The sequence below is a fragment of the Pristiophorus japonicus genome, unplaced genomic scaffold (assembly GCF_044704955.1).
Source record: "Pristiophorus japonicus isolate sPriJap1 unplaced genomic scaffold, sPriJap1.hap1 HAP1_SCAFFOLD_940, whole genome shotgun sequence".
Lineage (NCBI taxonomy): Eukaryota > Metazoa > Chordata > Chondrichthyes > Pristiophoridae > Pristiophorus > Pristiophorus japonicus.
In genome coordinates this window covers 1-109,979 of record NW_027254869.1, presented here as the reverse complement: position 1 = coordinate 109,979, position 109,979 = coordinate 1, and the positions used below count along the sequence as shown (strand labels likewise).

The window sequence follows — 109,979 nt, the reverse complement described above, 5'->3', positions numbered from 1 at the left end:
GAGCGAGAGCGAAGGAATGAAAGGGAGGATGGAGGGGAGTGGAGACTGTGGAGGGGAGGGAGAAGGAGAGGGAGGAGAGAGAGAGGAGGGGAGAAAATGAAAAGGGAGAGGGGAAGGAGTGAGCGAGAGGGGAAGGGGAGAGAGAGAGGGGGAAGGGGAGAGCAAGAGGGGGAGGGGAAAGAGTGGGAAGGGGAAAGAGACGGGGAAGGGGAGAGCAAGAGAGGGGAGGGGAAAGAGTAGGAAGGGGAGAGAGAGGGGGGGGAAGGTGAAAGAGATGTTAAGAGGAGTGATGGGGAAGGAGTGAGAGAGAGAGGGGAAGGAGTGAGAGAGCGAGGAAGGGGATAGAGAAAGGGGAAGGGGAGAGAGGGAGAAGGGGAGAATCTGAAAGGAAAGGGAAAGGAGAGAGAGAGAGGAGGGAGGGGAGGAAAGGGAGCGGAGAAGGAGGAGGGAGAGGGAGAGTGGAAAGGCAGAGTCGGAAGGGGAGAGAGTGGGACGGGAAGAGGGTGAGGCGAGGTAGGGGAAAGGGGGAGAGGGGAATGAGTGAGAGACGGGGAAAGCGAGATAGCGGGAAAGTGAGAGAGGAATAAAAAGATGTGGAACGGGTCGTGATTGTTGTGTACACATGTAAACGTCACCAATATGTAAGACTTGCCACTAGGGGGCACACCTGTGGGAGACCCAATGGTCACCTGTACACCCTGGGACAAGCAGGTATATAAGGTGACTCACCATACTGCTTCCCCACCCTGGAGTCTGAATAAAGAGCACAAGGTCACCACAGTTTGAGCTTGCAATACAGTCCTGTGGATTTATTCTGAACATCACTCACTGGCGACGAGTAACGGATCACCAACCTTCACACGGTAATGGCTGCCGTTGGTCTTGTTGAGGGATTTGTTGAGGGTGATGATTTGGGAAGCCTTCGTTGAGCGTCCCGACCGGTACTACGTCGCCAATGAACAGGACGAGGCTGAGAGAGGGCGATCAAGACCAGGGCGATTCTCCTCACCGTATGTGGGTCTCCGATATACGGCCTGCTCAAAAACCTGCTGGCACCGGTCAAACCAGAGGAGAAGACTTACACAGAGCTGTGTGTGCTGGTGTGGGAACGCCTCAAGCCGAAGGAGAGCACCTTAAAGGCCAGGTATCACTTTTACACCCACCGGCGCTCCCAGGGCCAGAAGATTCCTTGCGGGGCAGTACGGTTTTTGCGGGATCTTTGCGGGAAATGTTGCCGAACGGTTTCGTGCTCGGAATCGGTCACGAGGTCATCCTTCGCAAGCTGCTGTCTGCCGGATCCCGGGATAAACGGGTCCTTTTCGGAATGGGAGGCAGTGACTAGTGGAGTGCCGCAGGGCTCAGTGTTGGGACCCCAGCTATTTACAATATACATCAATGATTTAGATGCAGGAATTGAGTGTAATATCTCCAAGTTTGCAGATGACACTAAACTGGGTGGCGGTGTGAGCTGTGAGGAGGATGCTAAGAGGCTGCAGGGTGACTTGGACAGGTTAGGTGAGTGGGCAAATGCATGGCAGATGCAGAATAATGTGGATAAATGTGAGGTTATCCACTTTGGGGGCAAAAACAGGAAGGCAGAATATTATCTGAATGGTGACAGATTAGGAAAAGGGGAGGTGCAACGAGACCTGGGTGTCATGGTACATCAGTCATTGAAAGTTGGCATGCAGGTACAGCAGGCGGTGAAGAAGTCAAATGGTATGTTGGTCGACATAGCGAGAGGATTTGAGTATAGGAGCAGGGAGGTCTTACTGCAGTTGTACAGGGCCTTGGTGAGGCCACACCTGGAATATTGTGTTCAGTTTTGGTCTCCTAATCTGAGGAAGGACATTCTTGCTATTGAGGGAGTGCAGCGAAGGTTCACCAGACTGATTCCCGGGATGGCTGGACTGATATATGAGGAGAGACTGGATCAACTGGGCCTTTATACACTGGAGTTTAGAAGGATGAGAGGGGATCTCACAGAAACATATAAGATTCTGGCGGGACGGGACAGGTTAGATGCGGGAAGAATGTTCCCGATGTTGGGGAAGTCCAGAACCAGGGGACACAATCTAAGGATAAGGGTTAGGCCATTTAGGACTGAGATGAGGAGAAATTTCTTCACTCAGAGAGTTGATAACCTGTGGAATTCCCTGCCGCAGAGAGTTGTTGAGGTCAGTTCATTGGATATATTGAAGAGGGAGTTAGATGTGGCCCTTACGGTTAAAGGGATCAAGGGGTATGGAGAGAAAGCAGGAAAGGGGTACTGAGGTGAATGATCAGCCATGATCTTATTGAATGGTGGTGCAGGCTCGAAGGGCCGAATGGCCTACTCCTGCACCTATTTTCTCTGTTTCTATGTTTCTATCTGAGCAAGGCCATCACGACAGCCCAGGCCTTCATATCCACGAGCGATAACACGAAACAGATTCGAAGCTCACCGGCAAGTACTGTGCATAAAATAATGTATTCAGCAGGCAGAACGGCACAGGACAGGGCCCACATGACCGCAGAGGCCAGACCTAGGCCTCGAGTGACTCAGAGTCCGCCGTGGGCCGTGAATGCGTATCCATTAGCACCATGTTGGCCCTGCTGGGGTCAGCCATCGAGCCCATCAATGTCGATTCAAGCCCTGTGTGTGCAAGGGCCGTGGAACAATGGGGCACCTCCAGCGAATGTGCAAACGGTCTGTGACTCACCACGTGGCAGAGTCAGGAGAGGACCATCGATCCAGCGAGGGTCACGCTGAACGAGCAGGAGAGGCAACTCAACCTGAGGCTGAAGGGGAAGTACATGGGGTACACACCTTCACCACCAAAAGCCCTCCGATAATGTGAAAAGTTGGACCTAATGGCACTCCAGTCTCCATGGAACTAGACACGGGGGCGAGTCAATCAATAATGAGCCAGAAGGCATTCGAGAGGCTGTGGGGGGGGCGACAGAGCACAACGACCCAAGCTGATCCCGATTCAGGCAAAGCTGGGCACCTACACCAAGGAACTGAGACCAGTTATTGGTAGTGCGGGCATAAGGGTATCCCATGAGGGAGCGGTGCGCGATTTACCTCTGTGGATTGTTTCAGGTGATGGGCCAATGCTGCTTGGTAGAAGGTGGATGGGGAAGATTCGATGGAACTGGGAAGACCTCTGTGTACCTTCTCTGGCGAACAACCTCTCCCCTTGCTCAAAGGCTGAGCAAGCCCCCCACCTTCAGCTGAACCAGGCGTCGAAGTGCAGATCCACTTGCAGACCCCCGAGGCACAGGCCGCTCATCGCGACCACCAGGAGGCGAAGACCAACCGAGCAGCGGTTACAGACGGGGGTACCCAGCACCCGAAGCCGACGACCTCTTGGCGGCGACGGAAGAGGCTCCAGGTCGACCAAGCGGAGTGGGGCTCCGGCCGAAACCATCCGAATTTGTCTTCCCGACGCCAGAGGCGGGAATCCCTGGGGAGGAAGATGGCGGCAGTCGAGAGAAGCGTCCAGACCACGGGTCGAGAGAAACGTCCAGACCACGGGATGTGGCCGCTACGGAACAGAGGCATGTATTGGCCAGCGAGGAAGGCCACTGGGTTTGGGGCAAAGGTAAAGGGGGGGGGCCGCTGAGAAGGCCAGGAACCCACTATGTTCCAATAAGTTGTTTGCACTGTGGAACCCATGTGAGCGTTCTTTCGGGGCCAATGGTGTACTATCATATGGGGTCGGGGGTACGTTAAAACAAGCCAAAGTAGCGGGCAAACAACAACCGGTCGTATATGTATCTGACAAAGTACTTGTAGCAAGTGATGTGTTATCACATTACCGCCTGCTCACGGCGAACCGCCAGACGGGAGTGTTGCAGCTTATCCGTCGCAAAGACGTAATGCTCATCCCATCAGATTGCTCCCCCCCCCTGTGGGGCAAACCCTGCAACGTGTTACAAAGAAAGGCAGGGAGGCTACACACAGTCGGTGGTGCGGGAACCTCCGTACTACGGCCCAGGATCCACGGGGGACCACACGGCCTCCCGCTACCACTGAAAGTCTCAGGGCCGTATCGGCCCATCCTGGGCTCTCCAGGCCTTAGGGTCAGCGACAATAGTCCGCAGCGGGCAGCCCAGATCACCAAGCCGAGCACCACACGTGTCGCGGTAGACTCCCTACAGGCCCCGGCTGTCCCGGGTTGCTACGCAGTCACCGGACAGAGTCGCTCAGGACCGAGCCTTCCGTCTGCTATCAGCAGAGAATGCACCATGATCGTACGGCCCCCCTCCACACCACATCAGAATAAGTGACGTGGACAATATTCAGGGCCCCCAGATGGGGCCGAGAGCACTGTGTGAGACAAAGAGGGGAATGGAGTGTGTGTGTGTGTGTGATGAAAATGGAGTGTTTGGTTGTGAAACCATGTACTGAGCAAACGCAGAAAGCGTTTGGACCAGACCAGACTGCAAACTATCGATAAGCAGGCCACCATTGTGAAAGGACCTGGCCACGTCTGTCCCATCACACCAGGCACTCGGCCGGGCAGCAACGTTCCGACCAACTCACCCAGGCCAGGAATTCAAATCAGGTGATCGACCCGGGGACACAGGGCGTCATATCGCCTCAACTTGCAAATAACTGGTACATAAGCCTTTGGAGGGTGGGCGGGGGGGGGAGTGATGTTATGTATGCACCGAAACCTCACCAATATGTCAGACTTGCCACTAGGGGGCACACCTGTGGGAGGTCTAAGGGTCACTTGTGCACCCTGGGACAAGCAGGTACATAAGGTGATCCACCATGCTGCTTCCCCACTCTGGGGTCTCAATAAAGAGACCAAGGTCACAATAGTTTCAGCTTACGATACGGTCCCGTGGATTTATTCTGAACATAACAGTGATGGGGAGGGCAGAGAGAGATTTGGAAGGGGAGAGAGAGTGTGAGGGAGACAAGGAGAGGAGAGGGGAGCCTGTTGTTCCAGGGTCGGTCTCAGAGCTGGTTAATATTTATAATTAAAGCCCTTGTTAATTGACGGTGAATTTAATAAATAAGCTGATCTTGAGTCGGCCCCATTGAGATTTGAACTCACGCCCCCTGGTTTACTAGATCAGTGCTCTAACCCCTGAGCTATGGAGCCACCTGCTCTGGGAAAGACAGGGGAAGGAGCAGGAAAGAGAGGGGAAGGGAAAAGAGAGAGTGGAAGGAGTGAGAGAGAGGGGGAAGGGGAGACAGAGAAGGAAGGAGTGAGAGAGAGGGGGACGGAGGGGGAAGAGGAAGAGAGGGAGGGAAAGGAGTGAGAGGGGGAAAGGGGAGAGAGAGTGTGGAAGGGAGGGAGAGAGTGTGGAAGGGAGGGAGAGAGTAGAAGGAGTGAGAGGGGGAGGGGAGGGGAAGAGAGGGGAGGAGTGAGAGAGAGAGAGGGGAAGTGGAGAGAGAGTGGAAGGAGTGAGAGAGGGGGAAGGGGAGAGAAATGGGGAGAGGAGAGATGGGAACGAGAAAGAGAGGGAGAAGGGGAGAATCTGAAAAGAAAGGGAAAAGGGAGAGACAGAAGCGGTCGGGGAGGAGAGAGAGGGGAGGGGAGAGGGAAAGGGAGAGTGAAAAGGCAGAACGAGAGGGTGGAGAGAGTGGGTAGGGGTATGAGGGGGAGGGGAGAGAGAGGGAAGATAGAGGAGGAAGGAGAGAGAGGGAAGGAGTGCGCGGTGAATGAAAGTGAGAGAGAAGGGGAGAGAGGGGAAGTGGAGAGCGAGAAAAGGGAAGGGTTAGAGAGAGGCGGGAAGGGGAAGGTGATCATGGAGGAGTTGGAAAGAGAAGTGAAGGGGAAAGGGAGAGAGAAAGAGGGGCGAGGGGAAAGAGAGGGGACGGAGAGAGAGAGAGTGAAAGGGTGGGGGAGAGAGGGGAAGGGGAGTCTGTGAGGGACGGGGAAAGTTCAATAGCGGGTAAAAGATGCAGAACGGGAAGGGAGAGCGATATTACTGGAGACAAAAGGAGATTGTTGCTCCAGGGTCAGTCTCAAAGCTGCTTAATAGCCTTGTTAATTGAGGGTGAACTTAAATATTGAGTTAACTTTGAGGAGGCCCCAATGAGATTTGAACATATGACCGCTGGTTTACAAGACCAGTGCTCTAACCCCTGAGCTATGGAGCCTCCTGTTTGAGAAGTTACACGGGAAGGAACAGGAAAGAGAGGGGAAGGTAAAAGAGAGCGTGGAAGGAGTGAGAGAGATGGGGACGGGGAAAGAGAGGAAGGGGAGAGAGAGGGAGACGGAGTGAGAGAGAGAGGAATGGGAGAGAAGGAGAGGTGGAGGGGAGAGACGGGAAGGGGAGAGAGATGGGAAGACGAGAGAGGGAGGAGGCAGGGGAGAGAGAAAGGAAGTGGAGACAGAGAGGGCGAAGGGGAGAATCGGAAAAGAATGGTAAAGAGAGAGAGTGGAGGGAGGGAAGGGAAGAGAGTGGAAGGGGAGAGGGAGAGTGAAAGGGAGAGTGAAAAAGCAGAGGGGGAAGGGGAAAGAGGGGGGAGAGATGGGGAGGGGAGAGAGAGGCAAGATAGAGGAGGGAGGAGAGAGAGGGGAAGGAGTGGGGGGAGAATGACAGTCGAGAGGAAAGGGGAGAGAGAGAGAGAGAGGGGAAGGGGAGTGAACGAGGGGAATGGTAATGTGGGAGGGGAAGGGGAAAGAGAGAGGGGGAGGGGGAAAGAGCGGGGATGAAGAGATAGAGTTAAGGGGGGGAGAGAGAGCGGAAGGACTGAGAGAGGGAAGGGGAGAGAGAAGAATAGATGGTTCTGTTGTGTATCTGTAAAGCATGCACTCCCATCTTCCGCCACCAGGAAGCACATCCCCTGAAGTCCCAAGGGATCCCAGCATCCCTTGGGAGCATGGTATTTCAGCCGGGCCCTAAGGCCTGTTCCTCACTCTGGAGTGTCTTAATAAAGACTGAGGTCACTGTTACTTTAACCTCCCTGTGTGCAGTCTCATCTGTGTTAGGAACACAACAGGTTCATTCTCTGGTTACCAACCAGTAACTAGTGGTGTGCCACAGGGATCAGTGCTGGGACCCCAACTATTTACAATCTATATTAACGACTTGGAAGAAGGGACTGAGTGTAACGTAGACAAGTTTGCTGACGATACAAAGATGGGAGGAAAAGCAATGTGTGAGGAGGACACAAAAAATCTGCAAAAGGACATAGACAGGCTAAGTGAGTGGGCAAAAATTTGTCAGATGGAGTATAATGTTGGAAAGTGTGAGGTCATGCACTTGGGCAGAAAAAAATCAAAGGGCAAGTTATTATTTAAATGGAGAACGATCGCAAAGTGCCGCAGTACAGCGGGACCTGGGGTTACTTGTGCATGAAACACAAAAGGTTAGTATGCAGGTACAGCAAGTGATCAGGAAGGCCAATGGTATCTTGGCCTTTATTGCAAAGAGGATGGAGTATAAAAGCAGGGAAGTCTTGCTATAGTTATACAGGGTATTGGTGAGGCCACACCTGGAGTACTGCGTGCAGTTTTGGTCTCCATATTTACGAAAGGATATACTTGCTTTGGAGGCAGTTCAGAGAAGGTTCACTCGGTTGACTCCGGGGATGAGGGGGTTGACTTATGAGGAAAGCTTGAGGAGGTTGGGCCTCTACTCATTGGAATTAAGAAGAAGGAGAGGTGATCTTATCGAAACGTATAAGATTATGAGGGGGCTTGACAAGGTGGATGCAGAGAGGATGTTTCCACTGATGGGGGAGACTAGAACTAGGGGGCATGGGCTTAGAATAAGGGGCCGCCCATTTAAAACTGAGATGAGGAGAAATTTCTTCTTTCAGAGGGTTGTAAATCTGTGGAATTCGCTGCCTCAGAGAGCTGTGGAGGCTGGGACATTGAATATATTTAAGACAGAGATAGGCAGTTTCTTAACCGATAAGGGGATAAGGGGCGGGCAGGGAAGTGGAGCTGAGTCCATGATCGGATCAGCCATGATCGTATTAAATGGCGGAGCAGGCTCGAGGGGCCGTATGCCCTTCTCCTGCTCCTATTTCTTATGTTCTTATGTTTTTATCGGTGAATCTGAAAAGAAAGGGAGAAGAGACACAGAGAGTGGGTAGGGGACAGAGGGTGAGGGGAGAGGCTGAGAGAGGGGAATGAGTGAGAGACTGGGAAAAATATGTTGAATGGGTCGGGAGGAGAGAGTGTCAGAGTACACAGGGAGCCTGTTGTTCCAGGGTTGGTCTCTGAGCTGTTTAATATTTATAATTAAAGCCCTTGTTAATTGACAGTGAATTTAAAAACTAAACTAATTTTGAGTAGGCCCCCAGTGAGATTTGGACCCACAACCCTTGGTTTATTAGACCAGGGCTCTAACCCCTGAGCTATTGAACCACCTGCCCTGGGCTGTGGGTCATTCCCCAGTTAGTGCTGTGTGTTTGAAGAATGCGGAGGGGTCAGTGAAACGCTCAGATTGTGTCTCATCCCCCAGACTCCTGCCTCCGTCTCTTCAATATTCGCCTCTCAACATCGATATATCGGGTCTTTCACGTAGTAAAACATCCCAAGGCAACTCAGTCACACTCTGGCTCTGTCTCTCTGTCTCTCAGTCTCCCTGTCTCTCTCTTTCTGTCATGTATGTATGCTTGTGGTTACTAGCCACCAGGTGGGGCCACTGTCGGAGGTCATTGGGTTTGTACACACGTGTGTACAGCCCAGGTATAAAATGCCAACCATCTTGTAATGTAATCACTTTGGGTACTAATAAAGTAGAGCCAGGTGTGTACCTGTTCGGAGTTTACAGTAATCTGTCTGTTGAGTTATTGCACACACAACACTTTCTCACTCTTTCTCTGTCTCTCTCACACACTCTCACTTTCTCTCTGTGTGTCTCTCGAGGGGGAAAGGGAGAGAGGGGAAGGGGAGAGAGGGGGAAGGAGTGGGGAGAGAATGAAAGTAGAGAGGGGAAGAGGAGAGAGGGGAAGGGGAGAGAGGAGGGGAAGGAGTGGGGAGAGAATGAAAGTAGAGAAGGAAGGGGAAAGAGGAGAGAGAGGGAAAGAGGGAGAGTGAGAGGGGAAGGGGAGAGCGAGGAAAGGGAAAGAGAGAGAGGGGAAGGGGAGAGCGAGGAAAGGGAAAGGGGAAAGAGAGGGGGTGAGAACGGGGAGGGGAAGGAGAGAGAGAGGGGAAGGAGAGAGGATAAGAAAGGGGAATGAGTGAGAGACGGGGAAAGTGGGAAAAAGATGTAGAATGGGGAAGGGAAAGAGAGATTTTTAATGTGGGAGAGAGAGTAAACCAGGATGAGAAGAGGAGAGGGGAGCTGTAATTCCAGGGTCGGTTTCAGAGCTGTTTAATATTTATGACTAAATCCCTAGTTAATTGACAGTGAGTTTAAATATTGAGCAGGCCCCAGTGAGATTTGAACCCACGACCCCTGGTTTACAAGACCAGTGCTCCAACCCCTGAGCTATGGAGCCACCTGCGCTGGAAAAGACAGGGGAAGGAGCAGGAAAGAGAGGGGAAGGGAAAAGAGAGAGTGGAAGGTGTGAGAGAGAGGGGGAAGGGGAGAGAGTAGGTGAAGGAATGAGAAGGAGGGGGAAGGAATGAGAGGGAGAGGGAGGGCTGAGAGGGGAAGGGGAGAGAGAGCGGAGGAAATGGGTAGAGGAGAGAGAGGGAACGGATGAGAGTGAGAGGAAGAGGGAAGGGGAGAGAGTGGGGAAGGGGAGAGAGTGGGGAAGGGGAGAGAGTGGTGAAGGGGAGAGAGTGGGGAAGGGGAGAGAGTGAGAAAGGGGAGAGAGAGAGGAAGGGGAGAGAGAGAGGAAGGGGAGAGAGAGAGGAAGGGGAGAGAGAGAGGAAGGGGAGAGAGTGGGGAAGGGGAGAGAGTGGGGAAGGGGAGAGAGGGGAAGGGGGGAAAGAGAGGGGAAGGGGGAGAGAGTTGGGAAGGGGAGAGAGTGGGGAAGGGGAGAGGGTGGGGAAGGGGAGAGAGAGAGGAAGGGGAGAGAGAGAGGAAGGGGAGAGAGAGGGGAAGGGGAGAGGGTATGGAAGGGGAGAGAGTGGGGAAGGGGAGAGAGTGGGGAAGGGGAGAGAGAGAGGAAGGGGAGAGAGAGGGGAAGGGGAGAGGGTGTGGAAGGGGAGAGAGTGGGGAAGGGGAGAGGGTGTGGAAAGGGGAGAGGGTGGGGAAGGGGAGAGAGAGGGGAAGGGGGGAGAGAGGGGAAGGGGGGAAAGAGAGGGGAAGGGGGAAAGAGAGGGGAAGGGGGAAAGAGAGGGGAAGGGGAGAGAGAGAGAGGGGAAGGGGAGAGAGAGGGGGAAGTGGGGAGAGAATGGGGAAGGGGAGAGAATGGGGAAGGGGAGAGAATGGCGAAAGGGAGAGAATGGGGAAGGAGTGAGAGAGAGGGAAGGGGAGAGTGAGGGGAAGGAGTGAGAGAGTGGGAAGGGGAAAGTGACGGGAAGGAGTGAGAGAGAGGGAAGGGGAGAGTGAGGGGAAGGAGTGAGAGAGAGGGAAGGGGAGAGTGAGGGGAAGGAGTGAGAGAGAGGGAATGGGAGAGTGAGGGGAAGGAGTGACGGGGAAGAGGAGAGACAGAGGGAACAACAACAATAATGTATATTTATATAGCGCCTTTAACGTAGTGAAACGTCCCAAGGTGCTCCACAGGAGGATTATGGGATAAAAATTTGACACAGAGCCACAAAAGGAGATATTAGGGCAGGTGACCAAAAGCTGGGTCAAAGAGGTCGGTTTAAGTAGTGTCTTGAAGGAGGAGAGAGAGGTCGAGAGGCGGGGAGGTTTAGGAAGGGAGTTCCAGAGCTTGGGGCCCAGGCAACAGAAGGCCCGGCCACTGATGGTGGAGCAATTATATCAGGGAGGCTTTGAGGGTGTCCCTTGTAACGTTCCCTCTGCCCACCTTTGGCTCGTTTGCCGTGAATGAGTTCCGAGTAGAGCGCTTGCTTTGGGGAGTCTCGTGTCTGGGACATGCGGACGATGTGGCCCTGCCCAGCAGATAGCTCTTGGTCGGCTGGTGCGGACACGATGGGCCGAAATGGTCTCCTTCCCTGCTGTAAGTTTCTATGAGTCGGAGATATATCGGTGTCTCTGAGACTGGATGTGGAAAAGGTGGGATACAGACTGGGGGTGGGAAGTGAAAGTGCTGTGGGCAGATTGTAAAGTGCGGAGTGAGCGGTTCCTGTTGATGGTGTCGGCCTGTCGCCGATTGACGGTCAATTCAGTAACAGAAGCCAAAATTGAGTAGGCCTCAGTGAGATTTGAACCCACGACCCCTGGTTTACAAGACCAGTGCTCTAACCCCTGAGCTATGGAGCCACCTGTAACACCAGCTCCTGTTTGCATCTTACTATTGTTAACAAGGAGATGGGGCCCGAATAATCATTCTCGGTGATTCATCCCTGAACATTGACAGAATCTCACAGCACACAAGGAGGGCCATTCGGCCCATCGTGTCTGTGCCGGCTCTGTGAGAGAGATTTGTGCTTGGATGTTGTAAAAGGAGGGAGAGAGGGGAATGAGTGGGAGAGGGAATGGGAGAGAGAGCGGGAAGGAGTCAGACAGAGGGGAATGGGAGAGATCGGATTGGGGGAGAGCGAGTGGGGGAGGGGAGAGAGATTGGAAGTCGAGAGAGGGAGGAGGCACGGGAGAGAGAAAGGAAGGGAAGAGAGAGGGAGCAGGGGAGAATCTGAAAAGAAAGGCAAAAGAGGGAAAGAGAGGAGGGAGGGGAGGGAGCGGAAGGGGCGAGAGAGGGAAAGGGGAGAGAGATGGAGAAAGTGAGATTGCAGGACAGGTCATGATCTGGAAAGCAGAGAGAGATTGGGAAAGTGAGAGAGAGTGTCAGCAAGACAGAGGCCTGTTGTTTGAGGGTCAGTCTCAGAGTTGTTAATATTTATAATTAAAGCCCTTGTTAATTGACAGTGAATTTAAATACTGAGCTAATTTTGAGTAGGTCCCAGTGAGATTTGAACCCACGACCCCTGGTTTACTAGACCAGTGCTCTAACCCCTGAGCTATGGAACCACCTGCCCTGGGATGTGGGTCATTCCCCAGTTAGTGCTGTGTGTTTGAAGAATGAGGAGGGGTCAGTGAAACGCTCAGATTGTGTCTCATCCCCCAGACTCCTGCCTCCGTCTCTTCAATATTCACCTCTCAACATCGATATATCGGGTCTTTCACGTAGTAAAACATCGCAAGGCAACTCAGTCACACTCTGTCCAAATCTCTCTGTCTCTCTGTCTCTCTGTCTCTCTCTTTCTGTCATGTATGTGTGCTTGGGGTTACTAGCCACCAGGTGGGGCCACTGTCGGAGGTCATTGGGCTGTACACACACGTGTGTACAGCCCAGGTATAAAAGGCCAGCCATCTTGTAATGTAATCACTTTGGGCCCGAATAAAGTAGAGCCAGGTGTGTACCTGTTCGGAGTTTACAGTCATCTGTCTGTTGAGTTATTGCACACACAACACTTTCTCACTCTCTCTGTCTCTCTCACACACTCTCACTTTCTCTCTGTGTGTCTCTCGAGGGGGAAAGGGAGAGAGGGGAAGGGGAGAGAAGGGGAAGGAGTGGGGAGAGAATGAAAGTAGAGAGGGAAGGGGAGAGAGGGGAAGGGGAGAGAGGAGGGGAAGGAGTGGGGAGAGAATGAAAGTCGAGAGGGAAGAGGAGAGAGGAGAGAGAGGGGAAAGAGGGAGAGTGAGAGGGGAAGGGGAGAGCGAGGAAAGGGAAAGCGAGAGAGGGGAAGGGGAAACAAGGGAGGGGAAGGAGAGAGAGGGGTGCTGAGAACAGGGAGGGGAAGGAGGGAGAGATGGGAAGGAGAGAGGATAAGAAAGAAGAATGAGTGAAAAAAAGATGCAGAATGGGTCATGATGGGGAAGGGAGAGAGAGATTTTTAATGTGGGAGAGAGAGTAAACCAGGATGAGAAGAGGAGAGGGGAGCTGTAATTCCAGGGTCGGTCTCAGAGCTGATTATATTTATAATTACCGGAACCAATGTCCGAGGGGGAGTGTTTGCTAGTGCTGTTGGGGAGGAGTTAAACTAATATGGCAGGGGGATGGGAACCAATGCAGGGAGACAGAGGGAATCAAAAAGGAGGCAAAAGCAAAAGACAGAAAGGAGATGAGGAAAAGTGGAGGGCAGAGAAACCCAAGGCAAAGAACAAAAAGGGCCACTGTACAGCAAAATTCTAAAAGGACAAAGGGTGTTAAAAAAACAAGCCTGAAGGCTTTGTGTCTTAATGCAAGGAGTATCCGCAATAAGGTGGATGAATTAACTGTGCAAATAGATGTTAACAAATATGATGTGATTGGGATTACGGAGACGTGGCTCCAGGATGATCAGGGCTGGGAACTCAACATCCAGGGGTATTCAACATTCAGGAAAGATAGAATAAAAGGAAAAGGAGGTGGGGTAGCATTGCTGGTTAAGGAGCAAATTAAGGCAATAGTTCAGAAGGACATTAGCTTGGATGATGTGGAATCTATATGGGTAGAGCTGCAGAACATCAAAGGGCAAAAAACGTTAGTGGGAGTTGTGTACAGACCTCCAAACAGTAGTAGTGATGTTGGAGAGGGCATCAAACATGAAATTAGGGGTGCATGCAATAAAGGTGCAGCAGTTATAATGGGTGACTTTAATATGCACATCGATTGGGTTAACCAAACTGGAAGCAATACGGTGGAGGAGGATTTCCTGGAGTGCATAAGGGATGGATTTTTAGACCAATATGTCGAGGAACCAACTAGGGGGGAGGCCATCTTAGACTGGGTGTTGTGTAATGAGAGAGGATTAATTAGCAATCTCGTTGTGCGAGGCCCGTTGGGGAAGAGTGACCATAATATGGTAGAATTCTGCATTAGGATGGAGAATGAAACAGTTAATTCAGAGACCATGGTCCAGAACTTAAAGAAGGGTAACTTTGAAGGTATGAGGCGTGAATTGGCTAGGATAGATTGGCGAATGATACTTAGGGGGTTGACTGTGGATGGGCAATGGCAGACATTTAGAGACCGCATGGATGAACTACAACAATTGTACATTCCTGTCTGGCGTAATAATAAAAAAGGGAAGGTGGCTCAACCGTGGCTATCAAGGGAAATCAGGGATAGTATTAAAGCCAAGGAAGTGGCATACAAATTGGCCAGAAATAGCAGCGAACCCGGGGACTGGGAGAAATTTAGAACTCAGCAGAGGAGGACAAAGGGTTTGATTAGGGCAGGGAAAATGGAATACGAGAAGAAGCTTGCAGGGAACATTAAGACGGATTGCAAAAGTTTCTATAGATATGTAAAGAGAAAAAGGTTAGTAAAGACAAACGTAGGTCCCCTGCAGTCAGAATCAGGGGAAGTCATAACGGGGAACAAAGAAATGGCGGACCAATTGAACAAGTACTTTGGTTCGGTATTCACTGAGGAGGACACAAACAATCTTCCGGATATAAAAGGGGTCGGAGGGTCTAGTAAGGAGGAGGAACTGAGGGCAATCCTCATTAGTCGGGAAATTGTGTTGGGGAAACTGATGGGATTGAAGGCCGATAAATCCCCAGGGCCTGATGGACTGCATCCCAGAGTACTTAAGGAGGTGGCTTTGGAAATAGTGGATGCATTGACAGTCATTTTCCAACATTCCATTGACTCTGGATCAGTTCCTATGGAGTGGAGGGTAGCCAATGTAACCCCACTTTTTAAAAAAGGAGGGAGAGAGAAAACAGGGAATTATAGACCGGTCAGCCTGACATCGGTAGTGGGTAAAATGATGGAATCAATTATGAAGGATGTCATAGCAGTGCATTTGGAAAGAGGTGATATGATAGGTCCAAGTCAGCATGGATTTGTGAAAGGGAAATCATGCTTGACAAATCTTCTGGAATTTTTTGAGGATGTTTCCAGTAGAGTGGACAAGGGAGAACCAGTTGATGTGGTATATTTGGACTTTCAGAAGGCTTTCGACAAGGTCCCACACAAGAGATTCATGTGCAAAGTTAAAGCACATGGGATTGGGGGTAGTGTGCTGACGTGGATTGAGAACTGGTTGTCAGACAGGAAGCAAAGAGTAGGAGTAAATGGGTACTTTTCAGAATGGCAGGCAGTGACTAGTGGGGTACCGCAAAGTTCTGTGCTGGGGTCCCAGCTGTTTACATTGTACATTAATGATTTAGACGAGGGGATTAAATGTAGTATCTCCAAATTTGCAGATGACACTAAGTTGGGTGGCAGTGTGAGCTGCGAGGAGGATGCTATGAGGCTGCAGAGCGACTTGGATAGGTTAGGTGAGTAGGCAAATGCATGGCAGATGAAGTATAATGTGGATAAATGTGAGGTTATCCACTTTGGTGGTAAAAACAGAGAAACAAACTATTATCTGAATGGTGACAGATTAGGAAAAGGGGAGGTGCAAAGAGACCTGGGTGTCATGGTACATCAGTCATTGAAAGTTGGCATGCAGGTACAGCAGGTGGTTAAGAAAGCAATTGCATGTTGGCCTTCATAGCGAGGGGATTTGAGTACAGGGGCAGGGAGGTGTTGCTACAGTTGTACAGGGTCTTGGTGAGGCCACACCTGGAGTATTGTGTACAGGTTTGGTCTCCTAACCTGAGGAAGGACATTCTTGCTATTGAGGGAGTGCAGCGAAGGTTCACCAGACTGATTCCCGGGATGGCGGTACTGACCTATCAAGAAAGACTGGATCAACTGGGCTTGTATTCACTAGAGTTCAGAAGAATGAGAGGGGATCTCATAGAAACGTTTAAAATTCTGACGGGGTTAGACAGGTTAGATGCAGAAAGAATGGTCCCGATGTTGGGGAAGTCCAGAACCAGGGGTCACAGTCTAAGGATAAGGGGTAAAGCCATTTAGGACCGAGATGAGGAGAAACTTCTTCACCCAGAGAGTGGTGAACCTGTGGAATTCTCGACCACAGAAAGTTGTTGAGGCAAGTTCACTGAATATATTCAAAAAGGAGTTAGATGAAGTCCTTATTACTCAGGGCATCAAGGGGTATGGTGAGAAAGCAGGAATGGGGTACTGAAGTTGCATGTTCAGCCATGACCTCATTGAATGGTGGTGCAGTTTCAAAGGGCATGCTCCTGTACCTATTTTTTATTTTTCTCTAATTACAGCCCTTGTTAATTGACAGTGAATTTAAAGACTGAGCTAATTTTGATTTCGTTGTAGTGTGATTTGAACTCACGACCGCTGGTTTACAAGACCAGCTCTCTAACCCCCTGAGCTATGGAGCCACCTGCTCTGGGAAAAACACGGGAAGGAACAGGAAAGAGAGGGGAAGGGAAAAGAGAGAGTGGAAGGAGTGAGAGAGAGGGGGAAGGGGAGAGAGAGGGAGGGGAAGGGGAGAGAGAGAGTGGGGAAGGAGTGAGAGAGAGGGGGAAGGGGAGAGAGAGGGAGGGGAGAGAGTGGAGAAGGGGAGAGAGGGGAAGGGGAGAGAGTGGGGAAGGGGAGAGAGGGGAAGGGGAGAAAATGGAGAAGGGGAGAGAGAGGGGAATGGGAGAGAGTGGGGAAGGGGAGAGAGAGGGGAAGGGGAGAGAGAGGGGAAGGGGAGAGAGTGGGGAATGGGAGAGAGTGGGGAAGGGGAGAGAGAGGGGAAGGGGAGAGAGAGGGGAATGGGAGAGAGTGGGGAAGGGAAGAGAGTGGGGAAGGGGAGAGAGTGGGGAAGGGGAGAGAGGGGAAGGGGAGAAAGTGGAGAAGGGGAGAGAGAGGGGAATGGGAGAGAGTGGGGAAGGGGAGAGAGAGGGGAAGGGGAGAGAGTGGGGAATGGGAGAGAGTGGGGAAGGGGAGAGAGGGGAAGGGGAGAAAGTGGAGAAGGGGAGAGAGAGGGGAATGGGAGAGAGTGGGGAAGGGGAGAGAGAGGGGAAGGGGAGAGAGTGGGGAATGGGAGAGAGTGGGGAAGGGAAGAGAGTGGGGAAGGAGAGAGCGGGGAAGGGGAGAGAGAGGGCAAGGGGAGAGAGTGGGGAAGGGGAGAGAGAGGGGAAGGGGAGAGAGTGGCGAAGCGGAGAGAGAGGGGAACGGGGGAGAGTGGGGAAGGGGAGCGAGAGGGGGGAAGGGGATTGACAGGGAGGAAGGGGAGTGACAGGGGGGAAGGGGAGTGAGAGGGGGAAGGGGAGAGAGGAAGTGGAAGTGGAGAGAGGGGGAAGAAATGAGAGAGAGGCGGAAGGAGTGAGAGAGAGGAGAAGGGGAGAGAGGGGAAAGAGAGGTCGAGAGGCGGAGAGATTTAGGGAGGGAGTTCCAGAGCTTGGGGCGCAAGAAACAGAAGGCACGGCCCCCGATGGTGGAGCGATTATAATCAGGGATGCTCAGGAGGGCAGAATTAGAGGAGTGCAGACACCTCGGGGGGTTGTGGGCCTCAGGGAGATTACAGAGATAGGGAGGGGTGTAGGGGCTTGAGAAGGTTACAGAGATAGGGAGGGGTGTAGGGGCTGGAGGAGGTTACAGAGATAGGGAGGGGTGTAGGGGCTGGGCGAGGTTACAGAGATAGGGAGGGGTGTCGGGGCAGGAGGAGGGTACAGAGATAGGGAGGGGTGTAGTGCTGGAGAAAGTTACAGAGATAAGGAGGGGTGTAGGGGCTGGAGGAAGTTACAGAGATAGTGAGGGGCGAGGGCCTAGGAGGGATTTGTAAACAAGGATGAGAATTTTGAAATCGAGGCGTTGCTTAACCGGGAGCCAATGTTGGTCGGCGAGCACAGGGGGTGATGGGTGAGCGGGACGCAGTGCGAGTTAGGACATGGGGGCAGCGAACACAGGGGGTGATGGGTGAGCGGGACTGGATGCGAGTTAGGACATGGGGCAGCGAGCACAGGGGGTGATGGGTGAGTGGGACTGGGTGCGAGTTAGGACACGGGGTCAGAGAGCACAGGGGGTGATGGGTGAGCGGGACTCGGTGTGAGTTAGCACACGGGGGCAGCGAGCACAGGGGGTGATGGGTGAGCGGGACTGGGTGCGAGTTACGACACGGGTCAGTGAGCACAAGGGGTGATGGGTGAGCGGGACTCGGTGCGAGTTAGGACACGGAGTCAGAGAGCACAGGGGGTTATGTGTGAGCGGGACTTGGCGTGAGTTAGGACACGGAGTCAGAGAGCACAGGGGGTTATGTGTGAGCGGGACTTGGTGTGAGTTAGGACACGGAGTCAGAGAGCACAGGGGGTGATGGGTGAGCGGGACTGGGTGCGAGTTACGACACGGGTCAGTGAGCACAGGGGGTGATGGGTGAGCGGGACTCGGTGTGAGTTAGCACACGGGGGCAGCGAGCACAGGGGGTGATGGGTGAGCGGGACTGGGTGCGAGTTAGGACACGGGGCAGTGAGCACAGGGGGTGATGGGTGAGCGAGACTCGGTGCGAGTTAGGACACGGGGGCAGTGAGCACAGGGGGTGATGGGTGAGCGGGACTCGGTGCAAGTTAGAACACAGGGCAGCGAGCACAGGGGGTGATGGGTGAGCGGAATCCGGTGTGAGTTAGGACACGGGGGCAGTGAGCACAGGGGGTGATGGGTGAGTGGGACTGGGTGTGAGTTAGGACACGGGAGCAGGGAGCACAGGGGGTGATAGGTGAGCGGGACTCGGTGTGAGTTAGGACACGGGGTCAGTGAGCACAGCGGGTGATGGGTGAGCGGGGTTCGGTGTGAGTAGGACACGGGGGCAGCGAGCACAGCGGGTGATGGGTGAGCGGGACTGGGTGCGAGTTAGTCCACAGGGGCAGCGAGCACAGTGGGTGATGGGTGAGTGGGACTCGGTGCGAGTTAGGACACGGGGCAGCGAGCACAGAGGGTGATGGGTGAGTGGGACTGGGTGCGAGTTAGGACACGGGGCAGCGAGCACAGGGGGTGATGGGTGAGCGGGACTGGGTGCGAGTTAGGACACGGGGCAGCGAGCACAGCGGGTGATGGGTGAGCGGGACTCAGTGCGAGTTAGGACATGGGGCAGCGAGCACAGGGGGTGATGGGTGAGTGGAACTCGTTGCGAGTTAGGACACGGGTGCAGCGAGCACAGAGGGTGATGGGTGAACGGGACTGGGTGTGAGTTAGGACACGGGGCAGTGAGCACAGCGGGTGATGGGTGAGTGGGACTAGGTGTGATTTAGGACACGGGGCAGTGAGCACAGGGGGTGATGGGTGAGCGGGACTGGGTGTGAGTTAGTACACAGGGGCAGCGAGCACAGTGGGTGATGGGTGAGTGGGACTCGGTGCGAGTTAGGACACGGGGCAGCGAGCACAGAGGGTGATGGGTGAGTGGGACTGGGTGCGAGTTAGGACACGGGGCAGCGAGCACAGGGGGTGATGGGTGAGCGGGACTGGGTGCGAGTTAGGACACGGGGCAGCGAGCACAGCGGGTGATGGGTGAGCGGGACTCAGTGCGAGTTAGGACATGGGGCAGCGAGCACAGGGGGTGATGGGTGAGTGGAACTCGTTGCGAGTTAGGACACGGGGGCAGCGAGCACAGAGGGTGATGGGTGAACGGGACTGGGTGTGAGTTAGGACACGGGGCAGTGAGCACAGCGGGTGATGGGTGAGTGGGACTAGGTGTGAGTTAGGACACGGGGCAGTGAGCACAGGGGGTGATGGGTGAGCGGGACTGGGTGTGAGTTAGGACACGGGGCAGTGAGCACAGAGGGTGATGGTTGAGCGGGACTCGGTGCGAGTTAGGACACGGGGCAGCGAGCACAGGGGGTGATGGGTGAGCGGGACTCGGTGCGAGTTAGGACACGGGGCAGCGAGCACAAGGGGTGATGGGTGAGTGGGACTCGGTGCGAGTTAGGACACGGGGCAGCGAGCACAGGGGGTGATGGGTGAGTGGGACTCAGTGCGAGTTAGGACACGGGGGCAGCGAGCACAAGGGGTGATGTTTGAGCGGGACTCGGTGCGAGTTAGGACACGGGGTCAGTGAGCACAGGGGGTGATGGGTGAGCGGGACTCGGTGCGAGTTAGGACAGGGGGCAGCGAGCACAGGGGGTGATGGGTGAGTGGGACTCGGTGCGAGTTAGGACACGGGGCAGTGAGCACAGGGGGTGATGGGTGAGTGGGACTCGGTGCGAGTTAGGACACGGGGCAGTGAGCACAGGGGGTGATGGGTGAGTGGGACTCGGTGCGAGTTAGGACACAGGGCAGTGAGCACAGGGGGTGATGGGTGAGTGGGACTCGGTGCGAGTTAGAACACAGGGCAGCGAGCACAGGGGGTGATGGGTGAGTGGGACTGGGTGCGAGTTAGGACACGGGGCAGTGAGCACGGGGTGATAGGTGAGTGGGACTCGGTGCGAGTTAGGACACGGGGCAGCGAACACAGGGGGTGATGGGTGAGTGGGACTCGGTGCGAGTTAGGACACGGGGTCAGTGAGCACAGGGGGTGATGGGTGAGTGGGACTCAGTGCGAGTTAGGACACGGGGCAGTGAGCACAGGGGGTGATGGGTGAGCGGGACTCGGTGCGAGTTAGGATATGGGGGCAGCCGAGTTTTAGATCACCTCTAGTTTATGTCGGGTATAATGTAGGAAGAAGTGAGAGACAGGGGAAAGTGAATGGAGGGGCGGGGAGGGGATGAAGAGATTGAGGGGAAGGAGTGAGAGAGGGAAGGGGAGAGACAGAGAGACGGGAAAGGATAGAGAGTGAGGGGAGAGAGGGTGTGGCGAGGGGGGAATGAGTGAGAGACAGGGAGAGCGAAATAGCGGGAAAGGGAGAGCGGGGTAAAAAGATGTCGAATGGGGAAGGCAGAGAGAGATTTGGATGGATAGAAAGTGTAACAGAGACAAAAGCCTGTTGTTGGATGGTCGGTCCTGGAGCTGTTTAATATTTATCATTAAAACTCTTGTTAATATTTATGATTGAAACTTTTCCTAATAGACAGTGAATTTTGAGGAGGCCCCTGGGAGTTTTAAACTCATGACCCCTGGTTTATTGGACCAGTGCTCTAACCCCTGAGCTATGGAGCCACCTGCTTTGGGAAAGACACGGGAAGGAGCAGGAAAGAGAGGGGAAGGGAAAAGAGTGAGTGAGAGGGGGGAGGGGAGAGAAAGAGAGAAGGAAGGGGAGAGAGAGAGAGATGAGAACCTGCAGTTCCAGGGTCAGTCTCAGAGCTGTTTAATATTTATAATTAAAGCACTTGTTAATTGATGTTGAATTTAAATACTGAGACGAATTTTGAGTTAGCCCGAGTGAGATTTGAACTCACATTCCCTGATTTACGAGACCAGTGCTCTAACCCCTGAGCTATGGAGCCACCTGTTTGGGGAAACACAGGGAAAGGAACAGGAAAGAGAGGGGAAGGGAAAAGAGAGAGTGGAAGGAGTGAGAGAGAGGCGGAAGGCGAGAGAGAGGGGAAGGGGAGAGAGTGGGGAAGAGAGGGAGGTGGGGCAAAAGAGGGATGGGATGGAGAGAGGGAGAGTGTGGAAGGGGGGAGAGAGAGGGGAAGGAGTGGGAGAGAGAGAGGGAGAGGAGAGTGGGAGGGGAAGGGGATGGGGAGACAGGGAGGAAGAGAGAGGGGCAGGGGAGAGAGAGGGAGGAAGGGGAGAGAGATGTTACGGGGAGAGAGCAGGAAGGAGTGAGAGAGAGAGGGGGAGGACAGCGAGGGGGAGAACCTGAAAGAAAAGGGAAAAGAGAGAGACGGGAGTGTAACGGTGTGGTGGTGGTCCCGGGGGTCAGGTTCACCTCTGACCTACTTGAGCGGTTCGAATCGCTCCCACGCCCTTGGGTTCTAAACTCTGGATTTATTTGGGGGGGTGTGACAAAGTGCAAAGGTCAATGGTTGGGTGCAAAAGAACTTTGATTGTATTAAAGACAAGAAAATACAATGTCAAAACTTGTAATCACTTGAATAAAGAACAATACATTACACATTCAAAGGGGGTGTACAGTAAAAAGACACCTCCCACCTCCCCATACCTAATCCTAGCTAGGTTAGACTCCAGGGCAGGCAGGGACTATGCTTACCAATCCTTTCTGGTCAGTTAGCGGTAGTTCGCGGTTTCGGGGTTCCTTGAATTGTGTAGGTTCTGCTTGCCGTACCCCGAACGTCGGAGAAGACTTCTAGCTGCGTAATCTTCAGTTGGGTTGAGTCCACTGATGCGGTAAAGCACGTTTTGGATCTATGGGGTAAGTACCCGGTTTTCTTCGTTAGAAATAGGTTCAAAGTCTCTTTCGGTAATGTTTTCACCTGTTGGTAGTCAGGACTTAGATTGTAGACTGGAAACTTTCGATTCTTCGGTTTCTTCCAGTTGGAGTTTATTTGTAGTTTGGTCGATCGCGGTGGTTTTTCATTGATACCACGTTGGCTGTGGTCAGTTGTTGCCACGATGGTGATGTTCTTCCTTCAGGACTTCAGGACTTCGAGGCTGGAGAAGTTAGTTTACAACGGTCGCGTTGGTTTCTCTCCCTTCTTGATGACACAAGCGTGGTCTCGGTTGTTTGGCAAAGTATGTCACACCCTCTGTTAAAACAGGGGCCAGTTATACGGTTTGAGTGGTTCTAATCTTCACACCAAATCAGTCCAGGATTCTTTGATTGAATTTGGCGGGCTTGACTCTTCTTTGTAATATTTTGGCGGGCTCGTTAAAAGTTAATATGTTTTGTGTGGGTTGATGTTCGATAAACTGCTTCCTGGTGCAAATATTAGTTTGGTAATCGCAATGTCCTTTTGTGCTTAGTTTTTCGCATACAGGCTGGATTGGGCCTCTTGGTGATGTATATGCTGAAATGGTTTTCCCGATTCAGGTTGATGGTTGGCTATCTCTGGGTTATTTGTTGTAATGTTAATGTCTCTTGTGGAGAAGGATTCTTGAATACCCATTTCTCCAGACAAGTTATGTTAGTCCCAACACCCAGACAGCCTCAATAATCAAGTTGTCTCCTGTTCGTTCTTTGGGCCCGCTCACAGCCTTGAATGTGTCTTTAAAAAGTCCAAAATTCTACTAAAGTTCGCAGTTTCTTCCATAAGCACTTTAGGGTTGCAAACTTTCCGATCGATAGTCCAAAATTAAATATCCTTTTGAATGAGCCCAAACACTGTGAGGAGATTCTTGTGAATTTTGCATCCTTTCAAGGGGGAAGAGAGTGGGAGGAATGAGAAACAGGTATCTAAATACTAAAATTAGACCCCAGTGAGATTTGAACTCACGACCCCTGGTTTACAAGACCAGTGCACTAACCCCTGAGCTATGGAGCCACCTGCTCTCTGAAAGACAGGGGAAGGAGCAGGAAAGAGAGGGGAAGGGAAAAGAGAGAGTGGAAGGAGGGAGAGAGTGGGGAAGGGGAGAGAGTGGGGAAGGAGTGAGAGAGATGGAAGAGGAGACTGGTCTTTGGCCAGGGACTCCCAGGTGTCGGTGGGAATGTTGCACTTTATCAGGGAGGCTTTGAGGGTGTTCCTTGTAACGTTTCCTCTGCCCACCTTTGGCTCGCTTGCCGTGAAGGAGTTCCGAGTAGAGCGCTTGCTTTGGGAGTCTCGTGTCTGGGACATGCGGACTTTTTGGCCCGGCCCAGCAGATACCTCTTGGTCGGCTGGTGCAGACACGATGGGCCGAAATGGTCTCCTTCCCTGCTGTCAGTTTCTATGAGTCGATGATATATCGGTGTCTCTGAGACTGGATGTGGAAAAGGTGGGATGCAGACTGGGAGTGGGAAGTGAAAGTACTGTGGGCAGATTGGAAAGTGCGGAGTGAGCGGTTCCTGTTGATGGTGTCGGCCTGTCGTCGATTGACGGTCAATTCAGTAACAGAAGCCAAAATTGAGTAGGCCCCAGTGAGATTTGAACCCACGACCCCTGGTTTACAAGACCAGTGCTCTAACCCCTGAGCTATGGAGCCACCTGTAACACCAGCTCCTGTTTGCATCTTACTATTGTTAACAAGGAGGTGGGGCCCGAATAATCATTCTTGGTGATTGGAAACATGGAAACACAGAAAATAGGTGCAGGAGTAGGCCATTCGGCCCTTCTAGCCTGCACTGCCATTCAATGAGTTCATGGCTGAACATTCAACTTCAGTACCCCATTCCTGCTTTCTCGCCATACCCCTTGATCCCCCTAGTAGTAAGGACCTCATCTAACTCCTTTTTGAATATATTTAGTGAATTGGCCTCAACAACTTTCTGTGGTAGAGAATTCCACAGGTTCACCACTCTCTGGGTGAAGAAGTTCCTCCGCATCTCGGTCCTAAATGGCTTACCCCTTATCCTTAGACTGTGACCTCTGGTTCTGGACTTCCCCAACATTGGGAACATTCTTCCTGCATCTAACCTGTCTAACCCCGTCAGAATATTATATGTTTCTATGAGGTCCCCTCTCATTCTTCTGAACTCCAGTGAATACAAGCCCAGTTGATCCAGTCTTTCTTGATAGGTCAGTCCTGCCATCCCGGGAATCAGTTTGGTGAACCTTCGCTGCACTCCCTCAATAGCAAGAATGTCCTTCCTCAGGTTAGGAGACCAAAACTGTACAGAATACTCCAGGTGTGGCCTCACTAATGCCCTGTACAACTGTAGCAACACCTCACTGCCCTTGTACTCAAATCCCCTCGCTATGAAGGCCAACATGCCATTTGCTTTCTTAACCGCCTGCTGTACCTGCATGCCAACCTTCAATGACTGATGTACCATGACACCCAGGTCTCTTTGCACCTCCCCTTTTCCTAATCTGTCACCATTCAGATAATAGTCTGTCTCTCTGTTTTTACCACCAAAGTGGATAACCTCACATTTATCCACATTATACTTCATCTGCCATGCATTTGCCCACTCACCTAACCTATCCAAGTCGCTCTGCAGCCTCACAGCATCCTCCTCGCAGCTCACACTGCCACCCAACTTAGTGTCATCCGCAAATTTGGAGATACTACATTTAATCCCCTCATCTAAATCATTAATGTACAGTGTAAACAGCTGGGGCCCCAGCACAGAACCTTGCGGTACCCCACTAGTCACTGCCTGCCATTCTGAAAAGTACCCATTTACTCCTACTCTTTGCTTCCTGTCTGACAACCAGTTCTCAATCCATATCAGCACACTACCCCCAATCCCATGTGCTCTAACTTTGTACATCAATCTCTTGTGTGGGACCTTGTCGAACGCCTTCTGAAAGTCCAAATATACCACATCAACTGGTTCTCCCTTATCCACTCTACTGGAAACATCCCTGAACATTCACAGAATCTTGCAGCACACAAGGAGGGCCATTCGGCCCATCGTGTCTGTGTCGGCTGTGTGAGAGAGATTAGTGCTTGGAAGTTGTAAAAGGAGGGAGAGAGGGGAATGAGTGGGAGAGGGAATGGGAGAGAGAGGGGGAAGGAGTCAGCCAGAGGGGAATGGGAGAGAGCGTAATGGGAGAGAGCGAGAGGGGGAGGGGAGAGAGATGGGAAGACGAGAGAGGGAGGAGGCAGGGCAGAGAGAAAGGAAGGGGAGAGGGAGGGAGCAGGGGAGAATCTGAAAAGAAAGGCAAAAGAGTGAGAGAGAGGAGGGAGGAGAGGGGAAGGGGAGAGAGAGGGAAGGGGAGAGAGAGAGGGAAAGGGGAGAGAGAGGGAAAGGGGAGAGAGATGGGAAGTCGAGAGAGGGAGGAGGCAGGGGACAGAGAAAGGAAGGGGAGAGAGAGGGAGCAGGGGAGAATCTGAAAAGAAAGGCAAAAGAGGGAGAGAGAGGAGTGAGGGGAGGGAGCGGAAGGAGAGAGAGGGGAAGGGGAGAGAGAGAGGGAAAGGGGAGAGAGAGATGGAGAAAGTGAGATTGCGGGAAAGTGAGAGAGGAGTTAAAAAAAAATGTAGAACAGGTTGTGATCTGGAAAGCAGAGAGACAGGGAAAGGTGTGAGGGGAGCCTGCAGTTCCAGGGTCAATCTCAGAGCTGTTTCATATTTATAATCAATGGTTTTGTTAATTGACGGTTAATTTAAATACTGAGCTAATTTTGAGTAGGTTGCAGGGAGATTTGACCCCACGACCCCTGGTTTACTAACCCAGTGCTCTAACCCCTGAGCTATGGAACCACTCGCCCTGGGCTGTGGGTCATTCCCCAGTTAGTGCTGTGTGTTTGAAGAATGAGGAGGGGTCAGTGAAACGCTCAGATTGTGTCTCATCCCCCAGACTCCTGCCTCCGTCTCTTCAATATTCGCCTCTCAACATCGATATATCGGGTCTTTCACGTAGTAAAACATCCCAAGGCAACTCAGTCACACTCTGTCCCAATCTCTCTGTCTCTCTGTCTCTCTGTCTCTGTCTCTTTCTTTCTGTCTCTCACCTTCTCACTCTGTCCCTCGAGGGGAGAGGGTAGAGCGGGGGAAGGGGAGAGAGAGGGAGAAGGGGAGAGAGAGGGGGGATGGGAGAGATGGGGAGGGGGAGAGTCTGATGGGAAAGGGGAGAGCGAGAGCGAGGGAATGAAAGGGAGGATGGAGGGGAGTGGAGACTGTGGAGGGGAGAGAGAAGGTGAGGGAGAGGAGAGAGAGAGGAGGGGAGAAAATGAAAAGGGAGAGGGGAATGAGTGAGCGAGAAGGGAATGGGAGAGAAAGAGAGGGAAGGAGTGAGCGAGAGAGGGGAGGGGAAAGAGAGGGAAGGGGAGAGAGAGTGGGGGGAAGGTGAAAGAGATGTTGAGAGGAGTGATGGGGAAGGAGTGAGAGAGAGAGAGGGGAAGGGGAGAGAAAGAGTGGGGAAGGAGAGGGAAAGAGAGGGGAAGGGAAAAGAGAAAGTTGGGAATGTGAAAGAGCGGGAAGGGAAGGGGAGAGAGTGGGAGAAGGGGGAAATCTGAAAAGAAATGGAAAAGAGGGAGAGAGAGAGGAGGGAGGGGACGAAAGAGAGGGAGGAAGCAGAGGAAAGCGGAGAGTGAAAAGCTGAGAGAGGGGGAAGGAGAGACAGTGAGGGGAGAGGGTTAGAGAGGGGAATGAGTGAGTGTAATGTCTGTAAGCTTGTAATGTCTGTAGCTCCACACTGTGGATGTGGACACATTGTGTACTGCAACTGCAGAGTTAATAATTAAACTGAACCAGGCAGAGATCCGGAGGCTTCCGAGAGAGCTGCCTGCCTTGTTAGGAGCTGTGTGTGCTGTGCTCTGTGAATATATCACAGTGAGAGACGGGGAAAGCGAGATAGTGGGAAAGGGAGAGAGGTAGGAAGGAGTGAGAGAGAGTTGGAAATGGGAGACAGGGAGGAAGAGAGAGCGGAAGGGGAGAGAGAGAGGGGGAGGGGAAAGAGAGGGAGGGGACAGAGAGAGGGGGAAGGAGAGAGATAGAGAGAGGAAAGGATAAGAGAGGGGAATAGGAGAGAGCGGAAGGGGAGGGAAAGAGATGGAAGGCGAGAGAGGAAGGGGAGAGAGAGAAGGGAAGAGGAGAGAGGGAGGGGAGAGAGAGAAAGAGAGGGAGGGGACAGAGAGAGGGGGAATGGGAGAATCTGAAAAAAAAGGGAAAAGAGAGAGAGAGGAGGGAGGGGAGGGAAGAGAGGGAAGGGGAGAGTGGGGGATGGAAGAGGGTGAGAGATGGGAATGTGAGAGACGGGAATGTGAGAGACGGGAAAAGCGAGAAAGCGGAAAAAAGATGTAAAATATGTCAAGCAGAGAGTGAGAGAATGTTGGGAGGGGAGCCTGTTGTTCGAGGGTCAGTCTCAGAGATGTTGAATATTTATAATTAAAGCCCTTGTTAGTTGACACTGTATTTAAATACTAAATTAATTTTGAGTAAACCCCAGTGAGATTTGAACCCACGACCCCTGGTTTACTAGACCAGTGTTCTAACCCCTGAGCTATGGAGCCACCTGTTTTGGGGTGTGGGTCATTCCCCAGTTAGTGCTGTGTGTTTGAAGAATGAGGAGGGGTCAGTGAAACGCTCAGATTGTGTCTCATCCCCCAGACTCCTGCCTCCGTCTCTTCAATATTCGCCTCTCAACATCGATATATCGGGTCTTTCACGTAGTAAAACATCCCGAGGCAACTCAGTCACACTCTGGCTCTGTCTCTCTTTCTCCCTGTGTCTCTGTCTCTCTCTCTTTCTTTCTGTCTCTGACCTTCTCACTCGGTCCCTCGAGGAGGCAGTGGAGAGCGGGGGAAGGGGAGAGAGCGGGGGGATGGGAGAGATGGGGCGGGGGAAAGGCTGATGGGAAAGGGGAGAGCGCGAGCGAAGGAATGAAAGGGAGGATGGAGGGGAGTGGAGACTGGGGAGGGGAGGAAGAAGGTGATGGAGGGGAGAGAGAGAGGAGGGGAGAAAATGAAAAGGGAGAAGGGAAGGAGTGAGTGAAAGGGGAATGGGAGAGAGAGAGAGGGAAGGCAAGAGCGAGAGAGGGGAGGGGAAAGAGAGGGAAGGAGAGAGAGAGCGGGGGGAAGGTGAAAGAGATGTTAAGAAGAGTGATGGGGAAGGAGTGAGAGAGAGAGGGGAAGGAGTGAGAGAGTGAGGCAGGGGAGGGAGAAAGGGGAAGGGGAGAGAGGGAGAAGGGGAGAATCTGAAAGGAAAGGGAAATGAGAGAGAGAGAGGAGGGAAGGGAGGAAAGGGAGCGGAGAAGGAGGAGGGAGTGGGAGAGTGGAAAGGCAGAGTCGGAAGGGGAAAGAGTGGGACGGGAAGAGGGTGAGGTGAGGGAGGGGAAAGGGGGAGAGGGGAATGAGTGAGAGACGGGGAAAGCGAGATAGCGGGAAAGTGAGAGAGGAATAAAAAGATGTGGAACGGGTCGTGATTGTTGTGTACACATGTAAACGTCACCAATATGTAAGACTTGCCACTAGGGGGCACACCTGTGGGAGACCCAATGGTCACCTGTACACCCTGGGACAAGCAGGTATATAAGGTGACTCACCATACTGCTTCCCCACCCTGGAGTCTGAATAAAGAGCACAAGGTCACCACAGTTTGAGCTTGCAATACAGTCCTGTGGATTTATTCTGAACATCACTCACTGGCGACGAGTAACGGATCACCAACCTTCACCCGGTAATGGCTGCCGTTGGTCTTGTTGAGGGATTTGTTGAGGGTGATGATTTGGGAAGCCTTCGTTGAGCGTCCCGACCGGTACTACGTCGCCAATGAACAGGACGAGGCTGAGAGAGGGCGATCAAGACCAGGGCGATTCTCCTCACCGTATGTGGGTCTCCGATATACGGCCTGCTCAAAAACCTGCTGGCACCGGTCAAACCAGAGGAGAAGACTTACACAGAGCTGTGTGTGCTGGTGTAGGAACGCCTCAAGCCGAAGGAGAGCACCTTAAAGGCCAGGTATCACTTTTACACCCACCGGCGCTCCCAGGGCCAGAAGATTCCTTGCGGGGCAGTACGGTTTTTGCGGGATCTTTGCGGGAAATGTTGCCGAACGGTTTCGTGCTCGGAATCGGTCACGAGGTCATCCTTCGCAAGCTGCTGTCTGCCGGATCCCGGGATAAACGGGTCCTTTTCGGAATGGGAGGCAGTGACTAGTGGAGTGCCGCAGGGCTCAGTGCTGGGACCCCAGCTATTTACAATATACATCAATGATTTAGATGAAGGAATTGAGTGTAATATCTCCAAGTTTGCAGATGACACTAAGCTGGGTGGCGGTGTGAGCTGTGAGGAGGATGCTAAGAGGCTGCAGGGTGACTTGGACAGGTTAGGTGAGTGGGCAAATGCATGGCAGATGCAGAATAATGTGGATAAATGTGAGGTTATCCACTTTGGTGGCAAAAACAGGAAGGCAGAATATTATCTGAATGGTGACAGATTAGGAAAAGGGGAGGTGCAACGAGACCTGGGTGTCATGGTTCATCAGTCATTGAAAGTTGGCATGCAGGTACAGCAGGCGGTGAAGAAGTCAAATGGTATGTTGGCCTTCATAGCGAGGGGATTTGAGTATAGGAGCAGGGAGGTCTTACTGCAGTTGTCCAGGGCCTTGGTGAGGCCTCACCTGGAATATTGTGTTCAGTTTTGGTCTCCTAATCTGAGGAAGGACATTCTTGCTATTGAGGGAGTGCAGCGAAGGTTCACCAGACTGATTCCTGGGATGGCAGGACTGACATATGAGGAGAGACTGGATTGACTGGGCCTGTATTCACTGGAGTTTAGAAGGATGAGAGGGGATCTCATAGAAACGTATAAGATTCTGACGGGACAGGACAGGTTAGATGCTGGCCGAATGTTCCCGATGTTGGGGAAGTCCAGAACCAGGGGACACAGTCTAAGGATAAGGGGTAAGCCATTTAGGACCGAGATGAGGAGAAACTTCTTCACTCAGAGAGTTGTTCACCTGTGGAATTCCCTGCCGCAGAGAGTTGTTGAGGTCAGATCATTGGATATATTGAAGAGGGAGTTAGATATGGCCCTTACGGCTAAAGGAATCAAGGGGTATGGAGAGAAAGCAGGAATGGGGTACTGAGGTGAATGATCTGTCATGATCATATTGAATGGTGGTGCAGGCTCGAAGGGCTGAATGGCCTACTCCTGCACCTATTTTCTACGTTTCTATGTTTCCCAGATTTTTTTCTCCCTAAAATGTCAGGATATCGCAGGAAGGATGTGATTGCACTGGAGAGGGTGCAGAGGAGATTTACCAGGATGTTGGCGGGACTGGAGAATTTTAGCGACGAGGGAAGATTGGATCGGCTGGGGTTGTTTTCTTTGGAACAGAGGAGGCTGAGGGGAGACCTCCATTCCTTCACCCAGAGGGTGGTGGGGGTCTGGAACTCACGGCCTGAAAGGGTGGTAGAGGCAGAAACCCTCACCACATTTAAAAGGTACTTGGATGTGCACTTGAAGTGCCGTAAGCTACAGGGCTACGCACCGAGAGCTGGAAAGTGGGATCAGACTGGGATCATATCATCATCATAGGCAGTCCCTCGGAATCGAGGAAGACTTGCTCCCACTCTAAACATGAGTCCTGAGGTGACTGAACAGTCTAATACGGGAACCACAGTCCCTGTCACAGGTGGGACAGATCGACGTTGAGGGAAGGGGAGGGTGGGACTGGTTTGCCGCACGCTCCTTCCGCTGCCTGCGCTTGGTCTCTGCACGCTCTCGGCGACGAGACTCGAGGTGCTCAGCGCCCTCCCGGATGCACTTCCTCCATTCCGATTCGGGACTCCCAGGTGTCGGTGGGGATGTTGCACTTTATCAGGGAGGCTTTGAGGGTGTCCCTGTAATGTTTGGCTCTGCCCACCTTTGGCTCGCTTGCCGTGAAGGAGTTCCGAGTAGAGCGCTTGCTTTGGGAGTCTCGTGTCTGGGGCATGCAGACTATGTGGCCCTGCCCAGCAGATAGCTCTTGATCGGCTGGTGCGGACACGATGGGCCGAAATGGTCACCTTCCCTGCTGTAAGTTTCTATGAGTCGATGATATATCAGTGTCTCTGAGACTGGATGTGGAAAAGGTGGGATACAGACTGGGAGTGGGAAGTGAAAGTGCTGTGGGCAGATTGTAAAGTGCGGAGTGAGTGGTTCCTGTTGATGGTGTCGGCCTGTCGTCGATTGACGGTCAATTCAGGAACAGAAGCCAAAATTGAGTAGGCCCCAGTGAGATTTGAACCCACGACCCCTGGTTTACAAGACCAGTGCTCTAACCCCTGAGCTATGGAGCCACCTGTAACGCCAGCTCCTGTTTGCATCTTACTATTGTTAACAAGGAGGTGGGGCCCGAATAATCATTCTCAGTGATTCATCCCTGAACATTGACAGAATCTTACAGCACACAAGGAGGGCCATTCGGCCCATCGTGTCTGTGTCGGCTCTGTGAGAGAGATTCGTGCTTGGAAGTTGTAAAAGGAGGGAGAAAGGGGAATGAGTGGGAGAGGGAGGGGGAGAGAGAGGGGGAAGGAGTCAGCCAGAGGGGAATGGGAGAGAGCGAGAGGGGAATGGGAGAGAGCGAGAGTGGGAGGGGAGAGAGATGGGAAGTCGAGAGAGGGAGGAAGCAGGGGAGAGAGAAAGGAAGGGGAGAATCTGAAAAGAAAGGCAAAAGAGTGAGATAGATCGCAGGAAAGTGAGAGAGGAGTAAACTGGGTCATGATCGGGAAATCAGAGAGACAGGAGCCTGTAATGCCAGGGTCAATCTAAGAGCTGTTTAGTATTTATAATTAAACCCCTTGTTAATTGACAGTGAATTTAAATACTGAACTAATTTTGAATAGGCCCCAGTGAGATTTGAACCCACGACCCTTGGTTTACTAGACCAGTGCTCTAACCCCTGAGCTATGGAGCCACCTGCCCTGGGCTGTGGGTCATTCCCCAGTTAGTGCTGTGTGTTTGAAGAATTAGGAGGGGTCAGTGAAACGCTCAGATTGTGTCTCATCCCCCAGACTCCTGCCTCCGTCTCTTCAATATTCACTTCTCAACATCGATATATCGGGTCTTTCACGAAGTAAAACATCCCAAGGCAACTCAGTCACACTCTGCCTCAATCTCTCTGTCTCTCTGTCTCTCTGTGTCTCTGTCTCTTTCTTTCTGTCTCTCACCTTCTCACTCTGTCTCTCGAGGCGGGAGGGTAGAGCGGGGGAAGGGGAGAGAGAGGGAGAAGGGGAGACGGGGGGGTGGGAGAGATGGGGAAGGGGAGAGTCTGATGGGGAAGGGGAGAGCGAGAGCGAGGGAATAAAAGGGAGGATGGAGGGGAGTGGAGACTGAGGAGGGGAGGGAGAAGGAGAGGGAGGAGAGAGAGAGGAGGGGAGAAAATGAAAAGGGAGATGGGAAGGAGCGAGCGAGAGGGGAAGAGGAGAGAGAGAGTGGGAAGGCGAGAGCCAGAGAGGAGGGAGGGGAAGGAGAGGGAAGGGAAGGTGAGAGAGGGAGAAGGGAAGAGAGAGAGGGAAGGCGAGAGCGAAAGAGGGGAGGGGAAAGAGAGGGAAGGGGAGAGAGAGGGTGGGAAGGTGAAAGAGTTGTTAAGGGGAGTGATGGGGAAGGAGTGCGAGAGAGAGGGGAAGGAGCAGGAAAGAGAGGGGAAGGGAAAAGAGAGAGTGGAAGGAGTGAGAGAGAGGGGCAAGGGGAGGCAGAGAGGGTAAGGGGAGAGAGAGAGAAGGGGAGAGAGAGAGAGAAGGAGTGAGAGAGAGAAGGAGTGAGAGAGAGGGGGAAGAGGAGACAGAGAGGGGAAGGGGAGAGAGAGAGAAGGGGAGAGAGAGGGAAGGAGTGAGAGAGGGGGGGAAGGAGTGAGAGAGAGAGGGGGAAGGAGTGAGAGAGATTGGAAGGGGAAAAAGAGAGTGGGAGGTGTGAGAGAGTGTGAAAGGGGAATGACTGAGAGACGGGGAAAAGATGTAGAACATGTAATCATGGGAAAAGCAGCAAGAGAGCAGTTTCAGGGTCAGACTCAAAGCTGTTTAATTTTCATAATTAAATCTCTTGTTAATTGACAGTGTATTTAAATAATGAGCTAATTTTGAGTAGGCCCCCAGTGAGATTTGAACCCACGACCGCTGGTTTATTGGACCAGTGCTCTAACCCCTGAGCTATGGAGCCACGTGTTTGGGAAAAGACAGGGGAAGGAGCAGGAAAGAGAGGGGAAGGGAAAAGAGAGAGTGGAAGGAGTGAGAGAGAGGGAATAGAGACAGCGAGAAAGAGAGGAAAAGAGAGGGAGGGGATGGAGAGAGAGAGAGTGGAAGGAGGGAAAGAGAGGGCTAGGTGTGGGAGAGAGAAAGGGGTGAATGGGAGAGAGAGGAAGGAAGAGGAAAGAGATGTTAAGGGGAGAGAGGGGGAAGGAATGAGAGAGATTGGAGGAAATGGGTAGAGGAGACAGAGGGAAACGGGAGAGTGCGGAAGGGGAGAGAGAGGGGAATGAGTGATAAAGAGAAATGGGGAGAGCGGCAGAATGTGTAGTGATGGGGAAGATAGGGAGAGAGGGAGAATGAGAAAGGGGGCGAAAGGAGAATAGGAGAGCTTTGTGTTTCAGGGTCAGTCTCAGAGCTGGTCAATATTTATCAGTAAATCCCTTGTTAATTGACAGTGAATTTAAATACTGAGTTAACTTTGAATAGGCCCCAGTGAGATTTAAACCCACAACCACTAGTTCACTGAACCAGTGCTTTAACCCCTGAACTATGGAGCCACCTGTTCCAGCGAAAACAGGGGAAGGATCAGGAAAGAGAGGGGAAGGGAAAAGGAGTGAGGAGGGAGGGGAAGGAGAGAGAGTGGGGAAGGAGTGAGAGAGTGGGAAGGGGAGACAGCGAGGAAGAGAGGGAGTTGGGGAAAGAGAGGGAGGAGATGGAGAGCGAGAGTGTGGAATGGAGGCAGAGAGGGGAAGGAGTGGGAGAGAGAGGGTGGAAGGGGAGAGAGATGTTAAGGGGAGAGACAGGGAAGGAGTGAGAGAGAGAGGGGGGAGGGCAGAGAGGGGGAGAACCTGAAAGGAAAGGGAAAAGAGAGAGACGGGAGTGTAAGTGTGTGGTGATGGTCCCGGGGGTCAGGTTCACCTCTGACCTACTTGAGCGGTTCGAATCGCCCCCACTCCCTTGGGTTCGAGACTCTGGATTTATTTGGGGGGTGTGACAAAGTGCAAAGGTCACTGGTTTGGTGCAAAAGAACTTTGATTTTATGAAAGACAAGAAAATACAATGTCAAACCTTATAATCGCTCGAATAAAGAACAATACATTACACATTCAAAGGGGGTGTACAGTAAAATGACACCTCCCACCTCCCCATACCTAATCCTAGCTAGGTTAGACTCCAGGGCAGGCAGGGACTATGCTTACCAATCCTTTCTGGTCAGTTAGCGGTAGTTCGCGGTTTTGGGGTTCCTTGAATTGTGTAGGTTCTGCTTGCCGTACCCCGAACGTCGGAGAAGACTTCTAGCTGCACAATCTTCAGTTGGGTTGAGTCCACTGATGCGGTAAAGCACGTTTTGGATCTATGGGGTAAGTACCCGGTTTTCTTCGTTAGAAATAGGTTCAAAGTCTCTTTAGGTAATGTTTTCACCTGTTGGTAGTCAGGCCTTAGATTGTAGACTGGAAACTTTCGATTCTTCGGTTTCTTCCAGTTGGAGTTTATTTGTAGTTTGGTCGATCGCGGTGGTTTTTCATTGATACCACGTTGGCTGTGGTCAGTTGTTGCTGCGATGGTGATGTTCTTCCTTCAGGACTTCAGGACTTCGAGGCTGGAGAAGTTAGTTTACAACGGTCGCGTTGGTTTCTCTCCCTTCTTGATGACACAAGCGTGGTCTTGGTTGTATGGCAAAATATGTCATACCCTCTGTTAAAACAGGGGCCAGTTATACGGTTTGAATGGTTCTAATCTTCGCGCCAAATCAGTCCAGGATTCTTTGTTTGAATTTGGCGGGCTTGACTCTTCTTTGTAATATTTCGCACATAGGCTGGATTGGGCCTCTTTGTGATGTATATGCTGAAATGGTTTTCCAGATTCAGGTTGATGGTTGGCTATCTCTGGGTTATTTGTTGTAATGCTAATATCTCTTGTGGAGAAGGATTCTCGAATACCCATTTCTCCAGACAAGTTATGTTAGTCCCAACACCCAGACAGCCTCAATAATCAAGTTGTCTCCTGTTCGTTCTTTGGGCCCGCACACAGCCTTGAATGTGTCTTTAAAAAGTCCAAAATTCTACTAAAGTTCGCAGTTTCTTCCATAAGCACTTCTGGGTTGCAAACTTTCCGATCGATAGTCCCAAATTAAATATCCTTTTGAATGAGCCCAAACACTGTGAGGAGATTCTTGTGAATTTTGCATCCTTTCAAGGGGGAAGAGAGTGGGAGGAATGAGAAACAGGGATCTAAATACTAAAATTAGACCCCAGTGAGATTTAAACTCACGACCCCTGGCTTACAAGACCAGTGCACTAACCCCTGAGCTATGGAGCCACCTGCTCTCTGAAAGACAGGGGAAGGAGCAGGAAAGAGAGGGGATGGGAAAAGAGAGAGTGGAAGGAGGGAGAGAGAGGGGAAGGGGAGAGAGTGGGGAAGGAGTGAGAGAGATGGAAGGGGAGACTGGTCTTTGGCCAGGGACTCCCAGGTGTCGGTGGGAATGTTGCACTTTATCAGGGAGGCTTTGAGGGTGTTCCTTGTAACGTTTCCTCTGCCCACCTTTGGCTCGTTTGCCGTGAAGGAGTTCCGAGTGGAGCGCTTGCTTTGGGAGTCTCGTGTCTGGGACATGCGGACAATGTGGCCCTGCCCAGCAGATTCCTCTTGGTCGGCTGGTGCAGACACGATGGGCCGAAATGGTCACCTTCCGTGCTGTAAGTTTCTATGAGTCGATGATATATCGGTGTCTCTGAGACTGGATGTGGAAAAGGTGGGAGACAGACTGGGAGTGGGAAGTGAAAGTACTGTGGGCAGATTATAAAGTGCGGAGTGAGTGGTTCCTGTTGATGGTGTCGGCCTGTCGCCGATTGACGGTCAATTCAGTAACAGAAGCCAAAATTGAGTAGGCCCCAGTGAGATTTGAACACACGACCCCTGGTTTACAAGACCAGTGCTCTAACCCCTGAGCTATGGAGCCACCTGTAACACCAGCTCCTGTTTGCATCTTACTATTGTTAACAAGGAGGTGGGGCCCGAATAATCATTCTTGGTGATTCATCCCTGAACATTGACAGAATCTTACAGCACACAAGGAGGGCCATTCGGCCCATCGTGTCTGTGTCGGCTCTGTGAGAGAGATTAGTGCTTGGAAGTTGTAAAAGGAGGGAGAGAGGGGAATGAGTGGGAGAGGGAATGGGAGAGAGAGGGGGAAGGAGTCAGCCAGAGGGGAATGGGAGAGAGCCGAATGGAAGAGAGCGAGAGGGGGGAGGGGAGAGAGATGGGAAGCCGAGAGAGGGAGGAGGCAGGGGAGAGAGAAAGGAAGGGGAGAGGGAGAGAGCAGGGGAGAGAGATGGGAAGCCGAGACAGAGAGAGGGAGGAGGCAGGGGAGAGAGAAAGGAAGGGGAGAGGGAGAGAGCAGGGGAGAATCTGAAAAGAAAGGCAAAAGAGTGAGAGAGAGGAGGGAGGAGAGGGGAAGGGGAGAGAGAGGGAAAGGGGAGAGAGATGGGAAGTCGAGAGAGGGAGGAGGCAGGGGAGAGAGAAAGGAAGGGGAGAGAGAGGGAGCAGGGGAGAATCTGAAAAGAAAGGCAAAAGAGGGAGAGAGAGGAGTGAGGGGAGGGAGCGGAAGGAGAGAGAGGGGAAGGGGAGAGAGAGAGGGAAAGGGGAGAGAGAGATGGAGAAAGTGAGATTGCGGGAAAGTGAGAGAGGAGTTAAAAAAAAAATGTAGAACAGGTTGTGATCTGGAAAGCAGAGAGACAGGGAAAGGTGTGAGGGGAGCCTGTAGTTCCAGGGTCAATCTCAGAGCTGTTTAATATTTATAATCAATGCCCTTGTTAATTGACAGTTAATTTAAATACTGAGCTAATTTTGAGTAGGTCCCCAGTGAGATTTGAACCCATGACCCCTGGTTTACTAGACCAGTGCTCTAACCCCTGAGCTATGGAACCACCTGCCCTGGGCTGTGGGTCATTCCCCAGTTAGTGCTGTGTGTTTGAAGAATGAGGAGGGGTCAGTGAAACGCTCAGATTGTGTCTCATCCCCCAGACTCCTGCCTCCGTCTCTTCAATATTCGCCTCTCAACATCGATATATCGGGTCTTTCACGTAGTAAAACATCCCAAGGCAACTCAGTCACACTCTGTCCCAATCTCTCTGTCTCTCTGTCTCACTGTCTCTGTCTCTTTCTTTCTGTCTCTCACCTTTCACTCTGTCCCTCGAGGGGAGAGGGTAGAGTGGGGGAAGGGAAGAGAGAGGGAGAAGGGGAGAGAGAGGGGGGGATGGGAGAGATGGGGAGGGGGAGAGTCTGATGGGAAAGGGGAGAGCGAGAGCGAGGGAATGAAAGGGAGGATGGAGGGGAGTGGAGACTGGGGAGTGGAGAGAGAAGGTGAGGGAGAGGAGAGAGAGAGGAGGGGAGAAAATGAAAAGGGAGAGGGGAAGGAGTGAGCGAGAAGGGAATGGGAGAGAAAGAGAGGGAAGGAGTGAGCGAGAGAGGGGAGGGGAAAGAGAGGGAAGGGGAGAGAGAGTGGGGGGAAGGTGAAAGAGATGTTGAGAGGAGTGATGGGGAAGGAGTGAGAGAGAGAGAGGGGAAGGGGAGAGAAAGAGTGGGGAAGGAGAGGGAAAGAGAGGGGAAGGGAAAAGAGAAAGTTGGGAATGTGAAAGAGCGGGAGGGGAAGGGGAGAGAGTGGGAGAAGGGGGAAACCTGAAAAGAAATGGAAAAGAGAGAGAGAGAGAGGAGAGAGGGGAGGGAGGGGACGAAAGAGAGGGAGGAAGGAGAGGGAAGCGGAGAGTGAAAAGCGGAGAGAGGGGGAAGGAGAGACAGTGAGGGGAGAGGGTTAGAGAGGAGAATGAGTGAGTGTAATGTCTGTAAGCTTGTAATGTTTGTCGCTCCACACTGTGGATGTGGACATATTGTGTACTGCAACTGCAGAGTTAATAATTAAACTGAACCAGGCAGATTTCCGGAGGCTTCCGAGAGAGGAGCTGTGTGTGCTGTGCTCTGTGAATATATCACAGTGAGAGACGGGGAAAGCGAGATAGTGGGAAAGGGAGAGAGGTAGGAAGGAGTGAGAGAGAGTTGGAAATGGGAGACAGGGAGGAAGAGAGAGCGGAAGGGGAGAGAGAGAGGGGGAGGGGAAAGAGAGGGAGGGGACAGAGAGAGGGGGAAGGAGAGAGATAGAGAGAGAGGAAAGGATGAGAGCGGGGAATGGGAGAGAGCGGAAGGGGAGAGAAAGAGATGGAAGGCGAGAGAGGAAGGGGAGAGAGAGAAGGGAAGAGGAGAGAGGGAGGGGAGAGAGAGAAAGAGAGGGAGGGGACAGAGAGAGGGGGAATGGGAGAATCTGACAAAAAAGGGAAAAGAGAGAGAGAGGAGGGAGGGGAGGGAAGAGAGGGCAGGGGAGAGTGGGGGATGGAAGAGGGTGAGAGATGGGAATGTGAGAGACGGGAAAAGCGAGAAAGCGGAAAAAAGATGTAAAACATGTCAAGCAGAGAGAGAGAGAATGTTGTGAGGGGAGCCTGTTATTCCAGGGTCAGTCTCAGAGATGTTTAATATTTATAATTAAAGCCCTTGTTAATTGACACTGTATTTAAATACTGAATTAATTGTGAGTAGACCCCAGTGAGATTTGAACCCACAGTCCATGGTTTACTAGACCAGTGCTCTAACCCCTGGGTTGTGGGTCATTCCCCAGTTAGTGCTGTGTGTTTGAAGAATGAGGAGGGGTCAGTGAAACGCTCAGATTGTGTCTCATCCCCCAGACTCCTGCCTCCGTCTCTTCAATATTCGCCTCTCAACATCGATATATCGGGTCTTTCACGTAGTAAAACATCCCAAGGCAACTCAGTCACACTCTGTCCCAATCTCTCTGTCTCTCTGTCTCTCTGTCTCTCTGTGTATCTTTCTCAGTCTCTCTCTCTCTCTCTGTCTTCCTTTCTCACTCTCTCTCTGCCTCAATCTCTCTTTGTCTCTATGTATTTTTCTCAGTATCTCTCTCTCTGTCTTTCTTTCTCACTCTCTCTCTGTCTCTCTATCACTTTGTCTCTCTGTCTCTCTCTCTCTCACTCACTCACTCTCGCTCTGTTTCTCTCTCTTTCTCAGTCTCTCTCTCTGTCTCTCTATCACTTTCTCTCTGTCGCTCACTGTCTCTCGAGCCGGAAGAGGTTAGAGGGGGGAAGGGGAAAGTCAGAAGGGAAAGGAGAGAGAGAGAGGGAGGGGAGAGATTGAGGAGTGAGTGGAGAGAGAGGAGCGGAGAGTGGGAAGGGGAGAAAGCGGGGGAAAGGAACAGGGAGAGGGAAGGAGAGAGTGAGGGGGAAGGCGAGAGAGGGAGAGTGTGAGATGGAGAGAGAGAGGAGCGTGTCAGCAGTTGTTATTACATCGGTAGTCCACTAGGTGGGGCGCTATTAGAGGAAGAGAGAGGGAAGGGGAGAGTGAAGGGAAGGAGTGAGAGAGAGGGAAGAGGAGAGCGAGGGGAAGGAGTGAGAGAGAGATGGAGAAGAGGAGAGTGAGGTGAAGGAGTGAGAGAGAGGGAAGGGGAGACTGAGGGGAAGCAGTGAGAGAGAGGGAAGGGGAGAGTGAGGTGAAGGATTGAGAGAGAGGGAAGGGGTGAGTGAGGGGAAGGATTGAGAGAGAGGGAAGGGGAGAGTGAGGGGAAGGAGTGAGAGAGAGGGAAGGGGAGAGTGAGGTGAAGGATTGAGAGAGAGGGAAGGGGAGAGTGAGGGGAAGGAGTGAGAGAGAGGGAAGGGGAGAGTGAGGGGAAGGAGTGAGAGAGAGACGGGGAAGAGGAGAGACAGAGGGAACACCAACAATAATGTACATTTATAAAGCGCCTTTAACGTAGTGAGCACAGGGGTGTGATGTGTGAGCGGGACTCCGTGTGAGTTAGGACACAGGGCAGCGAGCACAGGGGGTGATGGGTGAGCGAGACTCGGTGCGAGTTGGGACACGGGGCAGTGAGCACAGGGGGTGATGGGTGAGCGGGACTCGGTGCGAGTTAGGACACGGAGCAGCGAGCACAGCGGGTGATGGGTGAGCGGGACTCGGTGCGAGTTAGGACACGGGGCAGTGAGCACAGGGGGTGATGGGTGAGTGGGACTCAGTGTGAGTTAGGACACGGGGCAGTGAGCACAGGGGGTGATGGATGAGTGGGACTGGGTGTGAGTTAGGACACGGGTCAGTGAGCACAGGGGGTGATGGGTGAGCGGGACTGGGTGCGAGTTAGGACACGGGTCAGTGAGCACAGGGGGTGATGGGTGAACGGGACTGGGTGCGAGTTAGGACACGGGGCAGTGAGCACAGGGGGTGATGGGTGAGTGGGACTGGGTGTGAGTTAGGACACGGGGGCAGTGAGCACAGGGGGTGATGGGTGAGTGGGACTGGGTGCGAGTTAGGACACGGGGCAGTGAGCACAGGGGGAGATGGGTGAGCGGGACTCGGTGCGAGTTAGGACACGGGGCAGTGAGCACAGGGGGTGATGGGTGAGTGGGACTGGGTGTGAGTTAGGACACGGGGGCAGTGAGCACAGGGGGTGATGGGTGAGTGGGACTCAGTGCGAGTTAGGACACGGGGCAGTGAGCACAGTGGGTGATGGGTGAGAAGGACTCGGTGCGAGTTAGGACACGGGGGCAGTGAGCACAGCGGGTGATGGGTGAGTGGGACTGGGTGCGAGTTAGGACACGGGGGCAGCGAGCACAGCGGGTGATGGGTGAGCGGGACTCAGTGCGAGTTAGGACACGGGGGCAGCGAGCACAGGGGGTGATGGGTGAGTGGGACTGAGTGCGAGTTAGGACACGGGGGCAGCGAGCACAGGGGGTGATGGGTGAGCGGGACTGGGTGCGAGTTAGGACACGGGGCAGTGAGCACAGGGGGTGATGGGTGAGCGGGACTCGGTGCGAGTTAGGACACGGGGCAGCGAGCACAGGGGGTGATGGGTGAGTGGGACTGGGTGTGAGTTAGGACACGGGGCAGTGAGCACAGAGGGTGATGGGTGAGCGGGACTCGGTGCGAGTTAGGACACGGAGGCAGCGAGCACAGGGGGTGATGGGTGAGCGGGACTGGGTGCGAGTTAGGACACGGGGGCAGTGAGCACAGGGGGTGATGGGTGAGCGGGACTCGGTGCGAGTTAGGACATGGGGCAGTGAGCACAGGGGGTGATGGGTGAGCGGGTTTGGGTGCGAGTTAGGACACGGGGCAGTGAGCACAGGGGGTGATGGGTGAGCGGGACTGGGTGTGAGTTAGGACACGGGGCAGTGAGCACAGGGGTTGATGGGTGAATGGGACTCAGTGCGAGTTAGGACACGGGGTCAGTGAGCACAGGGGGTGATGGGTGATCAGGACTGGGTGCGACTTAGGACACAAGGTCAGTGAGCACAGGGGGTGATGGGTGAGTGGGACTCGGTGCGAGTTAGGACACGGGGCAGCGAGCACAGCGGGTGATGGGTGAGCGGGACTCGGTGTGAGTTAGGACACGGGGCACAGGGGGTGATGGGTGAGCGGAACTCCGTGTGAGTTAGGACACGGGGCAGCGAGCACAGAGGGTGATGGGTGAGCGGGACTCGGTGTGAGTTAGGACACGGGGCAGTGAGCACAGTGGGTGATGGGTGAGTGGGACTGGGTGTGAGTTAGGACACGGGGCAGCGAGCACAGGGGTTGATGGGTGAGTGGGACTCGGTGTGAGTTAGGACACGGTGCAGTGAGCACAGTGGGTGATGGGTGAGTGGGACTGGGTGCGAGTTAGGACACGGGGCAGTGAGCACAGGGGGTGATGGGTGAGCGGGACTCAGTGCGAGTTCGGACACGGGGTCAGTCGAGTTTCGGATCACCTCTAGTTTATATTGGGTAGAATGTGAGAAGAATTGAGAGACAGGGGGAAGGGGAGTGAGAGGTGGAGAGCGGAAGGGGGAGAGAGAGAGAGACAGGAAAGGATAGAGAGTGGGTGTGGCAAGGGAGGGGGGAGACGGGCAAAGCGAGATCGCGGGAAAGGGGGTAAAAGATGCAGAATGGGGGTCGGCAGAGAGAGATTTGGATGGAGAGAAAGTGTAATAGAGACGACAACCTGTTGTTCCAGGGTCGGTATCAGTGCAGTTTAATATTTATAATTAAAGCCCTTGTTAATTGACGGTGAATTTAAATATTGAGCTAATTTTGAGTATGGCCCAGTGAGATTTGAACCCACGACCCTGATTTACTAGACCAGTGCTCTAACCCCTGAGCTATGGAACCACCTGTTTTGGGAAACGCAGGGTAAGGAGCAGGAAAGAGAGGGGAAGGGAAAAGAGAGAGTGGAAGGAGTGAGAGAGAGGGGGAAGGGGAAATAGAGGGAGAGGGAAGGGTGGCGATGGAGTGAGTGAGAGAGGATAATGGATGAGAGCGGAAGGGGAGAGTAAGTGATGGAAGGGGAGAGGGGGGAAGGGGAGAGAGATGGGAAGGCAAGAGAGGGAGGAGGCAAGGGAGAGAGAAAGGAAAGGGAGAGAGAGGGAGAACGGGAGACTCTGAAAAGAAAGGGAAAAGAGAGCGAGAGAGGAAGGAGGGGAGGGAGGGAAGTGGAGAGTGAAAAGGCGAGGGGAAGGGGAGAGAGGGTGGAGAGACTGGGTTGGAGAAAGAGACAGAGTGAGCGGAGAGAGGGGGTGAGAGAGTGGATAGCGGAGAGAGAGGGTGAGGCGAGGGAGGGGGAAAGGGGGAGAAGGGAATGAGTGAGAGACGGGAAAGCGATAAAAAGGTGTAGAACGGGTCGTGATGGGGAAGGGAGAGAGAGATCCAAAGGGAGAGAGAGTGTCAGAGACACAAGAAGGAGGAGAGAGGAGGGGAGCCTGTTGTTCCAGGGACAGTCTCAGAGCTGTTTAATATTTATAATTAAAGCCCTTGTTAATTGACGGTGAATTTAAACACTGAGCTAATTTTGAGTAGGCCCCAGTGAGATTTGAACTCATGACCGCTGGTTTACTGGTGCTCTAACCCCTGAGCTATGGAGCCACCTGCTCTGGGAACTCCGGGGAAGGAGCAGGAAAGTGAGGGGAAGGGAAAAGAGAGAGTGGAAGGAGTGAGAGAGAGGGGGAAGGGGAGAGAGATCGGAAAGAGAGAGAGGGAGGAGGCAGGGGAGACGCCTGCCTCCCTCTCTTCAATATTCGCCTCTCAACATCGATATATCGGGTCTTTCACGTAGTAAAACATCCCAAGGCAACTCAGTCACACTCTGCCTCAATCTCTCTGTCTCTCAATCTCTTTCTCTCTCTCCCTCTGTCTCTCTCTCTCTCTGTCTCTCTATCACTTTCTCTCTGTCGCTCACTGTCTCTCGAGCCGGAAGGGGTTAGAGAGGGGGAAGGGGAAAGTCAGAAGGGAAGGGAGAGAGAGAGAGAGAGAGAGGAGGAGAGAGATTGAGGATTGAGTGGAGAGAGAGGAGCGGAGAGTGGGAAGGGGAGAAAGCGGGGGAAAGGGACAGCGTGAGGGAAGGAGTGAGTGAGAGGGGGAAGGGGAGAGAGGGAGAGAGAGAGATGGAGAGAGAGAGGAGCGTGTCAGTAGTTGTTATTACATCGATAGTCCACTAGGTGGGGCTCTATTAGAGGAAGAGAGAGGGAAGGGGAGAGTGAGGGGAAGGAGTGAGAGAGAGGGAACGGGAGAGTGAGGGGAAGGAGTGAGAGAGAGGGAAGGGGAGAGTGAGGGGAAGGAGTGAGAGAGAGGGAAGGGGAGAGTGAGGGAAAGGAGTGATAGAGAGGGAAGGGGAGAGTGAGGGGAAGGAGTGAGAGAGAGGGAAGGGGAGAGAGAGGGGAAGGAGTGAGAGAGAGACGGGGAAGAGGAGAGTGAGGTGAAGGAGTGAGGGAGGGGAAGGGGAGAGTGAGGGGAAGGAGTGAGAGAGAGGGAAGGGGAGAGTGTGGGGAAGGAGTGAGAGAGAGACGGGGAAGAGGAGAGACAGAGGGAACACCAACAATAATGTATATTTATATAGCGCCTTTAACGTAGTGAAACGTCCCAAGCTGCTCCACAGGAGGATTATGGGATAAAAATTTGACACCGAGCCACAAAAGTAGAAATTAGCGCAGGTGAAGAGGTCGGTTTTAAGGAGCGTCTTGAAGGAGGAAAGAGAGGTAGAGAGGCGGAGAGGTTTAGGGAGGGAGTTCCAGAGCTTGGGGCTCAGGCAACAGAAGGCCCGGCCACCGATGGTGGAGCGATTATAATCAGGGATAGTCAGAGGGCAGAATTAGAGGAGTGCAGACATCTCGGGGGGTTGTGGGGCCGGAGGGAATTACAGAGATAGGGAGGGATGTAGGGGCTGGAGGAGGTTAAAGAGATAGGGAGTAGTGAGGGGCCATGGAGGGATTTGTAAACAAGGATGAGAATTTTGAAATCGAGGCATTGCTTAACCGGGAGCCAATGTAGGGCAGAGAGCACAGGGGGTGATGGGTGAGCGGGACTCGGTGCGAGTTAGGACACGGGGGCAGTGAGCACAGTGGGTGATGGGTGAGCGGGACTCGGTGTGAGTTAGGACACGGGGCAGTGAGCACAGTGGGTGATGGGTGAGCGGGACTCGGTGTGAGTTAGGACACGGGGCAGTGAGCACAGTGGGTGATGGGTGAGCAGGACTCGGTGCGAGTTAGGACACGGGGCAGCGAGCACAGGGGGTGATGGGTGAGCGGGACTCGATGCGAGTTAGGACACGGGGCAGTGAGCACAGGGGGTGATGGGTGAGCGGGACTCGGTGCGAGTTAGGACACGGGGTCAGCGAGCACAGGGGTTGATGGGTGAGCGGGACTCGGTGCGAGTTAGGACACGGGGTCAGTGAGCACAGGGAGTGATGGGTGAGAGGGACTGGGTGCGAGTTAGGACACGGGGCAGTGAGCACAGTGGGTGATAGGTGAGTGGGACTGGGTGCGAGTTAGGACACGGGGCAATGAGCATAGGGGGTGATGGGTGAGTGGGACTCGTTGCGAGTTAGGACACGGGGCAGTGAGCACAGTGGGTGATGGGTGAGTGGGACTGGGTGTGAGTTAGGACACGGGGCAGTGAGCACAGGGGGTGATGGGTGAGTGGGACTGGGTGTGAGTTAGGACACGGGGTCAGCGAGCACAGCGGGTGATGGGTGAGTGGGACTGGGTGTGAGTTAGGACACGGGGCAGCGAGCACAGCGGGTGATGGGTGATTGGGACTCGGTTCGAGTTAGGACACGGGGTCAGCCGAGTTTTGGATCACCTCTAGTTTATATTGGGGTAGAATGTAGGAAGAATTGAGAGACAGGGGGAAGGGGAGTGAGAGGTGAGGAGCGGAAGGGGGGGAGAGAGAGACAGGAAAGGATAGAGAGTGGGTGTGGCAAGGGAGGGGGGAGACGGGCAAAGCGAGATAGCGGGAAAGGGGGTAAAGATGCAGAATGGGGGTCGGCAGAGAGAGATTTGGATGGAGAGAAAGTGTAATAGAGACGAGAGCCTGTTGTTCCAGGGTCGGTATCAGAGCAGTTTAATATTTATAATTAAAGCCCTTGTTAATTGAAGGTGAATTTAAATACTGACCTAATTTTGAGTAGGCCCCAGTGAGATTTGAACCCACGACCCTGATTTACTAGACCAGTGCTCTAATCCCTGAGCTATGGAACCACCTGCTTTGGGAAATGCAGGGTAAGGAGCAGGAAAGAGAGGGGAAGGGAAAAGAGAGAGTGGAAGGAGTGAGAGAGAGGGGGAAGGGGAAATAGAGGGAGAGGGAAGGGTGGCGATGGAGTGAGTGAGAGAGGATAATGGATGAGAGCGGAAGGCAGAGTAAGTGATGGAAGGGGAGAGAGGGGAAGGGGAGAGGGGAGAGAGATGGGAAGGCAAGAGAGGGAGGAGGCAAGCGAGAGAGAAAGGAAGGGGAGAGAGAGGGAGAACGGGAGACTCTGAAAAGAAAGGGAAAAGAGAGCGAGAGAGGAAGGAGGGGAGGGAGGGAAGTGGAGAGTGAAAAGGTGAAGGGGAGAGAGGGTGGAGAGACTGGGTTGGCGAAAGAGACAGAGTGAGCGGAGAGAGAGGGTGAGAGAGTGGATAGCGGAGAGAGAGGGTGAGGCGAGGGAGGGGGAAAGGGGGAGAAGGGAATGAGTGAGAGACGGGAAAGCGATAAAAAGGTGTAGAACGGGTCGTGATGGGGAAGGGAAAGAGAGATTTGGAAAGGGAGAGAGAGTGTCAGAGACACAAGAAGGAAGAGAGAGGAGGGGACCCTGTTGTTGCAGGGACAGTCTCAGAGCTGTTTAATATTTATAATTAAAGCCCTTGTTAATTGACAGTGAATTTAAATACTGAGCTAATTTTGAGTAGGCCCCAGTGAGATTTGATCTCACGACTCCTGGTTTACGAGACCAGTGCTCTAACCCCTGAGCTATGGAGCCACCTGCAATGGGAAACACAGGGGAAGGAGCAGGAAAGTGAGGGGAAGGGAAAAGAGAGAGTGGAAGGAGTGAGAGAGAGGGGGAAGGGGAGAGAGATCGGAAAGAGAGAGAGGGAGGAGGCAGGGGAGACGCCTGCCTCCGTCTTTTCAATATTCACCTCTCAACATCGATATATCGGGTCTTTCACGTAGTAAAACATCCCAAGGCAACTCAGTCACACTCTGCCCCAATCTCTCTGTCTCTCAATCTCTTTCTCTCTCTCCCTCTGTCTCTCTCTCTCTCTGTCTCTCTATCACTTTCTCTCTGTCGCTCACTGTCTCTCGAGCCGGAAGGGGTTAGAGAGGGGGAAGGGGAAAGTCAGAAGGGAAGGGAGAGAGAGAGAGAGAGAGAGGAGGAGAGAGATTGAGGATTGAGTGGAGAGAGAGGAGCGGAGAGTGGGAAGGGGAGAAAGCGGGGGAAAGGGACAGCGTGAGGGAAGGAGTGAGTTTGAGGGGGACGGGGAGAGAGGGAGAGAGAGAGATGGAGAGAGAGAGGAGCGTGTCAGTAGTTGTTATTACATCGATCGTCCACTAGGTGGGGCTCTATTAGAGGAAGAGAGAGGGAAGGGGAGAGTGAGGGGAAGGAGTGAGAGTGAGGGAAGGGGAGAGTGAGGGGAAGGAGTGAGAGAGAGATGGAGAAGAGGAGAGTGAGGGGAAGGAGTGAGAGAGAGGGAAGGAGAGAGTGAGGGGAAGGAGTGAGAGAGAGGGAAGGGGAGAGTGAGGGGAAGGATTGAGAGAGAGGGAAGGGGTGAGTGAGGGGAAGGATTGAGAGAGAGGGAAGGGGAGAGTGAGGGGAAGGAGTGAGAGAGAGGGAAGAGGAGAGTGAGGTGAAGGAGTGAGGGAGAGGGAATGGGAGAGTGAGGGGAAGGAGTGAGAGAGAGACGGGGAAGAGGAGAGACAGAGGGAACACCAACAATAATGTGTATTTATATAGCGCCTTTAACGTAGTGAAACGTCCCAAGGTGCTCCACAGGAGGATTATGGGATAAAAATTTGACACCGAGCCACAAAAATAAATATTAGCGCAGGTGAAGAGGTCGGTTTTAAGGAGAGTCTTGAAGGAGGAAAGAGAGATAGAGAGGCGGAGAGTTTTAGGGAGGGAGTTCCAGAGCTTGGGGCCAAGGCAACAGAAGGCCCGGCCACCGATGGTGGAGCGATTATAATCAGGGATGGTCAGGAGGGCAGAATTAGAGGAGTGCAGACATCTCGGGGGGTTGTGGGGCTGGAGGGGGTTACAGAGATAGGGAGGGGTGTAGGGGCTGGAGGAGGTTACAGAGATAGGGAGGGGTGCAGGGGCTGGAGGAGGTTACAGAGATAGGGAGGTGTGTGGGAAGTTACAGAGATAGGGAGGGTTGTGGGGCTGGAGGAGGTTACAGAGATAGGGAGGGGTGTAGGGGCTGGAGGAGGTGACAGAGATAGGGAGGGGTGTAGGGGCTGGAGGAGGTTACAGAGATAGGGAGGGGTGTAGGTGCTGGAGGAGGTTACAGAGATAGGGAGGGGTGTAGGGGCTGGAGGAGGTTACAGAGATAGGGAGGGGTGTAGGTGCTGGAGGAGGTTACAGAGATAGGGAGGGGTGTAGTGGCTGGAGGAGGTTACAGAGATAGGGAGGGGTGTAGGTGTTGGAGGAGGTTATAGAGATAGGGAGGGGTGTAGACGCTGGAGGAGGTAACAGAGATAGGGAGGGGTGTAGGGGCTGGAGGAGGTTACAGAGATAGGGAGGGGTGTAGGTGCTGGAGGAGGTTACAGAGATAGGGAGGGGTGTAGGGGCTGGAGGAGGTTACAGAGATAGGGAGGGGTGTAGGTGCTGGAGGAGGTTACAGAGATAGGGAGGGGTGTAGTGGCTGGAGGAAGTTACAGAGATAGGGAGGGGTGTAGGTGTTGGAGGAGGTTATAGAGATATGGAGGGGTGTAGACTCTGGAGGAGGTAACAGAGATCGGGAGGGGTGTAGTGCTGGAGGATGTTACAGAGATAGGGAGGCGCGAGCGTCATGGAGGGATTTGTAAACAAGGATGATAATTTTGAAATCGAGGCGTTGCTTAACCGGGAGCCAATGTCGGGCAGAGAGCACAGGGGGTGATGGGTGAGCGGGACTCGGTGCGAGTTAGGACACGGGGCAGTGAGCACAGGGGGTGATGGGTGAGCGGGACTCGGTGCGAGTTAGGACACGGGGCAGTGAGCACAGGGGATGATGGGTGAGCGGGACTGGGTGCGAGTTAGGACACGGGGCAGTGAGCACAGGGGGTGATGGGTGAGCGGGACTCGGTGCGAGTTAGGACACGGGGCAGTGAGCACAGGGGGTGATGGGTGAGCGGGACTTGGTGCGAGTTAGGACACGGGGCAGTGAGCACAGGGGGTGATGGGTGAGCGGGACTCGGTGTGAGTTAGGACACGGGGGCAGCGAGCACAGGGGGTGATGGGTGAGCGGGACTTGGTGTGAGTTAGGACACGGGGCAGTGAGCACAGCGGGTGATGGGTGAGCGGGACTGGGTGTGAGTTAGGACACGGGGCAGCGAGCACAGAGGGTGATGGGTGAGCGGGACTGGGTGTGAGTTAGGACACGGGGCAGCGAGCACAGAGGGTGATGGGTGAGCGGGACTCGGTGCGAGTTATGACACGGGGCAGCGAGCACAGTGGGTGATGGGTGAGCGGGACTGGGTGCGAGTTAGGACACGGGGGCAGTGAGCACAGTGGGTGATGGGTGAGTGGGACTGGGTGCGAGTTAGGACACGAGGGCAGTGAGCACAGTGGGTGATGGGTGAGTGGGACTGGGTGCGAGTTAGGACACGAGGGCAGTGAGCACAGTGGGTGATGGGTGAGTGGGACTGGGTGCGAGTTAGGACACGAGGGCAGTGAGCACAGGGGGTGATGGGTGAGCGGGACTGGGTGCGAGTTAGGACACGGGGCAGTGAGCACAGGGGGTGATGGGTGAGCGGGACTGGGTGCGAGTTAGGACACGGGGCAGCGAGCACAGGGGGTGATGGGTGAGTGGGACTCGGTGCGAGTTAGGACACGGGGTCAGTCGAGTTTTGGATCACCTCTAGTTTATATTGGGGTAGAATGTGGGAAGAATTGAGAGACAGGGGGAAGGGGAGTGAGAGGTGGAGAGCGGAAGGGGGAGAGAGAGAGACAGGAAAGGATAGAGAGTGGGTGTGGCAAGGGAGGGGGGAGACGGGCAAAGCGAGATAGCGGGAAAGGGGGTAAAAGATGCAGAATGGGGGTCGGCAGAGAGAGATTTGGATGGAGAGAAAGTGTAATAGAGACGACAACCTGTTGTTCCAGGGTCGGTATCAGAGCAGTTTAATATTTATAATTAAAGCCCTTGTTAATTGACGGTGAATTTAAATATTGAGCTAATTTTGAGTTTGCCCCAGTGAGATTTGAACCCACGACCCTGATTTACTAGACCAGTGCTCTAACCCCTGAGCTATGAAACCACCTGCTTTGGGAAACGCAGGGTAAGGAGCAGGAAAGAGAGGGGAAGGGAAAAGAGAGAGTGGAAGGAGTGAGAGAGAGGGGGAAGGGGAAATAGAGTGAGAGGGAAGGGTGGCGATGGAGTGAGTGAGAGAGGATAATGGATGAGAGCGGAAGGGGAGAGTAAGTGATGGAAGGGGAGAGAGGGGAAGGGGAGAGGGGGGAAGGGGAGAGAGATGGGAAGGCAAGAGAGGGAGGAGGCAAGCGAGAGAGAAAGGAAGGGGAGAGAGAGGGAGAACGGGAGACTCTGAAAAGAAAGGGAAAAGAGAGCGAGAGAGGAAGGAGGGGAGGGAGGGAAGTGGAGAGTGAAAAGGTGAGGGGAAGGGGAGAGAGGGTGGAGAGACTGGGTTGGCGAAAGAGACAGAGTGAGCGGAGAGAGGGGGTGAGAGAGTGGATAGCGGAGAGAGAGGGTGAGGCGAGGGAGGGGGAAAGGGGGAGAAGGGAATGAGTGAGAGACGGGAAAGCGATAAAAAGGTGTGGAACGGGTCGTGATGAGGAAGGGAGAGAGAGAGTGTCAGAGACACAAGAAGGAGGAGAGAGGAGGGGACCCTGTTGTTCCAGGGACAGTCTCAGAGCTGTTTAATATTTATAATTAAAGCCCTTGTTAATTGACGGTGAATTTAAACACTGAGCTAATTTTGAGTAGGCCGCTGTGAGATTTGAACTCACGACTCCTGGTTTACGAGACCAGTGCTCTAACCCCTGAGCTATGGAACCACCTGCACTGGGAGATACAGGGGAAGGAGCAGGAAAGTGAGGGGAAGGGAAAAGAGAGAGTGGAAGGAGTGAGAGAGAGGGGGAAAGGGAGAGAGATCGGAAAGAGAGAGAGGGAGGAGGCAGGGGAGACGCCTGCCTCCGTCTTTTCAATATTCGCCTCTCAACATCGATATATCGGGTCTTTCACGTAGTAAAACATCCCAAGGCAACTCAGTCACACTCTGCCCCAATCTCTCTGTCTCTCAATCTCTTTCTCTCTGTCGCTCACTGTCTCTCGAGCCGGAAGGGGTTAGCGAGGGGGAAAGGGAAAGTCAGAAGGGAAGGGAGAGAGAGAGAGAGAGAGGGAGGAGAGAGATTGAGGATTGAGTGGAGAGAGAGGAGCGGAGAGTGGGAAGGAGAGAAAGCGGGGGAAAGGGACAGCGTGAGGGAAGGAGTGAGTGAGAGGGGGAAGGGGAGAGAGGGAGAGAGAGAGATGGAGAGAGAGAGGAGCGTGTCAGTAGTTGTTATTACATCGATAGTCCACTAGGTGGGGCTCTATTAGAGGAAGAGAGAGGGAGGGGGAGAGTGAGGGGAAGGAGTGAGAGAGAGGGAAGGGAAGAGTGAGGGGAAGGAGTGAGAGAGAGACGGAGAAGAGGAGAGTGAGGGGAAGGAGTGAGAGAGAGGGAAGGGGAGAGTGAGGGGAAGGAGTAAGAGAGAGGGAAGGGGAGAGTCAAGGGAAGGAGTGAGAGAGAGGGAAGGGGAGAGTGAGGGGAAGGGAAGGGGAGAGTGAGGGGAAGGGAAGGAGTGAGAGAGAGACGGAGAGGAGGAGAGTGAGGGGAAGGAGTGAGAGAGAGGGAAGGGGAGAGTGAGGGGAACGAGTGAGAGAGAGGGAAGGGGAGAGTGAGGTGAAGGAGTGAGAGAGAGGGAAAGGGAGAGTGAGGGGAAGGAGTGAGAGAGAGGGAAGGGGAGAGTGAGGGGAAGGAGTGAGAGAGAGACGGGGAAGAGGAGAGACAGAGGGAACACCAACAATAATGTATATTTATATAGCGCCTTTAACGTAGTGAAACGTCCCAAGGTGCTCCACAGGAGGATTATGGGATAAAAATTTGACACCGAGCCACAAAAATAGAAATTAGCGCAGGTGAAGAGGTCGGTTTTAAGGAGAGTCTTGAAGGAGGAAAGAGAGGTAGAGAGGTGGAGTGGTTTAGGGAGGGAGTTCCAGAGCTTGGGGCCAAGGCAACAGAAGGCCCGGCCACCGATGGTGGAGCGATTATAATCAGGGATGGTCAGGAGGGCAGAATTAGAGGAGTGCAGACATAAGGACATAAGAACATAAGAATTAGGAACAGGAGTAGGCCATCTAGCCCCTTGAGCCTGCTCCGCCATTCAATAAGATCATGGCTGATTGTGGGGTTACAGAGATAGGGAGGGATGTCGGAGCTGGAGGAGATTACAGAGATAGGGAGGTGTGTAGGGCTGAAGGAGATTACAGAGATAGGGAGGGGTGTAGGAGCTGGAGGAGATTACAGAGATAGGGAGGGGTGTGCAAAGTTACAGAGATAGGGAGGGGTGTAGGGGCTGGAGGAGATTACAGAGATAGGGAGGGTTGTGGGGCTGGAGGAGATTACAGAGATAGGGAGGGGTGTAGGGGCTGAAGGAGATTACAGAGATAGGGAGGGGTGTAGGGGCTGGAGGAGATTACAGAGATAGGGAGGGGTGTAGGGGCTGGAGGAGGTTACAGAGATAGGGAGGGATGTAGGGGCTGGAGGAGATTACAGAGATAGGGAGGGGTGTAGGGGCTGGAGGGGGTTACAGAGATAGGGAGGGGTGTGGGGCTGGAGGAGATTACAGAGATAGGGAGGGGTGTAGGGCTGGAGGAGGTTACAGAGATAGGGAGGGGTGTAGGGCTGGAGGAGATTACAGAGATAGGGAGGGGTGTAGGGGCAATGCAGGGATTTGTAAACAAGGATGAGAATTTTGAAATCGAGGCATTGCTTAACCGGGAGCCAATGTCGGGCAGCGAGCACAGGGGGAGATGGGTGAGTGGGACTCGGTGCGAGTTAGGACACGGGGGCAGTGAGTGAGTGGGACTGGGTGCGAGTTCGGACACGGGGGCAGTGAGCACAGGGGGTGATGGGTGAGCGGGACTCGGTGCGAGTTCGGACACGGGGTCAGCGAGCACAGGGGGTGATGGGTGAGCGGGACTTGGTGCGAGTTAAGACACGGGGGCAGTGAGCACAGTGGGTGATGGGTGAGTGGGACTGGGTGCGAGTTAGGACACGGGGCAGCCGAGTTTTGGATCACTTCAAGTTTCTGTTGGGTGGAATGTTGAAAGAAATTTGAGAGAGGGGGAAGGGGAGAGGATGGGAAGAGGGAAATGAGTGAGAGATGGGGAAAGCAAGAATAAGATGTAGAATGGGTCAGGGAGAGAGAGTGTGAAGGACACAAGGAGGAGAAGAGGGGAGCCTGTTTTTTCAGGAACAGTCTTGGAGCTGTTTAATATTTATAATTAGGCCCCAGGGAGATTTGAACCCACGACCTCTGGTTTACAAGACCCATTCTCTAACCCCTGAGCTATGGAGCCACCTGCTTTGGGAAAGACAGGGGAAGGAGCAGGAAAGAGAGGGGAAGGGAAAAGAGAGAGTGGAAGGAGTGAGAGAGAGGGAATAGAGACAGCGAGAAAGAGAGGAAAAGAGAGGGAGGGGATGGAGAGAGAGAGAGTGGAAGGAGGGAAAGAGAGGGCTAGGGGTGGGAGAGAGAAAGGGGCGAAGGGGAGAGAGAGGAAGGAAGAGGAAAGAGATGTTAAGGGGAGAGAGGGCGAAGGAATGAGAGAGATTGGAGGAAATGGGTAGAGGAGAGAGAGGGAAACGGGAGAGTGCGGAAGGGGAGAGAGAGGGGAATGAGTGATAAAGAGAAATGGGGAGAGCGGCAGAATGTGTAGTGATGGGGAAGATAGGGAGAGAGGGAGAATGAGAAAGGGGGCGAAAGGAGAATAGGAGAGCTTTGTGTTTCAGGGTCAGTCTCAGAGCTGGTCAATATTTATTATTAAATCCCTTGTTAATTGACAGTGAATTTAAATACTGAGTTAACTTTGAATAGGTCCCAGTGAGACTTAAACCCACAACCACTAGTTTACTAAACCAGTGCTTTAACGCCTGAACTATGGAGCCACCTGTTCCAGCGAAAACAGGGGAAGGATCAGGAAAGAGAGGGGAAGGGAAAAGGAGTGCGGAGGGAGGGGAAGGAGAGAGAGTGGGGAAGGAGTGAGAGAGTGGGAAGGGGAGACAGCGAGGAAGAGAGGGAGTTGGGGAAAGAGAGGGCGGGGATGGAGAGAGAGAGTGTGGAATGGGGGGAGAGAGAGGGGAAGGAGTGGGAGAGAGGGGGGGAGGGGAGAGAGATGTTTAGGGGAGAAAGGGTAAAGGAGTGAGAGAGAGGGGGAAGGGCAGCGAGGGGGAGAACCTGAAAGGAAAGGGAAAAGAGAGGGACGGGAGTGTAACGGTGTGGTGGTGGTCCCGGGGGTCAGGTTCACCTCTGACCTACTTGAGCGGTTCGAATCGCCCCCCACTCCCTTGGGTTCTAGATTCTGGATTTATTTGGGGGGGTGTGACAAAGTGCAAAGGTCAATGGTTTGGTGCAAAAGAACTTTGATTTTATTAAAGACAAGAAAATACAATGTCAAGACTTATAATCACTCTGATAAAGAACAATACATTACACATTCAAAGGGGGTGTACAGTAAAATGACACCTCCCACCTCCCCATACCTAATCCTAGCTAGGTTAGACTCCAGGGCAGGCAGGGACTATGCTTACCAATCCTTTCTGGTCAGTTAGCGGTAGTTCACGGTTTCGGGGTTCCTTGAATTGTGTAGGTTCTGCTTGCCGTACCCCGAACGTCGGAGCAGACTTCTAGCTGCACAATCTTCAGTTGGGTTGAGTCCACTGATGCGGTAAAGCATGTTTTGGATCTATGGGGTAAGTACCCGGTTTTTTTCATTAGAAATAGGTTCAAAGTCTCTTTAGGTAATGTTTTCACCTGTTGGTAGTCAGGCCTTAGATTGTAGACTGGAAACTTTCGATTCTTCAGTATCTTCCAGTTGGAGTTTATTTGGAGTTTGGTCGATCGCGGTGGTTTTTCATTGATACCACGTTGGCTGTGGTCAGTTGTTGCCGCGATGGTGATGTTCTTCCTTCAGGACTTCAGGACTTCGAGGCTGGAGAAGTTAGTTTACAACGGTCGCGTTGGTTTCTCTCCCTTCTTGATGACACAATCGTGGTCTCGGTTGTTTGGCAAAGTATGTCACACCCTCTGTTAAAACAGGGGCCAGTTATACGGTTTGAGTGGTTCTAATCTTCACACCAAATCAGTCCAGGATTCTTTGATTGAATTTGGCGGGCTTGACTCTTCTTTGTAATATTTTGGCGGGCTCGTTCAAAGTTAATATGTTTTGTGTGGGTTGATGTTCGATAAACTGTTTCCTGATGGAAATATTAGTTTGGTAATCGCAATGTCCTTTTGTGCTCAGTTTTTCGCATACAGGCTGGATTGGGCCTCTTGGTGATGTATATGCTGAAATGGTTTTCCAGATTCAGGTTGATGGTTGGCTATCTCTGGGTTATTTGTTGTAATGTTAATGTCTCTTGTGGAGAAGGATTCTCGAATGCCCATTTCTCCAGACAAGTTATGTTAGTCCCAACACCCAGACAGCCTCAATAATCAAGTTGTCTCCTGTCAGTTCTTTAGGCCCGCACACAGCCTTGAATTTGTCTTCAAAAATTCCAAAATTCTATTCAAGTTCGTAGTTTCTTCCATAAGCACTTTAGGGTTCCAAACTTTCCAATCGATAGTCCCAAATTAAATATCCTTTTGAATGAGCCCAAACACTGTGAGGGGGTTCATCTGAATGTTGCATCCTTTCAAGGGGGAAGAGAGTGGGAGGAATGAGAGACAGGTGTCTAAATACTAAAAGTAGGCTGCACTGCAATTTGAACTCACGACCCCTGGTTGATAAGACCAGTGCTCTAACCCCTGAGCTATGGAGCCACCTGCTCTGAGAAAGACACGGGAAGGAGCAGAAAAGAGAGCGGAAGGGAAAAGAGAGAGTGGAAGGAGGGAGAGAGAGGGGAAGGGGAGAGAGTGGGGAAGGAGTGAGAGAGTGGGGAAGGAGAAAGAGAGGGAGGGGAATGGGAGAGAGTGGGGAAGGAGTGAGAGAGATGGAAGGGGAGACTGGTCTTTGGCCAGGGACTCCCAGGTGTCGGTGGGGATGTTGCACTTTATCAGGGAGGCTTTGAGGGTGTCCCTTGTAACGTTTCCTCTGCCCACCTTTGACTCGCTTGCCATGAAGGAGTTCCGAGAAGAGCGCTTGCTTTGGGAGTCTCATGTCTGGGACATGCGGACCGCCCAGCAGATAGCTCTTGGTCGGCCGGTGCGGACACGATGGGCCGAAATGGTCTCCTTCCCTGCTGTAAGTTTCGATGAGTCGATGATATATCGGTGTCTCTGAGACTGGATGTGGGAAAGGTGGGATACAGACTGGGAGTGGGAAGTGAAAGTGCTGTGGGCAGATTATAAAGTGCGGAGTGAGTGGTTCCTGTTGATGGTGTCGGCCTGTCGTCGATTGACGGTCAATTCAGTAACAGAAGCCAAAATTGAGTAGGCCCCAGTGAGATTTGAATCCACGACCCCTGGTTTACAAGACCAGTGCTCTAACCCCTGAGCTATGGAGCCACCTGTAACACCAGCTCCTGTTTGCATCTTACTATTGTTAGCAAGGAGGTGGGGCCCGAATAATCATTCTCGGTGATTCATCCCTGAACATTGACAGAATCTTACAGCACACAAGGAGGGCCATTCGGCCCATCGTGTCTGTGTCGGCTCTGTGAGAGAGATTTGCGGGGGGTGTGACAAAGTGCAAAGGTCACTGGTTTGGTGCAAAAGAACTTTGATTTTATTAAAGACAAGAAAATACAATGTCAAAACTTATAATCACTCTGATAAAGAACAATACATTACACATTCAAAGGGGGTGTACAGTAAAATGACACCTCCCACCTCCCCATACCTAATCCTAGCTAGGTTAGACTCCAGGGCAGGCAGGGACTATGCTTACCAATCCTTTCTGGTCACTTAGCGGTAGTTCGCGGTTTCGGGGTTCCTTGAATTGTGTAGGTTCTGCTTGCCGTACCCCGAACGTCGGAGAAGACTTCTAGCTGCACAATCTTCAGTTGGGTTGAGTCCACTGATGCGGTAAGGCACGTTTTGGATCTATGGGGTAAGTACCCGGTTTTCTTCGTTAGAAATAGGTTCAAAGTCTCTTTAGGTAATGTTTTCACCTGTTGGTAGTCAGGCCTTAGATTGTAGACTGGAAACTTTCGATTCTTCGGTTTCTTCCAGTTGGAGTTTATTTGTAGTTTGGTCGATCGCGGTGGTTTTTCATTGATACCACGTTGGCTGTGGTCAGTTGTTGCCGCGATGGTGATGTTCTTCCTTCAGGACTTCAGGACTTCGAGGCTGGAGAAGTAAGTTTACAACGGTCGCGTTGGTTTCTCTCCCTTCTTGATGACACAAGCGTGGTCTCGGTTGTTTGGCAAAGTATGTCACACCCTCTGTTAAAACAGGGGCCAGTTATACGGTTTGAGTGGTTCTAATCTTCACACCAAATCAGTCCAGGATTCTTTGATTGAATTTGGCGGGCTTGACTCTTCTTTGTAATATTTTGGCGGGCTCGTTCAAAGTTAATATGTTTTGGGTGGGTTGATGTTCGATAAACTGTTTCCTGATGGAAATATTAGTTTGGTAATCGCAATGTCCTTTTGTGCTCAGTTGTTCGCATACAGGCTGGATTGGGCCTCTTGGTGATGTGTATGCTGAAATGGTTTTCCAGATTCAGGTTGATGGTTGGCTATCTCTGGGTTATTTGTTGCAATGTTAATGTCTCTTGTGGAGAAGGATTCTCGAAAGCCCATTTCTCCAGACAAGTTATGTTAGTCCCAACACCCAGACAGTCTCAATAATCAAGTTGTCTCCTGTCAGTTCTTTAGGCCCGCACACAGCCTTGAATGTGTCTTTAAAAATTCCAAAATTCTATTCAAGTTTGTAGTTTCTTCCATAAGCACTTTAGGGTTCCAAACTTTCCAATCGATAGTCCCAAATTAAATATCCTTTTGAATGAGCCCAAACACTGTGAGGGGGTTCATCTGAATGTTGCATCCTTTCAAGGGGGAAGAGAGTGGGAGGAATGAGAGACAGGTGTCTAAATACTAAAATTAGGCTGCAGTGAGATTTGAACTCACGACCCCTGGTTGATAAGACCAGTGCTCTAACCCCTGAGCTATGGAGCCACCTGCACTGAGAAAGACACGGGAAGGAGCAGGAAAGAGAGGGGAAGGGAAAAGAGAGAGTGGAAGGAGGGAGAGAGAGGGGAAGGGGAGAGAGTGGGGAAGGAGTGAGAGAGTGGGGGAGGAGAAAGAGAGGGAGGGGAATGGGAGACAGTGGGGAAGGAGTGAGAGAGATGGAAGGGGAGACTGGTCTTTGGCCAGGGACTCCCAGGTGTCGGTGGGGATGTTGCACTTTATCAGGGAGGCTTTGAGGGTGTCCCTTGTAACGTTTCCTCTGCCCACCTTTGGCTCGCTTGCCGTGAAGGAGTTCCGAGTAGAGCGCTTGCTTTGGGAGTCTCGTGGCGGGGCATGCGGACCACCCAGCAGATAGCTCTTGGTCGGCCGGTGCGGACACGATGGGCCGAAATGGTCTCCTTCCGTGCTGTAAGTTTCTATGAGTCGATGATATATCGGTGTCTCTGAGACTGGATGTGGAAAAGGTGGGATACAGACTGGGGGTGGGAAGTGAAAGCGCTGTGGGCAGATTGTAAAGTGCAGAGTGAGCGGTTCCTGTTGATGGTGTCGGCCTGTCGTCGATTGACGGTCAATTCAGTAACAGAAGCCAAAATTGAGTGGGCCCCAGTGAGATTTGAACCCACGACCCCTGGTTTACAAGACCTGTGCTCTAACCCCTGAGCTATGGAGCCACCTGTAACACCAGCTCCTGTTTGCATCTTACTATTGTTAACAAGGAGGTGGGGCCTGAATAATCATTCTCAGTGATTCACACCTGAACATTGACAGAATCTTACAGCACACAAGGAGGGCCATTCGGCCCATCATGTCTGTGCCGGCTGTGTGAGAGAGATTAGTGCTTGGAAGTTGTAAAAGGAGGGAGAGAGGGGAATGAGTGGGAGAGGGAATGGGAGAGAGAGGGGGAAGGAGTCAGCCAGAGGGGAATGGGAGAGAGCGGAATGGGAGAGAGCGAGAGTGGGAGGGGAGCGAGATGGGAAGTCGAGAGAGGGAGGAGGCAGGGGAGAGAGAAAGGAAGGGGAGAGGGAGAGAGCAGGGGAGAATCTTAAAAGAAAGGCAAAAGAGTGAGAGAGAGGAGGGAGGGGAGAGAGAGGGAAAGGGGAGAGAGATGGGAAGTCGAGAGAGGGAGGAGGCAGGAGAGAGAGAAAGGAAGTGGAGAGAGAGGGAGCAGGGGAGAATCTGAAAAGAAAGGCAAAAGCGGGAGAGAGAGGAGTGAGGAGAGGGAGCGGAAGGAGAGAGAGGGGAAGGGGAGAGAGAGAGGGAAAGGGGAGAGAGAGATGGAGAAAGTGAGATTGCGGGAAAGTGAGAGAGGAGTTAAAAAAAAATGTCCAACGGGTCGTGATCTGGAAAGCAGAGAGACAGGGAAAGGTGTGAGGGGAGCCTGTAGTTCCAGGGTCAATCTCAGAGCTGTTTAATATTTATAATCAATGCCTTTGTGAATTGACGGTGAATTTAAATACTGAGGTAATTTTGAGTAGGTCGCAGTGAGATTTGAACCCACGATACCTGGTTCACTAAATACTGTTTGAAGAATGAGGAGGGGTCAGTGAAACGCTCAGATTGTGTCTCATCCCCCAGACTCCTGCCTCCGTCTCTTCAATATTCACTTCTCAACATCGATATATCGGGTCTTTCACGGAGTAAAACATCCCAAGGCAACTCAGTCACACTCTGGCTCTGTCTCTCTTTCTCTCTGTCTCTCTGTCTCTCTCTCTTTCTTTCTGTCTCTCACCTTCTCACTTTGTCCCTCGAGCGGGGAGGCTAGAGCGGGGGAAGGGGAGAGAGAGGGAGAAGGGGAGAGAGGGGGGGGATGGGAGAGATGGGGAGGGGGAGAGTCTGATGGGAAAGGGGAGAGCGAGAGCGAGGCAATGAAAGGGAGGATGGAGGGGATGGAGACTGGGGAGGGGAGGGAGAAGGAGAGGGAGGAGAGAGAGAGGAGGGGAGAAAATGAAAAGGGAGAGGGGAAGGAGTGAGTGAGAGGGGAAGGGGAGAGAGAGAGGAGGGAAGGCGAGAGCGAGAGAGGGGAGGGGAGCGAGAGGGAAGGGGAGAGAGATGGGGGGAAGGTTAAAGAGATGTTAAGAGGAGTGATGGGGAAGGAGTGAGAAAGAAAGGGGAAGGAGTGAGAGAGTGAGGAAGGGGAGAGAGAAAGGGGAAGGGGAGAGAGGGAGAAGGGGAGAATCTGAAAGGAAAGGGAAAAGAGAGAGAGAGAGGAGGGAGGGGAGGAAAGGGAGCGGAGAAGGAGGAGGGAGAGGGAGAGTGGAAAGGCAGAGTCGGAAGGGGAGAGAGTGGGACGGGAAGAGGGTGAGGCGAGGGAGGGGAAAGGGGGAGAGGGGAATGAGTGAGAGACGGGGAAAGCGAGATAGCGGGAAAGTGAGAGAGGAATAAAAAGATGTGGAACGGGTCGTGATTGTTGTGTACACATGTAAACGTCACCAATATGTAAGACTTGCCACTAGGGGGCACACCTGTGGGAGACCCAATGGTCACCTGTACACCCTGGGACAAGCAGGTATATAAGGTGACTCACCATACTGCTTCCCCACCCTGGAGTCTGAATAAAGAGCACAAGGTCACCACAGTTTGAGCTTGCAATACAGTCCTGTGGATTTATTCTGAACATCACTCACTGGCGACGAGTAACGGATCACCAACCTTCACACGGTAATGGCTGCCGTTGGTCTTGTTGAGGGATTTGTTGAGGGTGATGATTTGGGAAGCCTTCGTTGAGCGTCCCGACCGGTACTACGTCGCCAATGAACAGGACGAGGCTGAGAGAGGGCGATCAAGACCAGGGCGATTCTCCTCACCGTATGTGGGTCTCCGATATACGGCCTGCTCAAAAACCTGCTGGCACCGGTCAAACCAGAGGAGAAGACTTACACAGAGCTGTGTGTGCTGGTGTGGGAACGCCTCAAGCCGAAGGAGAGCACCTTAAAGGCCAGGTATCACTTTTACACCCACCGGCGCTCCCAGGGCCAGAAGATTCCTTGCGGGGCAGTACGGTTTTTGCGGGATCTTTGCGGGAAATGTTGCCGAACGGTTTCGTGCTCGGAATCGGTCACGAGGTCATCCTTCGCAAGCTGCTGTCTGCCGGATCCCGGGATAAACGGGCCCTTTTCGGAATGGGAGGCAGTGACTAGTGGAGTGCCGCAGGGCTCAGTGCTGGGACCCCAGCTATTTACAATATACATCAATGATTTAGATGCAGGAATTGAATGTAATATCTCCAAGTTTGCAGATGACACTAAGCTGGGTGGCGGTGTGAGCTGTGAGGAGGATGCTAAGAGGCTGCAGGGTGACTTGGACAGGTTCGGTGAGTGGGCAAATGCATGGCAGATGCAGTATAATGTGGATAAATGTGAGGTTATCCACTTTGGGGGCAAAAACAGGAAGGCAGAATATTATCTGAATGGTGACAGATTAGGAAAAGGGGAGGTGCAACGAGACCTGGGTGTCATGGTACATCAGTCATTGAAAGTTGGCATGCAGGTACAGCAGGCGGTGAAGAAGACAAATGTTATGTTGGCCGACATAGCGAGGGGATTTGAGTTTCGGAGCAGGGAGGTCTTACTGCAGTTGTACAGGGCCTTGGTGAGGCCTCACCTGGAATATTGTGTTCAGTTTTGGTCTCCTAATCTGAGGAAGGACATTCTTGCTATTGAGGGAGTGCAGCGAAGGTTCACCAGACTGATTCCCGGGATGGCTGGACTGATATATGAGGAGAGACTGGATCAACTGGGCCTTTATACACTGGAGTTTAGAAGGATGAGAGGGGATCTCATAGAAACGTATAAGATTCTGACGGGACGGGACAGGTTAGATGCGGGAAGAATGTTCCCGATGTTGGGGAAGTCCAGAACCAGGGGACACAATCTAAGGATAAGGGGTAGGCCATTTAGGACTGAGATGAGGAGAAATTTCTTCACTCAGAGAGTTGTTAACCTGTGGAATTCCCTGCCGCAGAGAGTTGTTGAGGCCAATTCATTGGATATATTCAAGAGGGAGTTAGTTATGGCCCTTAAGGCTAAAGGGATCAAGGGGTATGGAGAGAAAGCAGGAAAGGGGTACTGAGGTGAATGATCAGCCATGATCTTATTGAATGGTGGTGCAGGCTCGAAGGGCCGAATGGCCTACTCCTGCAACTATTTTCTGTGTTTCTATGTTTCTATCTGAGCAAGGCCATCACGACAGCCCAGGCCTTCATATCCACGAGCGATAACACGAAACAGATTCGAAGCTCACCGGCAAGTACTGTGCATAAAATAATGTATTCAGCAGGCAGAACGGCACAGGACAGGGCCCACATGACCGCAGAGGCCAGACCTAGGCCTCGAGTGACTCAGAGTCCGCCGTGGGCCGTGAATGCGTATCCATTAGCACCATGTTGGCCCTGCTGGGGTCAGCCATCGAGCCCATCAATGTCGATTCAAGCCCTGTGTGTGCAAGGGCCGTGGAACAATGGGGCACCTCCAGCGAATGTGCAAACGGTCTGTGACTCACCACGTGGCAGAGTCAGGAGAGGACCATCGATCCAGCGAGGGTCACGCTGAACGAGCAGGAGAGGCAACTCAACCTGAGGCTGAAGGGGAAGTACATGGGGTACACACCTTCACCACCAAAAGCCCTCCGATAATGTGAAAAGTTGGACCTAACGGCACTCCAGTCTCCATGGAACTAGACACGGGGGCGGGTCAATCAATAATGAGCCAGAAGGCATTCGAGAGGCTGTGGGGGGGGGCGACAGAGCACAAGGACCCAAGCTGATCCCGATTCAGGCAAAGCTGGGCACCTGCACCAAGGAACTGAGACCAGTTATTGGTAGTGCGGACATAAGGGTATCCCATGAGGGAGCGGTGCGCGATTTACCTCTGTGGATTGTTTCAGGTGATGGGCCAATGCTGCTTGGTAGAAGGTGGATGGGGAAGATTCGATGGACCTCTGCGTACCTTCTCCGGCGAACAACCTCTCCCCTTGCTCAAAGGCTGAGCAAGCCCCCCACCTTCAGCTGAACCAGGCGTCGAAGTGCAGATCCATTTGCAGACCCCCGAGGCACAGGCCGCTCATCGCGACCACCAGGAGGCGAAGACCAACCGAGCAGCGGTTACAGACGGAGGGTACCCAGCACCCGAAGCCGACGACCTCTTGGCGGCGACGGAAGAGGCTCCAGGTCGACCAAGCGGAGCGGGGCTCCGGCCGAAACCATCCGAATGTGTCTTCCCGACGCCAGAGGCGGGAATCCCTGGGGAGGAAGATGGCGGCAGTCGAGAGAAGCGTCCAGATCACGGGTCGAGAGAAACGTCCAGACCACGGGATGTGGCCGCAACGGAACAGAGGCATGTGTTGGCCAGCGAGGAAGGCCACTGGGTTTGGGGCAAAGGTAAAGGGGGGGGCCGCTGAGAAGGCCAGGAACCCACTACGTTCCAATAAGTTGTTTGCACTGTGGAACCCATGTGAGCGTTCTTTCGCGGCCAATGGTGTACTATCATATGGGGTCGGGGGTACGTTAAAACAAGCCAAAGTAGCGGGCAAACACCAATCGGTCGTATATGTATCTGACAAAGTACTTGTAGGAAGTGATGTGTTATCACATTACCGCCTGCTCACGGCGAACCGCCAGACGGGAGTGTTGCAGCTTATCCGTCGCAAAGACGTAATGCTCATCCCATCAGATTGCCCCCCCCCCCTGTGGGGCAAACCCTGCAACGTGTTACAAAGAAAGGCAGGGAGGCTACACACAGTCGGTGGTGCGGGAACCTCCGTACTACGTCCCAGGATCCACGGGGGACCACACGGCCTCCCGCTACCACTGAAAGTCTCAGGGCCGTATCGGCCCATCCTGGGCTCTCCAGGCCTTAGGGTCAGCGACAATAGTCCGCAGCGGGCAGCCCAGATCACCAAGCCGAGCACCACACGTGTCGCGGTAGACTCCCTACAGACCCCGGCTGTCCCGGGTTGCTACGCAGTCACCGGACAGAGTCGCTCAGGACCGAGCCTTCCGCCTGCTATCAGCAGAGAATGCACCACGATCGTACGGCCCCCCTCCACACCACATCAGAATAAGTGACGTGGACAATATTCAGGGCCCCCAGATGGGGCCGAGAGCACTGTGTGAGACAAAGAGGGGAATGGAGTGTGTGTGTGTGTGTGATGAAAATGGAGTGTTTGGTTGTGAAACCATGTACTGAGCAAACGCAGAAAGCGTTTGGACCAGACCAGACTGCAAACTATCGATAAGCAGGCCACCATTGTGAAAGGACCTGGCCACGTCTGTCCCATCACACCAGGCACTCGGCCGGGCAGCAACGTTCCGACCAACTCACCCAGGCCAGGAATTCAAATCAGGTGATCGACCCGGGGACACAGGGCGTCATATCGCCTCAACTTGCAAATAACTGGTACATAAGCCTTTGGAGGGGGCGGGGGGGGGGAGTGATGTTATGTATGCACCTAAACCTCACCAATATGTCAGACTTGCCACTAGGGGGCACACCTGTGGGAGGCCTAAGGGTCACTTGTGCACCCTGGGACAAGCAGGTACATAAGGTGATCCACCATGCTGTTTCCCCACTCTGGGGTCTCAATAAAGAGACCAAGGTCACAATAGTTTCAGCTTACGATACGGTCAGGTGGATTTATTCTGAACATAACAGTGATGGGGAGGGCAGAGAAAGATTTGGAAGGGAAGAGAGAGTGTGAGGGAGACAAGGGGAGGAGAGGGGAGCCTGTTGTTCCAGGGTCGGTCTCAGAGCTGGTTAATATTTATAATCAAAGCCATTGTTAATTGACGGTGAATTTAATAAATAAGCTGATCTTGAGGAGGCCCCAGTGAGATTTGAACTCACGACCCCTGGTTTACGAGAGCAGTGCTCTAACCCCCTGAGCTATGGAGCCACCTGCTTTAGGAAAGATAGGAGAAGGAGCAGGAAAGAGAGGGGAAGGGAAAAGAGAGAGTGGAAGGAGTGAGAGAGAGGGGGAAGGGGAGACAGAGAAGGAAGGAGTGAGAGAGAGGGGGAAGGAGTGAGAGAGAGTGGGAAGAGGAAGAGAGGGAGGGAAAGGAGTGAGAGGGGGAAAGGGGAGAGAGCTTGTGGAAGGGAGGGAGAGAGTGTGGAAGGGAGGGAGAGAGTAGAAGGAGTGAGAGGGGGAGGGGAAGAGAGGGGAGGAGTGAGAGAGAGAGGGGAAGTGGAGAGAGAGTGGAAGGAGTGAGAGAGGGGGAAGGGGAGACATGGAGGAAGAGAGAGGAGGGAAGGGGAGAGAGAGAGGGGGAGAGGAGAGAGATGGGGAGAGGAGAGATGGGAACGAGAAAGAGAGGGAGAAGGGGAGAATCTGAAAAGAAAGGGAAAAGGAAGAGACAGAGGAGGTAGGGGAGGAGAGAGAGGGGAGGGGAGAGGGAAAGGGAGAGTGAAAAGGCAGAACGGGAGGGGGAGAGAGGGTGGAGAGAGTGGGTAGTGGAATGAGGGGGAGGGGAGAGAGAGGGAAGATAGAGGAGGAAGGAGAGAGAGGGAAGGAGTGCGCGGTGAATGAAAGTGAGAGAGAAGGGGAGAGAGGGGAAGTGGAGCGCGAGAAAAGGGAAGGGTTAGAGAGAGGCGGGAAGGGGAAGGTGATCGTGGAGGAGTTGGAAAGAGAAGTGAAGGGGAAAGGGAGAGAGAAAGAGGGGCGAAGGGAAAGAGAGGGGACGGAGAGAGAGAGAGTGGAAGGATGGGGGAGAGAGGGGGAGGGGAGTCTGTGAGGGACGGGGAAAGCTCAATTGCGGGAAAAAGATGCAGAACGGGAAGGGAGAGCGATATTACTGGAGACAAAAGGAGATTGTTGCTCCAGGGTCAGTCTCAAAGCTGTTTAATAGCCTTGTTAATTGAGGGTGAATTTAAATATTGAGTTAACTTTGAGGAGGCCCCATTGAGATTTGAACTCATGACAGCTGGTTTACAAGACCAGTGCTCTAACCCCTGAACTATGGAGCCTCCTGTTTGAGAAGTTACAGGGGAAGGAACAGGAAAGAGAGGGGAAGGGAAAAGAGAGCGTGGAAGGAGTGAGAGAGATGGGGAAGGGGAAAGTGAGGAAGGGGAGAGAGGGGGAGACAGAGTGAGAGAGAGAGGAATGGGAGAGAAGGAGAGGGGGAGGGGAGAGACGGGAAGGGGAGAGAGATGGGAAGATGAGAGAGGGAGGAGGCAGGGGAGAGAGAAAGGAAGGGGAGAGAGAGAGGGCGAAGGGGAGAATCGGAAAAGAATGGTAAAGAGAGAGAGTGGAGGGAGGGGAGGGACGAGAGTGGAAGGGGAGAGGGAGAGTGAAAGGGAGAGTGAAAAAGCAGAGGGGGAAGGGGAGAGAGGGGGAGAGAGGGGGAGGGGAGAGAAAGGCAAGATAGAGGAGGAAGGAGAGAGGGGGGAAGGAATGGGGGGAGAATGACAGTAGAGAGGAAAGGGGAGAGAGAGAGAGAGAGGGGAAGGGGAGTGAGCGAGGGGAATGGTAATGTGGGAGGGGAAGGGGAAAGAGAGAGGGGGAGGGGGAAAGAGCAGGGATGAAGAGATAGAGTTAAGGGGGGGAGAGAGAGCGGAAGGACTGAGAGAGGGAAGGGGAGAGAGAAGAATAGATGGTTCTGTTGTGTATCTGTAAAGCATGCACTCCCATCTTCCACCACCAGGGAGCGCATCCCCTGAAGTCCCAAGGGATCCCAGCATCCCTTGGGAGCACTGTATATAAGCCGGCCCCTAAGGCCTGTTCCTCACTCTGGAGTGTCTTAATAAAGACTGAGGTCACTGTTACTTTAACCTCCCTGTGTGCAGTCTCATCTGTGTTAGGAACACAACAGGTTCATTCGCTGGTTACCAACCAGTAACTAGTGGTGTGCCGCAGGGATCAGTGCTGGGACCCCAACTATTTACAATCTATATTAACGACTTGGAAGAAGGGACTGAGTGTAACGTAGGCAAGTTTGCTGACGATACAAAGATGGGAGGAAAAGCAATGTGTGAGGAGGACACAAAAAATCTGCAAAAGGACCTAGACAGGCTAAGTGAGTGGGCAAAAATTTGTCAGATGGAGTATAATGTTGGAAAGTGTGAGGTCATGCACTTTGACAGAAAAAAATTAAAGAGCAAGTTATTATTTAAATGGAGAACGATTGCAAAGGGCCGCAGTACAGTGGGACCTGGGGGTACTTGTGCATGAAACACAAAAGGTTAGTATGCAGGTACAGCAAGTGATCAGGAAGGCCAATGGTATCTTGGCCTTTATTGCAAAGGGGATTGAGTATAAAAGCAGGGAAGTCTTGCTACAGTTATACAGGGTATTGGTGAGGCCACACCTGGAGTACTGCGTGCAGTTTTGGTTTCCATATTTACGAAAGGGTATACTTGCTTTGGAGGCAGTTCAGTGAAGGTTCACTCGGTTGATTCCGGGGATGAGAGGGTTGACTTATGAGAAAAGGTTGAGGAGGTTGGGCCTCTACTCATTGGAATTCAGAAGAATGAGAGGTGATCTTATCGAAACGTATAAGATTATGAGGGGGCTCGACAAGGTGGATGCAGAGAGGATGTTTCCACTGATGGGGGAGACTAGAACTAGGGGGCATGGTCTTAGAATAAGGGGCCACCCATTTAAAACTGAGATGAGGAGGAATTTCTTCTCTCAGAGGGTTGTAAATCTGTGGAATTCTCTGCCTCAGAGAGCTGTGGAAGCCGGGTCATTGAATAAATTTAAGACAGAGATAGGCAGTTTCTTAACCGATAAGGAGATAAGGGGGCGGGCAGGGAAGTGGAGCTGAGTCCATGATCGGATCAGCCATGATCGTATTGAATGGCGGAGCAGGCTCGAGGGGCCGTATGGCCTTCTCCTGCTCCTATTTCTGATGTTCTAATGTTTTTATCGGTGAATCTTAAAAGAAAGGGAGAAGAGACACAGAGATTGGGTAGGGGACAGAGGGTGAGGGGAGAGGGGGAAAAATATGTTGAATGGGTAGGGAGAAGAGAGTGTCAAAGTGCACAGGGAGCCTGTTGTTCCAAGGTCGGTCTCTGAGCTGTTTAATATTTATAATTAAAGCCCTTGTTAATTGAAAGTGAATTTAAATACTGAACTAATTTTGAGTAGGCCCCAGTGAGATTTGAGCCTACGACCCCTGGTTTACTAAACCAGTGCTCTAACCCCTGAGCTATGGAGCCACCGGCCCTGGGCTGTGGGTCATTCCCCAGTTAGTGCTGTGTGTTTGAAGAATGAGGAGGGGTCAGTGAAACACTCAGATTGTGTCTCATCCCCCAGACTCCTGCCTCCGTCTCTTCAATATTCGCCTCTCAACATCGATATAATCGGGTCTTTCACGTTGTAAAACATCCCAAGGCAACTCAGTCACACTCTGTCCCAATCTCTCTGTCTCTCTATCTCACTGTCTCTGTCTCTTTCTTTCTGTCTCTCACCTTCTCACTCTGTCCCTCGAGGGGAGAGGGTAGTGCGGGGGAAGGGGAGAGAGAGGCAGAAGGGGAGAGAGAGGGGGGATGGGAGAGATGGGGAGGGGGAGAGTCTGATGGGAAAGGGGAGAGCGAGAGCGAGGGAATGAAAGGGAGGATGGATGGGAGTGGAGACTGGGGAGGAGAGGGAGAAGGTGAGGGAGAGGAGAGAGAGAGGAGGGGAGAAAATGAAAAGGGAGAGGGGAAGGAGTGAGCGAGAGGGGAATGGGAGAGAGAGAGAGGGAAGGCGAGAGCGAGAGAGGGGAGGGGAAAGAGAGGGAAGAGGAGAGAGAGTGGGGGGAAGGTGAAAGAGATGTTGAGAGGAGTGATGGGGAAGGAGTGAGAGAGAGAGGGGAAGGGGAGAGAAAGAGTGGGGAAGGAGAGGGAAAGAGAGGGGAAGGGAAAAGAGAAAGTTGGGAATGTGAAAGAGCGGGAGGGGAAGGGGAGAGAGTGGGAGAAGGGGGAAACCTGAAAAGAAATGGAAAAGAGGGAGAGAGAGAGGAGGGAGGGGAGGGAGGGGACGAAAGAGAGGGAGGAAGGAGAGGGAAGCGGAGAGTGAAAAGCGGCGAGAGGGGGAAGGAGAGACAGTGAGGGGAGAGGGTTAGAGAGGGGAATGAGTGAGTGTAATGTCTGTAAGCTTGTAATGTTTGTCGCTCCACACTGTGGATGTGGACATATTATGTACTGCAACTGCAGAGTTAATAATTAAACTGAACCAGGTAGATTTCCGGAGGCTTCCGAGAGAGGAGCTGTGTGTGCTGTGCTCTGTGAATATATCACAGTGAGAGACGGGGAAAGCGAGATAGTGGGAAAGGGAGAGAGGTAGGAAGGAGTGAGAGAGAGTTGGAAATGGGAGACAGGGAGGAAGAGAGAACGGAAGGGGGAGAGAGAGAGGGGGAGGGGAAAGAGAGGGACGGGGAAGAGAGAGGGGGAAGGAGAGAGATAGAGAGAGAGGAAAGGATGAGAGAGGGGAATAGGAGAGAGCGGAAGGGGAGAGAAAGAGATGGAAGGCGAGAGAGGAAGGGGAGAGAGAGAAGGGAAGAGGAGAGAGGGAGGGGGGAGAGAGAAAGAGAGGGAGGGGACAGAGAGAGGGGGAATGGGAGAATCTGAAAAAAAAGGGAAAAGAGAGAGAGAGGAGGGAGGGGAGGGAAGAGAGGGCAGGGGAGAGTGGGGGATGGAAGAGGGTGAGAGATGGGAATGTGAGAGACGGGAAAAGCGAGAAAGCGGGAAAAAGATGTAAAGCAGAGAGAGAGAGAATGTTGTGAGGGGAGCCTGTTGTTCCAGGGTCAGTCTCAGAGATGTTTAATATTTATAATTAAAGCCCTTGTTAATTGACACTGTATTTAAATACTGAATTAATTTTGAGTAGGTCCCAGTGAGATTTGAACCCACGACCCCTGGTTTACTAGACCAGTGCTCTAACCCCTGAGCTATTGAACCACCTGCCCTGGGTTATGGGTCATTCCCCAGTTAGTGCTGTGTGTTTGAAGAATGAGGAGGGGGTCAGTGAAACGCTCAGATTGTGTCTCATCCCCCAGACTCCTGCCTCCGTCTCTTCAATATTCGCCTCTCAACATCGATATATCGGGTCTTTCACGTAGTAAAACATCCCAAGGCAACTCAGTCACACTCTGTCCCAATCTCTCTGTCTCTCTGTGTCTCTGTGTATCTTTCTCAGTCTCTCTCTCTCTCTCTGTCTTCCTTTCTCACTCTCTCTCTGCCTCAATCTCTCTGTCTCTCTGTGTATTTTTCTCAGTCTCTCTCTCTCTGTCTTTCTTTCTCACTCTCTCTCTGTCTCTCTATCACTTTGTCTCTCTGTCTCTCTCTCTCTCACTCACTCACTCTCGCTCTGTTTCTCTCTCTTTCTCAGTCTCTCTCTCTGTCTCTCTATCACTTTCTCTCTGTCGCTCACTGTCTCTCGAGCCGGAAGGGGTTAGAGGGGGAAGGGGAAAGTCAGAAGGGAAAGGAGAGAGAGAGAGAGAGAGGGAGGGGAGAGATTGAGGAGTGAGTAGAGAGAGAGGAGCGGAGAGTGGGAAGGGGAGAAAGCGGGGTAAAGGAACAGGGAGAGGGAAGGAGTGAGTGAGGGGGGAAGGCGAGAGAGAGAGAGAGAGAGATGGAGAGAGAGAGGAGCGTGTCAGCAGTTGTTATTACATCGATAGTCCACTAGGTGGGGCGCTATTAGAGGAAGAGAGAGAGAAGGGGAGAGAGAGGGGAAGGAGTGAGAGAGAGGGAAGGAGTGAGAGAGAGGGAAGGGGAGAGTGAGGGGAAGGAGTGAGAGGGAGGGAAGGGGAGAGTGAGGGGAAGGAGTGAGAGAGCGGGAAGGGGAGAGTGAAGGGAAGAAGTGAGAGAGAAGGAAGTGGTGAGTGAGGGGAAGGAGTGAGAGAGAGGGAAGGGGAGAGTGAGAGGAAGGAGTGAGAGAGAGGGAAGGGGAGAGTGAGGGGAAGGAGTGAGAGAGAGGGAAGGGGAGAGTGAGGGGAAGGAGTGAGAGAGAGGGAAGGGGAGAGTGAGGGGAAGGAGCGAGAGAGAGGGAAGGGGAGAGTGAGGGGAAGGAATGAGAGAGAGGGAAGGGGAGAGTGAGGGGAAGGAGTGAGAGAGAGGGAAGGGGAGAGTGAGGGATAGGAGGGAGAGATAGGGAAGGGGAGAGTGAGGGGAAAGAGTGAGTGAGAGTAAAGGGGAGAGTGAGGGGTAGGAGCAAAAGAGAGGGAAGGGGAGAATGAGGGGAAGGAGTGAAAGAGAGGGAAGGGGAGAGTGAGGGGAAGGAGTGAGAGAGAGGGAAGGGGAGAGTGAGGGGAAGGAGTGAGAAAGAGGGAAGGGGAGAGTGAGGGGTAGGAGTGAGAGAGAGACGGGGAAGAGGGGAGACAGAGGGAACACCAACAATAATGTGTATTTATATAGCGCCCTTAACGTAGTGAAATGTCCCAGGGTGCTCCACAGGAGGATTATGGGATAAAAATTTGACACCGAGCCACAAAAGTAGAAATTAGCGCAGGGGACAAGAGGTCGGTTATTAGGAGCGTCTTGAAGGAGGAAAGAGAGGTAGAGAGGTGGAGAGGTTTAGGGAGGGAGTTCCAGAGCTTGGGGCCCAGGCAACAGAAGGCCCGGCCACCGATGGTGGAGCGATTATAATCAGGGATGGTCAGGAGGGCAGAATTAGAGGAGTGCAGACATCTCGGGGGGTTGTGGGGCTGGAGGAGATTACAGAGATAGGGAGGGGTGTAGGGGCTGGAGGAGGTTACAGAGATAGGGAGGGGTGTAGGGGCTGGAGGAGGTTACAGAGATAGAGAGGGGTGTAGGGGCTGCAGGAGGTTACAGAGATAGAGAGGGGTGTAGGGGCTGGAGGAGGTTCCAGAGATCGGGAGGGGTGTAGGTGCTGGAGGAAGTTACAGAGATAGGGAGGGGCGAGCGTCATGGAGGGATTTGTAAACAAGGATGAGAATTTTGAAATCGAGGCGTTGCTTAATCGGGAGCCAATGTAGGGCAGCGAGCACAGGGGGTGATGGGTGAGCGGGACTCGGTGAGAGTTAGGACACGGGGCAGTGAGCACAGGGGGTGATGGGTGAGCGGGACTCGGTGAGAGTTAGGACACGGGGCAGTGAGCACAGGGGGTGATGGGTGAGCGGGACTCGGTGCGAGTTAGGACACGGGGCAGTGAGCACAGGGGGTGATAGGTGAACGGGACTCGGTGCGAGTTAGGACACGTGGGCAGTGAGCACAGGGGGTGATGGGTGAGCGGGACTGGGTGCGAGTTAGGACACGGGGTCAGTCGAGTTTTGGATCACCTCTAGTTTATATTGGGTAGAATGTGGGAAGAATTGAGAGACAGGGGGAAGGGGAGTGAGAGGTGGGGAGCGGAAGGGGGAGAGAGAGAGACAGGAAAGGATAGAGAGTGGGTGTGGCAAGGGAGGGGGGAGACGGGCAAAGCGAGATCGCGGGAAAGGGGGTAAAAGATGCAGAATGGGGGTCGGCAGAGAGAGATTTGGATGGAGAGAAAGTGTAATGGGGACGACAGCCTGTTGTTCCAGGGTCGGTATCAGAGCAGTTTAATATTTATAATTAAAGCCCTGGTTAATTGACGGTGAATTTAAATATTGAGCTAATTTTGAGTCTGCCCCAGTGAGATTTGAACCCACGACCCTGATTTACTAGACCAGTGCTCTAACCCCTGAGCTATGGAACCACCTGTTTTGGGAAACGCAGGGTAAGGAGCAGGAAAGAGAGGGGAAGGGAAAAGAGAGAGTGGAAGGAGTGAGAGAGAGGGGGAAGGGGAAATAGAGGGAGAGGGAAGGGTGGCGATGGAGTGAGTGAGAGAGGATAATGGATGAGAGCGGAAGGGGAGAGCAAGTGATGGAAGGGGAGAAAGGGGAAGGGGAGAGATATGGGAAGGCAAGAGAGGGAGGAGGCAAGGGAGAGAGAAAGGAAGGGGAGAGAGAGGGAGCACGGGAGACTCTGAAAAGAAAGGGAAAAGAGAGGAAGGAGGGGAGTGAGGGAAGTGGAGAGTGAAAAGGCGAGGGGAAGGGGAGAGAGGGTGGAGAGCCTGGGTTGGCGAAAGAGACAGAGTGAGCGGAGAGAGGGGGTGAGAGAGTGGATAGCGGAGAGAGAGGGTGAGGCGAGGGAGGGGGAAAGGGGGAGAAGGGAATGAGTGAGAGACGGGAAAGCGATAAAAAGGTGTAGAACGGGTCTTGATGAGGAAGGGAGAGAGAGTGTCAGAGAGAGGAAGGGAGCCTGTTGTTCCAGGGACAGTCTCAGAGCTGTTTAATATTTATAATTAAAGCCCTTGTTAATTGACAGTGAATTTAAATACTGAGCTAATTTTGAGTAGGCCCCAGTGAGATTTGAACTCACGACCCCTGGTTTACGAGACCAGTGCTCTAACCCCTGAGCTATGGAGCCACCTGCTATGGGAAGTCAGGGGAAGGAGCAGGAAAGTGAGGGGAAGGGAAAAGAGAGAGTGGAAGGATTGAGAGAGAGGGGGAAGGGGAGAGAGATCGGAAAGAGAGAGAGGGAGGAGGCAGGGGAGACTCCTGCCTCCGTCTCTTCAATATTCGCCTCTCAACATCGATATATCGGGTCTTTCACGTAGTAAAACATCCCAAGGCAACTCAGTCACACTCTGTCCCAATCTCTCTGTCTCTCAATCTCTTTCTCTCTCTCCCTCTGTCGCTCTCTCTCTGTCTCTCTATCACTTTCTCTCTGTCGCTAACTGTCTCTCAAGCCGGAAGGAGGTAGAGAGGGGGAAGGGGAGAGTGAGAGGAAGGAGTGAGAGAGAGGGAAGGGGAGAGTGAGGGGAAGGAGTGAGAGAGAGGGAAGGGGAGGGTGAGGGGAAGGAGTGAGAGAGAGGGAAGGGGAGAGTGAGGAGAAGGAGTGAGAGAGAGGGAAGGGGAGAGTGAGGGGAAGGAGTGAGAGAGAGGGAAGGGGAGAGTGAGGGGAAGGAGTGAGAGAGAGGGAAGGGGAGAGTGCGGGTAAGGATTGAGAGAGAGGGAAGGGGTGAGTGAGGGGAAGGATTGAGAGAGAGGGAAGGGGAGAGTGAGGGGAAGGAGTGAGAGAGAGGGAACGGGAGAGTGAGGGGAAGGATTGAGAGAGAGGGAAGGGGAGAGTGAGGGGAAGGAGTGAGAGAGAGGGAAGGGGAGAGTGAGGGGATGGAGTGAGAGAGAGAGAAGGGGAGAATGAGGGGAAGGAGTGAGAGAGAGACGGGGAAGAGGAGAGACAGAGGGAACACCAACAATAATGTATATTTATAAAGCGCCTTTAACGTAGTGAGCACAGTGGGTGATGGGTGAGTGGGACTGGGTGCGAGTTAGGACATGGGGCAGTGAGCACAGGGGGTGATGGGTGAGCGGGACTGGGTGCGAGTTAGGACACGGGGGCATTGAGCACAGGGGGTGATGGGTGAGCGGGACTCGGTGCGAGTTAGGACACGGGGGCAGTGAGCACAGGGGGTGATGGGTGAGCGGGACTAGGTGCATGTTAGGACACGGGGTCAGCGAGCACAGGGGGTGATGGGTGAGCGGGACTCGGTGCGAGTTAGGACACGGGGTCAGTGAGCACAGGGGGTGATGGGTGAGCGGGACTGGGTGTGAGTTAGGACACGGGGGCAGTGAGCACAGGGGGTGATGGGTGAGTGGGACTCGGTGCGAGTTAGGACACGGGGCAGTGAGCACAGGGGGTGATGGGTGAGCGGGACTCGGTGCGAGTTAGGACACGGGGCAGCGAGCACAGGGGGTGATGGGTGAGTGGGACTCGGTGCGAGTTAGGACACGGGGCAGTGAGCACAGGGGGTGATGGGTGAGTGGGACTCGGTGCGAGTTAGGACACGGGGCAGCGAGCACAGAGGGTGATGGGTGAGCGGGACTTGGTGCGATTCGGACACGGGGCAGTGAGCACAGGGGGTGATGTGTGAGTGGGACTCGGTGCGAGTTAGGACACGGGGTCAGCCGAGTTTTGGATCACCTCTAGTTTATATTGGGTAGAATGTGGGAAGAATTGAGAGACAGGGGGAAGGGGAGTGAGAGGTGGAGAACGGAAGGGGGAGAGAGAAAGACAGGAAAGGATAGAGAGTGGGTGTGGCAAGGGAGTGGGGAGACGGGCAAAGCGAGATCGCGGGAAAGGGGGTAAAAGATGCAGAATGGGGGTTGGCAGAGAGAGATTTGGATGGAGAGAAAGTGTAATAGAGACGACAGCCTGTTGTTCCAGGGTCGGTATCAGAGCAGTTTAATATTTATAATTAAAGCCCTTGTTAATTGACGGTGAATTTAAATATTGAGCTAATTTTGAGTATGCCCCAGTGAGATTTGAACCCACGACCCTGATTTACTAGACCAGTGCTCTAACCCCTGAGCTATGGAACCCCCTGCGTTGGGAAACGCAGGGTAAGGAGCAGGAAAGAGAGGGGAAGGGAAAAGAGAGAGTGGAAGGAGTGAGAGAGAGGGGGAAGGGGAAATAGAGGGAGAGGGAAGGGTGGCGATGGAGTGAGTGAGAGAGGATAATGGATGAGAGCGGAAGGGGAGAGTAAGTGATGGAAGGGGAGAAAGGGGAAGGGGAGAGATATGGGAAGGCAAGAGAGGGAGGAGGCAAGGGAGAGAGAAAGGAAGGGGAGAGAGAGGGAGAACGGGAGACTCTGAAAAGAAAGGGAAAAGAGAGGAAGGAGGGGAGGGAGGGAAGTGGAGAGTGAAAAGGTGAGGGGAAGGGGAGAGAGGGTGGAGAGTCTGGGATGGCGAAAGAGACAGAGTGAGCGGAGAGAGGGGGTGAGAGAGTGGATAGCGGAGAGAGAGGGTGAGGCGAGGGAGGGGGAAAGGGGGAGAAGGGAATGAGTGAGAGACGGGAAAGCGATAAAAAGGTGTAGAACGGGTCGTGATGGGGAAGGGAGAGAGAGATTTAAAATGGGAGAGAGAGTGTCAGAGACACAAGAAGGAGGAGAGAGGAGGGGACCCTGTTGTTCCAGGGACAGTCTTGGAGCTGTTTAATATTTATAATTAAAGCCCTTGTTAATTGACTGTGAATTTAAATACTGAGCTACTTTTGAGTAGGCCCCAGTGAGATTTGATCTCACGACTCCTGGTTTATAAGACCAGTGCTCTAACCCCTGAGCTATGGAACCACCTGCTCTGGGAAATACAGGGGAAGGAGCAGGAAAGTGAGGGGAAGGGAAAAGAGAGAGTGGAAGGAGTGAGAGAGAGGGGGAAAGGGAGAGAGATCGGAAAGAGAGAGAGGGAGGAGGCAGGGGAGACTCCTGCCTCCGTCTCTTCAATATTCGCCTCTCAACATCGATATATCGGGTCTTTCACATAGTAAAACATCCCAAGGCAACTCAGTCACAGTCTGTCCCAATCTCTCTGTCTCTCAATCTCTTTCTCACTCCCTCTGTCTCTCTATCACTTTCTCTCTGTCGCTCACTGTCTCTCGAGCCGGAAGGGGTTAGCGAGGGGGAAGGGGAAAGTCAGAAGGGAAGGGAGAGAGAGAGAGAGAGGGAGGACAGAGATTGAGGATTGAGTGGAGAGAGAGGAGCGGAGAGTGGGAAGGGGAGAAAGCGGGGGAAAGGGACAGCGTGAGGGAAGGAGTGAGTGAGAGGGGGAAGGGGAGAGAGGGAGAGAGAGAGATGGAGAGAGAGCGGAGCGTGTCAGTAGTTGTTATTACATCGATAGTCCACTACGTGGGGCTCTATTAGAGGAAGAGAGAGGGAAGGGGAGAGTGAGGGGAAGGAGTGAGAGAGAGGGAAGGGGAGAGTGAGGGGAAGGAGTGAGAGAGAGACAGAGAAGAGGAGAGTGAGGGGAAGGAGTGAGAGAGAGGGAAGGGGAGAGTGAGGGGAACGAGTGAGAGAGAGGGAAGGGGAGAGTGAGGTGAAGGAGTGAGAGAGAGGGAAAGGGAGAGTGAGGGGAAGGAGTGAGAGAGAGGGAAGGGGAGAGTGAGGGGAAGGAGTGAGAGAGAGACGGGGAAGAGGAGAGACAGAGGGAACACCAACAATAATGTATATTTATATAGCGCCTTTAACGTAGTGAAACGTCCCAAGGTGCTCCACAGGAGGATTATGGGATAAAAATTTGACACCGAGCCACAAAAATAGAAATTAGCACAGGTGAAGAGGTCGGTTTTAAGGAGCGTCTTGAAGGAGGAAAGAGGGGGAGAGAGGTGGAGAGGTTTAGGGAGGGAGTTCCAGAGCTTGGGGCCCAGGCAACAGAAGGCCCGGCCACTGATGGTGGAGCGATTATAATCAGGGATGGTCAGGAGGGCAGAATTAGAGGAGTGCAGACATAAGGACATAAGAATTAGGAACAGGAGTAGGCCATCTAGCCCCTTGAGCCTGCTCCGCCATTCAATAAGATCATGGCTGATTGTGGGGTTACAGAGATAGGGAGGGATGTAGGAGCTGGAGGAGATTACAGAGATAGGGAGGGGTGTGCAAAGTTACAGAGATAGGGAGGGTTGTGTGGCTGGAGGAGGTTACAGAGATAGGGAGGGTTGTGGGGCTGGAGGAGGTTACAGAGATAGGGAGTAGTGAGGGGCCATGCAGGGATTTGTAAACAAGGATGAGAATTTTGAAATCGAGGCATTGCTTAACCGGGAGCCAATGTAGGGCAGCGAGCACAGGGGGAGATGGGTGAGTGGGACTGGGTGTGAGTTAGGACACGGGGGCAGTGAGCACAGGGGGTGATGGGTGAGCGGGACTCGGTGCGAGTTAGGACACGGGGCAGTGAGCACAGTGGGTGATGGGTGAGCGGGACTGGGTGCGAGTTAGGACACGGGGGCAGTGAGCACAGGGGGTGATGGGTGAGTGGGACTCGGTGCGAGTTAGGACACGGGGCAGTGAGCACAGGGTAGTGATGGGTGAGTGGGACTCGGTGCGAGTTAGGACACGGGGGCAGTGAGCACAGGGGGTGATGGGTGAGCGGGACTCGGTGCGAGTTCGGACACGGGGCAGCGAGCACAGCGGGTGATGGGTGAGTGGGACTGGGTGCGAGTTCGGACACGGGGCAGTGAGCACAGGGGGTGATGGGTGAGCGGGACTCGGTGCGAGTTAGGACACGGGGCAGTGAGCACAGGGGGTGATGGGTGAGCGGGACTGGGTGCGAGTTAGGACACGGGGCAGTGAGCACAGGGGGTGATGGGTGAGTGGGACTCGGAGCGAGTTAGGACACGGGGGCAGTGAGCACAGGGGGTGATGGGTGAGTGGGACTGGGTGCGAGTTAGGACACGGGGCAGCCGAGTTTTGGATCACTTCAAGTTTCTATTGGGTGGAATGTAGAAAGAAATTTGAGAGAGGGGGAAGGGGAGAGGATGGGGAGAGTGAGGGGAGAGGGAAATGAGTGAGAGATGGGGAAAGCAAGAATAAGATGTAGAATGGGTCAGGGAGAGAGAGTGTAAAGGACACAAGGAGGAGAGGGGAGCCTGTTGTTTCAGGAACAGTCTTGGAGCTGTTTAATATTTATTATTAGGCCCCAGGGAGATTTGAACCCACGACCTCTGGTTTACAAGACCAATTCTCTAACCCCTGAGCTATGGAGCCACCTGCTCTGGGAAAGACAGGGGAAGGAGCAGGAAAGAGAGGGGAAGGGAAAAGAGAGAGTGGAAGGAGTGAGAGAGAGGGAATAGAGACAGCGAGAAAGAGAGGAAAAGAGAGGGAGGGGATGGAGAGAGAGAGAGTGGAAGGAGGGAAAGAGAGGGCTAGGGGTGGGAGAGAGAAAGGGGTGAAGGGGAGAGAGAGGAAGGAAGAGGAAAGAGATGTTAAGGGGAGAGAGGGGGAAGGAATGAGAGAGATTGGAGGAAATGGGTAGAGGAGAGAGAGGGAAACGGGAGAGTGCGGAAGGGGAGAGAGAGGGGAATGAGTGATAAAGAGAAATGGGGAGAGCGGCAGAATGTGTAGTGATGGGGAATGTCGGGAGAGAGGGAGAATGAGAAAGGGGGCGAAAGGAGAATAGGAGAGCTTTGTGTTTCAGGGTCAGTCTCAGAGCTGGTCAATATTTATTATTAAATCCCTTGTTAATTGACAGTGAATTTAAATACTGAGTTAACTTTGAATAGGCCCCAGTGAGATTTAAACCCACAACCACTAGTTTACTGAACCAGTGCTTTAACCCCTGAACTATGGAGCCACTTGTTCCAGCGAAAACAGGGGAAGGATCAGGAAAGAGAGGGGAAGGGAAAAGGAGTGCGGAGGGAAGGGAAGGAGAGAGAGTGGGGAAGGAGTGAGAGAGTGGGAAGGGGAGACAGCGAGGAAGAGAGGGAGTTGGAGAAAGAGAGGGAGGGGATGGAGAGTGAGAGTGTGGAATGGGGGGAGAGAGAGGGGAAGGAGTGGGAGAGAGGGGGGGAGGGGAGAGAGATGTTTAGGGGAGAAAGGGGAAAGGAGTGAGAGAGAGGGGGAGGGCAGCGAGGGGGAGAACCTGAAAGGAAAGGGAAAAGAGAGAGACGTGAGTGTAACGGTGTGGTGGTGGTCCCGGGGGTCAGGTTCACCTCTGACCTACTTGAGCGGTTCGAATCGCCCCCACTCCCTTGGGTTCTAGACTCTGGATTTATTTGGGGGGGTGTGACAAAGTGCAAAGGTCAATGGTTTGGTGCAAAAGAACTTTGATTTTATTAAAGACAAGAAAATACAATGTCAAAACTTATAATCACTCTGATAAAGAACAATACATTACACATTCAAAGGAGGTGTACAGTAAAATGACACCTCCCACCTCCCCATACCTAATCCTAGCTAGGTTAGACTCCAGGGCAGGCAGGGACTATGCTTACCAATCCTTTCTGGTCAGTTAGCGGTAGTTCACGGTTTCGGGGTTCCTTGAATTGTGTAGGTTCTGCTTGCCGTACCCCGAACGTCGGAGAAGGCTTCTACCTACGCAATCTTCAGTTGGGTTGAGTCCACTGATGCGGTAAAGCACGTTTTGGATCTATGGGGTAAGTACCCGGTTTTCTTCGTTAGAAATAGGTTCAAAGTCTCTTTGGGTAATGTTTTCACCTGTTGGTAGTCAGGACTTAGATTGTAGACTGGAAACTTTCGATTCTTCGGTTTCTTCCAGTTGGAGTTTATTTGCAGTTTGGTCGATCGCGGTGGTTTTTTATTGATACCACGTTGGCTGTGGTCATTTGTTGCCGCGATGGTGATGTTCTTCCTTCAGGACTTCAGGACTTCGAGGCTGGAGAAGTTAGTTTACAACGGTCGCGTTGGTTTCTCTCCCTTCTTGATGACACAAGCGTGGTCTCGGTTGTTTGGCAAAGTATGTCACACCCTCTGTTAAAACAGGGGCCAGTTATACGGTTTGAGTGGTTCTAATCTTCACACCAAATCAGTCCAGGATTCTTTGATTGAATTTGGCGGGCTTGACTCTTCTTTGTAATATTTTGGCGGGCTCGTTCAAAGTTAATATGTTTTGTGTGGGTTGATGTTCGATAAACTGTTTCCTGATGGAAATATTAGTTTGGTAATCGCAATGTCCTTTTGTGCTTAGTTGTTCGCATACAGGCTGGATTGGGCCTCTTGGTGATGTATATGCTGAAATGGTTTTCCAGATTCAGGTTGATGGTTGGCTATCTCTGGGTTATTTGTTGTAATGTTAATGTCTCTTGTGGAGAAGGATTCTCGAATACCCATTTCTCCAGACAAGTTATGTTAGTCCCAACACCCAGACAGCCTCAATAATCAAGTTGTCTCCTGTCAGTTCTTTAGGCCCGCACACAGCCTTGAATATGTCTTTAAAAATTCCAAAATTCTATTCCAAGTTTGTAGTTTCTTCCATAAGCACTTTAGGGTTCCAAGCTTTCCGATCGATAGTCCCAAATTAAATATCCTTTTGAATGAGCCCAAACACTGTGAGGGGGTTCATCTGAATGTTGCATCCTTTCAAGGGGGAAGAGAGTGGGAGGAATGAGAGACAGGTGTCTCAATACTAAAATTAGGCTGCAGTGAGATTTGAACTCACGACCCCTGGTTGATAAGACCAGTGCTCTAACCCCTGAGCTATGGAGCCACCTACTCTGAGAAAGACACGGGAAGGAGCAGGAAAGAGAGGGGAAGGGAAAAGAGAGAGTGGAAGGAGGGAGAGAGAGGGGAAGGAGAGAGAGTGGGGAAGGAGAAAGAGAGGGATGGGAATGGGAGAGAGTGGGGAAGGAGTGAGAGAGATGGAAGGGGAGACTGGTCTTTGGCCAGGGACTCCCAGGTGTCGGTGGGGATGTTGCACTTTATCAGGGAGGCTTTGAGGGTGTCCCTTGTAACGTTTCCTCTGCCCACCTTTGGCTCGCTTGCCGTGAAGGAGTTCCGAGTAGAGCGCTTGCTTTGGGAGTCTCGTGTCGGGGCATGCGGACCGCCCAGCAGATAGCTCTTGGTCGGCTGGTGCGGACACGATGGGCCGAAATGGTCTCCTTCCCTGCTGTAAGTTTCTATGAGTCGATGATATATCGGTGTCTCTGAGACTGGATGTGGAAAAGGTGGGATACAGACTGGGGGTGGGAAGTGAAAGTACTGTGGGCAGATTGTAAAGTGCGGAGTGAGTGGTTCCTGTTGATGGTGTCGGCCTGTCGCTGATTGACGGTCAATTCAGTAACAGAAGCCAAAATTGAGTAGGGCCCAGTGAGATTTGAACCCACAACCCCTGGTTTACAAGACCAGTGCTCTAACCCCTGAGCTATGGAGCCACCTGCTCTGAGAAAGACACGGGAAGGAGCAGGAAAGAGAGGGGAAGGGAAAAGAGAGTGTGGAAGGAGGGAGAGAGAGGGGAAGGAGAGAGAGTGGGGAAGGAGAAAGAGAGGGATGGGAATGGGAGAGAGTGGGGAAGGAGTGAGAGAGTTGGAAGGGGAGACTGGTCTTTGGCCAGGGACTCCCAGGTGTCAGTGGGGATGTTGCACTTTATCAGGGAGGCTTTGAGGGTGTTCCTTGTAACGTTTCCTCTGCCCACCTTTGGCTCGCTTGCCGTGAAGGAGTTCCGAGTAGAGCGCTTGCTTTGGGAGTCTCGTGTCTGGGACATGCGGACTATGTGGCCCTGCCCAGCAGATAGCTCTTGGTCGGCTGGTGCAGACACGATGGGCCGAAATGGTCTCCTTCCCTGCTGTAAGTTTCGATGAGTCGATGATATATCGGTGTCTCTGAGCCTGGATGTGGAAAAGGTGGGATACAGACTGGGAGTGGGAAGTGAAAGTGCTGTGGGGAGATTGTAAAGTGCGGAGTGAGTGGTTCCTGTTGATGGTGTCGGCCTGTCATCGATTAACGGTCAATTCAGTAACAGAAGCCAAAATTGAGTAGGCCCCAGTGAGATTTGAACCCACGACCCCTGGTTTACAAGAGCAGTGCTCTAACCCCTGAGCTATGGAGCCACCTGTAACACCAGCTCCTGTTTACATCTTACTATTGTTAACAAGGAGGTGGGGCCCGAATAATCATTCTCGGTGATTCATCCCTGAACATTGACAGAATCTTACAGCACACAAGGAGGGCCATTCGGCCCATCGTGTCTGTGTCGGCTCTGTGAGAGAGATTAGTGCTTGGAAGTTGTAAAAGGAGGGAGAGAGGGGAATGAGTGGGAGAGGGAATGGGAGAGAGAGGGGGAAGGAGTCAGCCAGAGGGTAATGGGAGAGAGCGTAATGGGAGAGAGTGAGTGGGGGAGGGGAGCAAGATGGGAAGTCGAGAGAGGGAGGAGGCAGGTGAGAGAGAAAGGAAGGGGAGAGAGAGGGAGCAGGGGAGAATCTGAAAAGAAAGGCAAAAGAGGGAGAGAGAGGAGTGAGGGGAGGGAGCGGAAGGAGAGAGAGAGAGGGGAAGGGGAGAGAGAGAGGGAAAGGGGAGAGAGAGATGGAGAAAGTGAGATTGCGGGAAAGTGAGAGAGGAGTTAAAAAAAAAAATGTCCAACGGGTCGTGATCTGGAAAGCAGAGAGACAGGGAAAGGTGTGAGGGGAGCCTATAGTTCCAGGGTCAATCTCAGAGCTGTTTAATATTTATAATCAATGCCTTTGTGAATTGACGGTGAATTTAACTACTGAACTAATTTTGAGTAGGTTGCAGTGAGATTTGAACCCACGATACCTGGTTTACTAAATACTGTTTGAAGAATGAGGAGGGGGTCAGTGAAACACTCAGATTGTGTCTCATCCCCCAGACTCCTGCCTCCGTCTCTTCAATATTCACTTCTCAACATCGATATATCGGGTCTTTCACGAAGTAAAACATCCCAAGGCAACTCAGTCACACTCTGGCTCTGTCTCTCTTTCTCTCTGTCTTTCTCTCTTTCTTTCTGTCTCTCACCTTCTCACTTTGTCCCTCGAGCGGGGAGACTAGAGCGGGGGAAGGGGAGAGAGAGGGAAAAGGGGAGAGAGGGGGGTGATGGGAGAGATGGGGAGGGGAGAGTCTGAAGGGAATGGGGAGAGCGAGAGCTAGGGAATGAAAGGGAGGATGGAGGGGATGGACACTGGGGAGGGGAGGGAGAAGGAGTGGGTGGGGAGAGAGAGAGGAGGGGAGAAAATGAAAAGGGAGAGGGGAAGGAGTGAGCGAGAGGGGAATGGGAGAGAGAGGGGTAAGGCGAGAGCGAGAGACGGGAGGGGAAAGAGAGGGAAGGGGAGAGAGAGCGGGGGGAAGGTGAAAGTGATGTTAAGAGGAGTGATGGGGAAGGAGTGAGAGAGAGAGAGGAAGGAGTGAGAGAGCGAGGAAGGGGAGAGAGAAAGGGGAAGGGGAGAGAGGGAGAAGGGGAGAATCTGAAAGGAAAGGGAAAAGAGAGAGAGAGAGGAGGGAGGGGAGGAAAGGGAGCGGAGAAGGAGGAGGGAGAGGGAGAGTGGAAAGGCAGAGTCGGAGGGGGAGAGAGTGGGACGGGAAGAGGGTGAGGTGAGGGAGGGGAAAGGGGGAGAGGGGAACGAGTGAGAGACGGGGAAAGCGAGATAGCGGGAAAGTGAGAGAGGAATAAAAAGATGTGGAACGGGTCGTGATTGTTGTGTACACATGTAAACGTCACCAATATGTAAGACTTGCCACTAGGGGGCACACCTGTTGGAGACCCAATGGTCACCTGTACACCCTGGGACAAGCAGGTATATAAGGTGACTCACCATACTGCTTCCCCACCCTGGAGTCTGAATAAAGAGCACAAGGTCACCACAGTTTGAGCTTGCAATACAGTCCTGTGGATTTATTCTGAACATCACTCACTGGCGACGAGTAACGGATCACCAACCTTCACACGGTAATGGCTGCCGTTGGTCTTGTTGAGGGATTTGTTGAGGGTGATGATTTGGGAAGCCTTCGTTGAGCGTCCCGACCGGTACTACGTCGCCAATGAACAGGACGAGGCTGAGAGAGGGCGATCAAGACCAGGGCGATTCTCCTCACCGTATGTGGGTCTCCGATATACGGCCTGCTCAAAAACCTGCTGGCACCGGTCAAACCAGAGGAGAAGACTTACACAGAGCTGTGTGTGCTGGTGTGGGAACGCCTCAAGCCGAAGGAGAGCACCTTAAAGGTCAGGTATCACTTTTACACCCACCGGCGCTCCCAGGGCCAGAAGATTCCTTGCGGGGCAGTACGGTTTTTGCGGGATCTTTGCGGGAAATGTTGCCGAACGGTTTCGTGCTCGGAATCGGTCACGAGGTCATCCTTCGCAAGCTGCTGTCTGCCGGATCCCGGGATAAACTGGTCCTTTTCGGAATGGGAGGCAGTGACTAGTGGGGTACCGCAGGGCTCAGTGCTGGGACCCCAGCTATTTACAATATACGTCAATGATTTAGATGCAGGAATTGAGTGTAATATCTCCAAGTTTGCAGATGACACTAAGCTGGGTGGCCAGTGTGAGCTGTGAGGAGGATGCTAAGAGGCTGCAGGGTGACTTGGACAGGTTAGGTGAGTGGGCAAATACATGGCAGATGCAGAATAATGTGGATAAATGTGAGGTTATCCACTTTGGGGGCAAAAACAGGAAGGCAGAATATTATCTGAATGGTGACAGATTAGGAAAAGGGGAGGTGCAATGAGACCTGGGTGTCATGGTTCATCAGTCATTGAAAGTTGGCACGCAGGTACAGCAGGCGGTGAAGAAGGCAAATGGTATGTTGGCCTTCATTTAGAGGGGATTTGAGTATAGGAGCAGGGAGGTCTTACTGCAGTTGTAAGGGCCTTGGTGAGGCCTCACCTGGAATATTGTGTTCAGTTTTGGTCTCCTAATCTGAGGAAGGACATTCTTGCTATTGAGGGAGTGCAGCGAAGGTTCACCAGATTGATTCCCGGGATGGCTGGACTGATATATGAGGAGAGACTGGATAAACTGGGCCTTTATACACTGGTGTTTAGAAGGATGAGAGGGGATCTCATAGAAACGTATAAGATTCTGACGGGACGGGACAGGTTAGATGGAGGTAGTATTTTCCCGATGTTGGGGAAGTCCAGAACCAGGGGACACAATCTAAGGATAAGGGGTAAGCCATTTAGGACCGAGATGAGGAGAAACTTCTTCACTCAGAGAGTTGTTAACCTGTGGAATTCCCTGCCGCAGAGAGTTGTTGAGGCCAGTTCATTGGATATATTCAAGAGGGAGTTAGATGTGGCCCTTACGGCTAAAGGGATCAAGGGGTATGGAGAGAAAGCAGGAAAGGGGTACTGAGGGAATGATCAGCCATGATCTTATTGAATGGTGGTGCAGGCTCGAAGGGCCGAATGGCCTACTCCTGCACCTATTTTCTCTGTTTCTATGTTTCTCTCTGAGCAAGGCCATCACGACAGCCCAGGCCTTCATATCCACGAGCGATAACACGAAACAGATTCGAAGCTCACCGGCAAGTACTGTGCATAAAATAATGTATTCAGCAGGCAGAGCGGCACAGGACAGGGCCCACATGACCGCAGAGGCCAGACCTAGGCCTCGGGTGACTCAGAGTCCGCCGTGGGCCGTGAATGCGTATCCATTAGCATCATGTTGGCGCTGCTGGGGTCAGCCATCGAGCCCATCAATGTCGATTCAAGCCCTGTGTGTGCAAGGGCCGTGGAACAATGGGGCACCTCCAGCGAATGTGCAAACGGTCTGTGACTCACCACGTGGCAGAGTCAGGAGAGGACCATCGATCCAGCGAGGGTCACGCTGAACGAGCAGGAGAGGCAACTCAACCTGAGGCTGAAGGGGAAGTACATGGGGTACACACCTTCACCACCAAAAGCCCTCCGATAATGTGAAAAGTTGGACCTAACGGTACTCCAGTCTCCATGGAACTAGACACGGGGGCGGGTCAATCAATAATGAGCCAGAAGGCATTCGAGAGGCTGTGGGGGGGGGCGACAGAGCACAATGACCCAAGCTGATCCCGATTCAGGCAAAGCTGGGCACCTACACCAAGGAACTGAGACCAGTTATTGGTAGTGCGGGCATAAGGGTATCCCATGAGGGAGCGGTGCGCGATTTACCTCTGTGGATTGTTTCAGGTGATGGGCCAATGCTGCTTGGTAGAAGGTGGATGGGGAAGATTCGATGGAACTGGGAAGACCTCTGTGTACCTTCTCCGGCGAACAACCTCTCCCCTTGCTCAAAGGCTGAGCAAGCCCCCCACCTTCAGCTGAACCAGGCGTCGAAGTGCAGATCCATTTGCAGACCCCCGAGGCACAGGCCGCTCGTCGCGACCACCAGGAGGCGAAGACCAACCGAGCAGCGGTTACAGACGGGGGTACCCAGCACCCGAAGCCGACGACCTCTTGGCGGCGACGGAAGAGGCTCCAGGTCGACCAAGCGGAGCGGGGCTCCGGCCGAAACCATCCGAATGTGTCTTCCCGACGCCAGAGGCGGGAATCCCTGGGGAGGAAGATGGCGGCAGTCGAGAGAAGCGTCCAGACCACGGGTCGAGAGAAACGTCCAGACCACGGGATGTGGCCGCAACGGAACAGAGGCATGTGTTGGCCAGCGAGGAAGGCCACTGGGTTTGGGGTAAAGGTAAAGGGGGGGGCCGCTGAGAAGGCCAGGAACCCACTATGTTCCAATAAGTTGTTTGCACTGTGGAACCCATGTGAGCGTTCTTTCGTGGCCAATGGTGTACTATCATATGGGGTCGGGGGTACGTTAAAACAAGCCAAAGTAGCGGGCAAACAACAACCGGTCGTATATGTATCTGACAAAGTACATGTAGCAAGTGATGTGTTATCACATTACCGCCTGCTCACGGCGAACCGCCAGACGGGAGTGTTGCAGCTTATCCGTCGCAAAGACGTAATGCTCATCCCATCAGATTGCCCCCCCCCCCACTGTGGGGCAAACCCTGCAACGTGTTACAAAGAAAGGCAGGGAGGCTACACACAGTCGGTGGTGCGGGAACCTCCGTACTACGTCCCAGGATCCACGGGGGACCACACGGCCTCCCGCTACCACTGAAAGTCTCAGGGCCGTATCGGCCCATCCTGGGCTCTCCAGGCCTTAGGGTCAGCGACAATAGTCCGCAGCGGGCAGCCCAGATCACCAAGCCGAGCACCACACGTGTCGCGGTAGACTCCCTACAGACCCCGGCTGTCCCGGGTTGCTACGCAGTCACCGGACAGAATCGCTCAGGACCGAGCCTTCCGTCTGCTATCAGCAGAGAATGCACCACGATCGTACGGCCCCCCCTCCACGCCACATCAGAATAAGTGACGTGGACAATATTCAGGGCCCCCAGATGGGGCCGAGAGCACTGTGTGAGACAAAGAGGGGAATGGAGTGTGTGTGTGTGTGTGTGATGAAAATGGAGTGTTTGGTTGTGAAACCATGTACTGAGCAAACGCAGAAAGCGTTTGGACCAGACCAGACTGCAAACTATCGATAAGCAGGCCACCATTGTGAAAGGACCTGGCCACGTCTGTCCCATCACACCAGGCACTCGGCCGGGCAGCAACGTTCCGACCAACTCACCCAGGCCAGGAATTCAAATCAGGTGATCGACCCGGGGACACAGGGCGTCATATCGCCTCAACTTGCACATAACTGGTACATAAGCCTTTGGAGGGGGCGGGGGGGGAGTGATGTTATGTATGCACCTAAACCTCACCAATATGTCAGACTTGCCACTAGGGGCACACCTGTGGGAGGCCTAAGGGTCACTTGTGCACCCTGGGACAAGCAGGTACATAAGGTGATCCACCATGCTGCTTCCCCACTCTGGGGTCTCAATAAAGAGACCAAGGTCACAATAGTTTCAGCTTACGATACGGTCCCGTGGATTTATTCTGAACATAACAGTGATGGGGAGGGCAGAGAAAAGTGCTGTACCTGCATGCCAACTTTCAATGACTGATGTACCATGACACCCAGGTCTTGTTGCACCTCCCCTTTTCCTAATCTGCCGCCATTCAGATAATATTCGCCTTCATGTTTTTGCCACCAAAGTGGATAACCTCACATTTATCCACATTATGCTGCATCTGCCATGCATTTGCCCACTCACCTAACCTGTCCAAGTCACCCTACACACTTTTAGTGTCCTCCCCACAGCTCACACTGCCACCCAGTTGGACATATTACACTCAATTCCCTCATCCAAATCATTAATGTATATTGTAAATAGCTGGGGTCCCAGCACTGAGCCCTGCGACACTCCACTAGTCACTGCCTGCCATTCTGAAAACGACCCGTTTATCCCGATTCTTTGCTTCCTGTCTGCCAACCAGTTCTCTATCCACGTCAATGCATTACCTCCAATACCATGTGCTTTAATTTTGCACACTAATCTCTTGTGTGGAACCTTGTCAAAAGCCTTTTGAAAGTCCAAATACACCACATCCACTGGTTCTCCCTTGTCCACTCTACGAGTTACATCCTCAAAAAATTCTAGAAGATTTGTCTGGCATGATTTCCCTTTCATAAATCCATGCTGACTTGGATCGATCCTGTCACTGCTTTCCAAATGTGCTGCTTTTTGATGTTTAATAATTGATTCCATCATTTTCCCCACTACCGATGTCAGGCTAACCGCTCTATAATTACCCGCTTTCTCTCTCCCTCCTTTTTTAAACAGCGGCATAACATTAGTTACCCTCCAGTCCATAGGAACTGATCCAGAGTCGATAGACTGTTGGAAAATGATCACCAATGCATCCACTATTTTGAGAGCCACTTCCTTAAGTACTCTGGGATGCAGACTATCAGGCCCCGGGGATTTATCTGCCTTCAATCCCATCAATTTCCCGAACACAAGTTCCCACCTAATACGGATATCCTTCAGTTCCCCCTTCTCACTCGTCCCCTAGTACTTCCGGAAACTTATTTGTGTCTTCCTTCGTGAAGACAGAACCAAAGTATTTGTTTAACTGGTCCGCCATTTCTTTGTTCCCCATTATAAATTCACCTGAATCTGACTGCAAGGGATCTATGTTTGTCGTCACTAATCTTTTTAGAAGCTTTTGCAGTCAGTTTTTATGTTGCCTGCAAGCTTCCTCTCATACTCTATTTCCCCCCTCCTGGTTAAACCCTTTGTCCTCCTCTGCTGCATTACAAAATTCTCCCAGTCCTCAGGTTTGCTGCTTTTTCTGGCCAATTTATATGCCTCTTCCTTGGATTTAACACTATCCTTAATTTCCCTTGTGAGCCACATTCCCCATTTTATTTTTACTCCAGACAGGGATGTGCAATTGTTGGAGTTCATCCATGTGATCTTGAAATATTTGCCATTGTCAATCCAACATCAACCCTTTAAGGATCATTGGCCAGTCTATTCACATCTCACACCATCAAAGTTATCTTTCCTGAACTTCAAGGCCCTCCCTCATCTCTGAATTAATTCTGTCACTCTCCATCTTAATAAAGTATTTGACCCATATTTATAATTAAAGCCCTTGCTAATTTAAATACTGAACTAATTTTGAGTAGGCCCCAGTGAGATTTGAACCCACGACCCCTGGCCTACTAGACCCGTGCTCTAACCCCTGAGCTATGGAGCAACCTGCCCTGGGCTGTGGGTCATTTCCCAGTTAGTGCTGTGTGTCTGAAGAATGAGGAGGGGTCAGTGAAACGCTCAGATTGTGTCTCATCCCCCAGACTCCTGCCTCCGTCTCTTCAATATTCACTTCTCAACATCGATATATCGGGTCTTTCACGTAGTAAAACATCCCAAGGCAACTCAGTCACACTCTGTCCCAATCTCTCTGTCTCTCTGTCTCTCTCTCTCTCTGTCTCTCTATCACTTTCTCTCTGTCACTCACTGTCTCTCGAGCCGGAAGGGGTTAGAGAGGGGGAAGGGGAAAGTCAGAAGGGAAAGGAGAGAGAGAGAGGGAGGGGAGAGATTGAGGAGTGAGTGGAGAGAGAGGAGCGGAGAGTGGGAAGGGGAGAAAGTGGGGGAAAGGGACAGGGAGAGGGAAGGAGTGAGTGAGAGTGGGAAGGGGAGAGAGGGAGAGAGAGAGATGGAGTGAGCGCGGAGCGTGTCAGTAGTTGTTATTACATCGGTAGTCCACTATATGGGGCTCTATTGGAGGAAGAGAGAGGGAAGGGGAGAGTGAGGGGAAGGAGTGAGAGAGAGGGAAGGGGAGAGTAAGGGGAAGGAGTGAGAAAGAGGGAAGGGGAGAGTGAGGGGAAGGAGTGAGAGGCAGGGAAGGGGAGAGTGATGGGAAGGAGTGAGAGAGACGGGGAGAGTGAGGGGAAGGAGTGAGAGAGAGACGGGGAAGAGGAGAGACAGAGGGAACACCAACAATAATGTATATTTATATAGCGCCTTTAACGTCGTGAAACGTCCCAAGGTGCTCCACAGGAGGATTATGGGATAAAAATTTGACACCGAGCCACAAAAGTAGAAATTAGCGCAGGTGAAGAGGTCGGTTTTAAGGAGAGTCTTGAAGGAGGAAAGAGAGGTAGAGAGGCGGAGAGATTTAGGGAGGGAGTTCCAGAGCTTGGGGCCCAGGCAACAGAAGGCCCGGCCACCGATGGTGGAGCGATTATAATCAGGGATGGTCAGGAGGGCAGAATTAGAGGAGTGCAGACATCTCGGGGGGTTGTGGGGCTGGAGGAGATTACAGAGATAGGGAGGGGTGTAGGGGCTGGAGGAGATTACAGAGAAAGGGAGGGGTGTAGGGGCTGGAGGAGGTTACAGAGATAGGGAGGGGTGTAGGTGCTGGAGGAGGTTACAGAGATAGGGAGGGGTGTAGGGGCTGGTGGAGGTTACAGAGATAGGGAGGGGTGTAGGGGCTGGTGGAGGTTACAGAGATAGGGAGGGGTGTATGTGCTGGAGGCGGTTACAGAGATAGGGAGGGGTGTAGGGGCTGGAGGAGGTTACAGAGATAGGGAGGGGTGTAGGGGCTGGAGGAGGTTACAGAGATAGGGAGGGGTGTAGGGGCTGGAGGAGGTTACAGAGATAGGGAGGGGTGTAGGTGCTGGAGGAGGTTCCAGAGATAGGGAGGGGTGTAGGGGCTGGAGGAGGTTCCAGAGATAGGGAGGGGTGCAGGGGCTGGAGGAGGTTACAGAGAAAGGGAGGGGTGTAGTGGCTGGAGGAGGTTACAGAGATAGGGAGGGGTGTACGTGTTGGAGGAGGATATAGAGATAGGGAGGGGTGTAGTGCTGGAGGAAGTTACAGAGATAGGGAGGCGCGAGCGTCATGGAGGGATTTGTAAACAAGGATGAGAATTTTGAAATCGAGGCGTTGCTTAACCGGGAGCCAATGTAGGGCAGAGAGCACAGGGGGTGATGGGTGAGTGGGACTGGGTGTGAGTTAGGACACGGGGCAGCGAGCACAGGGGGTGATGTGTGAGTGGGGCTCGGTGCGAGTTAGGACACGGGGTCAGTGAGCACAGCGGGTGATGGGTGAGCGGGACTCGGTGCGAGTTAGGACACTGGGGCAGTGAGCACAGGGGGTGATGGGTGAGTGGGGCTCGGTGCGAGTTAGGACACTGGGGCAGTGAGCACAGGGGGTGATGGGTGAGTGAGATTCGGTGCGAGTTAGGACACGGGGCAGTGAGCACAGGGGATGATGGGTGAGTGGGGCTCGGTGCGAGTTAGGACACTGGGGCAGTGAGCACAGGGGGTGATGGGTGAGTGGGGCTCGGTGCGAGTTAGGACACTGGGGCAGTGAGCACAGGGGGTGATGGGTGAGCGGGACTCGGTTCGAGTTAGGACACGGGGTCAGCCGAGTTTTGGATCACCTCTAGTTTATATTGGGGTAGAATGTGGGAAGAATTGAGAGACAGGGGGAAGGGGAATGAGAGGTGGGGAGCGGAAGGGGGAGAGAGAGAGACAGGAAAGGATAGAGCGTGTGTGTGGCAAGGGAGGGGGGAGACGGGCAAAGCGAGATCGCGGGAAAGGGGGTAAAAGATGCAGAATGGGGGTCGGCAGAGAGAGATTTGGATGGAGAGAAAGTGTAACAGAGACTACAGCCTGTTGTTCCAGGGTCGGTATCAGAGCAGTTTAATATTTATAATTAAAGCCCTTGTTAATTGACGGTGAATTTAAATATTGAGCTAATTTTGAGTATGCCCCAGTGAGATTTGAACCCACGGCCCTGATTTACTAGACCAGAGCTCTAACCCCTGAGCTATGGAACCACCTGCTTTGGGAAACGCAGGGTAAGGAGCAGGAAAGAGAGGGGAAGGGAAAAGAGAGAGTGGAAGGAGTGAGAGAGAGGGGGAAGGGGAAATAGAGGGAGAGGGAAGGGTGGCGATGGAGTGAGTGAGAGAGGATAATGGATGAGAGCAGAAGGGGAGAGTAAGTGATGGAAGGGGAGAGAGGGGAAGGGCAGAGGGGGGAAGGGGAGAGAGATGGGAAGGCAAGAGAGGGAGGAGGCAAGGGAGAGAGAAAGGAAAGGGAGAGAGAGGGAGAACGGGAGACTCTGAAAAGAAAGGGAAAAGAGAGCGAGAGAGGAAGGAGGGGAGGGAGGGAAGTGGAGAGTGAAAAGGCGAGGGGAAGGGGAGAGAGGGTGGAGAGACTGGGTTGGCGAAAGAGACAGAGTGAGCGGAGAGAGGGGGTGAGAGAGTGGATAGCGGAGAGAGAGGGTGAGGCGAGGGAGGGGGAAAGGGGGAGAGGGGAATGAGTGAGAGACGGGAAAGCGATAAAAAGGTGTAGAACGGGTCGTCATGAGGAAGGGAGAGAGAGAGTGTCAGAGACACAAGAAGGAGGAGAGAGGGGGGACCCTGTTGTTGCAGGGACAGTCTTGGAGCTGTTTGATATTTATAATTAAAGCCCTTGTTAATTGACAGTGAATTTAAATGCTGAGCTAATTTTGAGCAGGCCCCAGTGAGATTTGAACCCACGACCCCTGGTTTATTAGACCAGTGCTCTAACCCCTGAGCTATGGAGCAACCCGCACTGGGAAATACAGGGGAAGGAGCAGGAAAGTGAGGGGAAGGGAAAAGAGAGAGTGGAAGGAGTGAGAGAGAGGGGGAAGGGGAGAGAGATTGGAAAGAGAGAGAGGGAGGAGGCAGGGGAGACGCCTGCCTCCGTCTTTTCAATATTCGCCTCTCAACATCGATATATCGGGTCTTTCACGTAGTAAAACATCCCAAGGCAACTCAGTCACACTCTGCCCCAATCTCTCTGTCTCTCTGTCTCTTTCTCTCTCTCCCTCTGTCTCTCTCTCTCTCTGTCTCTCTATCACTTTCTCTCTGTCGCTCACTGTCTCTCGAGCCGGAAGGGGTCAGAGAGGGGGAAGGGGAAAGTCAGAAGGGAAGGGAGAGAGAGAGAGAGAGAGAGGGAGGAGAGAGATTGAGGAGTGAGTGGAGAGAGAGGAGCGGAGAGTGGGAAGGGGAGAAAGCGGGCGAAAGGGACAGCGTAAGGGAAGGAGTGAGTGAGAGGGGGACGGGGAGAGAGGGAGAGAGATCGATGGAGAGAGAGAGGAGCGTGTCAGTAGTTGTTATTACATCGATAGTCCACTAGGTGGGGCTCTATTAGAGGAAGAGAGAGGGAAGGGGAGAGTGAGGGGAAGGAGTGAGAGAGAGGGAAGGGGAGAGTAAGGGGAAGGAGTGAGAGAGAGATGGAGAAGAGGAGAGTGAGGGGAAGGAGTGAGAGAGAGGGAAGGAGAGAGTGAGGGGAAGGAGTGAGAGAGAGGGAAGGGGAGAGTGAGGGGAAGGATTGAGAGAGAGGGAAGGGGTGAGTGAGGGGAAGGATTGAGAGAGAGGGAAGGGGAGAGTGAGGGGAAGGAGTGAGAGAGAGGGAAGGGGAGAGTGAGGGGATGGAGTGAGAGAGAGAGAAGGGGAGAGTGTGGGGAAGGAGTGAGAGAGACGGGGAAGAGGAGAGACAGAGGGAACACCAACAATAATGTATATTTATATAGCGCCTTTAACGTAGTGAAACGTCCCAAGGTGCTCCACACCGAGCCACAAAAATAAATATTAGCGCAGGTGAAGAGGTCGGTTTTAAGGAGAGTTTTGAAGGAGGAAAGAGAGATAGAGAGGCGGAGAGGTTTCGGGAGGGAGTTCCAGAGCTTGGGGCCAAGGCAACAGAAGGCCCGGCCACCGATGGTGGAGCGATTATAATCAGGGATGGTCAGGAGGGCAGAATTAGAGGAGTGCAGACATCTCGGGGGGTTGTGGGGCTGGAGGGGGTTACAGAGATAGGGAGGGGTGTAGGGGCTGGAGGAGGTTACAGAGATAGGGAGGGGTGCAGCGGCTGGAGGAGGTTACAGAGATAGGGAGGTGTGTGGGAAGTTACAGAGATAGGGAGGGTTGTGGGGCTGGAGGAGGTTACAGAGATAGGGAGGGGTGTAGGGGCTGGAGGAGGTGACAGAGATAGGGAGGGGTGTAGGGGCTGGAGGAGGTTACAGAGATAGGGAGGGGTGTAGGTGCTGGAGGAGGTTACAGAGATAGGGAGGGGTGTAGGGGCTGGAGGAGGTTACAGAGATAGGGAGGGGTGTAGGTGCTGGAGGAGGTTACAGAGATAGGGAGGGGTGTAGTGGCTGGAGGAGGTTACAGAGATAGGGAGGGGTGTAGGTGTTGGAGGAGGTTATAGAGATAGGGAGGGGTGTAGACGCTGGAGGAGGTAAGAGAGATAGGGAGGGGTGTAGTGCTGGAGGAAGTTACAGAGATAGGGAGGGGTGTAGGTGTTGGAGGAGGTTATAGAGATAGGGAGGGGTGTAGGGGCTGGAGGAGGTAACAGAGATAGGGAGGGGTGTAGTGCTGGAGGAAGTTACAGAGATAGGGAGGGGTGTAGGTGCTGGAGGAGGTTATAGAGATAGGGAGGGGTGTAGACGCTGGAAGTAGTTACAGAGATAGGGAGGGGCGAGCGTCATGGAGGGATTTGTAAACAAGGATGAGAATTTTGAAATCGAGTCGTTGCTTAACCAGGAGCCAATGTAGGGCAGAGAGCACAGGGGGTGATGGGTGAGTGGGACTGGGTGCGAGTTAGGACACGGGGCCAGTGAGCACAGGGGGTGATGGGTGAGCGGGACTCGGTGTGAGTTAGGACACCGGGGCAGAGAGCACAGGGGGTGATGGGTGAGCGGGACTCGGTGCGAGTTAGGACACGGGGGCAGTGAGCACAGGGGGTGATGGGTGAGCGGGACTCGGTGCGAGTTAGGACACGGGGTCAGCGAGCATAGGGGGTGATGGGTGAGTGGGACTGGGTGCGAGTTAGGACACGGGGGCAGTGAGCACAGGGGGTGATGGGTGAGCGGGACTGGGTGCGAGTTAGGACACGGGGCAGCGAGCACAGGGGATGATGGGTGAGCGGGACTCGGTGCGAGTTTGGACACGGGGGCAGTGAGCACAGGGGGTGATGGGTGAGTGGGACTCGGTGCGAGTTAGGACACGGGGCAGTGAGCACAGGGGGTGATGGGTGAGTGGGACTGGGTGTGAGTTAGGACACGCGGTCAGTGAGCACAGGGGGTGATGGGTGAGCGGGAGTGGGTGTGAGTTAGGACCCGGGGCAGTGAGCACAGAGGGTGATGGGTGAGTGGGACTCGGTGCGAGTTAGGACACGGGGCAGTGAGCACAGTGGGTGATGGGTGAGTGGGACTGGGTGCGAGTTAGGACACGGGGTCAGCCGAGTTTTGGATCACCTCTCGTTTATATTGGGGTAGAATGTGGGAAGAATTGAGAGACAGGGGGAAGGGGAGTGAGAGGTGGGGAGCGGAAGGGGGAGAGAGAGAGACAGGAAAGGATAGAGAGTGGGTGTGGCAAGGGAGGGGGGAGACGGGCAAAGCGAGATAGCGGGAAAGGGGGTAAAAGATGCAGAATGGGGGTCGGCAGAGAGAGATTTGGATGGAGAGAAAGTGTAATAGAGACGACAACCTGTTGTTCCAGGGTCGGTATCAGAGCAGTTTAATATTTATAATTAAAGCCCTTGTTAATTGACGGTGAATTTAAATATTGAGCTAATTTTGAGTATGCCCCAGTGAGATTTGAACCCACGACCCTGATTTACTAGACCAGTGCTCTAACCCCTGAGCTATGGAACCACCTGCTTTGGGAAACGCAGGGGAAGGAGCAGGAAAGAGAGGGGAAGGGAAAAGAGAGAGTGGAAGGAGTGAGAGAGAGGGGGAAGGGGAAATAGAGGGAGAGGGGAGGGTGGCGATGGAGTGAGTGAGAGAGGATAATGGATGAGAGCGGAAGGGGAGAGTAAGTGATGGAAGGGGAGAGAGGGGAAGTGGAGAGGGGGGAAGGGGAGAGAGATGGGAAGGCAAGAGAGGGAGGAGGCAAGCGAGAGAGAAAGGAAGGGGAGAGAGAGGGAGAACGGGAGACTCTGAAAAGAAAGGGAAAAGAGAGCGAGAGAGGAAGGAGGGGAGGGAGGGAAGTGGAGAGTGAAAAGGTGAGGGGAAGGGGAGAGAGGGTGGAGAGACTGGGTTGGTGAAAGAGACAGAGTGAGCGGAGAGAGGGGGTGAGAGAGTGGATAGCGGAGAGAGAGGGTGAGGCGAGGGAGGGGGAAAGGGGGAGAAGGGAATGAGTGAGAGACGGGAAAGCGATAAAAAGGTGTAGAACGGGTCATGATGGGGAAGGGAGAGAGAGTGTCAGAGAGGAGGGGACCCTGTTGTTCCAGGGACAGTCTCAGAGCTGTTTAATATTGATAATTAAAGCCCTTGTTAATTGACAGTGAATTTAAATACTGAGCTAATTTTGAGTAGGCCCCAGTGAGATTTGAACTCACGACCCCTGGTTTACGAGACCAGTGCTCTAACCCCTGAGCTATGGAGCCACCTGCCCTGGGAAATACAGGGGAAGGAGCAGGAAAGTGAGGGGAAGGGAAAAGAGAGAATGGAAGGAGTGAGAGAGAGGGGGAAGGGGAGAGAGATCGGAAAGAGAGAGAGGGAGGAGGCAGGGGAGACGCCTGCCTCCGTCTTTTCAATATTCGCCTCTCAACATCGATATATCGGGTCTTTCACGTAGTAAAACATCCCAAGGCAACTCAGTCACACTCTGCCCCAATCTCTCTGTCTCTCAATCTCTTTCTCTCTCTCCCTCTGTCTCTCTCTCTCTCTGTCTCTCTATCACTTTCTCTCTGTCGCTCACTGTCTCTCGAGCCGGAAGGGGTTAGAGAGGGGGAAGGGGAAAGTCAGAAGGGAAGGGAGAGAGAGAGAGAGAGAGAGAGGAGGAGAGAGATTGAGGATTGAGTGGAGAGAGAGGAGCGGAGAGTGGGAAGGGGAGAAAGCGGGGGAAAGGGACAGCGTGAGGGAAGGAGTGAGTTTGAGGGGGACGGGGAGAGAGAGAGAGAGAGAGATGGAGAGAGAGAGGAGCGTGTCAGTAGTTGTTATTACATCGATAGTCCACTAGGTGGGGCTCTATTAGAGGAAGAGAGAGGGAAGGGGAGAGTGAAGGGAAGGAGTGAGAGTGAGGGAAGGGGAGAGTGAGGGGAAGGAGTGAGAGAGAGATGGAGAAGAGGAGAGTGAGGGGAAGGAGTGAGAGAGAGGGAAGGGGAGAGTGAGGGGAAGGAGTGAGAGAGAGGGAAGGGGAGAGTGAGGGGAAGGATTGAGAGAGAGGGAAGGGGTGAGTGAGGGGAAGGAGTGAGAGAGAGGGAAGGGGAGAGTGAGGGGAAGGAGTGAGAGAGAGGGAAGGGGAGAGTGAGGGGAAGTATTGAGAGAGAGAGAAGGGGAGAGTGTGGGGAAGGAGTGAGAGAGAGGGAAGGGGAGAGTGAGGTGAAGGAGTGAGAGAGAGGGAAAGGGAGAGTGAGGGGAAGGAGTGAGAGAGAGGGAAAGGGAGAGTGAGGGGAAGGAGTGAGAGAGAGGGAAAGGGAGAGTGAGGGGAAGGAGTGAGAGAGAGACGGGGAAGAGGAGAGTGAGGTGAAGGAGTGAGAGAGAGGGAAGGGGAGAGTGAGGGGAAGGAGTGAGAGAGAGGGAAAGGGAGAGTGAGGGGAAGGAGTGAGAAAGAGACGGGGAAGAGGAGAGTGAGGTGAAGGAGTGAGAGTGAGGGAAGGGGAGAGTGAGGGGCAGGAGTGAGAGAGAGGGAAAGGGAGAGTGAGGGGAAGGAGTGAGAGAGAGACGGGGAAGAGGAGAGACAGAGGGAACACCAACAATAATGTATATTTATATAGCGCCTTTAACGTAGTGAAACGTCCCAAGGTGCTCCACAGGAGGATTATGGGATAAAAATTTGACACCGAGCCACAAAAATAGAAATTGGCGCAGGTGAAGAGGTCGGTTATTAGGAGCGTCTTGAAGGAGGAAAGAGAGGTAGAGAGGCGGAGAGGTTTAGGGAGGGAGTTCCAGAGCTTGGGGCCCAGGCAACAGAAGGCATGGCCCCCGATGGTGGAGCGATTATAATCAGGGATGGTCAGAGGGAAGAATTAGAGGAGTGCAGACATCTCGGGGGGTTGTGGGGCTGGAGGAGGTTACAGAGATAGGGAGGGGTGTAGGGGCTGGAGGAGATTACAGAGAAAGGGAGGGGTGTAGGGGCTGGAGGAGGTTACAGAGATAGGGAGGGGTGTAGGTGGTGGAGGAGGTTACAGAGATAGGGAGGGGTGTAGGGGCTGGAGGAGTTTACAGAGATAGGGAGGGGTGTAGGGGCTGGAGGAGGTTACAGAGATAGGGAGGGGTGTAGGGGCTGGAGGAGGTTACAGAGATAGGGAGGGGTGTAGTGGCTGGAGGAGGTTGCAGAGATAGGGAGGGCTGTAGGTGTTGGAGGAGGTTATTGAGATAGGGAGGTGTGTAGACGCTGGAGGAGGTAACAGAGATAGGGAGGGGTGTAGTGTTGGAGGAAGTTATAGAGATAGGGAGGGGTGTAGACGCTGGCGGAGGTAACAGAGATAGGGAGGGGTGTAGTGCTGGAGGAGGTTACAGAGATAGGGAGGGGTGTAGGTGTTGGAGGAGGTTATTGAGATAGGGAGAGGTGCAGGGGTTGGAGGAGGTTATTGAGATAGGGAGGGGTGTAGACGCTGGAGGAGGTAACAGAGATAGGGAGGGGTGTAGTGCTGGAGGAAGTTACAGAGATAGGGAGGGATGGAGGTGTTGGAGGAGGTTATAGAGATAGGGAGGGGTGTAGACGCTGGAGGAGGTAACAGAGATAGGGAGGGGTGTAGTGCTGGAGGAAGTTACAGAGATAGGGAGGGATGTAGGTGTTGGAGGAGGTTATAGAGATAGGGAGGGGTGTAGACGCTGGAGGAGGTAACAGAGATAGGGAGGGGTGTAGTGCTGGAGGAAGTTACAGAGATAGGGAGGGGCGAGCGTCATGGAGGGATTTGTAAACAAGGATGAGAATTTTGAAATCGAGGCGTTGCTTAACCGGGAGCCAATGTAGGGCAGAGAGCACAGGGGGAGATGGGTGAGTGGGACTCGGTGCGAGTTAGGACACGTGGGCAGTGAGCACAGGGGGTGATGGGTGAGTGGGACTCGGTGCGAGTTAGGACACGTGGGCAGTGAGCACAGGGGGTGATGGGTGAGTGGGACTGGGTGCGAGTTAGGACACGGGGCAGCGAGCACAGGGGGTGATGGGTGAGCGGGACTCGGTGCAAGTTAGGACACGTGGGCAGTGAGCACAGGGGGTGATGGGTGAGCGGGACTCGGTGCGAGTTAGGACACGGGGTCTGTCATATTTTGGATCACCTCTAGTTTATATTGGGTAGAATGTGGGAAGAATTGAGATACAGGGGGAAGGGGAGTGAGAGGTGGGGAGCGGAAGGGGGAGAGAGAGAGACAGGAAAGGATAGAGAGTGGGTGTGGCAAGGGAGGGGGGAGACGGGCAAAGCGAGATCGCGGGAAAGGGGGTAAAAGATGCAGAATGGGGGTTGGCAGAGAGAGATTTGGATGGAGAGAAAGTGTAATAGAGACGACAACCTGTTGTTCCAGGGTCGGTATCAGAGCAGTTTAATATTTATAATTAAAGCCCTTGTTAATTGACGGTGAATTTAAATATTGAGCTAATTTTGAGTAAGCCCCAGTGAGATTTGAACCCACGACCCTGATTTATTAGACCAGAGCTCTAACCCCTGAGCTATGGAACCACCTGTTTTGGGAAACGCAGGGTAAGGAGCAGGAAAGAGAGGGGAAGGGAAAAGAGAGAGTGGAAGGAGTGAGAGAGAGGGGGAAGGGGAAATAGAGGGAGAGGGAAGGGTGGCGATGGAGTGAGTGAGAGAGGATAATGGATGAGAGCGGAAGGCAGAGTAAGTGATGGAAGGGGAGAGGGGGGAAGGGGAGAGAGATGGGAAGGCAAGAGAGGGAGGAGGCAAGCGAGAGAGAAAGGAAGGGGAGAGAGAGGGAGAACGGGAGACTCTGAAAAGAAAGGGAAAAGAGAGCGAGAGAGGAAGGAGGGGAGGGAGGGAAGTGGAGAGTGAAAAGGTGAGGGGAAGGGGAGAGAGGGTGGAGAGACTGGGTTGGCGAAAGAGACAGAGTGAGCGGAAAGAGGGGGTGAGAGAGTGGATAGCGGAGAGAGAGGGTGAGGCGAGGGAGGGGGAAAGGGGGAGAAGGGAATGAGTGAGAGACGGGAAAGCGATAAAAAGGTGCAGAACGGGTCGTGATGGGGAAGGGAGAGAGAGTGTCAGAGACACAAGAAGGAGGAGAGAGGAGGGGACCCTGTTGTTCCAGGGACAGTCTCAGAGCTGTTTAATATTTATAATTAAAGCCCTTGTTAATTGACAGTGAATTTAAACACTGAGCTAATTTTGAGTAGGCCCCAGTGAGATTTGAACTCACGACTCCTGGTTTACGAGACCAATGCTCTAACCCCTGAGCTATGGAGCCACCTGCACTGGGAAATACAGGGGAAGGAGCAGGAAAGAGAGGGGAAGGGAAAAGAGAGAGTGGAAGGAGTGAGAGAGAGGGAATAGAGACAGCGAGAAAGAGAGGAAAAGAAAGGGAGGGGATGGAGAGAGAGAGAGTGGAAGGAGGGAAAGAGAGGGCTAGGGGTGGGAGAGAGAAAGGGGCGAAGGGGAGAGAGAGGAAGGAAGAGGAAAGAGATGTTAAGGGGAGAGAGGGCGAAGGAATGAGAGAGATTGGAGGAAATGGGTAGAGGAGAGAGAGGGAAACGGGAGAGTGCGGAAGGGGAGAGAGAGGGGAATGAGTGATAAAGAGAAATGGGGAGAGCGGCAGAATGTGTAGTGATGGGGAAGATAGGGAGAGAGGGAGAATGAGAAAGGGGGCGAAAGGAGAATAGGAGAGCTTTGTGTTTCAGGGTCAGTCTCAGAGCTGGTCAATATTTATTATTAAATCCCTTGTTAATTGACAGTGAATTTAAATACTTAGTTAACTTTGAATTGGCCCCAGTGAGATTTAAACCCACAACCACTAGTTTACTAAACCAGTGCTTTAACCCCTGAACTATGGAGCCACCTGTTCCAGCGAAAACAGGGGAAGGATCAGGAAAGAGAGGGGAAGGGAAAAGGAGTGCGGAGGGAGGGGAAGGAGAGAGAGTGGGGAAGGAGTGAGAGAGTGGGAAGGGGAGACAGCGAGGAAGAGAGGGAGTTGGGGAAAGAGAGGGCGGGGATGGAGAGAGAGAGTGTGGAATGGGGGGAGAGAGAGGGGAAGGAGTGGGAGAGAGGGGGGGAGGGGAGAGAGATGTTTAGGGGAGAAAGGGGAAAGGAGTGAGAGAGAGGGGGAGGGCAGCGAGGGGGAGAACCTGAAAGAAAAGGGAAAAGAGAGAGACGGGAGTGTAATGGTGTGGTGGTGGTCCCGGGGGTCAGGTTCACCTCTGACCTACTTGAGCGGTTCGAATCGCCCCCCACTCCCTTGGGTTCTAGACTCTGGATTTATTTGGGGGGGTGTGACAAAGTGCAAAGGTCAATGGTTTGGTGCAAAAGAACTTTGATTTTATTAAAGACAAGAAAATACAATGTCAAAACTTATAATCACTCTGATAAAGAACAATACATTACACATTCAAAGGGGGTGTACAGTAAAATGACACCTCCCACCTCCCCATACCTAATCCTAGCTAGGTTAGACTCCAGGGCAGGCAGGGACTATGCTTACCAATCCTTTCTGGTCAGTTAGCGGTAGTTCACGGTTTCGGGGTTCCTTGAATTGTGCAGGTTCTGCTTGCCGTACCCCGAACGTTGGAGAAGACTTCTAGCTGCACAATCTTCAGTTGGGTTGAGTCCACTGATGCGGTAAAGCACGTTTTGGATCTATGGGGTAAGTACCCGGTTTTCTTCGTTAGAAATAGGTTCAAAGTCTCTTTAGGTCATGTTTTCACCTGTTGGTAGTCAGGACTTAGATTGTAGATTGGAAACTTTCGATTCTTCGGTATCTTCCAGTTGGAGTTTATTTGGAGTTTGGTCGATCGCGGTGGTTTTTCATTGATACCACGTTGGCTGTGGTCAGTTGTTGCCGCGGTGGTGATGTTCTTCCTTCAGGACTTCAGGACTTCGAGGCTGGAGAAGTTAGTTTACAACAGTCGCGTTGGTTTCTCTCCCTTCTTGATGACACAAGCGTGGTCTCGGTTGTTTGGCAAAGTATGTCACACCCTCTGTTAAAACAGGGGCCAGTTATACGGTTTGAGTGGTTCTAATCTTCACACCAAATCAGTCCAGGATTCTTTGATTGAATTTGGCGGGCTTGACTCTTCTTTGTAATATTTTGGCGGGCTCGTTAAAAGTTAATATGTTTTGTGTGGGTTGATGTTCGATAAACTGCTTCCTGGTGCAAATATTAGTTTGGTAATCGCAATGTCCTTTTGTGCTTAGTTTTTCGCATACAGGCTGGATTGGGCCTCTTGGTGATGTATATGCTGAAATGGTTTTCCCGATTCAGGTTGATGGTTGGCTATCTCTGGGTTATTTGTTGTAATGTTAATGTCTCTTGTGGAGAAGGATTCTCGAATACCCATTTCTCCAGACAAGTTATGTTAGTCCCAACACCCAGACAGCCTCAATAATCAAGTTGTCTCCTGTTCGTTCTTTGGGCCCGCTCACAGCCTTGAATGTGTCTTTAAAAAGTCCAAAATTCTACTAAAGTTCGCAGTTTCTTCCATAAGCACTTTAGGGTTGCAAACTTTCCGATCGATAGTCCAAAATTAAATATCCTTTCGAATGAGCCCAAACACTGTGAGGAGATTCTTGTGAATTTTGCATCCTTTCAAGGGGGAAGAGAGTTGGAGGAATGAGAAACAGGTATCTAAATACTAAAATTAGACCCCAGTGATATTTGAACTCACGACCCCTGGTTTACAAGACCAGTGTACTAACCGCTGAGCTATGGAGCCACCTGCTCTCTGAAAGACAGGGGAAGGAGCAGGAAAGAGAGGGGAAGGGAAAAGAGAGAGTGGAAGGAGGGAGAGAGTGGGGAAGGGGAGAGAGTGGGGAAGGAGTGAGAGAGATGGAAGAGGAGACTGGTCTTTGGCCAGGGACTCCCAGGTGTCGGTGGGAATGTTGCACTTTATCAGGGAGGCTTTGAGGGTGTCCCTTGTAACGTTTCCTCTGCCCACCTTTGGCTCGCTTGCCGTGAAGGAGTTCCGAGTTGAGCGCTTGCTTTGGGAGTCTCGTGTCTGGGACATGCGGACTATGTGGCCCTGCCCAGCAGATAGCTCTTGGTCGGCTGGTGCAGACACGATGGGCCGAAATGGTCTTCTTCCCTGCTGTCAGTTTCTATGAGTCGATGATATATCGGTGTCTCTGAGACTGGATGTGGAAAAGGTGGGATACAGACTGGGAGTGGGAAGTGAAAGTGCTGTGGGCAGATTGTAAAGTGCGGAGTGAGTGGTTCCTGTTGATGACGTCGGCCTGTCGCCGATTGACGGTCAATTCAGTAACAGAAGCCAAAATTGAGTAGGCCCCAGTGAGATTTGAACCCACAACCCCCTGGTCAACAAGACCAGTGCTCTAACCCCTGAGCTATGGAGCAACCTGTAATACCAGCTCCTGTTTGCATCTTACTATTGTTAACAAGTAGGTGGGGCCCGAATAATCATTCTTGGTGATTAGAAACATAGAAACATAGAAAATAGGTGCAGGAGTAGGCCATTCGGCCCTTCTAGCCTGCACCGCCATTCAATGAGTTCATGGCTGAACATTCAACTTCAGTACCCCATTCCTGCTTTCTCGCCATACCCCTTGATCCCCCTAGTAGTAAGGACCTCATCTAACTCCTTTTTGAATATATTTAGTGAATTGGCCTCAACAACTTTCTGTGGTAGAGAATTCCACAGGTTCACCACTCTCTGGGTGAAGAAGTTCCTCCGCATCTCGGTCCTAAATGGCTTACCCCTTATCCTTAGACTGTGACCTCTGGTTCTGGACTTCCCCAACATTGGGAACATTCTTCCTGCATCTAACCTGTCTAACCCCGTCAGAATTTTAAACGTTTCTATGAGGTCCCCTCTCATTCTTCTGAACTCCAGTGAATACAAGCCCAGTTGATCCAGTCTTTCTTGATAGGTCAGTCCTGCCATCCCGGGAATCAGTTTGGTGAACCTTCGCTGCACTCCCTCAATAGCAAGAATGTCCTTCCTCAGGTTAGGAGACCAAAACTGCACACAATACTCCAGGTGTGGCCTCACTAATGCCCTGTACAACTGTAGCAACACCTCACTGCCCTTGTACTCAAATCCCCTCGCTATGAAGGCCAACATGCCATTTGCTTTCTTAACCGCCTGCTGTACCTGCATGCCAACCTTCAATGACTGATGTACCATGACACCCAGGTCTCTTTGCACCTCCCCTTTTCCTAATCTGTCACCATTCAGATAATAGTCTGTCTCTCTGTTTTTACCACCAAAGTGGATAACCTCACATTTATCCACATTATACTTCATCTGCCATGCATTTGCCCACTCACCTAACCTATCCAAGTCACTCTGCAGCCTCACAGCATCCTCCTCGCAGCTCACACTGCCACCCAACTTAGTGTCATCCGCAAATTTGGAGATACTACATTTAATCCCCTCATCTAAATCATTAATGTACAGTGTAAACAGCTGGGGCCCCAGCACAGAACCTTGCTGTACCCCACTAGTCACTGCCTGCCATTCTGAAAAGTACCCATTTACTCCTACTCTTTGCTTCCTGTCTGACAACCAGTTCTCAATCCATATCAGTACACTACCCCCAATCCCATGTGCTCTAACTTTGTACATCAATCTCTTGTGTGGGACCTTGTCGAACGCCTTCTGAAAGTCCAAATATACCACATCAACTGGTTCTCCCTTATCCACTCTACTGGAAACATCCCTGAACATTCACAGAATCTTGCAGCACACAAGGAGGGCCATTCGGCCCATCGTGTCTGTGTCGGCTGTGTGAGAGAGATTCGTGCTTGGAAGTTGTAAAAGGAGGGAGAGAGGGGAATGAGTGGGAGAGGGAATGGGAGAGAGAGGGGAAAGGAGTCAGCCAGAGGGGAATGGGAGAGAGCGGAATGGGAGAGAGCGAGAGGGGGAGGGGAGAGAGATGGGAAACCGAGAGAGGGAGGAGGCAGGGAAGAGAGAAAGGAAGGGAAGAGAGAGGGTGCAGGGGAGAATCTGAAAAGAAAGGCAAAAGAGTGAGAGAGAGGAGGGAGGGGAGAATGGGGAAGGGGAGAGAGAGGGAAAGGGGAGAGAGATGTGAAGTCGAGAGAGGGATGAGGCAGGAAAGAGAGAAAGGAAGGGGAGAGAGAGGGAGCAGGGGAGAATCTGAAAAGAAAGGCAAAAGAGGGAGAGAGAGGAGTGAGGGGAGGGAGCGGAAGGAGAGAGAGGGGAAGGGGAGAGAGAGAGGGGAAGGGGAGAGAGAGATGGAGAAAGTGAGATTGCGGGAAAGTAAGAGAGGAGTTTAAAAAAAAATGTAGAACAGGTTGTGATCTGGAAAGCAGAGAGACAGGGAAAGGTGTGAGGGGAGCCTGTAGTTCCAGGGCCAATCTCAGAGCTGTTTAATATTTATAATCAATGCCCTTGTTAATTGACAGTTAATTTAAATACTGAGCTAATTTTGAGTCGGCCCCAGTGAGATTTGACCCCACGACCCCTGGTGCTCTAACCCCTGAGGTATTGAACCACCTGCCATGGGCTGTGGGTCATTCCCCAGTTAGTGCTGTGTGTTTGAAGAATGAGGAGGGGTCAGTGAAACGCTCAGATTGTGTCTCATCCCCCAGACTCCTGCCTCCGTCTCTTCAATATTCGCCTCTCAACATCGATATATCGGGTCTTTCACGTAGTAAAACATCCCAAGGCAACTCAGTCACACTCTGCCTCAATCTCTCAGTCTCTCTGTCTCTCTGTGTCTGTCTCTTTCTTTCTGTCTCTCACCTTCTCACTCTGTCCCTCGAGGGGAGAGGGTAGAGCGGGGGAAGGGGAGAGAGAGGGAGAAGGGGAGAGAGAGGGGGGATGTGAGAGATGGGGAGGGGGAGAGTCTGATGGGAAAGGGGAGAGCGAGAGCGAGGGAATGAAAGGGAGGATGGAGGGGAGTGGAGACTGTGGAGGGGAGGGAGAAGGAGAGGGAGGGGAGAGAGAGAGGAGGGGAGAAAATGAAAAGGGAGAGGGGAAGGAGTGAGCGAGAGGGGAATGGGAGAGAGAGCGAGGGAAGGCGAGAGCGAGAGAGGGGAGGGGAAAGAGAGGGAAGAGGAGAGAGAGTGGGGGGAAGGTGAAAGAGATGTTGAGAGGAGTGATGGGGAAGGAGTGAAAGAGAGAGGGGAAGGGGAGAGAAAGAGTGGGGAAGGAGAGGGAAAGAGAGGGGAAGGGAAAAGAGAAAGTTGGGAATGTGAAAGAGCGGGAGGGGAAGGGGAGAGAGTGGGAGAAGGGGGAAATCTGAAAAGAAATGGAAAAGAGGGAGAGAGAGTGGAGGGAGGGGAGGGAGGGGACGAAAGAGAGGGAGGAAGCAGAGGGAAGCGGAGAGTGAAAAGCGGAGAGAGGGGGAAGGAGAGACAGTGAGGGGAGAGGGTTAGAGAGGGGAATGAGTGAGTGTAATGTCTGTAAGCTTGTAATGTTTGTCGCTCCACACTGTGGATGTGGACATATTGTGTACTGCAACTGCAGAGTTAATAATTAAACTGAACCAGGCAGATTTCCGGAGGCTTCCGAGAGAGCTGCCTGCCTTGTTCGGAGCTGTGTGTGCTGTGCTCTGTGAATATATCACAGTGAGAGATGGGGAAAGCGAGATAGTGGGAAAGGGAGAGAGGTAGGAAGGAGAGAGAGAGAGTTGGAAATGGGAGACAGGGAGGAAGAGAGATGGAAGGCGAGAGAGGGAGGGGAGAGAGAGAAAGAGAGGGAGGGGACAGAGAGAGGGGGAATGGGAGAATCTGAAAAAAAAGTGAAAAGAGAGAGAGGAGGGAGGGGAGGGAAGAGAGAGCAGGGGAAAGTGGGGGATGGAAGAGGGTGACAGATGGGAATGTGAGAGACGGGAAAAGCGAGAAAGCGGAAAAATCATGTCAAGCAGAGAGAGAGAGAATGTTGTGAGGGGACCCTGTTGTTCCAGGGTCGGTCTCAGAGATGTTTAATATTTATAATTAAACCCCTGGCTAATTGACACTGAGCTAATCTTGAGTAGGCCCCAGTGAGATTTGAACACACGACCCCTGGTTTACTAGACCAGTGCTCTAACCCCTGAGCTATGGAACCACCTGCCCTGGGCTATGGGTCATTCCCCAGTTAGTGCTGTGTGTTTGAAGAATGAGGAGGGGTCAGTGAAACGCTCAGATTGTGTCTCATCCCCCAGACTCCTGCCTCCGTCTCTTCAATATTCGCCTCTCAACATCGATATATCGGGTCTTTCACGTAGTAAAACATCCCAAGGCAACTCAGTCACACTCTGTCCCAATCTCTCTGTCTCTCTGTCTCTCTCTCTCTGTCTCTCTATCACTTTCTCTCTGTCGCTCACTGTCTCTCGAGCCGGAAGGGGTTAGAGAGGGGGAAGGGGAAAGTCAGAAGGGAAAGGAGAGAGAGAGAGGGAGGAGAGAGATTGAGGAGTGAGTAGAGAGAGAGGAGCGGAGAGTGGGAAGGGGAGAAAGCGGGGGAAAGGGACAGCGTGAGGAAAGGAGCGAGTGAGAGGGGGAAGGGGAGAGAGGGAGAGTGTGAGATGGAGAGAGAGAGGAGCGTGTCAGTAGTTGTTATTACATCGGTAGTCCACTAGGTGGGGCTCTATTAGAGGAAGAGAGAGGGAAGGGGAGAGTGAGGGGAAGGAGTGAGAGAGAGGGAAGGGTGAGTAAGGAGAAGGAGTGAGAGAGAGGGAAGGGGAGAGTGAGGGGAAGGAGTGAGAGAGAGGGAAGCAAAGTGTGAGGGGAAGGAGTGAGAGAGAGAGTTAGGGGAAGGAGTGAAAGAGAGACGGGGAAGAGGAGAGTGAGGTGAAGGAGTGAGAGAGAGGGTAGGGGAGAGTGAGGGGAAGGAGTGAGAGGCAGGGAAGGGGAGTGAGGGGAAGGAGTGAGAGAGACGGGGAGAGTGAGGGGAAGGAGTGAGAGAGAGACGGGGAAGAGGAGAGTGAGGTGAAGGAGTGAGAGAGAGGGAAGGGGAGAGTGAGGGGAAGGAGTGAGAGAGAGGGAAGGGGAGAGTGAGGGGAAGGAGTGAGAGAGAGACGGGGAAGAGGAGAGACAGAGGGAACAACAACAATAATGTATATTTATATAGCGCCTTTAACGTAGTGAAACGTCCCAGGGTGCTCCACAGGAGGATTATGGGATAAAAATTTGACACCGAGCCACAAAAGTAGAAATTAGGGCAGGTGAAGAGGTCGGTTTTAAGGAGAGTCTTGAAGGAGGAAAGAGAGGTAGAGAGGCGGAGAGGTTTAGGGAGGGAGTTCCAGAGCTTGGGGCCCAGGCAACAGAAGGCAAGGCCACCGATGGTGGAGCGATTGTAATCAGGGATGGTCAGGAGGGCAGAATTAGAGGAGTGCAGACATAAGGACATAAGAACATAAGAATTAGGAACAGGAGTAGGCCATCTAGCTCCTTGAGCCTGCTCCGCCATTCAATGATTGTGGGGTTACAGAGATAGGGAGGGATGTAGGAGCTGGAGGAGGTTGCAGAGATAGGGAGGGTTGTGGGAAGTTACAGAGATAGGGAGGGGTGTGGGGCTGGAGGAGGTTACAGAGATAGGGAGTAGTGAGGGGCCATGGAGTGATTTGTAAACAAGGATGAGAATTTTGAAATCGAGGCATTTCTTAACCGGGAGCCAATGTAGTGCAGCGAGTACAGAGGGTGATGGGTGAGTGGGACTGGGTGTGAGTTAGGACACGGGTCAGCGAGCACAGGGGGTGATGGGTGAGTGGGACTCGGTGCGAGTTAGGACACGGGGTCAGTGAGCACAGGGGGTGATGGGTGAGTGGGACTCGGTGCGAGGTAGGACACGGGGTCAGCGAGCACAGGTGGTGATGGGTGAGTGGGACTCGGTGCGAGTTAGGACACGGGGTCAGTGAGCACAGGGGGTGATGGGTGAGTGGGACTCGGTGTGAGTTAGGACACGGGGGCAGTGAGCACAGGGGGTGATGGGTGAGCGGGACTGGGTGCGAGTTAGGACACGGGGCAGCTGAGTTTTGGATCACTTCTAGTTTATATTGGGTAGAATGTAGAAAGAAGTGTGAGAGAGGGGGAAGGGGAGAGGATGGGGAGAGTGAGGGGAAGGGATAGTGAGTGTGGCGAGGGAGGGGCAAGGGAAATGAGTGAGAGACGGGGAAAGCAAGAAAAATATGTAGAACGGGTCGTGAGGGGGCAGGGAGAGGGAGAGGAGAGAGTTGAAGAGACACAAGAAGGAGGAGAGGGGAGCCTATT

General features: G+C 52.8%; 35 non-coding genes across 35 annotated transcripts; all 35 read right to left on the bottom strand.

Moving 5' to 3' along the window:
• Positions 1–5,029: 5,029 nt before the first annotated feature.
• trnat-agu (transfer RNA threonine (anticodon AGU)) lies at positions 5,030–5,102 on the bottom strand. Its single transcript has one exon. It is a non-coding gene; the product is annotated as a tRNA-Thr (tRNA).
• Positions 5,103–6,033: 931 nt separating this feature from the next.
• On the bottom strand, positions 6,034–6,106 carry trnat-ugu (transfer RNA threonine (anticodon UGU)). The gene has a single exon. It is a non-coding gene; the product is annotated as a tRNA-Thr (tRNA).
• Positions 6,107–9,333: 3,227 nt separating this feature from the next.
• trnat-ugu (transfer RNA threonine (anticodon UGU)) lies at positions 9,334–9,406 on the bottom strand. Its single transcript has one exon. It is a non-coding gene; the product is annotated as a tRNA-Thr (tRNA).
• Positions 9,407–11,174: 1,768 nt separating this feature from the next.
• On the bottom strand, positions 11,175–11,247 carry trnat-ugu (transfer RNA threonine (anticodon UGU)). The gene has a single exon. It is a non-coding gene; the product is annotated as a tRNA-Thr (tRNA).
• A 632-nt stretch (positions 11,248–11,879) lies between these two features.
• On the bottom strand, positions 11,880–11,952 carry trnat-agu (transfer RNA threonine (anticodon AGU)). The gene has a single exon. It is a non-coding gene; the product is annotated as a tRNA-Thr (tRNA).
• A 9,117-nt stretch (positions 11,953–21,069) lies between these two features.
• Positions 21,070–21,142, bottom strand: trnat-cgu (transfer RNA threonine (anticodon CGU)). Its single transcript has one exon. It is a non-coding gene; the product is annotated as a tRNA-Thr (tRNA).
• Positions 21,143–23,010: 1,868 nt separating this feature from the next.
• On the bottom strand, positions 23,011–23,083 carry trnat-ugu (transfer RNA threonine (anticodon UGU)). The gene has a single exon. It is a non-coding gene; the product is annotated as a tRNA-Thr (tRNA).
• A 564-nt stretch (positions 23,084–23,647) lies between these two features.
• trnat-ugu (transfer RNA threonine (anticodon UGU)) lies at positions 23,648–23,720 on the bottom strand. The gene has a single exon. It is a non-coding gene; the product is annotated as a tRNA-Thr (tRNA).
• Positions 23,721–27,561: 3,841 nt separating this feature from the next.
• Positions 27,562–27,634, bottom strand: trnat-agu (transfer RNA threonine (anticodon AGU)). The gene has a single exon. It is a non-coding gene; the product is annotated as a tRNA-Thr (tRNA).
• Positions 27,635–31,331: 3,697 nt separating this feature from the next.
• Positions 31,332–31,404, bottom strand: trnat-ugu (transfer RNA threonine (anticodon UGU)). Its single transcript has one exon. It is a non-coding gene; the product is annotated as a tRNA-Thr (tRNA).
• A 544-nt stretch (positions 31,405–31,948) lies between these two features.
• trnat-agu (transfer RNA threonine (anticodon AGU)) lies at positions 31,949–32,021 on the bottom strand. Its single transcript has one exon. It is a non-coding gene; the product is annotated as a tRNA-Thr (tRNA).
• Positions 32,022–33,188: 1,167 nt separating this feature from the next.
• Positions 33,189–33,262, bottom strand: trnai-aau (transfer RNA isoleucine (anticodon AAU)). The gene has a single exon. It is a non-coding gene; the product is annotated as a tRNA-Ile (tRNA).
• Positions 33,263–35,537: 2,275 nt separating this feature from the next.
• Positions 35,538–35,610, bottom strand: trnat-ugu (transfer RNA threonine (anticodon UGU)). Its single transcript has one exon. It is a non-coding gene; the product is annotated as a tRNA-Thr (tRNA).
• Positions 35,611–36,174: 564 nt separating this feature from the next.
• On the bottom strand, positions 36,175–36,247 carry trnat-ugu (transfer RNA threonine (anticodon UGU)). Its single transcript has one exon. It is a non-coding gene; the product is annotated as a tRNA-Thr (tRNA).
• Positions 36,248–37,140: 893 nt separating this feature from the next.
• Positions 37,141–37,214, bottom strand: trnat-agu (transfer RNA threonine (anticodon AGU)). The gene has a single exon. It is a non-coding gene; the product is annotated as a tRNA-Thr (tRNA).
• An 8,553-nt stretch (positions 37,215–45,767) lies between these two features.
• On the bottom strand, positions 45,768–45,839 carry trnat-agu (transfer RNA threonine (anticodon AGU)). Its single transcript has one exon. It is a non-coding gene; the product is annotated as a tRNA-Thr (tRNA).
• A 685-nt stretch (positions 45,840–46,524) lies between these two features.
• Positions 46,525–46,597, bottom strand: trnat-cgu (transfer RNA threonine (anticodon CGU)). The gene has a single exon. It is a non-coding gene; the product is annotated as a tRNA-Thr (tRNA).
• A 9,860-nt stretch (positions 46,598–56,457) lies between these two features.
• trnat-ugu (transfer RNA threonine (anticodon UGU)) lies at positions 56,458–56,530 on the bottom strand. Its single transcript has one exon. It is a non-coding gene; the product is annotated as a tRNA-Thr (tRNA).
• A 1,540-nt stretch (positions 56,531–58,070) lies between these two features.
• On the bottom strand, positions 58,071–58,143 carry trnai-uau (transfer RNA isoleucine (anticodon UAU)). Its single transcript has one exon. It is a non-coding gene; the product is annotated as a tRNA-Ile (tRNA).
• Positions 58,144–58,753: 610 nt separating this feature from the next.
• On the bottom strand, positions 58,754–58,826 carry trnat-ugu (transfer RNA threonine (anticodon UGU)). The gene has a single exon. It is a non-coding gene; the product is annotated as a tRNA-Thr (tRNA).
• A 6,143-nt stretch (positions 58,827–64,969) lies between these two features.
• On the bottom strand, positions 64,970–65,043 carry trnat-cgu (transfer RNA threonine (anticodon CGU)). The gene has a single exon. It is a non-coding gene; the product is annotated as a tRNA-Thr (tRNA).
• A 994-nt stretch (positions 65,044–66,037) lies between these two features.
• trnat-ugu (transfer RNA threonine (anticodon UGU)) lies at positions 66,038–66,110 on the bottom strand. Its single transcript has one exon. It is a non-coding gene; the product is annotated as a tRNA-Thr (tRNA).
• Positions 66,111–68,230: 2,120 nt separating this feature from the next.
• Positions 68,231–68,303, bottom strand: trnat-agu (transfer RNA threonine (anticodon AGU)). The gene has a single exon. It is a non-coding gene; the product is annotated as a tRNA-Thr (tRNA).
• Positions 68,304–69,952: 1,649 nt separating this feature from the next.
• trnat-agu (transfer RNA threonine (anticodon AGU)) lies at positions 69,953–70,025 on the bottom strand. The gene has a single exon. It is a non-coding gene; the product is annotated as a tRNA-Thr (tRNA).
• Positions 70,026–73,402: 3,377 nt separating this feature from the next.
• On the bottom strand, positions 73,403–73,475 carry trnat-cgu (transfer RNA threonine (anticodon CGU)). The gene has a single exon. It is a non-coding gene; the product is annotated as a tRNA-Thr (tRNA).
• A 2,631-nt stretch (positions 73,476–76,106) lies between these two features.
• On the bottom strand, positions 76,107–76,179 carry trnai-uau (transfer RNA isoleucine (anticodon UAU)). The gene has a single exon. It is a non-coding gene; the product is annotated as a tRNA-Ile (tRNA).
• A 2,330-nt stretch (positions 76,180–78,509) lies between these two features.
• trnat-ugu (transfer RNA threonine (anticodon UGU)) lies at positions 78,510–78,582 on the bottom strand. The gene has a single exon. It is a non-coding gene; the product is annotated as a tRNA-Thr (tRNA).
• Positions 78,583–80,967: 2,385 nt separating this feature from the next.
• trnai-uau (transfer RNA isoleucine (anticodon UAU)) lies at positions 80,968–81,040 on the bottom strand. The gene has a single exon. It is a non-coding gene; the product is annotated as a tRNA-Ile (tRNA).
• A 591-nt stretch (positions 81,041–81,631) lies between these two features.
• Positions 81,632–81,704, bottom strand: trnat-ugu (transfer RNA threonine (anticodon UGU)). Its single transcript has one exon. It is a non-coding gene; the product is annotated as a tRNA-Thr (tRNA).
• Positions 81,705–82,306: 602 nt separating this feature from the next.
• Positions 82,307–82,379, bottom strand: trnat-ugu (transfer RNA threonine (anticodon UGU)). The gene has a single exon. It is a non-coding gene; the product is annotated as a tRNA-Thr (tRNA).
• Positions 82,380–93,191: 10,812 nt separating this feature from the next.
• Positions 93,192–93,264, bottom strand: trnai-aau (transfer RNA isoleucine (anticodon AAU)). The gene has a single exon. It is a non-coding gene; the product is annotated as a tRNA-Ile (tRNA).
• Positions 93,265–97,017: 3,753 nt separating this feature from the next.
• trnat-cgu (transfer RNA threonine (anticodon CGU)) lies at positions 97,018–97,090 on the bottom strand. Its single transcript has one exon. It is a non-coding gene; the product is annotated as a tRNA-Thr (tRNA).
• Positions 97,091–100,255: 3,165 nt separating this feature from the next.
• On the bottom strand, positions 100,256–100,327 carry trnai-aau (transfer RNA isoleucine (anticodon AAU)). Its single transcript has one exon. It is a non-coding gene; the product is annotated as a tRNA-Ile (tRNA).
• Positions 100,328–100,990: 663 nt separating this feature from the next.
• On the bottom strand, positions 100,991–101,063 carry trnat-cgu (transfer RNA threonine (anticodon CGU)). The gene has a single exon. It is a non-coding gene; the product is annotated as a tRNA-Thr (tRNA).
• A 6,702-nt stretch (positions 101,064–107,765) lies between these two features.
• On the bottom strand, positions 107,766–107,838 carry trnat-agu (transfer RNA threonine (anticodon AGU)). The gene has a single exon. It is a non-coding gene; the product is annotated as a tRNA-Thr (tRNA).
• Positions 107,839–109,979: the final 2,141 nt, after the last annotated feature.